This window comes from Corticium candelabrum, chromosome 14 (genome assembly GCF_963422355.1).
Source record: "Corticium candelabrum chromosome 14, ooCorCand1.1, whole genome shotgun sequence".
Taxonomy (NCBI): domain Eukaryota; kingdom Metazoa; phylum Porifera; class Homoscleromorpha; order Homosclerophorida; family Plakinidae; genus Corticium; species Corticium candelabrum.
Window position 1 is genome coordinate 8,009,117 of NC_085098.1, and position 123,265 is coordinate 8,132,381.

At 41.1% G+C, this 123,265-nt stretch overlaps 20 protein-coding genes, 2 long non-coding RNA genes and 1 pseudogene across 37 annotated transcripts in view; 12 read left to right on the top strand and 11 right to left on the bottom strand.

Annotated features, from left to right (window-relative positions):
- Positions 1-3,326, bottom strand: part of LOC134189837 (large ribosomal subunit protein mL44-like) — a 6,643-nt gene extending 3,317 nt beyond the window's left edge. For both annotated transcript variants that reach the window (XM_062658233.1, XM_062658232.1), the window contains exons 1-2: positions 3,137-3,326; positions 1,922-2,130 (exon numbers count right to left, since the gene is read on the bottom strand). In XM_062658233.1, the coding sequence (XP_062514217.1) occupies positions 1,922-2,130; positions 3,137-3,303 (376 nt within the window). In that variant the 5' untranslated portion in view covers positions 3,304-3,326. The remainder of the gene's footprint in view (positions 1-1,921; positions 2,131-3,136) is intronic.
- A 1,681-nt stretch (positions 3,327-5,007) lies between these two features.
- LOC134189331 (homeobox protein SMOX-3-like) lies at positions 5,008-9,174 on the bottom strand. 3 transcript variants are annotated; one of them, XM_062657563.1, is made up of 4 exons: positions 9,078-9,174; positions 6,942-7,244; positions 6,299-6,603; positions 5,008-5,936 (listed from the first exon to the last, which is right to left on the bottom strand). In XM_062657563.1, the coding sequence occupies exons 2-4, from the start codon at positions 7,207-7,209 to the stop codon at positions 5,298-5,300; spliced, it is 1,212 nt and encodes a 403-aa protein (XP_062513547.1). In that variant the 5' UTR covers positions 7,210-7,244; positions 9,078-9,174; the 3' UTR covers positions 5,008-5,297. The 3 variants fall into 3 exon arrangements, with proteins under 3 accessions (XP_062513547.1, XP_062513546.1, XP_062513545.1); XM_062657562.1 differs by lacking the exon at positions 9,078-9,174 and adding an exon at positions 7,298-7,435; XM_062657561.1 differs by lacking the exon at positions 9,078-9,174 and having other exon boundaries at positions 6,942-7,434.
- Positions 7,494-9,049, top strand: LOC134189334 (translation initiation factor IF-3-like). Its single transcript, XM_062657565.1, has one exon. It carries the CDS (start codon positions 8,157-8,159, stop codon positions 8,949-8,951), a length of 795 nt encoding a protein of 264 aa, XP_062513549.1. The 5' UTR covers positions 7,494-8,156; the 3' UTR covers positions 8,952-9,049.
- LOC134189332 (transcription factor IIIA-like) lies at positions 9,102-20,550 on the bottom strand. The gene is made up of 11 exons (XM_062657564.1): positions 20,479-20,550; positions 20,320-20,420; positions 17,652-17,742; positions 13,232-13,326; positions 12,379-12,455; positions 12,099-12,182; positions 11,998-12,044; positions 11,856-11,939; positions 9,979-10,074; positions 9,866-9,922; positions 9,102-9,235 (listed from the first exon to the last, which is right to left on the bottom strand). Exons 1-11 carry the CDS (start codon positions 20,521-20,523, stop codon positions 9,134-9,136), a joined length of 879 nt encoding a protein of 292 aa, XP_062513548.1. The 5' UTR covers positions 20,524-20,550; the 3' UTR covers positions 9,102-9,133.
- LOC134189335 (uncharacterized) lies at positions 10,123-12,103 on the top strand. Its single transcript, XR_009971487.1, has 3 exons — positions 10,123-10,289; positions 11,808-11,915; positions 12,019-12,103. It is a non-coding gene; the product is annotated as an uncharacterized LOC134189335 (long non-coding RNA).
- A 1,182-nt stretch (positions 20,551-21,732) lies between the features above and the next one.
- LOC134190012 (uncharacterized) lies at positions 21,733-29,755 on the bottom strand. 6 transcript variants are annotated; one of them, XM_062658421.1, is made up of 16 exons: positions 29,609-29,755; positions 29,104-29,526; positions 28,948-29,046; positions 28,327-28,408; positions 28,226-28,265; positions 24,578-24,649; positions 24,426-24,497; positions 24,203-24,349; positions 24,044-24,130; positions 23,797-23,972; positions 23,404-23,734; positions 23,173-23,313; positions 22,849-23,002; positions 22,616-22,772; positions 22,286-22,449; positions 21,733-22,226 (listed from the first exon to the last, which is right to left on the bottom strand). In XM_062658421.1, the coding sequence occupies exons 4-16, from the start codon at positions 28,391-28,393 to the stop codon at positions 22,005-22,007; spliced, it is 1,830 nt and encodes a 609-aa protein (XP_062514405.1). In that variant the 5' UTR covers positions 28,394-28,408; positions 28,948-29,046; positions 29,104-29,526; positions 29,609-29,755; the 3' UTR covers positions 21,733-22,004. The 6 variants fall into 6 exon arrangements, with proteins under 6 accessions (XP_062514405.1, XP_062514409.1, XP_062514406.1 ...); XM_062658425.1 differs by having other exon boundaries at positions 28,226-28,272; positions 29,609-29,752; XM_062658422.1 differs by lacking the exon at positions 29,609-29,755 and having other exon boundaries at positions 29,104-29,565.
- LOC134190014 (uncharacterized) lies at positions 25,808-28,210 on the top strand. Its single transcript, XR_009971565.1, has 3 exons — positions 25,808-25,995; positions 27,524-27,602; positions 27,660-28,210. It is a non-coding gene; the product is annotated as an uncharacterized LOC134190014 (long non-coding RNA).
- Positions 29,756-30,418: 663 nt separating the features above from the next.
- On the bottom strand, positions 30,419-35,090 carry LOC134189682 (uncharacterized). Its single transcript, XM_062658036.1, has 2 exons — positions 34,699-35,090; positions 30,419-31,833 (listed from the first exon to the last, which is right to left on the bottom strand). Exons 1-2 carry the CDS (start codon positions 35,071-35,073, stop codon positions 30,631-30,633), a joined length of 1,578 nt encoding a protein of 525 aa, XP_062514020.1. The 5' UTR covers positions 35,074-35,090; the 3' UTR covers positions 30,419-30,630.
- Positions 35,091-36,228: 1,138 nt separating this feature from the next.
- LOC134189701 (uncharacterized) lies at positions 36,229-41,164 on the top strand. 3 transcript variants are annotated; one of them, XM_062658056.1, is made up of 14 exons: positions 36,229-37,012; positions 37,136-37,210; positions 37,294-37,365; positions 37,881-37,952; positions 38,019-38,114; positions 38,191-38,259; positions 38,804-38,881; positions 38,941-39,042; positions 39,249-39,403; positions 39,464-39,704; positions 39,772-39,912; positions 40,070-40,223; positions 40,279-40,676; positions 40,729-40,866. In XM_062658056.1, the coding sequence occupies exons 1-14, from the start codon at positions 36,723-36,725 to the stop codon at positions 40,730-40,732; spliced, it is 1,947 nt and encodes a 648-aa protein (XP_062514040.1). In that variant the 5' UTR covers positions 36,229-36,722; the 3' UTR covers positions 40,733-40,866. The 3 variants fall into 3 exon arrangements, with proteins under 3 accessions (XP_062514040.1, XP_062514042.1, XP_062514039.1); XM_062658055.1 differs by having other exon boundaries at positions 36,232-37,012; positions 40,279-40,665; positions 40,729-41,164; XM_062658058.1 differs by lacking the exon at positions 40,729-40,866 and having other exon boundaries at positions 40,123-40,223; positions 40,279-40,419.
- A 98-nt stretch (positions 41,165-41,262) lies between these two features.
- On the bottom strand, positions 41,263-43,392 carry LOC134189702 (small ribosomal subunit protein mS39-like). Its single transcript, XM_062658059.1, has one exon. The coding sequence runs from the start codon at positions 43,216-43,218 to the stop codon at positions 41,461-41,463; it is 1,758 nt and encodes a 585-aa protein (XP_062514043.1). The 5' UTR covers positions 43,219-43,392; the 3' UTR covers positions 41,263-41,460.
- Positions 43,393-44,982: 1,590 nt separating this feature from the next.
- On the bottom strand, positions 44,983-55,124 carry LOC134190421 (protocadherin Fat 4-like). The gene has a single exon (XM_062658874.1). The coding sequence runs from the start codon at positions 55,122-55,124 to the stop codon at positions 45,207-45,209; it is 9,918 nt and encodes a 3,305-aa protein (XP_062514858.1). The 3' UTR covers positions 44,983-45,206.
- Positions 55,125-55,532: 408 nt separating this feature from the next.
- Positions 55,533-65,299, top strand: LOC134189338 (coiled-coil domain-containing protein 138-like). Of its 2 annotated transcripts, XM_062657570.1 has the most exons (17): positions 55,557-55,604; positions 55,692-55,763; positions 56,176-56,467; positions 56,540-56,692; positions 56,885-57,004; positions 57,070-57,147; positions 57,519-57,597; positions 57,683-57,729; positions 57,800-57,925; positions 57,986-58,102; positions 60,306-60,362; positions 60,424-60,586; positions 63,984-64,039; positions 64,102-64,170; positions 64,227-64,278; positions 64,944-65,082; positions 65,159-65,299. In XM_062657570.1, the coding sequence occupies exons 3-17, from the start codon at positions 56,192-56,194 to the stop codon at positions 65,295-65,297; spliced, it is 1,671 nt and encodes a 556-aa protein (XP_062513554.1). In that variant the 5' UTR covers positions 55,557-55,604; positions 55,692-55,763; positions 56,176-56,191; the 3' UTR covers positions 65,298-65,299. The 2 variants fall into 2 exon arrangements, with proteins under 2 accessions (XP_062513555.1, XP_062513554.1); XM_062657571.1 differs by lacking the exon at positions 55,692-55,763 and having other exon boundaries at positions 55,533-55,604.
- Positions 65,300-65,558: 259 nt separating this feature from the next.
- On the top strand, positions 65,559-68,472 carry LOC134189340 (CCR4-NOT transcription complex subunit 7-like). The gene is made up of 5 exons (XM_062657573.1): positions 65,559-65,861; positions 66,360-66,715; positions 67,930-68,107; positions 68,174-68,251; positions 68,315-68,472. Exons 1-5 carry the CDS (start codon positions 65,742-65,744, stop codon positions 68,420-68,422), a joined length of 840 nt encoding a protein of 279 aa, XP_062513557.1. The 5' UTR covers positions 65,559-65,741; the 3' UTR covers positions 68,423-68,472.
- Positions 68,451-69,887, top strand: LOC134189339 (E3 ubiquitin-protein ligase RNF14-like). The gene has a single exon (XM_062657572.1). The coding sequence runs from the start codon at positions 68,526-68,528 to the stop codon at positions 69,858-69,860; it is 1,335 nt and encodes a 444-aa protein (XP_062513556.1). The 5' UTR covers positions 68,451-68,525; the 3' UTR covers positions 69,861-69,887.
- Positions 69,888-70,039: 152 nt separating this feature from the next.
- Positions 70,040-74,145, bottom strand: LOC134189337 (cytosolic endo-beta-N-acetylglucosaminidase-like). Of its 2 annotated transcripts, none has more exons than XM_062657568.1 (12): positions 73,817-74,145; positions 72,957-73,696; positions 72,751-72,899; positions 72,301-72,466; positions 72,133-72,236; positions 71,955-72,066; positions 71,547-71,749; positions 71,309-71,478; positions 70,882-71,077; positions 70,737-70,831; positions 70,470-70,513; positions 70,040-70,390 (listed from the first exon to the last, which is right to left on the bottom strand). In XM_062657568.1, the coding sequence occupies exons 1-12, from the start codon at positions 73,971-73,973 to the stop codon at positions 70,040-70,042; spliced, it is 2,487 nt and encodes an 828-aa protein (XP_062513552.1). In that variant the 5' UTR covers positions 73,974-74,145. The 2 variants fall into 2 exon arrangements, with proteins under 2 accessions (XP_062513552.1, XP_062513553.1); XM_062657569.1 differs by having other exon boundaries at positions 70,737-70,819; positions 73,817-74,142.
- On the top strand, positions 74,014-81,876 carry LOC134189336 (guanylate cyclase soluble subunit beta-1-like). Its single transcript, XM_062657566.1, has 9 exons — positions 74,014-74,071; positions 74,138-74,318; positions 74,385-74,458; positions 74,533-74,636; positions 76,262-77,520; positions 77,704-77,856; positions 79,024-79,178; positions 79,897-80,103; positions 80,609-81,876. Exons 2-9 carry the CDS (start codon positions 74,316-74,318, stop codon positions 81,228-81,230), a joined length of 2,577 nt encoding a protein of 858 aa, XP_062513550.1. The 5' UTR covers positions 74,014-74,071; positions 74,138-74,315; the 3' UTR covers positions 81,231-81,876.
- LOC134189341 (short coiled-coil protein A-like) lies at positions 81,651-84,639 on the bottom strand. Of its 2 annotated transcripts, XR_009971488.1 has the most exons (5): positions 84,535-84,639; positions 84,347-84,478; positions 82,125-82,205; positions 81,810-82,044; positions 81,651-81,754 (listed from the first exon to the last, which is right to left on the bottom strand). XR_009971488.1 is itself a non-coding variant. In XM_062657574.1 (4 exons), exons 1-4 carry the CDS (start codon positions 84,590-84,592, stop codon positions 81,899-81,901), a joined length of 417 nt encoding a protein of 138 aa, XP_062513558.1. In that variant the 5' UTR covers positions 84,593-84,639; the 3' UTR covers positions 81,780-81,898. The 2 variants fall into 2 exon arrangements, 1 of the variants encoding a protein (XP_062513558.1); XM_062657574.1 differs by lacking the exon at positions 81,651-81,754 and having other exon boundaries at positions 81,780-82,044.
- Positions 84,640-84,652: 13 nt separating this feature from the next.
- On the top strand, positions 84,653-94,312 carry LOC134189342 (guanylate cyclase soluble subunit beta-1-like). The gene is made up of 12 exons (XM_062657575.1): positions 84,653-84,737; positions 84,804-84,877; positions 84,963-85,075; positions 85,139-85,551; positions 87,588-87,908; positions 89,159-89,407; positions 89,867-89,976; positions 90,274-90,445; positions 90,995-91,150; positions 91,659-91,813; positions 91,868-92,062; positions 93,405-94,312. The coding sequence occupies exons 1-12, from the start codon at positions 84,735-84,737 to the stop codon at positions 93,877-93,879; spliced, it is 2,436 nt and encodes an 811-aa protein (XP_062513559.1). The 5' UTR covers positions 84,653-84,734; the 3' UTR covers positions 93,880-94,312.
- Positions 94,313-94,469: 157 nt separating this feature from the next.
- LOC134189568 (la-related protein 1-like) lies at positions 94,470-101,127 on the top strand. 2 transcript variants are annotated; one of them, XM_062657881.1, is made up of 20 exons: positions 94,470-94,842; positions 95,064-95,137; positions 95,418-95,516; positions 95,588-95,675; positions 96,408-96,608; positions 96,664-96,853; positions 96,909-96,963; positions 97,018-97,107; positions 97,307-97,502; positions 97,569-97,672; positions 97,729-97,865; positions 98,623-98,842; positions 98,915-99,340; positions 99,742-99,848; positions 99,943-100,088; positions 100,143-100,230; positions 100,302-100,358; positions 100,418-100,527; positions 100,595-100,722; positions 100,780-101,127. In XM_062657881.1, exons 1-20 carry the CDS (start codon positions 94,527-94,529, stop codon positions 100,822-100,824), a joined length of 2,877 nt encoding a protein of 958 aa, XP_062513865.1. In that variant the 5' UTR covers positions 94,470-94,526; the 3' UTR covers positions 100,825-101,127. The 2 variants fall into 2 exon arrangements, with proteins under 2 accessions (XP_062513865.1, XP_062513864.1); XM_062657880.1 differs by having other exon boundaries at positions 97,307-97,672.
- A 93-nt stretch (positions 101,128-101,220) lies between these two features.
- On the top strand, positions 101,221-104,315 carry LOC134189694 (guanylate cyclase soluble subunit beta-1-like). The gene is made up of 7 exons (XM_062658047.1): positions 101,221-101,320; positions 101,385-101,461; positions 101,541-101,647; positions 101,718-102,952; positions 103,015-103,164; positions 103,226-103,380; positions 103,442-104,315. Exons 1-7 carry the CDS (start codon positions 101,318-101,320, stop codon positions 103,998-104,000), a joined length of 2,286 nt encoding a protein of 761 aa, XP_062514031.1. The 5' UTR covers positions 101,221-101,317; the 3' UTR covers positions 104,001-104,315.
- LOC134189695 (F-box only protein 8-like) lies at positions 104,262-108,291 on the bottom strand. 2 transcript variants are annotated; one of them, XM_062658049.1, is made up of 8 exons: positions 108,173-108,291; positions 108,012-108,065; positions 107,894-107,945; positions 106,314-106,382; positions 106,132-106,250; positions 106,001-106,069; positions 105,463-105,578; positions 104,262-104,526 (listed from the first exon to the last, which is right to left on the bottom strand). In XM_062658049.1, the coding sequence occupies exons 2-8, from the start codon at positions 108,038-108,040 to the stop codon at positions 104,330-104,332; spliced, it is 651 nt and encodes a 216-aa protein (XP_062514033.1). In that variant the 5' UTR covers positions 108,041-108,065; positions 108,173-108,291; the 3' UTR covers positions 104,262-104,329. The 2 variants fall into 2 exon arrangements, with proteins under 2 accessions (XP_062514033.1, XP_062514032.1); XM_062658048.1 differs by having other exon boundaries at positions 108,012-108,291.
- A 71-nt stretch (positions 108,292-108,362) lies between these two features.
- LOC134189403 (uncharacterized) lies at positions 108,363-118,242 on the top strand. Its single transcript, XM_062657647.1, has 18 exons — positions 108,363-108,535; positions 109,153-109,269; positions 109,351-109,396; positions 109,473-109,545; positions 109,643-109,699; positions 109,773-109,875; positions 111,099-111,147; positions 111,207-111,320; positions 111,393-111,623; positions 111,684-111,800; positions 112,178-112,314; positions 112,378-112,480; positions 112,810-112,833; positions 112,887-112,976; positions 113,038-113,118; positions 113,188-113,286; positions 113,353-113,488; positions 114,761-118,242. Exons 1-18 carry the CDS (start codon positions 108,453-108,455, stop codon positions 118,042-118,044), a joined length of 4,944 nt encoding a protein of 1,647 aa, XP_062513631.1. The 5' UTR covers positions 108,363-108,452; the 3' UTR covers positions 118,045-118,242.
- An 84-nt stretch (positions 118,243-118,326) lies between these two features.
- On the bottom strand, positions 118,327-121,534 carry LOC134189404 (guanylate cyclase soluble subunit beta-1-like; annotated as a pseudogene).
- Positions 121,535-123,265: the final 1,731 nt, after the last annotated feature.

The following is a 123,265-nucleotide window of genomic DNA, read 5'->3' on the forward strand; positions in this document are numbered from 1 at the left end:
ATTGTTCCTGATCACCGTTGCTTAACACCATCTCTGAGTCAACTTCCATACCAGCCACAAGTCAAGGATGTAGACTTCTGGGCACACCTATAGGAAGCTCATCGCACATCATCGAATCTTGCTCTGATGTTGCACAATCAGGATCCAATTTGTGTGGTAAGCTGTTGCAGCTGCAAGGCCTTCAGTGTGGCATGCTCTTGCTGAGACACTGTCATGTTACTCGGATAAACTTCCTCTCACAAACTGTTCCACCTAGACTTTTGGAGTCCGCTGCAGCCATCCATGACACACTGACAAGATCAACGTTCACCAATCTCTTGGGTAGAGGCAATCTAACAGACAGGCAGTGGCTTCAAGCAACTTTGCCAATACGACATGGAGGATTTGGTCTCACAGCTTTAATATCTACAGCACAATTTGCATTTCTGTCTAGTTGGGTCTCAACCCTGCATACAATAGCAAAACGAATTCCTGATGCTGAGAGATTGCTTGATGAAGTTCAGAATTCACATCATTCAAATAGTTCCATCAGCAGAGATTTGTGCAATGTTTTGCCTCAAAACAAAACTCTCGTACAAGTTATCAACGACAGGAAGCAGCTACAACACAAGCTGACTGAGGAATACATGAAATTTCTGTCAAATGCTTTTGTTCAGAATTCATGTTCGACTAGAGACTAATCTCGAATGAAGTCCTTGCAAGGCAAAGGTGCAGCAGCATGGCTCCTGACAGTACCATCATCATCATGGCATGCATTATCTCCGTGCGATTTCCGCTTGGCATCCTTGATGAGACTGGGCTGCCAAATGCCTTTGGCTTCTGGTCAGTGTGACTGTGGGAAAGAATTAGACTCAGATAGATACCATGCAAGACTGGGGACGCCCGGTAATCAGCCATACCAACATGGTTTCAGCATGGTCAGACTGTTTGAGTCAACTGCAATTACATCATGTAAAAGAACCCAGAGGAAGGTATGTCAATTCTGAAGACAGATCAGACATAGTCGTATTTGATTTGGCATCGGGGGTGGATCTTGAATTGGATATTGCTCTAGCGCATCCCTGGAGCAATGAAACAGAAGGTTTATCAGCTACAACTCAGAGAGCAGCGGCAACCAGAAGAGAAAATCTGAACATCAAAAAGTACGACCAGGAGCTCTTGCCTGGAGGTTTTCGACCAACATTTGTGCCTATAGTTTTGGAATATTTTGGCTGTTGGGGAGAGAAAGCTGAAGACTATTTGAAGAAACTGTCACAGCTATCAAGAGACGAAGACGGAAAGCCAAATGCATCAACATTCAAGACATACTGGAGATCTGTGTTTTCTGTGTGTCTACAACGATCAAATGCTAGAGTAATTGACAGAAAAATAAAGAAGATTGTTTCAAGAGACAGCAACATAAACATAACTAGTTGTAGGTAGAACCAAGCCCTATTGGCTTGGGTAGTATTCAGTTGGTTTGCTTAGATGGTGTATAATAGTTCAATGTTTGAAAATATATGTATTGACAGACAGACAGACAGACAGACAGACAGACAGACAGACAGTAGTAGTGTTCATGTTTGAAATATATGAGGATTGACAGACAGACAGACAGACAGACAGACAGACAGACAAGTCAGAACTACAGCTCAAACAAGACACACTGACAAATGACCAATAGTCAAGTTATGTTATTCATTAGTGGGAGCTATTACAAGTTATATCATAATATGATAAACTGTACAAGATTTTAGAAGTACAAACAAATATCCCCGCTGTACAAACAAACCTCCCCACATTAACTAACATACATACATCATGCATACAAACATACATACAAACAGAAAGACAAACAGATTGACAAACACAAAAGTAAGCAGCAAAAGATCAACCAAAATAAGCAGCAGACAAATAAATAAGCACTGCTGTTAGTGATTACCCAGTAAAGTCAGTCGGTCGTTGTAATTTTCTTGCTCATTCAATGCTTCATCAGACGACGCTCGTCTTTCTGTTTGATCAAACACGTCAGAAGGATCTCCAATCACCCACGACTTGTGAGTAAGAGCCGTTCTCAACAACTTGTTGTTTGTCTCAATATTAAAACAGTCTAGACGTTTGGCCAACGCATACAGCTCAGTCTCATAATCCCTGAAAATGTAAGCACACACACACACACACACACTGGATTAATTTGTGCACATTCATCTACTTCAGCATAACTGCAGCAACTGCAGCAACTACAGTAACACCCACACACCCACACACCCACACACACACAGAAAAAGAGACAGACAGACAGACAGACAGACAGACAGATGTCAGTATGGTCTGAGTGCCTGAGTTCAGTTCATCTGCCCCACAAGTGTGAGCCTAGAGACCGCTACACACATTCAAACAATCGGCCTGACATCCTAGTTTATGACTCGGAGACAGGATCTAACGTTGAGTGAGACGTGGCACTAGCTCACCCATGGGCATCAGACATCTTACCTCATGCAGCTACAACTGGGGGAAGCATGGCGATGAGAAGAAAGCAAATCAAGGAAAACAAGTACGCCCAGGAACGACTACCCGATGGATACTCGCCAGCTGTCGTGCCTCTTGCATTCAAACATTTTGGCCGTTGGGGGAGAAAGCGTCTGAGTACTTGAGGGTCCTCTCTGCTTTGTGGAGGGATGACAATGGACGATCTAACATTGCTGAGTTCAAGACATACTGGAGACGACGATTTTTGATCAAGCTGCAGCAATGCAATGCAAATGTGATCTCTAGGAAGATGGCAGTAATTTCAGCTGGACAAAAATCTTGCAGTGTCCTTGACGAATATCAATTTGTTTTAAACTAAGTGGTTAAATGTATTCTGATCCCCTTATGGGGTCATCTGTTGGAGAATAGCTTTTAAGCTCTTGATGGCAATTTCTTTGGATTTGAAAAATATATGTATTTGACAGACAGACAGACAGACAGACAGACAGACACAGACAGACAGACAGACACACACACACACACACACACACACACACACACACACACACACACACACACACACACACACACACACACACACACCATCTCTCACTACACTTGGATGCATCTCTTAATACATTCCTGAATAGACATGTCAGTAAACGAGAATCCAAGAACTGCATCTCACCAGTTGCTGCTTTTAGTGTCTCTTGTCGCTTCTATTTTCACTAAATCTGAGTCTCTAATAACACTAACTCTCGTCCTTGCTCTGCTTGTCGCAGCTGCCCATCTCCTACCCGATGACTGACTGCCTTTCGTCAGCAATCGAAAAGCAAACTTTGCTCCTCGCAACATGACCAGAATACATACGGGAGTTCAAGTTAATCACATGACCGTTAAAGCAAGGGCGTGGTTACTGTGTGTGTGTGTGTGTGTGTGTGTGTGTGTGTGTGCGTGTGTGTGTGTGTGTGTGTGTGTGTGTGCGTGTGTGTGTGTGCGTGCGTGTGTGTGTGTGTGTGTGTGTGTGTGTGTGTGTGTGTGTCTGGCTGTGGAGGCATGCAGCTAAACGTTGGCTAGAATACCAGTATCAGGTGGCACTTGCTGCTAATTGTAATGCATCATTCCAGCGGTTGAGGGTATTAGTTTATTGCTTTGGTTTCTAACATGACAGTTATTGTTATAAATTAACCAAGCAGTACACTTCGATTAGTAATTAGATTACAGTTGTAGTTTTTGTTGCTGCTTTCCTTCTTGTTATTCTCCTACGTGTAAACGCTGTTTTGTTATCCCACTCCTGACACCATGTATCGTGTGGATCAAAGGTGTTGGAACTGATATCACTTGCCGCCAAGTCTGAGTCTCATGCACAGCGCACGCTTTCCTCGAGCTCATATTTTCGTATCGAGGCTAGGTAGACATCATTGTATTATTTTTGTTATTTTCGTAATTAATTATTACCTGAAACGTTAGGGGTACTGCAACGCAGGCCGGTCACGTGACGTACGACCGACCGACTGGACAACTTACTCCGTCTCCTGTGTAACACGTGACCAAATAAATAATAAAACTTACTTTTATTACTCGTTGTTATTGTTATTATTAATATTATTATTATTGTTATTGTATATCCTTTTTTATTTGATATATTATGTGAGTTCCAACAACCTATAAAAATCTGAAAGACTCTACTATGTAGTAGTTTTAGCTTGCTGGTCAATAGCCATTTATTTTGCAAGAGTTTTCAATTCATTGTGTGTCCATGATCTACACGCTATTAGAGTATATGATCAACATTTCAGCTAAATAGATGTCTAGATAGCTGCTCGAGCACTAACTGCTTCGTAGTCTATTTTAGAATTATTAATTAATTAATCATGGCATGGGCATCATGGGATAGGCATAGACATGTAGTCCAGTTGATGAGGCTTCATGTTCTCTATGTATGTAGCAGGTCAGCTGTTTCCTCGAAACAATTTTTTGCGTACACGTACGCACCCTCAAATCCTCCTCTACTGACGTAGGGAAGAATTCGTGTTGTGTTCGGTGTCACGTTTGCGGTCGAAGCTGTGGTGAGTCAGTCACGAGCACAGTAGGCGTACGAAATCTTTCATATTACTTCCGGGTACGATGATGTCGCTTGTTTCTGACGTTCAAAGGTAGAATGAGTCACGTCGATGGAATATGTTGAGAAGACTTGTTGTGGACAAGCCTATAAGGTGGATAACCGCGAAGTAATAAGCAAGAGAGGCAAGAAATTGGAGATGGCACCGCCACTAATGTGTTGTTATGCTCGATGATGGCTGCAGTTTATGGAGGTCAATTTCCCAATAAGCAGAACAATCAGAACAACCTTCAATTGATCGCTATCCATTAGCTTGACCGAACGAAGTGGGTACGAGTGATATATTGAGTTTACTCTTTTCTCTAAGCAAGCGATCAAATCAAAATGGGCAGGCAATAGGAGTGACTTAGCTCGAGGCTTCATCTGGTAGTGCTTGCTCTCTTGAGATAATTGAATAGTACACTACAAGATGTACATGTAGTATTATTACAATAGACTATGTTTAACGCTCTCTATTGTTTTCATTTGTACATATATTCTTTTCACATTCATAAGTAACTTCTCTGATAAAGCGGAATTTCTGTGAATGTCCATATAACGGTTCCCTACGCTAATGATCATTGCGTTACTAAGAGAAGTGCAGAAATTAATTTGTAAATTAAAATTTAAAACTTGAATTACGTGCCTCGTTCATTATAGTCACATGGTAACGAGTCTTTAGAGCAAGAAAATAATAACCAAGCGTCTGGTGATGCTCATATTTCAGACTTGTCATATAGTTGATCAACTACTTGTAGTGTGGCATCAGACTTCTCGCAGCTGCCTGTTCACAAGCGTTCGAACGCAGGGTAGCTAGGGTAGAGTCACTTAGTGGATTACCGTAGATGGGAGGATTGTGTGATGCAATGATACCAGCCTGAGACTCATACATTTGTCCTGGAATGAGAGGTCGAAGTTGTGCAGGATGGTTGAGAGGTGGAGACATCTGTTGCTGCATCATCATCCCTGGCAAAAGCATCTTGGGGGGATACGTCGTCTGGTGGTGACTCATAACGGGAGAAGATGGTCCTTGGATGATGCTCGACGGGTTGGATGGTATAGGACTGTTGTAAGAAGTAATGGTAGACCATGTACTGGGAATGGGTACAGAGACAGGAGGAGAAGGGCTCGCTATGGCTGGCTGTGGCGACTGAGGCACACCAGACGCTGTAGACCGAGCAGCTGGCGGCGGTACTGAAGTAGGTGAAGTGTGTTGTGGAGCGATCACAGGAGAAGTTGGTCTAGACGAACTCTTCGTCGATGATGCATTATCCTGCTGCTGCTGATCCTGCCCTTCTTGTTGTGTTGACTGATTTGTCTGTCTTGCTGCCTCTTGAATTGCCTTCTCTTTCTTCCTCCATTTTGCACGTCGGTTTTGAAACCAAACCTACGTGCCATAGATGCATTAGCATTTACCAGAATTACACATGCACAGTACACGTTGTGTGTGCAGTAAGTATGCATAAGCAGAAGACAGACTGAAAATAGCCAGGCAGGAGACGCAATCACTGAGAATCTAGAGAAGCCGTCCATCCGTAATCACCGGACTAGACCTCTCTATTCTAATAAGCACAAAGGATCATGTTAAAAATGACCAGCTTTCCGTCACTGCTCGACTCGGGTAGCTGGAAAGTTGTAGCTAATTTTACTCCTAGTTATACTTAACGGGTAATCGGTGATCGCCACGTTTAAAGTGCAATCAACATGTTCCTCACAGATCATGTCATGCGCTGGTAAACACTTTCTCACCTGCACTCTCGCTTCTGTCAAGTTGATTCGAAGTGCGAGCTCTTCTCTCATAAAAACGTCCGGATAGTGAGTCTTCTGGAAGGCTCTCTCCAACTCTTCCAGTTGCATGCTCGTAAACGTCGTTCTGTAGCGGCGTTGTTTCTTCTTGCCGGTCGGCATAACACTTGGGTCCTGAGGGTAGTGAGACGGCTGATTGAGATGGCGGTTGGGAGTGTGACTCAAAGCGCCGCTGACCGGGAAAGGGTGGTGGATTCCCATAGAGATATGACCGGGTGCCGGGCTAGACATCATGGGTGGAGGTTGTTCTGGAGATGAAATTGAGAGAAAGACAATGTAAGACAAGAAAGAGAGACAAGAGAAAGAAAAAGTAACTCCGCATCAAAACAATAACCATGCAACCAAAAATGCATGCTGCTAGACAGGAAATGGCGCCTTCAGTGCCGAAAGCATAACGTTTACCGCTCCTTTCTATAGCAAGCACGAGGCATACTTGAAGAAAAGAGCGTAGGGTTGTACTAGCAATCTAATTGCACACATTTAGCATACATTTGTAGGTAACTGTACATCTCTCTCGCAAATCTAAAGTGCTATAAACACATTTTCCGTTTACAAAGCTTCTTGCAACGGTCCGTCAGTAACTCACCATGATTCCGACGAAATGCCATCGACGACATGCGGCTTTGAAACTGCGGAGAGTGAGGATGCATCATCGACTGTAGAGGATCCATCATTTCGGCAGCAGGTGTCGGTGTGGCAAACTCGTAGTAGCCGTTGAAATGGTAACCGTCGTATGGCAGCTGGCCGACAGAAGGTGTGCTGTGTATTGATGTAGGAGCTCTGGTAATTGAGTGTTTCTCTGCTAGTAGGTTGCTGCTAAACTGCAGGCCGGGATTGTGTACAGCTGTGTTCATCGATGGCCGTCCGAGCTCGATTTGAGGAAGAGACACTGAAACAAGTGAGTCCATGCAATTGACTAGTCAGAATGACACAAGTACCCACTTCCTTGCTATTTTTATCAGACACCGTACGGGTTACAGACAAGATGTCCGGAAAGACGCGTTCCTGTCGCTTTGGGACGACCACTGACGAGCCTACCGCCGAACAGAATTTTTGTGCTTCAGCGACTGCAGCGTATTGCCTCGTGCATCCCCCGTCGGCTCGTCAGCGAACCATCGCTTTCTAATCAAATTGTAGGCCGCATATTAGCAGCTCCACAAGCGCAAGACTGAGCGGATTAGAGCCACCTCTCTTCGGCAACCGACACTACCTTAATTCAATAAAGCTAGCATTGGCTAACGGCCGGACAGTGGGATTTGTGGGTAATTAGTAACGAGGGCCATCCAAGTCAGAAGCTCACAAAGTGCCTCACTCAAAGCCACCGTTCGCCCATCAATTATAGAAAGCTGAATACTGCAAGGCTAGTGACCTAGAAGTTGCACTTCCTACGTGGTCGAAAACCACAGAATATCAAGCAGTACGGCGACTCGCCTTAGCAAATGTGCATGTCACCGCACGTGCCAACTGTCTGACCTAGCGGAAGTTGGCATGTAAAACAGCTTTCTACCAGATGAGCGTCACCTCAAAGTCATAAGACGACAAATCTACTTGATTCGCAAAACAAAACACGTTTACGAAAACCCACGCACAACTATTAGTCTTCGATGCCCTAGAAAGTAAGATGAAACAAACCCACGTGTCACACCGCGTGGAATCTAAAGGCGGGCGTGAACAAAACGCATGCGCATTTGCTTTCGATTTGACGAATGGCTAGGAGTCTCACGGTGAGATCGCTTGATGAATAGACGGAAGTATTGAGAAACAATCCGTATCCGCATTCATTGCAACGTGAAGGAAAATCATGCTTTTTTGTAAGAGGCCCCTATGGGGACATCTAAGTGTCATCAACTTACTTCAGTCTCAATTCGTACGCTGCACTACAGCACAACACGTTGAACGACTATACGTAACTAAGAAATACTCCAGTTGTCGGACACGATTATTTACGTGGAGAAACGTGCTGGCAGATGCTGCTCGTCAACGGCAACGCCCACTGGCAACCAACGCATCCACTAGTCTTCTGCGTGATGAGAAAATTCGAGCAGCCAGAGTCGTACTAATCGATGAGGAAGGTAAAACGGTCGGAGAAATGAAGAGGGAGGATGCGCTCAATCTCGCTCATTCGCGGGCATTGCATGTGGTACAGATGACAACAAGAGACAACACATTGCCTGTCTGTCGATTAATGTCTAAGGCAAAGATTTGGGAACGAGACAAAAAAGCAAAGAAAAGTGAGCGTAAGAACCATGCAGGTTCAGAAACAAAGGAACTAAAAATGTCATCAAAAATTAGCGATCATGACCTGGCAGTCAAACTAAAGCAGATTGTGAGGTTTCTGGAAGAGAAGCGTTCTGTTTTAGTGACGATTTACACAACTAAAAGAATCCACAATAACCGTGCTGCTAGTGAAGAAAGAATGAGCGTCATGGAAAAAATAACAGAAAGAATTGAAGGGAAAGGATTAGTAGACGAAAACATAAAGTTGAATGCTCAAGGAGGAAGAGCCCTCATATTTAGACTAAAAGCAAGTGTTTCTCACAAACAAAGGACAGATTCTAATCACGTTGCGAACTCCAATGAAGCACCAAAGAACTAAGAATCAATGATTATTGTGTCAGAAAGTGTCATATATAGCTAGAGCTATTCTATTGGTGTAATATATTTTTGAAACACTCTTTTATTCCTTTAACGCAACTTCATTTGTTTTATTCCATCACCGTACCTTACTCTTTCTTGCTCCTGCTAACAAGTGAGGACGATCCTGATCGATGTTCACTGTCAGTCTTGTACTTCAACTTCACCACTGCAATGAAGCCGCTTGGCAACGTATCCACTTAGTTTAGAAGACAATGATTGAGCAGGCCGTTTACGAGCCGTTTTCTGCAGATAGAAATTAGAACAAGCGACGTCAGTAACTAATCCAACACGCCGCCCTCGCTATCTGCCTGTATATCTGTTTACAGCAGGTTATGTATCATACACAAATATGCACGCTCTTCAGTTTTATGGTATCCGCTGCCACCGGGGCACCAACGTAACGAAATTAGAGAGGAAAGCAAGATGGTAAAACAGACAGACAGGCAGACTAGTTTCCCGAAATGTCCGACGTCTGTGACATAGTTGCACGAGCAATGCGTTGCCAACGTGCACACAGACAACACCAAAGACTCGATGCTTGAGACTACCAGAGCGCAGCACAAATTTTCATCATTCCTTGAGTTCCAACGTCAACACAAATGGTGACAGACACAAGATTGTTATAAAACTGAACAGCTGATTAGAAGAGAAGCCCAGAGATGAAAGTATGTTCATCTACAAGGTGCTCCAGAAGCCAATCTTACAGAAAGAGACAGAAACAGATATTGGAGAGAAGAGACTGCTTACTATAATTGTTAACTGTTGTGTGATAGTAAACCATTTGATTCTTTTTCAGAAATGAAAAGGAATTCAAGCTTCGTGTACATATATTGACAGCTACAGTCTAGACTCTTGTTTATAACCAAAGCTCACCTGACTGATTGAATTGTGTTCTGTGTGAATTCTCTGTATATGATGATCAAGAGATTTCTAACACACAAACAAATTCAATCCTTTCTTCAATACTAACACGTTCAGCAGCTGACTTTGTAAGGAAATGATCGATTACAGTCACTGTGGTGACAGATGAAAGGCTTGGCGCCTTCGTGGAATGACTGGATATGAACTTTCAAATTTGATTGCTACACAGAAACTTCATTCATTATTTGAATAGAATCAACAAGTTCTTCCTAAGTTGCAGTTTCTCTGTTGACATGTAGAGCATTGAAAATCAGATGATAATCATGCACTATCTCTGGCGTAAAAATTAACATAAATGTGTTATTATTGTTAACAGGTTTTGCCTTGAAAGCAAGCAAGCAGGGACCACTCTAGCAACACCCTTGCAATCATGCAGGTAAGTGATTGTGTCACATCAAAAACTTGAAATGAAATGCAACTATCAACATGCACTAACGGTGTGTTTGAGTAGCTGTGTCTTCTGCCCATCCAGCAGAGCAGTAGAGCTACTTACTATAATATTGTTTGTATTACCCACATTAAAATGAGGAATAATACATCTTGTACATGTAGTAAGTAGCTCTACTGCTCTATACTGCAACAAACCCTACGTGATAAGAAATTGTATCCTAGACCTAGCAGTTGCTTTCATTTGCCTATGAGTTGATCTCAAAGAGACATCTGAAACAACCGATTGTAATAGACTTCTTACAAAAGTTAACAAAATATAAAATGTGTTTGTTGGTTACTTCTAATCTTCATTTCTTTCAAACTAAGACTGAACAAGAAGGTTCTACGTTTCTATTACTTTGAAAGTAAATTTTGCAATTTGAGAGTCGTTTCTATCGCCCAAGTTGAGAGGAAAGTGGGTTGAACTCCTCTTTCTAGCATCAACCATTAGTCCATTGGGCTAATGGACAAATATGTCCAACTTGATACACCATCAGTATTTCTAAAACTTTATTCATGGTAAATCCCAAATACTTCCAGCACCTAAATCTTAGATTTTGCCAACAATTTGACCATAAAATTAGTTGTCGTTTCTGTAACTTTGTAGTTGACCAGTCACTAGAAGGCAATCTTGCTAGGATGTACTTGCAACACATTGCTCACAGCGTTCACACAAAGCCAGTCATCACAAAACTCAGCTGGAGAGCAGTTTTAGTATTCAACTGTAAACAACGAATTCTACGCAACGAATTATGCACAACAGCTAGAACCACAACATAATGTTTTGTGTACAGCCTGAGGCTTCAAGTCTATGACAAGAAAGAATACAGAAAGAACTTGACAGGAAACTGCATGTTCTAAATAAGAATAGCATTTCTGTCTGCTAATACTCGTCATGCATCACTGTTCACCAGATTGTGCTTTTGATAAAATTACTGCAATTAAGCATTACAACCACTTCCTTCTGAGAACTGCAGGAACTCCCTTTATAACGTGTATAAATGCTTGAGCAGGCTGATATACATTTTCTTGCAAGGAAAAGTCACACAATGTGACAGCAACCAAATGGAAACGTGTAGTTGTTTGTCGGTATCTTGCCCCGTTGTCAATTTTCTATTTTGTCTGTTGTTTCTTGGCCATGTTTAGTTCAGTCTGTTGCTTGTCTACTTGAGTTTCTGTCTCGCTGTCTGTCTATTACTACAGACACTTAACTTAATTCAATCATTGAACTACAGTATATCACTGCCAAGTAGGTAAAGTCCAAAGTCTAGCAATGTCGGTGGTGTGTGTGTGTGTGTGTGTGTGTGTGTGTGTGTGTGTGTGTGTGTGTGTGTGTGTGCGCGCGTGTGTGTGTGTGTGTGTGTGTGTGTGTGTGTGTGTGTGTGTGTGTGTGTGTGTGTGTGTGTGTACGTGTGCCATTTCTCTGTGTACTCAATTACTCACGTCACCCATTTTTCATACACAGATACACCATCAGATGATATAAAACATGTACTAGCAACATGTCACTAACTCGAGAGAATGTCCTTGAGCAGCCATCATGTGTGCAACAAAATGCTTCTCGCGTTGAACTGTGAGTTACACGATGATGACGTAACTAGACATATTGCGTAATACACTAACACCAATGCACGTCACCCCACAATACAACTTACACTGCTTTTGTTTCTGAACAGTCGATCACACGTAGAACATCTGTACTCTACAACACAATACTACGTTGATCAGTAACTACACTCAACTGCTCAGCGGCAACCTTTGGGATGACTTTTGCTGTGTTTACGCAATTCACTCCATTTGGTAAATGATTCGTTGCATCCCGCATAACAGCATGTATAGACTAAACAATAATGAGTTGATATAGCTTTCACTAAAATTTTAGTGTGTTGTGTGTGTGTGTGTGTGTGTGTGTGTGTGTGTGTGTGTGTGTGTGTGTGTGTGTGTGTGTGTGTGTGTGTGTGTGTGTGTGTGTGTGTGTGTGTGTGTGTCCCTGTGTGTAACACTGTGTGTGCTTGCATGTGCGAGTGTGCAAATACCTTTGCCATGCTTTTTTGCATGCTTCCTAAGTTGACTTGGCAACAGAAACGATTTATCACACTCACCAAATGTGCATCTAACAAAACAAACAAATTACTAACAGATAAGACAGGCAAGCAGCAATTTGTACAACAACGTAGATCAAGTGGTACACTACACACAGTCTCAACTAAAACATCATTTGTGCTAAAACATTTCAACTACAGTACTACTGGACAACTGTAGCTACATATTGGGTATTAGAATGACACTAATGTCTTCCAGTACTCCATCATCTCAACTGCAAGCGACATTAGTTAATAAGTTTGGTAACCACAAAAAAGACTAATGAACTAATGACATGCCAGTCTTATTGCAGTATACTCTTAAGCCCTGTCCACACTGGCAACTTGATTGCAATAAATCCAATCCACATCAGGAGGTTATCTAATCCACATCGGATTGCAATCGATTGAATTCAATTAGAAAGTGGGCATCTAACCCTCCTCACTCATCTCTGTTCTTGCTCACCTAACGTCGCTGTACACAAGCAAAGAACCCACATGTACACATTGGTCATCAGTCACGTGATACCGAAAAAGGAGGCAGAGATATATCACTTCTTATCTCGATCGGATTGCTAGTCTAGTGTGGACATGACTTTAGTCAAAGACCCACTTATTTGTTAAACACAAATCTGTACAATTTTGTGCAAATCTACAAAGATATATTAGCTACTTGTATTTAATCCTTTAATCCAATTAATAGATATGATGAGAAAGAAAGGAATATCCTGATACAGTATGAGAATCAGAGAACAATAAAGAAAAATACAAATATTATCGTAAACTTGATGTTTTATGCTACACATACTTGTATGGTTTGAGGGTAACATTTGGATGTTCCAATGCATGGACTTGTAGCCGAGAGTGCTTTCTGAACTTTTCATTACAACCGGGGTATTGACACTAGGAAAACGCATTTTACAGTGAAGACTACAGTTGTCAGAATGTCCTTGGCATAGATTGTGTGTGTGTGTGTGTGTGTGTGTGTGTGTGTGTGTGTGTGTGTGTGTGTGTGTGTGTGTGTGTGTGTGTGTGTGTGTGTGTGTGTGTCGGAGTATGGGGTATATTCCCAGGAACAGCACCATCTGCTACTGAGCATGTCCACAGATTGCGGATTGTGGAACAACCCTTAGATATAAGGGTTAGCTGTGAAATAAGCAGGCCTTGCCTGACGAATAAGCAGTCGCAGACAATCTGGTGGCAGTGTTATCAGAGAGTGATGGGATAACAGGTGGCAGTGTTATATCTATAAAATGTCACAGATTCTCTATGATGACACTGGGCATGGCGAGTGCAGCCGCCATAAATAGGCTGTTGCTCTAAAGTCTGATTTGCTTCATAGCAATTCAGTACAGCATCTGTAAGCAACTGTGGTCACTTTGGCTCTAAAGACCAGTTTACTAATTTGGGTTTTAGTTTTCTGGTCAGCTTACTGCGTCCATACATGTTGTTTGGCATGTTGTAGTCTTACACCTGTCAACATATAGCACGTACTGGAGGAGAGAGTGGAACCAGTTCTGCACATGCTCATTTCACTATAATCCATTCTATTGTGCAGGTTCTTTTATGGTGACTTGTTTTGTCTGTGTCTTTATCTATTATTTTCTTCAAGTCCAACGGCAATGGGCAAGTCGTGAAGGAGGCAGTTGTAGAATGGCAATGGAAGCCTTTAGCTATAACCCTGCACGTTGGCGGCTCAGGTGTGATGGCCGTTCTGTTGTTGAATTGGAGTAACAGCACAGTTCGCGTCCTACTTGAGCATCAGAGCAGCCCTATTCAGGGATAGCACTGCTCTCTCCAGCAGGAGAAGGGGAGAGAAAAGGATCCCTAAGAAAGCTTACTCCATGCAAACCTTGCTGGCTTACCGCGGTCAGTGGGCATTCAATTTTGCGGTCAAAAGAAAAGAAAAAATGAACGATTGAAGTTGACGATTGCAACATGGAATGTAAGAACATTACGAGATAACAAAAATAATGTCAATCTTGAGTGTCGATCTGCAGTTATCGCCAGAGAACTAAAACAGTGTAATATTGATATTGCAGCACTGAGTGAGACCCATCTTCCTGGTCAACAAAGTTGTGAAGAAGTTGGTGCTGGCTACAATTTCTTTCATCGGGTGTCCCCGTTAGTGAACTTCAACAGGCAGGTGTTGGTTTTGCAATAAATCCAGCATTGTATGTAAACTTGAGTTCCTACCTAAGGACATCAATTCTCGTCTAATGTTACTACGTCTAAATCTTCCTCATGAGCGATATGCCACCCTCATTAGTGCATATGCACCAACTCTACCAGCTTCAGGTGCCTTTAAGGAAGAGTTTTATGAAAAATTGACAAATGCTATTGACTCAGCGCCAAGAAGAGATAAACTTTTCCTTCTTGGAGATTTTAATGCTCGCGTTGGTCGGAACTATACATCATGGTGTAAAGTAATTGGTCCTCATGGTGCAGGAAGGGAACATTCCAATGAAACACTGCTTCTCAGTACTTGTGCTCAGTACAATCTAGTTATAACAAACACCATCTTTCAACAATCCAACAAATATAAAACAACATGGATGCATCCACGTTCACATCATTGGCATCTTCTGCACTACGTCATTGTGCGACAACGTGATCTACGTGATGTCAGACAAACTCGAGTGATGAGGAATTCTAGTAGTTGGTCAGATCATCGGCTTGTGAGGTGCATCACATCTCTTGTCATCAAGCCCAAGCAACATCGGCAATGCTTGATGCTTACTAAAAAGTTGTGTGTTAAACGACTGTTCGTCAAAGACATTAGATATCTGTTTCAAGATCAAATAGAGTATTCGTTGACTGGTATGACAGAATCATCTGACATTGACTGCTTTTGGACCAATTTGAAAACAAAGATCTTTCAATGTGCATCTGACATTTTAGGTCATACCAAACGCAAACATCAGAATTGGTTTGACATGAATAAACCTACAATTCAGCCTCTCCTTGACAGCATGAGGGAAGCACACCTTGGGTGGATCAGGGATAAATCTTTGACTGCTAAGAAAATAGCTTATACCAGCTTGCGTCAGAGTGTGCAAGCTAAATTACGTTCACTGAAAGAAAACTGGTGGATGAAGAAAGCCGAAGATCTACAAGCAGCAGCCAACGAACATGACATGAAGCAATTTCACTCTGGTTTAAAGTCAGTTCTTGATCCACAGTCTAGAAGTACAACACCTATTTCTCTCATGATGGCTCAACTCTGCTTACTAAACACGAGGACATTCTTCAGCGTTGAGCTGATCACTTCAATCTAGTACTAAATCGTCCTGTTGTTGATGATACAGTTTTAGATGACATTCTACAGCTGGCATGTGAAGATCATTAGCGGCATCTCCCCATGTAGATGAGGTTTCTGATGCAATTCAGCAAATGCCTCTGGAAAGGCATGTGGGTTGGATGGCCTTCCAGCTGAAATATTTAAACGTGGTGGTAGAATGTTGGTAGAAAAACTAACTCAACTCTACAGTCTTATTTGGCAACATGAAGCGGTTCCCAAAGACTTCAAAGATGCTACCATCCATTTATACAAACATAAGGGAGACCGCTCAATTTGTGACAATCATCGTGGCATTTCGCTTCTATCTACTGCCGGGAAAATCATGGCTCGAATAATTTGAATAGATTAAGCAAACATGTCTCTGACAATATATTGCCAGAGATTCAGTGTGGTTTTCGTTCAGGTCGGGGAGCTACCGACATGATCTTTACTGCTAGACAACTTCAAGAAAAATGTCGTGAACATCATAGAGACCTCTACATAGTTTCTGTAGATCTGACAAAAGCATTTGATTCTGTCAACAGAAATCTCTTATGGAGACTACTCGGTAAATAGGCTGTCTGTGCAATCTAGTCAATATCATAAGATCATTTCACGACAATATGTCAGCTAGCGTCATTGACTGTGGAGCTTCTTTCAAGTCCTTTGCAGTCACAAATGGTGTTAAACAAGGATGCGTTCTTGCACCTTTGTTATTTAACATCTTTTTCTCTGTCATGTTACACGTTGCCTTCAGGAATTGCGATAAAGGTGTTTACCTTCAAACACGCTCTAATGGGAACATTTTTAATCTTCGTCGCTTCAATGCAAAAACTAAAGTCAGTGACATTCTTATACGTGACCTGCTCTTTGCAGATGATTGTGAACTTGTCGTGCACACCATAGAGGATATTCAGATCATCATGGATTGTTTTTCAAACACTGCACAACGGTTTGGGCTCACTGTAAGTCTCAAGAAGTCTGAAGTCTTGTACCAACCAAAACCTGGGTCTTCTTACACACCTCCTGTTGTAAAAGTGTATGACACTCCTTTGACATCGGTTGACAAGTTTCCTTATTTAAGAAGTACTCTGTCTCAAAACACTGTTGTCGATGATGATATTTCAATGCGTTTGAGTAGAGCTGGTGCTGCCTTTGGCAACCTGACTAGACGCCTTTGAAATGAACACGGCATAACCACAGCCACTAAGGTCAAAGTTTACAAAGCAGTTGCGATCACCACTTTACTTTATGGTTGTGAGACTTGGACATTATATAGAAGACACATGAAACAGCTTGACCAATTTCACATGCGATGTCTTCGCAAAATTGGAAATATAAAATGGCAAGACAGAGACCCAATACCGAGGTTCTAAAGGAAAGCAACATGCCTGGAATTGAGGCTCTACTACTACAAGCTCAAATTCGATGGTGTGACCATCTTGTTCGAATGAAGGATGATAGAATCCCAAAGGCAGTGTTTTATGGTCAGCTGAAGGAAGGTTCTAGAACAGCAGGTGGTCAGAATTACACTTTAAAGACACATTGAAATCCAATTTGAAATCTTGTAATATTGATATATCCAACTGGGAAAGCTATGCGTCAGACAGATCTCTGTGGAGATCTTATTACAAAAAATTTCTAGATCATTTTGAAGACCAACGTTTGAAACACTCCAACAAAAAGGCAGGAACGAAAGACAATCTCTAAGAGTGAGAACTTCACATGCAATGTTTGTGGACGCTCCTGCACGGCACGCATTGGTCTTTGGAGACACAAGCAAAGCCATAAATGGGTTTGGTCGTGTCGACCACTCACTCCACCGTGTGTGTGTGTGTGTGTGTGTGTGTGTGTGTGTGTGTGTGTGTGTGTGTGTGTGTGTGTGGTGTGTGCATGCGTGTGTGTACGTGTTTGCTTGTTTGTTTGTTTGTTTGTGTGTGTTTGGTACCTCATATGGAGTCGGCTTGTCGTGTAGTTTTTCATGTCGTTTTGCGTTACCTCGAGTTGTAAAAGATGCCAAACAGCCATCAACACTGCACCTAATCAAGCAAACATCTAACACAGATTTCTAAGATGTACACACACACACACACACACACACACGCGCGTGCGCACACACACAAACACACACACACACACGCACACACACACACACACGCACACACACACACACACGCACACACACACACACACACACACACACACACACACACTGTCACAGACTGTCACACACACACACACACACACACACACACACACACACACACACACACACACACACACACTGTCACACACACCAGGATTTTAATCATTACAATTATCTATATTGCATTTGGCAGAGTGATCATATCAACTTGTCAATTATCTATATATTGCAAATTTCATGTAAAGTTTGGTTTTAACAGTTGACAGTGTTCTATCACATCTTCTATGTCAAGTGCAAGACAGACAGACAGACAGACAGACAGACAAACAGACACACACACACACACACACACACACACACACACACACACACACATACACACAACAACAACTTGTTGTCAAACTGTAAACAAGCTTGGATGTGTTGTCAAATGGCCATCACTGTTGCTGTCATCCAGAAACTTTCTAGCATCTTTTATTCTACAATTGATTGGATGTAAATCCGTCTCTAAAAATTATTGACTCATGGTTGCATTCCAGGATGGCTTATGAGCTGTCTATTTAGAGCTCAGTATTTGACCTATGGTCAACAATTACATGATAGTAAACAGCACCATAGGAGCAAAATTCAAACCTATTCATGTTACATGGGTGTGGCTTATAGTGCTCCATTGATATTAACATGTATCTTACAACTTGTTCTTACATCGTTTCAAAGCAGCGGACAAAGTAGCTAGGCAATGTACTTTCTCTGCATGTGCATTACAGTTTACTAGTAATATACTTTGAAAAAATATATTACTTATTTAATTACGTAACAGCAAGACCAGAAGTGGCAGTTTTTGTGACACAGACCAAAGTCAACTTCTTGAAAACCTGAGCAGCCATGGCTGCACAGACTGTGTGGCGCCCTACGGCCCTGGTAAAAATCAGTGAAGCAAGAACAACATGAAATGTGATTTGGGATTAAAGAATTATGATTCTTTCTAAGAAAGAAACTTGATTTATTGCACGCCAATCCATACCCAGTGATCAAGTTGGTGCGGGTGAAATCCATCACAGCAATGAAGATCAAATAGATGGAATGAAATAAAAGCTTTGCTGTACTAAATACTACAATACCATAGTGTGTCAGCAGTGTCTGCAATATTTTTATCTTGACATATTGATCGCATGTTTCTGCTAACCAAACGATTTGACACACTTAGACACAATAAAGTTTCTGACTTGCTTGACGAACATCTAAGACAATCAGTGTTTATTAACTTTCAGATAAAGCCGATTCCAGCAGCATTACTTCTGCCTAATCTAATACCACAGATGTTGATGCCTAATTAACTAGATGTGTCTGCTACCTATAGCTTTTGAGAAGGTCACATTGAGAAGACTTATTACTGTTGATAGTGTAAGAATCTTCTATAATCTGATGCATCCTAATACTCCAGTAAGATGTCTGTCCTAGCTGCTACTGACTTAATTAACTAGATCAATGACGTTATGTAGAAACAGTAAGAAACTTATAAAGTCACACAATTGAATTTCATGCCGATTGGTTTCCCAGTCCTTCACCATGGTTGCAAAAAACCAGTCAGAGTCATTCTGACAAGATCAACTTATCTCTTGAGACTTAAGGGTAAGGGTGGAATCGAATACTAGTTCCAGTTCTGGAACTGGAATACTAGTTCCAGTTCTGGCGAGTGGAACAAAAAGCACGTGCCAAAACACGTGGACCGCGTGCGAGGAGGAGGACTGGGTACGAGTCTAAATGCTTAGAACTGTCAGCAAGTTAAGCATGCACAATAGACTCCGACATCATGGCAAGCGTCAATAGAAAGTAGAGTGGCGTTTCTACTCTACTTGTGCACAGCACATAGTCTGTTTGAACACCAGCAGTGCTTTCGCTTTTGGTTTTTTGGAGCTGCTCACTAAGAAGGTCACTGCAATCAGTTCCAAATGTCGTTTCTTCTTGTGCTTGCCAAGCCAATGGTTGCCACAAGTGTTCAATAGAACCAACAAGAAGGTCCACAATGGCCTCAACATCTGTACTCACTATTTCAATTCAACAGTCTCCTGGAATTTTGCATTTAGGGCGTGACAGTTCCAACAATTCCTTCTCGCTAGGCAGAACTGCTAGAACTACCAATCAAACGCTATAGAACTTTGCTCCCCCGTCAATTCCAATTCTAGAACTAGTATTCAAATGCAGCGACACGACAGTTGTAAACTGAACTAAAACAAAGTATCCTGGACTCCAGTTGAACTAGATGCTATACGTTGTAGCTAAGAGATTGTTATATCAGATGTGTGTGTGTGTGTGTGTGTGTGTGTGTGTGTGTGTGTGTGTGTGTGTGTGTGTGTGTGCGTGCGTTGGTCTTTCTTGATCTTTCTTGAAACCTATATATATATATATATATATATATATATATATATATATATATATATATATATATATATATATATGTACAACTCACTGGAAAGTTTTGGTATGAGAATGAGAGACTTGGTGGCGTCTTAGATGATCAGCTCGTTTGAACGTTTTACTACATTCGGCAATTGCACACGCAAACGGCCTCTACACACACACACAAACAATTTGAATTTGAAATTTCTAAAGTTTACAAGCTTCTCACGTCTTCTCTAGTGTCGTTAGAACACGTAGCGACGTCCTCACACATCGCTGCTAGTAGTAATACCCGGATATACTGTTGCTTGCCCGTATGCCTTCTTGTTTACCCGTATGCAATCTTTGTTTACCCGTATGCGATGTTGTAATTAATCATACTATGATACATACAGTACTGTACTGAGAGAACTGGTGTATTTGAAAATCAAACTCTATCATACAAGATAAATAACTAAGCAAAGGTACTGTACGCAACATACGCAAAACAATTACACTTTAACTGAATTAACTACGTAAATCTAACTACTTCAAGATAGTCTACTCTCAGCCGAAGCCAAGAGTATGTCTTTGTTGATAGGTATTCTTGTTCTGCAGCCTCTGAGACACATGATGGATGCACGCACTAAAGCAAAGCCAATGCGACATCATAGTTATCCAGTTGATGGAAGTACTGTAGACAATGTTTGTTTCAGAGACAGTAGAGACCCTAGTCTTTTCAAAAACGTTGAAGTTAGTGTTGGCACCTTCAGTACCGGAAAACACCAGGGGAGTAAAAGATGCATGCTATATTCGTTTCACCCTTTCCCTTTCTTCATCGCGACGTTTCTTCTCTTGTTTGTGGAGTTTGTAGCAGGAAGAGATTGCAGAAGACTTGTAAGAAGGAGCATTTGGATTGAATATTCTTACGTCACTGTATTACCTAACTAGTTTTACGGTATCCGTAGGCGCCTCGCATTGGTGAGTAACACGTCCAACCTGATACTAAAACGCCGCGTCCTAGCTAGAAACTCTGTCATAGAATTCGAAGTAAACATGCAAACTACCTAGTAATTTAGATCAACTATCTAAGTCTGATAGATAGTCGTCGTTTCGCGATCGTGATCAAGACAATTGAAATGTACAGTCCAAGCATGCGACAGTGCATGGTATGCGACAGTGCATGGTATGCGTAGGGTATCTACTGACGTACCTAGAAATTGACATCTGCTTGACTATCAACAGTTTTAGATACAGCACAGTGTAGACTGCATGTAGTAAAGGATGATCATACTGTAGTACCGGACGTGTGAATAGTTGACTGTAGGTGGCATTCAGCTAGTGAAGGTGTTTCTTGGTTGTCAAGTATACACAATCCCTAGCTACAATACAAAAGCTTAAGTAAGTTAAAGATGAGGCGACAAAAGTTTGTGAGACGTTCCTGTAGTCGGACACAGAAATGATTTTTTGAAGTAGGTCCTCTAATGAAACGTGGTCGTGGGGAGTAGAAATTTGAGGTTCGTGTACATACTTACATACATACATAGACACTTTGGTTCTAGGACAAAATTTAGCAACATGTGTGAACATGAGACGACCGCTTTGGGTGACTTACAAGATCAAACTGCATACTATTGTTTGTAAAGCGACATTCCTGCCATATACTGCATTTGTAAATCACTAGCTAATGTACAACAGCGTTGTCGCGCGGCTACAGTCTTCTTTGATATGAGATGACAGCAAAGTCACAAAAGTTTGTACAGTATTTTCAGTTAATTAATCAGAGTTGCTTGAAGACTCCAACGTGTCACTTGTGAGAGACATGTGAGATACGGTATCAGCAGACGATGTCTGTTTGAGTTGAGTAACGATGTCATCAAACTCTGGTCTTTGAGCAGGGTCACCGTGCCAGCAACTCTCTATTACGCCTCTCAAACTGTCTAGATAGCAATTCTCCGAAATGCGAGGGCGAGTCCCTTTAAGAACAGCATTGACAACCTAGAAATTGACACACGCAGTTACAGCAAAACGTTCTTAGCAGAATAAATGCTATTGACCTCTTGATCTCGTTGAAAATCATTGAAAGGAATGTGTGGGGGATCAGTAAACTCCCAAGTGACAATGCCAAAGGAGTAGACATCGGCTTTTTCAGTTAACGACGGACGATCAACAAGTAGCTCCGGAGCCGTCCACCTTACTGATCCGGGTAGTTTAGTGTCAGCTGTAAGCAAGTACAATCTAGAGTGTACTTGGTGCTACAGTATAAAGTTACCAGCAGCTGACTGGTGTGTGTGCGTGCGTGCGTGCGTGCGTGTGTCTAATGCGTCCAAATACATACAGTACTACCTTGACGCATTAGAATTCTCGTATATGTTTGTTACTCTCACCTCGGGAGAGTCTGGTCAAAATCTTTGCAACTCCAAAATCGCCCACTTTAACAGTCCACTTCCTATCAACAAGAAGATTGCTCGACTTTAAATCTCTATGTATGATGGGTGGATCTTGCGAGTGGAGATAAGCCATGCCTTTCGCGACATCAAGCAGCTGAATAAAAGCAGAGTTAAGTTAAAGTAGTAAAACCAGCTTCATGTCGCTTAAAAACAAAGTGATTTGAGCAAACCATTTGGTGAACTCTACTTGTCTCGAGTGTCATGTTACCGACACGTAGAATCTTAGCAACGGATCCACGTTCCATGTACTCAGTCACAATGCATGTCTTTCTTTCCTCCAGACACACTCCCATCAATAACACAATATTAGGATGATGCAGTTTGCTAGAACCAAAAACATTGAGGACAACTAATGATATATGTATATTTAATAAGTAGTCATAAGCTTTTGAAAGTCTATACCCAACAACTGGTCTACAACTGCTCTATGTACAAATGCAGGCATGCATCTAAAGACCTATTCAAAAACATGTGAACTCAAGTTCCATATTTACCTCATCATGAAAGCTTCACGCTTGAATTCCTCTTTCTCATTGTCAAGAAGGCACTCATTTGGCACACGCAGTTTCTTAACTGCTACAGTGTAGTTGTTCCATTTAGCTCTATAGACAATACCGTAACCTCCTTCACCAATTCTGGTCGAAAAATTAAGAAAATGCGTTAGAAAACTTATACAGCGAGACTTTACAAACGATAGCGGTCCAGCATTATTTATTTATACTTACACAGCTCTTCGTTTCAAACATCTATAGGATACTAAAAATCTTCGCAGTTCATCATCGAGCGACATGTCAGCATCGTCCTTCCTTGCAGTGGCACTACGTTCTGATCTCATTTTCGTATCTGCAACAACACGACGTGCACGTCCACTTAGAAGAGGCGCCTCCGATCCATCTGCACATCTTTCTAGATTTTCATTGCTTCTTGTAACTGTATCGCCTTCATTTTTTCTGTTGCGACGTCGACGTCGACGTCGAACAGCGACAACAACAACAACAACAAGAATTACTACGACGACAGACCCACCAACAGTAGCAAACAGAATCACTCTATGCCCTTCGAACACACACGCGGTGATTTAGGACCATTACAGAGTATAAACAAGATAATTAACTTACAATTTGTACAGTTGTTTGCTCTAAATTTTATTATACTTTTAGTACAATCACCCTGATTGTCATCAGGACAGCTGCTACACACGATGGATTTGTCTTGCCCTTGCAAACAGTTCGGGTAATTTCGCAGCCAAACCAAATCACAATCACAACGAAAGTTGTTGTAATTACCGAACTCACTGTACACATACACATAAACACACACAATCATAGTACAATTGAACAAATTAATGGCAAATACAACTCGTACAAGACAGCCTGGCCTTCGTTAGCAGAGCAAATTTCAGCAAATCCTGAAGACTCAAGAATGCTAGCTAGGCTGTTGTTATCAAGTTTTCTGCAAAAAGACAAAGTCTGACAATAATAGCGCAAGTAGTAGTGCTAGCTTGTTGTTCATTATTCATTATACATCTTAGAGATAAGTACAGCTGGAATGCCAGACAATGAATGTTTTCCCAAAGTTACGATGTGATTATTTGACAAGTCAAGCTGCTCCAGGTTTGTCCTCGACAACGAAGTATCTTGCAAACTAGTAATGCCACATCCTGACATATACCTATACAAGTAGTTAATTAAGTTAAACAGATCAGAGTAACACTTTAATTACGTGTATCAATTAAGATTCAACTCACAGATTTGCAAGATGCTGCAAAGTGTTCAGCTCGGCTGGTATTTTTTGTAGTTTTGGATTACTGCTAAGATTTCTGTAATTACATCATATATACACGGTACACTGTATAATCGTTGTAATTAATTAAAGAACAACTCTTCAAACCATGCATACAGATTAATAATTTCTTTCAAACTGACTAGTGAACCGTCTGAAATTTCTTGCAATGAGTTGGAACTAAGGTCTCTACAGAAAAGAAATAAAACTAACCTTATTCAACATACAGACCATGTATATACAATGCCCGCAAACGCGAGTGCATGCACGCACGCGCCCAAGCATACACGCCCAGACAGACACTGTCACAAACAGACAGAGACACACAAACACACACATGCACGCGGACGAACACACATACTTAGGCGCACGCACGCACGCATTGAAGCATGCATGCACGCATGCACGGACGCAAGACGTACACACACACACACACACACACACACACACACACACACACACACACACACACACACACACACACACACACACACACACACACACACACACACCACACCACACCACACCACACCACACCACACGGACACCACACGGACACCACACCACACGACACTACCGCAAACAATAATTACTCACACTATGCTCACAGAAGCTAGGAATGTAGTAGAAAAAAGCCCGCTACCTTGCAAGCGCTGTATGTTGTTATATGACAAATCCCTACAGACATCAAAAAGAGGACATGCAGTATGCATGTCTTTTACGTAAAATCTTCTCTAACTTACAGCCTACGGGTAGTGCTGCAGTCGGAGTTCGAAGGGACGTTCAATTTGGTGAAGTCTGGAACTTCTGTGAGCTTATTGTGACTGCAGTCTAGCAATCCTCCTGGGCGGCAGTGGCAGCAGTCTTTGCTCAATTTAGTGCAGTCCACTGCAGCGAGACCGCGAGAAAATAAAGCAAACAAGACAAGTAAACAAATGTGACTCATGGCTTTCTCGGACTAAAGGTGCTTACCCTATACGTCACTAGATAACTATGTAGCACGTGCTTAATTAATTTATAAATTAGGTTGCAATCCTGGTAGCTGTTGGTGCATGCTGTGTTTATGCGGCGAATAGTTTAATTGTTCTGTACATTTTTCTGTACATTTCTGTCCAACAACATTAGCTAATTAGTAAAAAAGGAGCACGTGTACTTTTAGTCTAGTACGGGCGCATGCGTTTATACCGTGTATAGTTGTATGTCCTACAAATGCATGACCAAATTTGAATGAGCCACTGGTCTGGCAATACTGTAGAGTAGTTAGAGTAGCAAGTAGACTACTTTTTGTAGTACATGTATGTACTATGTTCGTAAGTATTGCGCATGCTTGTAAATAAGATTGGCGGAATACAAGACTCGCGTGTTCACGCTAGCGACAGAACAACTGGCGACGAGGACGACGTTACTTCACGCAGCAGACGTCCTGATCAGACCTACTGGTTTCTGCTTGTCAGCGTTCCAGCCGCAGCGACCGAGAGAGCGCCTCTGACTCACTTCTACGACTGTGACTACAGGGAAACAACACTAATTGAGTGGTAAGAGCACCGTAGTTCGCTAAGCATGGCTACGAAGGAGACGAATACAGGCGTACTGACACGTGGACATGCTTGTAGGCAAGGTATCCCCAGAGCCATATCCCACTAGCCTCGTACCCAGGCCTTTTGCGTGGCCGGAGAAGAGGCCTGGTACGTTGTCTTCCCATGCGCGCATGAATTACCTCGAAATCGGCGTAATGCATGCACGTATGCGGAACCGACGTTGTTTAGAATCTTGAGCTGATAGTGTCGCGCGCAATGACAGCGAACAGCTACGGTGATGCTCTTTGTCCGCTTTTTTGACCAGTCCTGGCTGTCATGTGCCTACAACATCAATTTTCTGCTACAGATTGAATGCACCGAGCACTAGCGCTGGCAGATCTGTGTGGAAGACCGTCTGTGGTACAGATAGAAATTCCCAAAATAAGCTGCAACTTCTGCTGCAGTCCTTCTCGCTAAGCAAACACTGTCAACAGCCTGACTGCAGTACGGCTACACATCGAGGAATGACAAACTCGATACTGCCACAAAAACAATGTCTAAAATCATCTAGTTGGATCACTGGGCCTTAGGTCTAGATCTATGGCTTCATCCATGCACGGAAGCTGTTTCGCTGTCCATTCAACAATTGCATGCATGCGACATTATCGACTTTATCGACTTGAGACTCTAAACAATGTTGGTTCCGCGTGAGTGCACACATTATGCCGATTTCGGGGTAATTTATGCACGCATGGGAAGACAACGTGTACCAGGCCCTCTTCTCCAGGCGCGCAAGAAGGCCTGGGTACAAGGCTATCCACTAGCCTCGAACTTCCAGACCAGAGAGCACGGGCAGTACGCGAACTCTAGTCTGGACCAGAATGATACTAAAATGATTTCAGAAATAACCTTCTAAGCCAATCAGCATCTTAGGACCGGAATGTCGGTTGTAAATTCTGATTGGTTTAGCAATAATTGGTTATGCTAAATGCACTAATTGCGTGCGTGTGAAATCCGTGTGGGCGGCTAAGTGCACACCAGAGCCATGATGAAGACTCTGGTGCACACACACACATCTTAGTTTTAGTTTCAGCTTCAGTTCTTTGATATTTTCAAGTTTGCGGTGACAGGGCATGCACAGCAGCGTTGCTAGACCATCACCTTTGACAACTGGTCAAGTGGTAGTCTCACTAGTCGAGCGGCTAGACTAGCTAGCAGTTTGCCGAAGAATTAAAGAGTCGTGGTTTCATGCCGTACAGTACACCAAGATATCACCGCAAACACTGCAGACGTCTCTTCTTTGTTCGTGAGATCTCATGGCTTTTACAAATGATATGTTGATCTAGGTAAAACAATCCTACGCTGTTACCATTTAGCATCACTTTTGATAAGTACTTCAGAAATCATTTTAGTAGCGTTTTGGTCCAGACTAGAGTTCGTGCGCTTTGAGCACTCTCTGGTCTGGAAGTTCAAGGCTATGTATCCACATACGTGGAAGGCTCCGATTGGAAGAATTATATCGAACAACTTGATTTCTTCTTTTCAGAAAATGGAATAACTGACCCACAGAAAGAAGGCAATTCTGCTGGCCAACATTCCCAGCTCAACATATCAGCTGATCAAAAGTAGTAGGTCCGTGAGTTTTCAAATACCGTTTTTATAAATGCCTTTTTGTATTGCAGAGATCTAGAAAGAACACCCCTCTCTCTCTCTCTCTCTCTCTCTCTCTCGCTTGGGATTGCGTGCAAACAATGATAGTCAAGTATTTTGTGGTCTCTAGTATCTTCCTCCTGTCTCGGGCTGCACCTCCCTCCCCCCCCCCGAGACGGGTTGAAGATATTGTGGACAACATAACAAAATTTGGTCTTCCACCAGCAACACCATGATTATTATTATAACACTTTTTTTCTTTTTGGATCCGTTTTTGAGTTTACATTATCTCTCGCGACAGCAAGATTTTCATAGCATATATTATACAGTCGTGTTTCTCTAATAGGGCGTCTTATTAGACCAAGGTTTTATACCTTATTCCTATATAGATCTTTGCATGTATACCCACCTGGTGGTGGACATATCTCATCCAACCCAACAGGTGGTTCATACATATCATGCAGAGTCCTACGTGGATTATCCGAGGATTGGATTGTATGCACCGTCTTCCACGGTTCCTCTATCTTTTGTCTACTATCTTGTGTAATATTGTGTAATACACCAACACCAATGCATGTCACCCCACAATACAACTTACACTGCTTTTGTTTCTGAACAGTCGATCACATGTAGAACATCTGTACTCTACAACACAATACTACGTTGATCAGTAACTACACTCAACTGCTCAGCGGCAACCTTTGGGATGACTTTTGCTGTTTACGCAATTCACTCCATTTGGTAAACGATTCGTTGCATCCCACATGACAGCATGTATAGACTAAACAATAATGAGTTGATGTGTAACTTTCACTAAAATTTTAGTGTGTGTGATTGTGTGTATGTGTGTGTGTGTGTGTGTGTGTGTGTGTGTGTGTTTGTGTTTCAATTAGCCAATCTGTTTGTCATTTCCATCAGCAACTCTCTACTAGACTGTGGTGTAGCAATGCCAAAATGATATTAGCTAGATGTAGTTTAGATGGTACAGCTAGTCCCTTGTGGGACCTATAAAAATATAAAAATTTATTTATATATAATATACCAAGTCTCTCATTCATATATATATATATATATATATATATATATATATATATATATATATATATAATATGTATATATATATATATATATATATATATATATATATATATATATATATATATATATATATAATATGTATATATATATATTATGTATATATATATTATGTATATATATATTATGTATATATATTATATATATATATATATATATATATATATATATATATATATATATATATATATATATATATATATAATATATGTATGTATAACTCACTGGAAAGTTTTGGTATGAGAATGAGAGACTTGGTGGCGTCCTAGATGATCAGCTCGTTTGAAGGTTTACTACATTCGCAACTGCACACGCAAACGGCCTCTACACACACACAAACAATTTGAATTCAAAATGTCTAAAGTTTGCAAGCTTTCTCACGTCTTCTGTAGAGTGGTTAGAACACGTAGCGACATCCTCACACATCGCTGCTAGTAGTAACACCCGGATGTGGTGTTGCTTGCCCGTATGCACTCTTGTTTACCTGTATGTATGCAATCTTTGTTTACCCGTATGCGATGTTGTAAATAGTTCCACTATGATACATACAGTTCAGTGTACATACTAGTTTAAGGTATCCGTAGGCGCCTCGCATTGGTGAGTAACACGTCCAACCTGATACTAAAACGCCGCGTCCTAGCTAGATCAAAACCCTGTCATGGAATTCGAAGTAAACATGCAAACTACCTAGTAATTTAGATTAACTATCTAAGCCTGGTAGGTAGTCGTCGTTTCGCGATCGTGATCAAGACAATTGAAATCTAAAGTCTAGGTATGCGACAGTGCATGGTAAGCAAACGGTACCTGCTGACATATCTAGAAATTGACATCTGCTTGACTATCAACAGTTTTAGATACAGCACAGTGCATGGTAAGCAAACGGTACCTGCTGACATATCTAGAAATTGACATCTGCTTGACTATCAACAGTTTTAGATACAGCACAGTGTAGACTGCATGTAGTAAAGGATGATCATACTGTAGTACCGGACGTGTGAATAGTTGGCTGTAGGTGGCATTCAGCTAGTGAAGGTGTTTCTTGGTTGTCAAGTATACACAATCCCTAGCTACAATTAATTAAGAGCTATACTGAAGTCTACTATAAAAAGTAAATCAAATTTGTTTATTACAGTATATACACTAAAAGTCACTAGCCCTAGGGTTCACTGATCATGATCGATGCATGCAGGTTCCTACACACTGTACATCTACTGAGTCAACTGACAGATGCCTCTGGCCCACAATTTGAAATGCTATGGTAACAGACTTGAATGATAAAGACAAAGCAGTACTTGAACAAGAAGGAAACGACAGCACAAATGTGATGTCCTTGAATGATCATGATAAAGACAGCAGTGCCTGAACAAGAAGGAAACGACGTCGACAGCATAAATGTGCAATACGGCCATAGGTCTCCGTCCACTTGATACAACGCTATTTGTGTTCGCGATTGCTGTGTTTCATGTTTGACTTGTACAGATCGCTTGGTTTATTAGATGACGGGCAGAACTACACACTGCAAAAGAACATAATTTGTAGCAAAATAGTAGTCGCGCTGTCTTTAAAAAATTGACGGTCTGGCTACGCGCGAGGTTAGTGTGAAAGTAGATATTTGGAGTAAAACAGGAAGCTGGTCGAATCACTCTCCAATTGGCTGCTGCCATGGTACTTTGTCAGCTAGACGCTTCGATCTGAGCACGTTATTATATTGCCATGTGAGTCAGTTACTAGGCTGAGCTATTAACTGTACATACAGCTCTGGCAGTACTTGTGTTGTAAGCTACCAAATTCTCCAAATATTGCATGTGCACAAAGGCCACACCTTGTATAGTATACATAATACATAATATACAGTGCACAAATATGTGATTAAAACAGACAACACTGAAACAGGCTATTGCTACTGTACTAGTCATCATTACTGTCATCCAAATTGACGTATCCAGCTTTTACTAAGTTTCGCCATTTATCCTTCAATGACACAGACGTACGCTGTGAGAGAAACTCGTACTGATCAAGAATGGCTGCCCAGTTTCCCACTCCCCAATCTCGAACTCCCCTCTTCAGATTTTCTTCCTCGTATTGCAACCATTTCACTTTAGATACATTTCCTGCATTTCTTGACCTATTGGCCTGTTGTAGTTCCAAAGATTCTCTACGCCTACGTTTTGAACGAGGAAACTTCAAGGGTTTGGAAATGTGACCAGACTCACTTCCATCCTTCGTCTTATGTCCACTGCATGTCAATTCCAAACCTTGACTATCAGCAACTTGAACTACAGTTGTCTTCAGTTCCAAGTTCCTTGTTTTCTCTGGTTCCTCGTTCCTTGTTTTCTCTGGTTCCTCATTCCTCGTCTCATTGCTTGAATCATCGTTGCTGTCTACATTCTCGTCTAATGGGTCAACCACTCGTTCCTGAAGTCTCTCTGCCATCTCAACTAACTCTCTCATGCGCTTGTGCTCATCTGTTCTGCCAGGAATACGAGATTCTCTCTCGTTGATGCCATTATGAAATCGAGACTTGTTTTCTCTTGATTTCTTTCTCTGTTTTGGAGAGTTCGAAGCAAGCATTGACACGCCGGCAGTGCCTACATCCTCACCACTGTCACAAATGTCAGTATTGGTTTCTCTGTCATGTTTCCTTTTCTTTCTTGTCAAACGCTTTTCCTTGACCACTTCTTCATCGACAAGCCGCTTCTTACATGGCAGAATTAACACATCCCTATCCCATTGATCACGTGCAGATACATCCCAATTTCTGTGCTTATCCTGCGAAGCAGTAAAGACAGTAAAAAGACGTGACAGTGGCACAAAGTCGACGTCAGGTTCCTCATGAGCAATGGCAACATAGCTGTCAACCCAACGAGAGAGTACTGGCTGAGGAAAACAATCAACAATTGGTGTCATGATTTCAACAAACTCTGACAAAACGCGTTTGTAGTTATAATCTTCCATTAGCTTGCTGATGTCAGATGCAGAAATAGCATGACCTTCACAAATCTCTTGATGTACAGTAGACAACATGCCTTCTCCTTGACCATTTCTAAGCAACTGACTAATGTGGTCTCGTGCCTTGCTTGTTTCTCCACTTCTGATTTCTCCAAGAACAATCTATAAAATAAACATCACTAATCAATCAGCAGGCATGTTAATACATGACAGTCAATCTTAAACTAGTTACAAATAAATCACACCCGTCCCCAATTCTGTCTACACAATGTCAATGAAGTATCATGAAAGAAACGTATCATTGTCATGTCTGGTTGTATTGAGTTGCATTTGCATTTGCAACACTCAACTAATATAAACACTAAAAAGTTCATTTCATATTTCTCTTTAGTACTCTCTGGCTATCCAACTTAGTCAATTATGAACACCCTAGTCACTGTGTAGTCCTGCTACACAAAGGCATACTTATCCTTGCCCTTACTAATACTATACTAATAAGCTTGGTTGACAACTATAGCATTGAGCAAAGCAGAAATTGGTGAAGAAGGCCACTTGGCACTTCCAACCACAGGAGTATATCGTAGATTGTCATCTACATATTCAAATGTTACTACAGTCAAACCTCGTTATTCCCCACCTGATAATCCAACACCATCACTTTCTGAGGAAGTTAGACCTTGTTATTCTGACCATGTTTATCCCACATTACATGTGAAACAAATTTACATGGTCAATGTGTATTTGTTACTGATGATCCGACAGTCACATTAGTCCAACAGAAACCCACGAGATAAATGTGGTTGGAATTACAAGATGTGACTGTACTCACTTCCAAAGCCTTGTATTGCTGTCAAGTTTAACTGACATTCTTCCAGCTGTAAAGTCGCAACTGGCACTTAGCCATATTTCACAATATAATGCAACACTGTTGGTGGTCTGACTAAAGCCTTTAAGGCGTGTCCACACTGGCAACTGGATCGCGCAATCTCATTGCGATAAATCCAATCCACATTGCAAGGTGGTTTCGATCGCATCGGTTAAATCCAATTAGAAATAGTGGGCGTTACCTTCACGTATGCTACGCGTGTAGTCGGAACATCTAGCACTCCTCACTCGTCTTTGTTCTCGCTCACCTTACGTCGCTGTATCAACGCTTTCCACAAGCAAAGAAACCACACGTACACATCAGTCATCAGTCACGTGATATCGAAATGAGGCGGAGGTATCGTTTTCAAAGTGCAGTGTGGACGCTCGCTATCCCGATCGGATCGTGATCCATTCTGGTCTAGTGTGGACAGGGCTTAAAAAAAGATGTAGAGTCTGTACACGTCCAATATGTACCATCCTCTCTGAATTATAACCAAGAAATCTGGGAGCACAACTAAAACACCATCTACTATACTCTCTACTGCTACAAGGAAAGCCATCAGGCATTCAGTATGACCCTTTCGTGACAGTAGCTGAGTAAAATGTATCAAATTCAATCCAACCTCTTGAAAAAATCGTACATAGAAAATCGATTCCCAAGCCACATTATTGCAATAATGATAAAAATGATGCTCTTTGATCCACTCAAACAGGGTTGCAGGTGGTCGTCAATTTTGAAGCCAAATTCTTAGGTGTTGCTGCCCTGTATCTGGAAACAAAACCCTTGGACACCCAGAGGCTTGCTGTGCACTACAGTCAGCTCTGCCCGCAACTGGCATACTGTGCACGCACCCAGCAAGGTGGCACAACTCAAGACCCAGAGACTGAGTACAGTACGGTTCCAAAAATTTATTAAAACAATTTGACAAATGCATAATACAGTATGCACCTGCCTCTAGACACTTACCACCACTACAGTCAAAACATCCGTGAAGCTTCACACGACTCTGTACATCCTACGAGACTAGCCTATCATCGAGGTTGTCTGTTGCTGCACTGCTACTCCAGAAAGATGCTATTGTGTGGTTAGACAGCTCTTTGACTTGAGGAAGACCGGATTACTATAGGTTACTGTATTGTGTTGGCCACCCCTATGGAGAGGACACATATACAAATACTGTATATAGATTTGTAGCCTCATATAGACAGACTATTAATAGCATAATTCCCGTACTGGTGGACCCAAAGTCCAGTCTCTGACAATGGCATTGACAAAGACTGGACACCAGAAAGAAACATATAAAATATTTAGTTTTACTGGTAACTTAGAGCCTTCTGGAGCCAAGTTTGGCTCCGTTGCCACACCCTTACTTGGATCTTTTGTAAAGTCATGTTTTCTGTTAGACAGCCATGATGATGTAAGCACCTCTGAGACAGAGTTTGCTTCTGGTGCTTACAAAAGACCTTACAAACCAGACTGATATCTGGTTGTCGACACCACAGATGCAGTTCGCCCTGAGAGCATACAGAAATTGTCACAACACAAACTCAGGGCTCGAAAATAAGTCGTCATTTGACAAGCAAAATATTACAACTGACAACTATCAGGCCAAAGCCGGTATTCTACGAAGACTAATTTGTGGCTGTCTTGTTATGCAACCTCATTATAGCTGTAATGTACTGAAAGATGACGCGTAATTTGTATACATCAGCAGCGTAATAAGCTGCTCATACCCCAGATAAAGAAACTGAAAGTGCGCAAGCCAGTGTTCTGTGAGGAAACAATTCTGGATCTCAGGATTCCAAGCAAGTACAGGCATGAAGTTTGTGTGCAGAGAGCATGTGAGGAAGTGGAGACAATGCAATATCTACGCTCAGAACCCCTAATGGCAAGACAAAAACTTAAAATTTGGTGGTAGCACTAAACACCACGTTGATATCAACATGACACCCTGGACTAAAATTGAGCTCAAATTTTTTGAAACTCATCAAATGATTTGGCCCGATTTCGAGCCCTTCAAACCACATCAATTGAAAGAAAAGACAACAAAAACAATTCTTACTGATGGCCCTAGTTATTTAGATCATCACCTAACTGCAAATAAAGTGCAACGTTACAGTGGCTGCTGATAGAGTAAAATGGCCGATGTTTATACTTACACCAATTTCTACTTGTTCCATTAACGATGTTACTCTTTCCTGTACGTTCTCATAGAAATCTTGACAGAAACTTGTGAAGTGACTCGTCGCTGACGTCAACGCCTCCACAGCTGCATAAACCTCGTCGGGGGTCCCACTTGATTCAAACGCCAGCCTTCCTCGGTTGAGCAAGTCGCAGAGTTTACAGATTATTATAAGCGACTTCCATCTCTCCTTCGCGTTTATGTCAATAAAGTCGACGAAACTCGTTTGGATGACGTAGAGCCAACCCTTTGACGACGATACCGTCAATAAATCTTTCATCTCTTGCCACACTCGATGGCATGCATATTCAAGAATCCAACTGCAGATTGTCGATTTTTTGACATCCGACATAATTTGTACAATTTGAAATTGCGCCAATCAATGCGCATGCTCGTTCTGACTTCGCGATCCAGACTCCGCGCTGCGTTTTCTTTACTGCCTCTAGCACATGTGCACCATCTGACAAATTTTTGCCTATGTGTCTAATGTCTTTTTTGAGCTTGTGTCTGCGTGTCTTTTTTAAAGCATTAGAGTCCACGTCAGAAATAGCATCGAATAATGCGCGCATGGCTAATTACTATGCGACGAGTAGTTTGTTCTGTACCAGCAGCAGAGCACGACGAATACTGTACGACTGTATATCGTGTATTTGTATGTCATATATGTGCATGGGGCCAGCTAAAAATATTTCGAATGATTGAGCCACTCGTCTAGAGATGAGTTTGGCAATACTGTCATTATACATTTACGGTTACAGTACGGTACCTTTTCATTGCTTCTTGTGAGAAAATAAAATAAGCAACACAAGTAAACGATCGTGGATATTTGATACCATAAGGGTATAACCGTTTCCCTTGATTATTACGTCATCTGAGCACGTGCCTCCACAGTGGCTTGCCAATAGTCCCCGCCTGCAGTCTTGACGCCTATATGCGGCGAGCGATTTAATTTGTTGTGTGCGTACATGACCAACAGCACTATTATCTACTAGTAGATATTATGTCTAGATAGGAGTCTAGAGACGAGTTTAAACAAAATGATACTTCAACTAAAAGCCGTCTGCCCTATTAGGTTGGATTTACAATATGCAAACGCTTGAGTGTCGCGTCGCGTCACGTCGCGTAGTACAAATTCAAATTGTAAATGGTCTACGCGACGCGACGTTCGACGAACGCGACGCGTCCAAATAGAACCAAGTTCTATTTGAGCGTCGAATCGGAAGCTGTACACGTCGCGTCGGAAGTAGCACCTTGATTTCGACCAATCACAGCCAACTATAAATGCACGTGTGGCTTCCGTGGGCAATGATTATTGATTTGGGCGCTGTACTCGACGTTGAGCGGTCTATAGATTGTGTAGGGAGCTGTCCTTGCTTGTGGATGATCAACTGCAAGACGTACAAAGACCTGCGTGCATGGGAGAACGCCTAGAAATTGATTTTGAGCAAGCTGGGGGTTCCGGCAGAGTTCTGCTAGTAGATAATCGAAGCGCGAGTGGTCAGTTCAATAATTCAGGCAGCGACGTCTACGGCGCGCTGAAATCGTATTGTGAATTGTGCGACGCGTGTGACGCGATACGTGCCACTCCAACGCAAGACAACGTGACTGGACGCACGCGACGCTCAAGTGTTTGCATATTGTAAATCCAGCTTTACGCTAATTGTAGACACTGCATCAGCATCACGGTTTGCTATCACGAAATGCTAATTAACTAGTACGTATAGAAATTGTAGCAGAAAACTAAAACTTTGCGAACCCGTAGCGCGGCTGCATGATTTGCTAGTCATGTAATAGCAACTTTTGACTAGTACTTAGAATTTGCATAGCTATACAATATTAGTGTCATTTATCCGCAGCAGGTTTCTTTGTTTTCGTATAGTCCACGAACCAATGAGCTTTGCAACTAGAGTCAGCGCTCGGTAATCCTATTCCGATTATTCAGACGGCTTTGGCAACCATTCACGTTACGTTTGATGCTCAAGTCGTGCTGTGTCCGGATCCATGAAGTCTGCAGCAGGGCTAGGGCGACCTACTGTTGCTGTTTTCGTCTTCTTTCTGTTAGCTGTCACCTTACCTCATGTTATCAGGAGTACCACATGTGATGTGGAATGGGGCCAAGTTCCTCCGGATCCGCCGTGTCCGGAAAACTGTGTTTGCAGAGATGACACATCGAGGTCACATTTTAGCACGAAGCGACGATGTTTCAACGTTACTTGTACAGGAAAAGGACTACGATCTAGGATGGAAAATTTGCCAGCACTGCTTCCCAAAGGATGTGTTGTTATTAGCTTGTTAGTTCTTGTTTCAAATTACATGCGGCATCGCGTGACACGTAGTACCATGGTACCGCGTGACTATGACATGTGGTACCGCATAATTTGAATCTTTGTGCTGATCATGATGTCTAATTGCAGAACACTGATAGACTATAATCTGAGTAAAATTTCCAAGGACTTCTTTGCAAGGTTTAGGACCCACTTGCTGGAGTTGTGAGTGCACTAATTGCATGATTATGCATTGGAAGCCAGCTGTCTGCTGGTTCTAATAAAACAATCTAACTCTATTTTTCTAGACACTTGATTAGCTGTCACATCACATCGTTTCATGAAAAGACATTTTGCTATTTTAAGAAATTGAAAACTCTGTAAGTGAAATAATATTTACATGAGACATTGCATAGTGATTTAGATAAGTAGCCATATTTCAAACAGGTAAAGATGGTGTTGATTTAATTAAGCAAATTTATATAAACTTGAAACGTCAGAACGTGAATACTAGTATACATTTGAAAGATCTTGAAACACATTTAGTATTTTGAGACTTGTTGTTTTTATATTCAAGCCCAAGCATTATTAGTGATTGACTATATAAATACATATGCTAGCCACAGATGTGCATGCGTTTTGTCATTATGGAATTTCTCTTTGAGATAAGGTTTGAATTCTGCAAGATGCATGATTCTGTACCAAAAAATAGCTCCTGTTTGTGTGACCATTGGACACTTTTGAGACGATAGGTGTGTATATAATATACATGTATGTGTTGTTAGCAGTAATTTATAAGTTCTTGTTAGTAGTGCATAGACTATAAACATAATATAAATGAACAAAGTGCAGGCATGTTTGAAATCAATAATTATTGAGACACTTTGATTTGCAGGTCAATGAGCCACAACTTACTGACTACTATTCCTGATTGGCCATTTTGGAAGACACCAAATTTAAAGAGTCTGTACGTTGGATAATTTTTAATTTAAATTTGTGTATGGAAAGTGATTGTGCATGAAAAAATGTGCAGCGATCTCTCGTACAATCTATTTAAAGGCACTGGCTTTGTGGCATCCAGTTTGTGTATTCAATATAGAGGTTCTGAAAATCCTGTTCTGGAGAAATTGTTGGTTTGCATTGTTTATGCAATTATGTTTCTAGATGTTTACAGGGTTAATTTGTTGGTCTTGTGTTTTTTCCAGAAATCTCCAAGGATGTCAAATCAACTACTTAGTTTCTGGGTCATTTGATGGCTGCAGACTAAAGAATCTGTAAGTGTTTGACTGACATATTTATCACGTACTACAGTATTGATGGTTTGTTTATGGTTATGTGTAAGATATACAATTCAATTGCGCTTCTTTAGACCAATTAACAATACATTAACATTGTCATCTTCTGACATCTGTATTATTTTACATGTTTGCATGTTGCTTGGAGAATACACACGTGATGCAAAGTGTATCAAACAGTACGTAATGGTTGAATTATATACTGTCAACCATCTGTACTCGACATGGTACATTATGTATACATTGTATACTAATTTTGTGTTACTTATTTCTGTTGAGTTCTAGCAGATATTGCATGGACTAAACTATTAAGTTATATGAATATTTCTGCATACTTTGTTTATGGGCCCTATCTAACTGAAACATCAAGTACTATGCTGACCATGCAACTTGGTCAATGCTAGAGTTTCAAATGATGAATTAATGTTGATATTGGAGTCTAGTCTTAATTATTAATTATTCTGCTTATTTTCTTTATATTTGCATTAATGCGTTTTAATTGCAATAGTTTTGATGTTTGTAGTGACATCAGCAGCAATAACTTGTCATATATTGGTCGGCAGGAATTAACAGGATTCAGCATCGATTCTAATGTTGTCATGTCAGCAATGTGGTGTGTTCTGTTATAATGACTGAGACTTGAGTATGTTTTAATTTTAGAAATTTGAAAAACAACGTAATTCACACGATGACAAATAACTCTGGTGTACTACGAGTGATGCAGCAGTCTCATTGCAGTGCATCGATGCAACATCGTATACTGTATGTAATAAAAAGCACAACTAGCAACTTAAATTAATATTGCAGATATTGTAAGCATGCCAACAGACAGGCAGGTGAGTGGGTGGGTGAGTGGGTAGATGAGTAAGCTAAATTCTTGACTAGCTGGTATACATGCAGTAGCTGCATGGTTAATTGTACGTGAGAGTGCAATAGCATTAAACAGGCGATATTAAATCTTTATTCAGGCTTTTATCTGGCAATCAGTTCTGCTGCAATGACAAAGTGCTGTGGATGAGGAGATTTAAATTATGCATTGACCATGATCAGCCATGCTATTCATACAAAGAGACTCTTTTTACCTTTAAGCCTCATCAGAGCAACACTTGTAAACTAGCACCAGGTGAAGGCAAAAGAAAATGCTGTTTTTGTTGTTAGTATATCTTGTGCTATTTTTGTATAGAGCCACAACACCCCTTAAAGTCAAGCCTGCTGTCAATAATTATTGTACCATCAGTTGTTGTTCCACTGTTGGTGGTTATGTTGATGATAGTAGGATGTGTTTCGTATCATCGATATCGACAGTTAGGCCAACATCTGACACACACTGTTGTGGAAAAAAGTACATATTATGGCAGCACTAAGATTGCACCCAATCTCAGCTCATTTCTTGTGTCATATACCTCGTTGCATTTGAGAGAACAGTATGCCTTTACTTCCATTTGTATTTGCATGGATTGTGATGTTGTAGCAGTGATACATGGTGTGTAGGATTGGAAGTGGAGGTTATGGTACAGTGTATCGTGCTAAGCTTCATGGGTCAACTGTGGCAGTAAAGATGATCAACTCTCAAAGCATGTATGATACTGGTACTGATATAAGTGCCTTCATTCGAGAAGCAGAAGTTTTAAGGTATGGTTGTTGGACTTGTTCATAACCAAGTAAATTTGACTGATTTACTTGTCTCAGAGTTAACCTCTTGCATGCCCATGTCTGTGCAAGCATGTCTGTAGTGATGTTGTGTATAAGGTCTTCGCATGCTCATTACTGGCATGTCACATGTGTCTAGTAAACTCCATCATGAAAATATTGTCCGATTGCTGGGTTTGTGCACTGAACCAGGATATGTTTGTATTGTAATGGAGTATGTACGAAAAGGGTCAGTCAAGAACTTATTGAGAACTCTCAATATTTCAATCAGTTGGCTACAGAAGTTGAAAATGGTTTGTTGCTTATAATTACATCGAACAGCAAACATAAATCCGTGTTGTGTTTCAGATCATTGATGCAGCTAATGGGATGGTATATTTGCATTCGAGACGGCCTCCCGTTATTCATCGTGACCTCAAGTCAAGCAATCTACTTGTCAACAACCACTGGAGAGTGAAAGTGTGTGATTTCGGTGTTGCCAAACATATTAAAGATACTCATGCCTTAAGAAGAGGGAGCAGTAGAAACACTCGAGCTCCAGGCACATTGCGGTTTACTGCTCCAGAAATGATGGCAGACAGACCAATAATGACAAGCAAAGCAGACGTTTATTCGTTTGCCATTGTTCTGTGGGAGTTCACTGCATCGTCAATTCCTCCGGTCAGGGACCCTGGAAACCTAAGCATACCACCATCATATTTATGTCCATTTCCTGAATTTACGTTGTCTTACCAGGTGAACTATAGGTGTGGACTAGGTTCAGTACATGTGCTTCTAACTAATCATGATATCTTTTAGATAATGGAAGCTGTTTGTCAAGGTAGAAGACCATCCATCCCTGCTTTATGTCCTCCTTCTGTTCAATGTCTAATGAAGCTTTGTTGGAGCAAGCAAAGAAAAGACCGGCCAACATTTCCTGTTGTTTTAGAGAAGCTGCATCAAGCTGCTGCTGAGATGGGACTCACATCATTGTCATCAGAAGCAAGTGAGAATGACTCTGTTTCAACAGCGTGAACAATCAGGAAATGAATGTATCTGGCCTTTATTTCTACTTGATTTTGACAAACTGTTTTGACAGACATGGAGGTGATGTTGTAGTGAGACTGCTGATCTGCAGTATGTATTATAGGCCTCAGTTTCATTAGATGCATGTACAGCTTTAGTGGCAAGACACTTGATTTACTATGCAATACAGAATTAGGAATCATGTGAATAGAGGCACACCTAAACACAACCAGGTAAAACAGGCTACAGGGTATTTTATTTGCTGTTTATTCAATAGTGACAAATGTGCTAACAGTGAGTATATATCATGATCAGATCCCATTGGAATTAAAACACAGCACTTGAATATGTATGAGGAAACAATGAGAAGGAAGCAATGTCTCACAATTACTGTAATTTCCTACAGAACCTGAACATAAAGCTAACTGACAATCCAACATGCATTTTTCTACACTTGAACTGTCAAATATCAGTGCTCTATCATCACAGTTTTGCCTCACCTGCCTCTCCTGATGGCTGTCCATTCTATACGTGTTTACTTTGCATATAAAGCAAGCCTTCCAGCTCCTCCTCTTCTCTTGCATTCAAGCTTAACTGTTGTCTCAACTGCTGTTGATGTAATTGTTTCACTTCATAGCCATCATTCACTAAAATCCTCACCACAAGCAACATATTGTCTACATCTTGTCGCCTAATACACTCCTCCAAAAGCAGGCATAGGCTCCAGTAGCTTGCAGACCATTTCTTTGCCACACATTTTGTCATAAAATCCATCACTTCTTCAAATGGCTGAACTTCAGCGTACAGACGTATTGCCCCACCAACACTATTTCGTGTTGGTGTCAGCTCCATCTCATCCATACAGTCAAGAATCAAAAGAGTAGTTCTAAACACCCCACTCTGATCGAGAGGAGATGGCACATAGCTAGTAACGGCTTGTAAGGCTTGGTCAACCAATCCAGGTGTCAAGCTTACATTCATGTGAACTGCATGATTCCAGAGAAACGCTGCTTCTGCCGACTCTCCTCGATGTTTACAAGAAAGGAAAAACTTTGAATAAGCGTACTCTGTAGGAATAAAGATACTAGGGACACACTGACGATAATGACGAAGAAACATAGATGCGGATCCAAACCTTGCAATGACAGTCAATAAATCTGTCAGGAATCTTGAGGGATTTGCAAAAGCAATAGGGCTTCCGCGTAAGAACAAAGCGTAAAGTCGTTCAGCAAGGGACACATCTTGTAGATCTAATACAGCCGGAGAAGCAAGGCCAAAAAAGTCAAAATCGTCTTCTTCAACTATCTTCTGTAAAGGTGATGGATCACGTTCCAAGTGATCTACGATGGTGTAAATAATGCCAACTTGATCATTTCTTACACAGAAACTAAGCAAGGCACTGTATGCTGCAAGTGTTGGTGTGACACCAGCCTCAGTGATCTCACGCCATATTTGCAACAGAAAGTTGCCATTCTGTTTTCCTGCATTCGAGATGGCTTTCACTATGACAGTCAACGTTATTGAGTCTGGTTTAATGGGATCTTCATTCGTGCTCATCTGTGACAGCAGCTCAGTGACTACGTCCAGATTGTTCTTTGTGCTAGCACCAGATGCCCTGATGAGGCTGTTGTAAGTTGCAATACGTGGCTGTAAACTCAACCTTCTCATTTGTCTGAAAATGTCCATAGCTTCCTCAAATAAACTGAATCTCACCTTTGATGCAATCATAATCTCGTACGTTTCCACGTTCTTTTCAGTCATTTGATCATAAAATTTACTTGCTGCCCTATTGCCGTGTTGCCAATGAAGAAACGCTGTGGTTTCTTGCCGTTCACTCAACCTTTCAATATCATCAACAGTTTCTTTCTCTTCTATCTTACTCTTTGTATTTATTTCCCCGTCCTCTTTCGACCAGTTATCGATCAAGCTATCATCTTTCAGACCATAGAAACACAGTAAATCAAGCAATCGGTTTTGACATTCAACGGACACTTGAACGTCGTCACTTCGCAGACGTTGAAACATCTTTACAGCTCTACTCGTCCGACGCTTGTCGATCAAGTAACGAAGTGCCTTTTCACTCCTCCCTCTAGACTTTCGTTTCATCTCCCTCTTTGCTCTCTCGTTTACCCGCTCGTCTGTAAGGGAGAGTTTCATGACGTCCCACCGAGAAGCGACGTATTCAGCCGCTTTTTGACCTGAAATTCTCGCCGCTTCATATCTCCGCACTTCTTTGCGAGACAAGGGCGCCATTGGATCTATTCTCGACAATCCTGCAGGCATTTGTCGGCTGCTGAAAGGAGAAACAGAATTTGTGAGTACACGACACACATGACTGACGCCATCGACTTCTTCTTCATTCGAAACCGCAGTATATAGGGTTAAGTATTGATTAAAAGATCGTAGGGAGGTCGATAGACGACGTGGTAATGCTGCTAAATGCACGAGACGAGCCGCCATTGGCCTCGAAGCTCCAAACACGCGCACCTGGCTAATGAGTCTGGGAAGGACGACATCAGGAGCAGGAGATCACGAAGTTGCCTCGACGTTGTCAAACTCTAGACAATAGTAGATGTGTTGTAAATAATAAATTCTAGATATAAAATTGCGACACAGAATAGACAATAAAAATGTTCAACAGCTTTTTTTATCTAGATCATACTAATATTGTTATTCTACGTCTAGATTCTTGCTCCCATCCTTGCAATTGCATAAGATGGTAACTGATATTTCAAAATGGGTATGCAAACTTTGAAAGGAAAGTACGACCACAACAATTAATTGCATTGGATATCTACAAATTTTTCAGTGGTTGTAGTGTCTGTATACTTTAAATTAATTACCTACAGTATAGTACAGTCAGGCCTGGGGTTTGGGAGGGTTTAGGGGTTTAGGGGGTTTAGGAGGTTTGGGGGTTTAGGGGGTTTAGGAGGTTTGGGGGTTTAGGAGGTTTGGGGGTTTAGGGGGTTTAGGAGGTTTGGGAGGTTTGGGGGTTTAGGAGGTTTGAGAGGTCTAGCAGGTTTGGGAGCTTTGGGGGTTGGGAGGTTTGGGGGTTGGAAGGTTTGGGGGTTGGAAGGTTTGGGGGTTGGGAGGTTTGGGGGTTGGGAGGTTTGAGAGTTGGGATCCGGAGCTAGTGTGGGAACCGCCCTCAACTGTGAAAGTCCTCTTTCGATCCAAAGTCGCTTGTTTCATGTCGGACTCAGAAGTAGATGTAGACAAATTCTAAGTCTGTAGGTCTGCTCTAATTGCTCATTCTCAAATTCATTCTTGCAGACTAGCTAGAGCTATAGAATTGATCTCTTGCACTAAGTCTAGTGTTTGCTTTTGACTCCATCAAGATTGCTGATCTCTAGTTTCCGAAGACTATATGTAGACACTAAAACATAAAATCACGTAATGGTTTGTGACGTCAGCGGTCCATTTTTGTAAACCTAACCGCCCACTTTCAACGCTAGATATGGCCATGCCTAGGGTACTGTACAGTGTACTGATCTATAGGTAGTCTAAGTGATACATATGTTCAACGCTGTTTGCATGGTGTACTGTACGTATACGTGAAGCACATAAACGTATAGATCGAACCGGCCGCGGGGAGAGAAGCACGGGGGCAGAAGCACGGGGGCAGAAGCACGGGGGCAGAAGCACGGGGGCAGAGCACGGGGGCAGAAGCACGGGGGCAGAAGCACGGGGCAGAAGCACGGGGGCAGAAGCACGGGGTAGAAGCACTGGGGCGACCAAATCTAGGTTCCTACGTCACTGAAGCACATGGCGAATTCAGGACGTTAGAACGTTTTCGTGTGTATGATCTTATCTAAATATTGGACCTATAACTGTAATTAAAATAAACTGGATGGTAGCAACAACCTAGCTATATATATATATATATATATATATATATATATATATATATATATATATATATATGTATGTATGTATGTATAAATTAAAGATCAGTTATGATAATGCATGGAGTGTACATGCATGCAGTCACTACGCAACCACAAACTGGAATTCAGCCAGCTGCAATATATATCCGTAAGCCGCGTATACATACAACCACACTTGATCTCTGTACTTGATATCGCATATAGCTTACTTAATTTAGAGCCACACCAGTTCTACCATTCGATATCACCAAAAATACAAATACTGCTAAACATATTCTCTAAACAGAATGTAAAGTGATTGCCCTCATAGACAGAAGACACATTTCAAATATGACCGAATTCCATTTTAGCATAATTGTACAATATGACCGGTTCTCTTGTATCTCAGCGGTCGACTGCGTCTACTTCTGACACCGACGAATGTGTGGGAGTCATAGACGGTGATGAACCTCTAGATTCTGTTCTTTCTGACGGAGAGAGGGTCGGTGAGAGGATTGGTGAAAGATTTCCAGCAGATGGTGTTGCTTCCGGCGTTGTAGCCAAAGAAGTAGACATGGACACTCCAGGAGATATACAAGGTGACAGACCATTGTTCTTCATGCCTTTCAGCCGATTTCTACCAGAGAGAGGAGGAGCTCCGAATTTACGAGCGTGATGGTTTGTCATAGGGTGACGCTGCACCGCGCGGCCTTGCTGAGATGGAAAAGAGGCTCCTGGTCTCACTGGAGCGGCTCCCGGTGGTGGTTGCTTTGGTGGCCGTGTTCTGTTGATTTCGGACAGCCAAGGACGTTGATAGTGTGGAGCATAAGGATTAGACATGAAATCGTCTTCTGCGTATCCTGTAGATGCTATAGAGCCTCCTGCTGACACAGTCACGGTATCAGATGCACCTTCGTAGCTAAACGCTCTGGTACCATCAATAAACGCATCAAACTCATCCGCATCAGCTTCAGCCAAGCGAGTGTTCAGCAAGTTGCTAACGTCAATGCCTCCATCCGCTTCTCCACCGCCCTGAATGTTAAAATCATATGTACTTTCCTGACCGTCATTCAGACCTAATTTCTCCAAATCTCTCCAAATATTCTGTAACTGTTTTGGATCCATATCCTGTCTGGTACCACTTCTGACAGATCCCGCATCAGAATTGGTTCTCACTTCTGATTCTGTCCGAGACTGACTGGGAGAGTAGGCTTTCTTTGGTAGCATGCTGACAGCACTGCTCTCACTTGCACTAGGTAAAACAACCGTTTCTTTTTCTTCAGGACTGAGATCCGCATCAGATGAATTAGTACTGTTCTGGGGACTACAACTAGCGGTCAACAGTCTATCTTGACTCTGAAATCGTACACTTGTAAGCAACGACGAATTGGACTTACTCATTTCTTTGTCAACACCACCCACATCGATTGAACGTTCATTAGAGCCATAGACATGCATTTCGTGTGAATGTTGATGTTGTTGGTCTGACTGTCGATATTTGTCATGACTACTCACACTTGGATTGCTAGATGCATAGAGAGTAATTGGAGGTTTTTTACTCACTGATTTTCCGCCGTTGGTAATGTCAAGACGTTGTGTCCGCCTTTTCCGAAGCAGCAAAATGACAATACCAACGATCAGTAATGCCACAACTGCTATCACAGCACCGATAATAATACCAATCATCGGACTTGAGCTGTTTCCTGAAGATGGCTCCTTGGTCGCCTCAATCCCTGAAACATCAACTACTACCACAGCAGTTCCCGTCAATGAAGGACGTCCACCATCTCTTGCAACAACAAACAGTGCATGTTCTGTTGCTCTTCTTACACGAGAGTTCTTAAAAGACTTTTCAGTCTGTCCATTGAACGTGATCACTCCAGTATTAACATCGATTGAGACTTGAGCTGATTCAGCTGCAGCTTGTTCATCCTTGAACTCATAATACACTTTCCCATCAGAGCCATGGTCACCATCAGTTGCTCTCACTTGACCAACGCTCGCACCAGAAGGAGTTTCAGCCTGGATGCTAAATTTATAAGAATTATGTTCAAATTCAGGAATCATCTCGTTCTCACCCTGAACAGTTACATTCACCCGCGTAGTTGATGACAATGGAGGCTGTCCCAAATCAACAGCCTTCACAATAAACGAGTAGTGCTGTCTTTTTTCATAGTCTAAACTCTCACGTGCTGTGATATTCCCAGTAACAGCATCAATCCTGAAGATCATTGAGTCGAGGCTTTCCACTAACGAGAATCTGATTTTGCTGTTCAATCCAGAATCTTTATCTGCCGCTGACACAGTTCTAATTGCGAGATTACGTGAATTTTCAAGAATCAGTGCTGTGTAGATTGACTTGTCAAATACGGGTGGATGGTTATTCTTATCAATGATATTTACCAGCACAGTTGCAGTAGCTGAAGATGCAGGAGATGAAGTGTCACTCGCAATGACAGTTATTTGATACTGAGCCGAATCAAAGTAATCCAAAGTAGCCCTGGTAAGAATCTTCCCAGATGTCTGGTCAATTACAAACTGTGAACTGTTAGGTCCACGAGAAATCTGATATTCAAGAGGAATAGAAAAATTTGGAGATCCAGCATAAGCTACTACTTTGATTACAACAGATCCAGGATCAAGACCCTCTGCCAATGAGACATTGTACAATTTTTGCTCAAACGTCACTGGTTGTTTGTGAACAATAATGAGTTTAACTTGTGTTGTGTTCTCTTGCACTCCTAAATATGTTCCTGAATCAAATGCTCTGACCATTAAACTGTACACTTCACTGAGAACAAAGCCTTGCCGAACAACTACTATTGATCCCGTTTTAGCTTCAACAATGAAGTATTTGGTACCATTCCCCGCAACAGACTGGTAATTCAATTCCCCATTAGCACCTTCATCTGTATCAATTGCTTTCACTGCTCCAACAGTTGATCCTTGATGAACATTCTCCGGAACCTCAACCAGAAACAATGACTTAACAAAATGAGGAGCATTATCATTGAGGTCAATAATGCGAACAGTAACAGTTGCCTCAGAAGACAGCATTGGGGTACCGTGATCATAAGCAATCACTTTGAGGTCATAGAAATCTTTACTGCCATACCGGTAGAAGACTGTCATATTGCAGCTGACATTACCAGTCTGTGGATTTACCCGGAAGAGATAGTTGTAACTATCACGCAACGCATACCGGATCTCACCGTTTGAACCTGAATCTCTGTCTGTTGCCTTCACATTGGCAACAATGGTTCCTGGTTCACTTCTCTCAAAGACACTTGACTCGTAGCTCAATGAAGAAAATTGAGGAAGATTGTCATTGCTGTCCAACACTGTCACATAAAATTTTGTTCGATCTGTGTGGACACCATCATACACAGCAACATTCACTTCATAAAAGTTAGATGTCTCATAATCTAAAGCATACTCCACTGTCACACGCCCAGTAGTTGCATCCACATAAAATTTGTTGTCAGTGCCTGCAGTGAGAGCAAAACTAAGACGATGACTGACATCAGCGTCCATAGCACTGAGGGTTGTAATAACACTCCCTTCTTTTATACCTTCCACCACCGAAACATTGGAAGGAGGTAAGAAATGTGGTTCATTGTCATTCTGATCTAGAACAGTAATTTGGATAGTAGCTGTTCCACTCTGACTACCCATTGACAAGTCTACAGCAGTTACAACAATATCATATGATTGCTTTGTCTCAGCATCTAGAAGCTTTGCTGTCTTCAACTCACCAGTCTTTTGATCAATCACAAAAGCTGTTGAATCACCATCTGTTGCAAGGTAGTATTGAAATTTGTTAGGCTTGCATGTTGAGAAAGGGTTGCAAGCAGTGATAGTCATAAGAGAAGTATTGACTGGTTGATTCTCATAAACATAGCCAATTCTGGGATTGATAAACTCAGCAATGCCTCCCCTGGCAGGAGTGACATTGACGTACACATGCATGTCACTGTGGAGTGCAGGTGATCCATTATCATCAGCTCTTACTACCAAGTCATAGAAGTCCACAGTGTCAGCATCAAGTGATTTGGTAAGAGTCAACAAGCCAACAGTTCCACCTGTTCTGGACGTTCTAATATTAAACTTGCTGCCGTGATTTCCACTAGAAAAGGAATATTGCATGTTTGTTGCTGGTCTGTCACTTACAGCCTCTATGGTAGCCAGGAGAAAACTTGCTGCTGTGTTCTCATCAATATTAAGACGCATGGTTGACTGCAAAAAGCGTGGCGGAAGCTGCTTTAAAGAATCAACAGCATGAACTTCAACAGATTGATGAGTGATACGGGGTGTGCTTCCTCCATCTGCAGCTGTAACAGTAAAAGAATACAAATGTTCTGCAACCAATCCGATCTTGGATATTGTAATTAAGCCAGTCTGCTGATCCAATAGAAAAGCTGTCTGATCTGTATCAAATTTGTAAGTCACAGCACCATTTGATCCAGCATCTGCATCCAGAGCAACTATCTGAAGAACTTTAGTGTGAGGAAGAACATTACTTGACACATTGACTTGATAAGACAACTGTGTGAAAATAGGTGAGTTGTCATTGATATCCTGAAGGGTAATTTGGACTAGGCAAAATGTTGACTGTGGACTTTGGGAAGTTGACTCAGAAGCTCTAACCTGGAAAACGTATGTACTGGTCTTTTCTCTGTCTAAAGGTGTAGCAACGCTTATCCAACCAGTAGATGAATTTACAATGAATGAGCCATCAGATCCTTCAAGAGAGTAAATGAGAGTTCCATGCAAGCCACTGTCAGCGTCATTTGCCTTGACACGAAGCACTGACAGTCCAACTGCAGCAGCCTCAGTTAGAAATTTAGGGTATGTTGCAAATTCAAACACTGGGCTATTGTCATTAGCATCTTGTACTTGTACTTTGACATCAATTGTAGTAGCAAGAGATGAATTGATAGCAAGGGATGCCCGAACAATAAATTTAAACTCTTGCTCTATTTCATAGTCCAATGCTCTTGTTACAGTAATAGAACCACTGCTGTTTCCAATAGTAAATAAACTGCTTAGAGTGTTCCCCAAGATTTCATAGTTTACTTGACGATGAGCAGTGTCAAATGCTTGAACAATGCCAATTGTCGCATGATCTGGGTTATTCTCCAAAACAGGAAAAACATAGTTTGGTTGACGAAAAGACGGTGGCATAAGGCGAGCATGAACTGACACCACTACTTCAACTGTTGTCCATTTTGGTTGCTGTGCCCTGTCCTCTGCTCTCACTGTCAGTCGAAATAAACTTTGGTCTTGAGGTGGTGTGAGAACAGATGCTAGTTGAATCCAACCTGTCTTGTTATGAACAGTAAAAAAGCCAAATTGATTTCCAGCCAAAATTGAGTACGTCACATCACCATTGCTTCCCGAATCATAATCATCTGCATGGACTTTCAAAATCCTGGTGCCTTCAGCAGCGCCTTCATCTACATCTGCAGTATAAGTAACAGAGTCAAATATTGGAGAGTTGTCATTGACATCAGTCACAGTTACTCGCAAATTCTGAGCAACAATTGGTGGAGGAGCTCCCTCCCCATACGCATGAATTGACAAATTGTAGTAATCACGTGCTTCTCTATCTAAACTCTTTGACAACTTGAGTTCTCCTGTTACATAGTCCAGCTCAAATGTGTTTCTTTCATTACCATGATCTAAGCTGTATGAAAATTTCTGACTTGTGACTGAACAGCCTGTTGGATTGTTATCTCTTGCTGCTACTACATAGAGAGGTTGGTTGATGGGTGAATCTTCAGAGACAGTCAGCTGATCTGAAGTTGTAAAGAAAACTGTTGGACAGTGACTCTGTTGCTGTACAGCAATCTTTAGTATTGCCGTAGTGTTGTGTCGCTCACTAAGCAACTGAGCTTGATCTTCGGCCACAATAATTAAGTCATATGAAGTTATCCCACTAGGGAGAGGCATCTGTGTCCGTACAATGCCTGAAACAGAGTCAATAGTAAAGGCCATGGACTGCCTGCTTGCTGGTATTCGTTCTGATATTGAATACTGAATTTCACCATTAGTTCCATGGTCATCATCGGTAGCTGAGACTTTGACAATTGATGCAAATAAAGGAATGTCTTCATAGACAGCCTTGCTAAAACTTGATGGACTAAACACAGGTCTATTATCATTCACATCAATCAGTTCAATAAACACTGAAATGCTGCTGTCAAGTGCATTGAATGTAGCACTGTCTGTAGCCTTAATGATCAGATTATATGTTTTCCTCGACTCATAATCCAATAACCTGCTATTTTGTAGTGCTCCACTGCTTGAGTCAATGTGAAAAGTTGAAAGTACATTACCATGTTCTATGCTGAACAACACAACTCCATTCTGTCCACTGTCATCATCAGTAGCAACAAGCTGAGCCAACACGGTGTTAACTGCTACATCTTCTCGTGTCCTCACTCTTACACCAGATGAGTTCAAAAACACTGGTCGATTATCATTCACATCTACAACCTCAACTTTGATTTGTTTGACGGTAGCCTTACGAGGATGTCCGTTGTCAAATGCCTCAATGCTCAAATCATAAGAATTGACTGTTTCCCTGTCTAGAGACTTTGCTACAATCAAACTTCCCACTTTGTAGTCAATAAACAAGTGTCCTCTCTCGTTTCCAGACTTGATTACGTACCTGACTTCTCCATTTGCGCCAATGTCCATGTCCCTTGCCTGCACAACATCAAAACTTTCATTGACAGGAGTGTTTTCTTTCACAGCAAATACTGACTTCAACTGATCAAAAACAGGAGCATTGTCATTGAGATCTAATATGTGAATATGAATCACAGTTGTTGTTGTATGTCTGATTGTTCCATGATCTGATGCAGTAACAGTTAACGTGTATGAGCTTCTTAATTCTCGATCAATAGAACTTGCAACAGTTATAGTCCCATTTGATGGATCCACTTGAAAAGTATCAACTTGTGTTGCAAAGGAATATGCCACCATACCATTTTGTCCCTCATCTCTGTCTGTTGCTACCAGTTGACCAACAACATAACCAAGATGGACATTCTCCACTACAAGAAATGTCAAATTCACGTAAGGATCAAAAACTGGTGAATTGTCATTCACATCCAGTACATCTATGTGAACAGGAACCGTTGCATTGAGGGATGGCTGTCCATTATCCTTTGCAATGACATTGAAATCATATGAATCTAATGTTTCAGCATCTAGTTGTGTAATAACATAAATATCACCTGTAGCAACAATCTCAAATGGAAGTTTACTGTTTCCATCAAGACTGTAGCTGATCTCACTGTTGCTGCCAGAATCCAAGTCTGCTGAAGAAACACGAAGAACAGTGTGTGCAAGAGAGACATTCTCAAAAACGGATGTTTCGTACATTGATGTTACAAACTCAGGAAAATTATCATTGACATCCATCACCATAATAATAAGACTGACCGAGGAGCTTCGCTGTGGAGATCCACGATCATATGCTGTCACTAAAATAGACGTTTGGTTTAAAGTTTCGTAATCTAGAGACTGCTTGAGGTAGAGATTGCCCGTTGAGTTACCAATTGAAAATAGCCCACTTGTTTTCTCTGTCATATGATAGTAAATGTCAGCATTTGCTCCTTCATCTTCATCAGTTGCATCAAGGGTTGTTACTTTATATCCAATAGGTAACTGTTCATCAACTCTTAAAATATCCATATCAGAAACACGAAACTTAGGAGCATTGTCATTGGTATCTAAAACAGTAACATTGACATCACCTATTGCATACAGTGGAGCCACGCCACAACAATGAGCTTCAACTTGCAGCTGATAGAAAGGCACTGCTTCTCGATCAACTTTCTTCATCAGTGAAATTTTTCCAGATACAGAGTCGATTTCAAATTTACTGTGAGGATCTCCTCCAGTAATGGAATATGACAGTTGACCATTCTTTGTTCCCGCATCTTGAATAATAGCACTTACCCAACCAACAACGGTTCCTTGATTGTCTGTTTCGTTCACAGTAAATGCATACGACTCATTACCAAACAGGGGTGGTTTGTCCAACACATTTGCCACAGTTACATTGACTACTGCATCAAGATTAGACATCAATCCTCCTGCATCTGTAGCACTTACAACCAGCATATATGACTTCCGTTGTTCGTAATCTAGAGCATTTGCTGTCACCAAACTACCAGATTGCCGATCAAGTTTGAAGTCTCCATCTTCATTTCCATTCACAATCTGATATGTCATAACTTTATTCTCATCCTCATCAGATGCCGATACAGACACACAATGATGGCCTACAGACGTGTTTTCATAAATCACACAATGATAATATTGAGGGTAAAACAAGGGGTGATGATCATTGATATCAATCACTGTAACAACAATGTTGACAAAAGACTTTTTCATGCCACCATCTACAGCATCGACAACAAGTATATAGTTGGCATCTTTTTCTCTGTCAAGTGTTGCATTCAATGTCAATTCTCCACTTGTTGAATTAAGAATGAACTCACTCTGAACAAATCCGCTAGCAACTGTGTATGTAACATCTCCAAATGTGCCCTCATCTGGGTCACTGGCAAACACAGCGGCAATAATCACACCTCGTGATGCATTCTCTGGAACAGAAATGTTATACTGCTGCTGAGAAAATAAAGGACTATTGTCATTGACATCTGTTAGAGTGACTATCACAGTTGTATTTGCCGCAAGAGTGGGACTGCCCATGTCCTCAGCTGTCACAATGAGATATACAACACTGGCTGTTTCTCTATCTAATTTCTGAACTGTTCTGACAACACCTGCGGAATCCACAGCAAACCAATTTGACTGTGGCTGGTTTTTTGGTATAGAATACTCGACAGCACCATTGCTACCATCATCTGGATCAGTAGCAGACACAGGTGTAATAACAGAACCAACACGAACATCTTCAGATACTGTCTTTGTGTATTGACTTTTGACAAATGTAGGACTGTTGTCATTCACATCAGTCACAACAATATTCAGGCTTTGACTTGCTGTCAACGAAGGAATTCCTTGATCAAACATGGTAACTGTGAGATCAAACTTGTCAATGTGTTCTCGATCCAGATTTTGAAGCAAAACAATTTCAGCACCAAAAGATTTTGGAATAATACGAAAGTATCCCTTGTCTCCAGTAATGTTGTATCGAAGATCCTTATTCGAACCAGAGTCTTTATCGATTGCCAAAACAGTAACAATTTTCCCACCAAGGGGCAAGTCTTCTTTTACTTTTTGTTCACTTGGTATAAACTTAACAAACACAGGAGCATTGTCATTAACATCTTTGACATTCAACTTGACTACAGCTACATCTGTGTAAGATCCATCAAACACCTGAACAGTTATGTCTAGTTTTCGATGTAGCTGATACTCATAGTCAAGACTCTTCAGAAGTTTTATTGTGCCATTGCCAGGATCAATAGCAAACATGTGAAGACTTGTCATCCTATTATAATTTTGTGGAGTCACAGATATGATAGAATACACTAGACGAGAAATCTCATCTAAATCTGTAGCATGAAGTTGTACTAAAACATGGTTTCGTTTTGTGTCCTCAGGCACGTCAATAGAAGATGATGTGGTCACAAACCTTGGTGGGTTGTCATTGACATCAGTCACAGTCAAGTTGAATAAAATCCATGAACTCAGTCTTGGATTGCCATTATCACTTACTGTTATGTTGAACTGATAGTACTGCTGTTTCTCTCTGTCTAACGGTTTCACTACTTCCAATTCCATCTTCAGTCTGTGTAGTCCAAGCTTGGTCTGCCTCAACACAAAATGGCCGTCTTCATTTCCGGAAGTAATCACACCAGAGTACGACTGCACCGTGTTATTACCAATGTCTGGATCGTAAGCACTTGGAGATGCAATTATCCCTCCTTTAGCAGCGCGTTCGGAAACAGTAGCGTTTTGTGGGTCAACAGATGGAAACGACGGCGCGTTGTCGTTGATATCATCCACATAGATTTTCACTGTCTTGAATTTAGGACCTGGACTGCTTTGAACCTTAAATTCGAAAGCGTCGGTAGCTGAGAAATTGAGAACTTCACGATCTATAATCGTCAGTGTGGAGATAATGCCGTTAGCTTTATCAATCGTGAAGTATTCCGTCACCTCTGGCGGTGCCGCATCAAACTGAAAGTCATACGAATCCGCAAGATCCACAAAGTCGCCCTTTAGGTCTAGAACAGTTATTCCACCGCGTTCCTCTCGAACGTGTGCGACTCCATTATCTGCTAGAGCAGTGGATAGGCAACAGAGAAGCAACACAAACATGCCGATCATCGACATGCTGAAATGGTACAGCTACGATACGAGATCGGGACGACACGCGTTGAAACGGGAGAGAAAGAGCCGCGGCCGTCGATACAAACAGAAGGGCAATGAGCTCGTCTCACATTACTAGAATTCCAGAGCGACGTTCCGACAGGAAGCGGTTGCACGTGATCTGATCGGTTGTGAGAAGTTTTGTCGTCGTTGATTAACATTGTGGAGAGAAATTCGTCATTTAGTGAGAGGTCGATGTTAGAATTTAGGTTGGAAGTGGTAGTTTCTTTCACACGTTTGTTTGCCACGTCTGAGTGTGACCATTAGCACGTGCTAGGCGTCACTGCTAATTAATTGTATCACCTAATTTGCAACACCTTGACCCATGCATGTCAACAAAAATGGTAATCTGTTAATGCAACACCACGCATGCTCAGTCCCCTCTACGAAATAAACCTCAAGTTTGTGGCAAACCAGAGAATCAGGAAGCGAAGAAAGATCAATGTGAGTGATTACCATGAATATACGTATTGTGGGAAGATTGAAGGGAAAGGAAATTACGGATATATCAGGCGGTATCTTCTTGCTTAGTGTAACAGAAACCTTTCAGCTGGTAACGAGATTCCTAGCTCTTTCGTTGACTTTTGTTGTCTAATATAAAAAGTACGTGCAGTTTCTATATGATGTATATATACGTAGATACCAGTTGTTATGACAACCACATCTATTTTGCTGGCTAAAATTATTTTTGTTTTTATCGACGCCAAAGGTGGCTGATATTTGAAGATTGTTGTACAAACGTTAGTTGTTATAGCTTAGTTAATTTGTATTGCAGATTTCCAATCACTATCTGCTTTGTTGCATTTTGAGATGTTTCTCTACGATTCTTGCTGTGTTTTCTAATGTAAACATTTGCATTACATGAAACAGTATTAGAGGCTATAGCCTTTTTTATCAGAAGTAGGAGACCATTTAATATATTTTAATTAAATATACATGCACGATAACACTTATACATCATGTGTAACTCAGTTACTGCATGGTATGTGTACAATCTTAATTGGTTTTGTCGTAGTTGATTTGATGCAGTGATGGAGGAGGATGATGATCAGTTGTCTGTTCAAAGGAATCACAGAACAATTATCATATCAGAGAAACAGATGAGGAAATACAACAGAGCTTTGAAAGAACTATATGAGCTGGCAAGACTACGAAGAGATGAAGTGGAGACAGAAGAGAGTAGTAGAGATGATATGGATGCTATTGAAAGTGAAACAGAAGGTGTGGAGAGACAAACTGTTGATACTGCTCCTCAAGGCCTAGAAGATGTTCGTAAGGAACTGATGGAGATCAGCAGAAAGTTACAAGTCAGAAATTGAAAGATTTGTTGACTGAGAGGAGATTGAGTGTTAATTTAATTGTCATTTATCTTTGTCCAGGAGGAAAATGAAAGACTATATGAGCGTGAGATGGAGTTGCAGCAGCGTGAGATTAATGTAGAGGAGATGGAGAGAATGGTACGAGAGTCTCATAGTTTGCTAGAGAAATGTGCAGAACAAGAAGTGACAAAGAGATGGACGCAGATGCAAGAGGTAACCAAAAGTTTATTCCTCCTAAAATTTTTAATGGTACCTATAGGCTCTGTGTCTATCTGTTTATTTGCTTGCCTGTTTCTTTGATTACTTATGTATTTGTGAGCATTTACTGATTTGTGGTTGAGATATTAATTTAGGCTTTGCAATCTGTTTGCTTTGCATGTACTTTTGCTGTTGTATATATACAAGGAACATCAATTAAAGTGTGCTGAACTGGAAGAGACAGTAAAACAGAAAGTACGCGAGAACAAACGGTTGAAGAGTTCATTTGATGCTGTGAGACAAGCTAATGAGACATTGAAGCAGCAGGTTGACATCAGCCGTAATTGAATTAATAAGAACTGATGGCTTTAGGAAGACTCTGTGTTATCAAGCTTACAGACACACAAGAAAGAAATCAGAAGTTAGAAGATCAACTTGTAAGCGTGCAGAGGAGGCTGACAAACCTGCAGGTGAGGCATCTTTTATACCTAGCTACATACACACACACACACACACACACACACACACACACACACACACACACACACACACACACACACACACACACACACACACATATAGCTTCTGTACACACCTTCCCATCTTTTTGTTCACTTGACACAGTTGCTCTATACTTTATCTTGCTTTTTTGCTGTCTGACTGCATGGTATGCATGCGTATATGGTAGCATGTTAATTTGTACGCTTGCATGTGTTTGATCATTTGTTATAATTGAACTGTTTTCTGAATGTTTGAGGTTGTTAGATACATGTCACAGTTTGTAGTTGTGACAACATTAATTCCAATTATCATAAACATGTTTGCTTTCAAATGTTTGTAGAGAAAGAGTGAATTTGCTCTTCGTCAGCGAGCAGCATCTTCATCAATAGAGCATCAGTTAGAAGGTCCTAAAGAAGCAGGTTGATTGTTACTTCAGTTTTAACTTACAATGACAATAAAAGTAATATTTTATGTACATATGTTTATGGTCTATATAATCTCCAGCACAAAAACTAGCAACTGCTGCAACAGCAAAATCTCACAAGATTGTTGTAGGAAGAACTACTTATTTATATCTGTTGTTTATATGTATGTGAATGAAGCTGGTGGTATGTACTATAGGCAACAGTGGGCATGTTTGAAATGATTGCTTTCTTGTTTGAGTGGATAACAGCTGTACATCAGAGAGAGAGGGACAAAATGAAGAGCACACAGTCTTTTGTATTTACACAAGACAGATGCTGCAAGGTGCCTCGATCATTACTGATTATGTGGTAGAAAATGTTGGTTTTACTCTCTCATTTGAAGATTTTACCAAGATTGTCATATCTGTTGCCTCTTTTGCCAAGTGGAAATAGTAAACTGCATTATCCTTGTCTGCAGTTTATATTCTGGTCTCTTGTGCATCTGGAAGGAGGGGAACAGGTCAGTCAATGATATAATCTAATGCTTGAAAGCATGTAAAGACAATAGAATCGAAAACCATGAAGTCTGGTTGTGGGAGACTTTGGAAACGTTTGTGACTTGGCAGTCAACAGGTCACAAAGTGTAGCTATCTGTGCGAGACTGTGATAGGGAGATCGAGGTACAGTATGAAATAATTAAGCAAATTGTTCATTCCATGAAACAGGTAGAATTTGTTATTGTTGTTGTGTAAATTACTAGTCTGGTGATGCATCAATTAAAAGGACAGGGATCTGCGTAGCTTACAAAATTACAGGGCGGAGCAAGTTTGTTTGTGTAGGCCTTGCATGGTCTACTTCAAACTGCAACTTTATTAAGGGCAATAATGACATAAGCAGCATTAGGCCTCATATGGTGTTGTTGGGGTAGCAGCTGTACTGTAGTCTTATTCTGCATGCAGTGTCTAGCTGTCGTAGAGCGCGGCCCCGTTCCTCGGACACCATCATATTCTGGACGCGAGTTCTCAGTTATTCGTTTTTGAACGCAGTCCCTACCACATCATAAATGTAGGTATCCAAGTTGTAATTGAGCACACCAAAAGAGAGCATTGTACCTCTTCTCTGCTTAGAGTGAGATTGAAAACAGTGCGGAGCCTTGCATACCCCGTTCATCGGACAAACTCATCGTTCACCGGACAGTTTCGTCTGAATTGCACACACGCATCTTTCAGCCTAGTTACTTATATGTCGCTAATCAACAACTCTTTACCTACAAATCGTGTCGTTACCCTGCATGTCAGCCAAGATTTGTATGAGTTACAGTTGGTCAAACGCCCGTGGTAACGGCCCCAATCGTCGGACAGCCATTTTCTTGCCTTCCTACTTTCTCAGCAACAGCTCTAGGTTTCAAATGACTGCAGTTGATTAAATTTAGTTATCTGAAACGCCGCAGAACGCAGAACGCTTGCCTAGAGTGCTTGATGACAATTCTGAGTCGTTTCTCATACAACCACGCCCCACTAGGACGTGTAAAAGATGTCGCTTGAACGAACTACCCGTTCAACAAAAAAAGACGACAACCAAAACCGATAAGAGGGCAGGATTGAAGTGCTAAAACGCTCTTTTACCCTTTCCAAAGAAAGTCGATCGCTGCGTAGCGCGCGTTGACAAGGACTTGACGTTATCTAATTCAACTTTACCTAGCCAGGAGAAGCAGGGGTGAAGGTTCTAGCTGCTCTGATAATAAAAAAAGTCCCTGCATTCGGTACAGCTGGTTGTACCAACGATGACGTGCTGCACTTCGTGACGGTGCAAGGTCAGGCAAAGGTAGATATCAAAGTGAGATAGAAACACCAGCAAACGTCCTATTCAGAGCCACGTAACAATTTAGGGACCTTGAAAGGAAAGCACGGGCTGTTTCTGTGCGAGTTGGGAGAATGTGCTCACCGCAAAGCTAGAACATGGATGACGTGATTCGTCTGCTACATTCGTGTGCATCAAGCCTGTGCAGTTGTGCTGCAAGACACTCAGGAGTTCAAATTCTTACGCTGGTAAGACTAGACAGCACCGGAGGGCTAGTAGATGCCAACAGAGTGAGCTTGTCAGCAGAGAAAATTCAGCAGTTTCCACTACTAACCGTTGCTGAGTCAAATAAAGGTCACACGAATTGGGGGCCGTACGATATTTCCTTCCAATCCTCTCTCATGACATTATTTCCTGCAGACTGCTGCTGCAAAGACAAAACGACTGTCCGACGAAAGGGGCGTTACCTCAAATCAATGAGCGTGCTCTGTCTCTTCTGGAGAGTAGCAAGCGGAGACAGTGATAGTGTTGTTGTGTTAGCTAGTCACCTATAAACCTATCTCAGGTGCGAAATTGCAGAATTGTCTTTGCGTTTTCATGGGGGAGGTTGTGTCCGGTGAATGATGGTGGTGTCCCATGAATGATGGTGGTGTCCCATGAATGATGGTGGTGTCCAATGAACGGGGTCGCAGAGAAGGATCATGTTTACCGTCCTAGCATAACCGTTTCAAGCTTTTCGAAGTCCCGCGTCTGGAATCACAGTCTTTACTAATCCTTCTTACTGTGGGCTCTACAGTCTTACTTCGTTTACTTCTTGCACGGCTGTCCGATGATTGATGGTGTTCGATAACAGGGGCGTCGCTCTAGTCCAACTATCAATCAATACTTCATCAAGCAATTCACTTCATACGTTGTGTTTGTAGAAAATATCTTTAATGTCAACATATAGAAGAATTGGAGAAGAGCTATTTCGACCAACAGTACATGAATCAAATGGCTGCTTGCTACTTAATTTTCACTATTTATTGTTGTTTAATTAAGTGTCAGAAAGTGTCAGCAACTGATACATCTGTAGTGTTATCGTCAACAGGCAGTCGTCACTCAGAGAGAAGTGAAGAGTCACGCAGAACCAATTTCTTCCAAAGTCAAAGCTTGCATGTTCGAATGTTGTCAACTCTCATTATTCTGAAGACTCTAACACAAGGTGTTGTTTTGTAAAGTTATTATTGTTCTTTGTGTGTTGTATTGTGTTTAATTGAAGTGGCAGTGGATGTTGCAGTCGTTGCAATTGGATGACTAAATTTACTGTGGTACGTAGAGAGTAATGCTGCTGCTAGCTAGTGTATACATGCAAACAAATTGACCATAAACAGTAGTGCAATTTACGCATTAATGAATGTACTTTACCCAGCCAACTAATTAAAATTAACACATTAATTAAGCAAATGCATTAATTAATGTGTTTTACCCAGCTAATCTTTAATTAATTGCATGAAGTTTGTTATACTGGCAAAATGTCGATTTTGCAAGTTGTTAATGTCAGTCATTTTGGCTTAGTTTAAGTGATTTATTGTCAATCATTAGTCTACCGTAATTGCCCGTAACCTTACTGAAATAATGTCCATGGCCGTATATATCCACACACACACACACACACACACACACACACACACACACACACACACACACACACACACACACACACACACACACACACACACACACACACACACACTTCACTTCACGCTGCATTCATTCCAATGAGAAACGATGCAGGCCAAAGTCACCATAGGCTATATCGGAGGAGTGGATGTTCTCTGACAGCAGAAACGCTCGTGGTTGTGGAGGCCTTGTTGGCGGAATGTTTGGTGATAGTAATGACATTGACTAGTCAGGGACTGACTATGTTTCTGTCTCTGGTGGTTTACAAGGCCGGCATGATTTACAGCAGTAAAACCACAACCATCAGAGCTGCAGTGTAAAGTAAACTCTGATGTCGTTTGCCTTGCTTCGCGGCGACGTTTCTGCTCATCCTTGCGGTATTTCTCTTGTTCTTCCTTCTTGAAATTTACTTCCTGTGTGGCAGCTTAGATCTGATTCCTCCGCTCATTTCTATCTTCTGCTAGTATCCTCCAAACCCCATCAAGATTGCAATTCCTCAAATCCCTCAGTACCAAATCGTTCCATCTCATTCTCTGGCCTCTGACTGAAAGTCTACCTTGGGGTGATGCACACACCAAAAGCTTCCTTGGTAGACGACACTCATCCATGCGCAAGATGTGACCCAATAACCGAAGACGTCTCCGTGTCAGCATGGTGGAGATTCTTTGTAGTTGGGCTATCTTTCTGATGGAGGTGTCTCTCTTCCCGTCCCATAGGGACACTCCAAGGATGGAGCGGAGGCTTCTCATCACAAAACTCTGTAACCGGTGTATCTGTGGCTCCAGAAGTACTGCTGTTTCCAGACCATATAAGAGGGTGGAAAGAACTACAGAGGCAAAGATGTTTGGCTTGGTACTAGACTTGATCTTCCTCTGATGCCAAGGATGCAGTTAAGTGACCCATATGACTGAGATGCTTTGGAGATCCGTGTTGATATCTCAACATCCAAGGTGCAATCGGTAGAAAGATAACTTCCAAGGTACTGAAAGGATGGTACCACCTCAATTGGATCACAATCAGGATGCAGAGAAATGGGAGATGGAGAATGGGTATCAGCTTCAGGTAGGACAGCTAGAAGCTTGGTCTTCTTATAGTTGATGGTAAGCCCATGTGATGGCAAGACGAATTCCAGCAAGGAGGATAGACTTTCATAAGAATCAGATATCAATGCTATATCATCAGCATATTCAAGGTCTGTCACTGACACCTCTGATGTAAGCTTCTTCCTGTTTCCTATCAGGTCAGCATCCAGAAGATATGACAAGCACACACCTACATCTGGTTGGTGATCAGTAATGACAAGTCGAATCACAGAGTCAAAGTAGAGGCTGAATAAGGTTGGAGCAAGTACACAACCCTGTTTGTTTACCAGGGAGTTTACCATCAATCAGACCACGAGCTCGTCGTCTCCACCTTTCGATTCAAGATTAAAATGAAGCGTCGTCAATATCATCCTCCTCCTCCTCGACAGACCAAGTTTTTACCATCAGACAAAATATTAGCCTTTCGTGCATCTCTCGCAGATGCTTATGTCAGCCACCATGCTACCCCTAGTCCATGTTCACCTAGTATTGAGGATGAGTGGGCCTCCTTCAAGTCAGCCATCCAGGAAGCCAGCGGCAACCTGCCGCTCTTGCCAAAGAAGAAGGAGGCTGATTGGATCACAGAAGAAGTGAGAAACCTCTCCAGGAAGAAGAAAGAAGCGTGGTTACACCTACGGAACATATCTAGTATTCATGACCAGTAACATCCGAATGCCTTGGCAGAGTATCGCAGACTGAGAAGTTTAACCAAGGTGGCTGCTGACAAAGCAAGGATTGCCTCATGGAGTGCTAGAGCAGTAGAAGCTGAAAAGAAAGCAAACATGTTACAGCAACTTGGTTGTGGTGGGAGCATAGTCAAAGAGCTCAGGCTACTTAAGAAACAGGCATCCAAGCCTTCATCCTCCAACATCCTCACACACACACACACACACACACACACACACACACACACACACACACACACACTCACTCACACACACACACACACACACACACACACACACACACACACACACACACACACACACACACACACCTGGAACCTAGAATTTCGTCATACCTACCATGGGCTTCAGCATCACAGAAGTTTTTACCAAGGCGCTCTATTCTGTGAGTAGTAGCAAATACACAGTCAGATGACCAGCTTGCTGGGCCAGCGCATCCTAGCCTCACACCATCCTCAGCTTGCCATGGCTGAAGTTAGCATGTATTTCCTCCCCCTGGCCAGGGAGCTACTGGAAATACAAGGTCCCGTGGGGTACCCTCTTGGAGGGTTCAGTGAGAGGACTTTCACCCCCCCACACACACTTACAGTGACACACACACACACACACACACACACACACACACACACACACACACACACACACACACACACACTTCGTACGCCCATGTGCAGCAGGTTAGGACTTTCTGCCCCCAAAATGCTCATACCCAACTATATGCGAGTTAATGGCAGCTGGCAATACTGCAGCTGTTGAGACTATATATGGACATGGTGATGACTGATGGTGGCACTCACATTCCAGTAATACCAGTACTGATATCGTTACTACATGTATCAGTACACTGTCATTCCTTTTCTTCATGTGTTTGTGTGTGTATAGTGTTTAGTTTCTGCATGTATGCTGATGCTGCAGTACTGATACCACGGCACGTTTGATCTTGTAAATGGATAATTGCAGACGTTTGTGGTATTCTGTCTTGGGGTGTTCAGATGATGACTGACCAAATGACATCATTTTTTGACCATGTATATGCCTGGGGCCTTAGTATTTGCCCGGAAAAGGCTTTTCTATACACACATGACTTTATTACGGGCGATTATGGTGTTATATAATAACCATAAGTAGTGCATGACAGGACTATATCAGTAACTGTTTGGCACTACTTTAGTGGATCACCTGGCGTATGTGTTCGACTCTTTGAGAAGTGAACTAAAAGACGACACAGTGAGTAGTATGCCGTGCACAAAAGTTGCGATGTTGTCTTTATGGTGTGCGTGCATGTGTAGGCTAAAGACTTGTTTCTGCAGCATAATGGAGTTGCGGTGCTGCTGCCTTACATTAAGGCAACACAGAAGGTATCATTTGTAGTTATGTATCTTGATTATTATGTACCAGTAGTATCTTGGATTAGGGACTTCTTGCTGGTGCTGTGGATGTGTTTTTGCAACTGTCAATGGAGTCATGTAAGTGGTGATAGATAAGACAAGAAGTAGTGTAATTGATGTCATGATTACAAGACAGTAAGCATACCTATCATTGCATGAATTATATTAAGCTCGAGAGTCCAGCCGGTCATCTCCCCCTGTGGCAGGGAAGATGACTGGCTGGACTCTCGAGCCTAGAATTATATAGACAGATAGACAGACATACAAACTGCATGATTAGTGGACAGCAAGTTGGTTGCAGATGAACTGGCCGACAGGAATATATGTCTAGATCTACAAACAGAGTGTACATGAGTTAAAAGTGTATATATACCAGGTACGCACACACACACACACACACACACACACACACACACACACACACACACACACACACACACACACACACACACACACACACACACACACACACACACACACACACACACACACTATATATATATATATATATATATATATATATATATATATATACATGAGACATACATGTATTTCCTGACTGTTAGAGAGATAGTCTAGTACATGATATGTATTTGTAGCAAAACAATTTTGGTTACTGAATGCAGTTGGTATCACAAGTATTAGTTTTCATCAATTGTCAAATTTGCATTAGATCATAGTTTGTTGTTAAAATATTGAATGTCCTTGTGGTAGCTGTTGCAGTGATTTCTTTTCTTGTGCAGCTCTTCTGCCAAGATTTCTTGAGAGTTGTAGTAATGAAGAGTTCTTCCACTCGTGTTCCACATTACTGCGAGACTCTAAACTTGATACAAAGTTGCAGGAAAAGCTTTGCATTATTTTGCAACGTCTTTCTAAAATACGGTACTTACACTACTTTCTCTGTGTAGCTAGTTGTATAGGGAAGTGAATTGACGTATTACTACTTTGTGTGTTGCAGCTCTAATCACAAATTGTTTGAAATGTTCCAACTTGGTTCACTGCTTCATGATATGTTGCGGTCTGCCAGCTCTGACGATGCTTTTCTTACTCTCAATCTTCGATCTATTCTTCTGAATTTAAATTTGTTGACCAACTAATTATAACAATGAGGTGCAGGTGGTTTGTATCAGATGGCTATATGAACATGTCACTAATATTAGTTAATATGCTTATATTTGCATTGTAGTTCAACTAAATTTGTGACAAATCATTCTATCGAACATTACTGATGTTTTGACGGAAGCACATTAGCTTCTGATGTGATTTATCAAATGCCATCTATTTTACTGGACGTATAGTTGATCACGTGCTTACGTATCCGGGAGCTCGAATTGTGTTGTGGTAATGGCGCTTTTCAAGTAATCGTTTCGCTCTTGGCTGTTTCAGGATTCTAGCCTAAAGAGAGTTTGTAATTTGTAGAGCTATAGCTGTGGGACGGCTGTAGTGAAGTGTGGTGAATTTCTCGTTTCGATTTGTTTCTTCATCAACACACTCGCTTTTAGGTTTGTAGACCTACTGTGTAGTAGGGGAGGTAGAGGAGAATGTCATCCGCTAAGGACGAGTCTGATAATGGAGTTTTCTTGGAGGTTTGGCGCTCAAACGTTGAAGATGCGTTTGATTGCATCATCAAACTCGTGGAAGATTACCCGTATATTGCTATGGTAAGGTGCACGTGTGCCCGTCCTTATACGAAGTGTGTGGATTCATAATTTAAAATTCTATTGTATATACCATATAAGATAAAACTATTGGCAGAGAATTTATTTTGGCGAATTTAGCCAGGTAGTCAAGATGACACCCCAGACTTCTAATTTGTTGTGCCTACCATACTGGCGGGGAACAAATGACAGTAAAAATGGTGATACAGAGAAACACTCAAGCAAACTGTGAGAAACAGGTCAAATAGAATGGCCAAAGAGGAGATTGAGAATTACAGTGCTGGAAATAGGTTTACGTGCTCCTCAAGTTTTGAATGGGAAAGTGCTTGAAACGATGACTAGGAGATAGTAAAGGTGAATATCATAATATGGTCTGCAATACAAATTTGCCAAAATAAAATCTGCAATAATTAAGGAAATTGCTAAAATAATATCCACCAATAGACAGTATGTTAAGAAAAATGCTAAAATAAATCGGCAAGATTTTATCTTATGTGGTAGGATACTGAATTTCCGGGAGTAGTGGCACGACCAATTGGAGAATTTCGCAGTTCATCAGACTATCAATATCAATTGTTGAGATGTAATGTGGACTTGCTGAAAATCATTCAATTGGGATTGACTTTCTACGACAAAGATGGCCAGAAGGCTCCAAATCCAGCTTCATTTCAGTTCAATTTCAAGTTTAGTTTGAGTGAAGATATGTATGCACAGGACTCAATCGAGCTACTAAAAGATTCAGGAATCAAGTTTGATAGAGATGAAGAAGAAGGAATTGATCCAGAGGACTTTGCTGAGCTCCTTATGTCATCAGGTGTTGTCTTATGTGACAACATTAAATTTATCTCGTTTCACAGGTTAGAGATTAATATGCTTTAATTAACTAAAGAAATTCTATTAGTAGACAGTGTTACAGTTGAGGGGATTGTTATTTTACTAGGAGATTTATGTTACCAAATTGGCAAATTTGGGTCTTTGGTTCATTGAGGTGAGCTTTGGCGAGACCCTTCCCATGTGTACTGTACTGTGTTGGGATGTGAGTGATGTTGTACTTATGACCGGCTGGAAATAACGTTGATTTTGAGCCAATCACACATGATGGTTTGTGACATCACAATGCAGGTGTAAGTGTAATATCTGTATGGCTCTCCAGGTTGCTTCTGCCGTTTTCACGGGACTATTAAGAGAATGTGCAATCAGGCTCGAGCCATTATAGAGATGGCTTGACGACTGCGACCAAGCCAAAAATGCAACTAAATGTGAGAACACATCGCTTTTTACAAAGAAATTTACATTAGCGCTAACCTTTACGCACATGGATGCGACTCCAGTATTTCCCAATCTGGTTTTGCACGTGACATCTTGTGACTACTACAACTTATTACTACTTCAGCAACTTCTGTAAACTGTACCGATTGGTTTAATGGAGGCTCTAGGGTGAGGGGAGCAAAGCAAATAGTGGGGCGGGAGCACCCAGCCGGCGGTATACTGTTCACCACCCTTGCTGGCATTGCCAACAGGACTTGAGACAAATTCATAGGTGCAGTAGCGTTCGCTTCTATCCTGTCTACGGTCGGTGGAAAGATCAGTCGGCAGCCGGTGTTACAAACAGTACAGTACACGAGACGGGTTGGGGGATACTGAAGTAAGTACCGCGGTGACTGCCAGACTCCACAATACGCTTAGTTGCTGCGTCTGGCTGCAAACCCCGAGCGATGTCCCAAGCCTTTCGACAAATCACCGTGTTTCGTGTTTCCACTGAGGCTTGCCCGAGCAATGTTTTTCATTGTAACTAGTATCATTCATTCTTTTTGGGATTTAGTTGGGTTCTATTGTATTTTATACCCACAGCTGGTCCAATGTGGCAAGCTGACTCTTTATTTTGGCCTGCAAGACTTAAACAAGAGGTAGCCAAATGTTTGTGTTGTTGGCATATGTGTACAGTACTGTCATCCAGCAGTCTTGCTAAGGTCTCCAAGCTGGTGACCTAGGTGGCGTTTGCTTTTAACACTAACAGTTCATAATATTATTGTATATAATATACTATTATATGATTTTATTGTTCTTGTAGTGGCTACGATTTTGGGTATCTGCTCAAAATGCTAACAAATACCAACTTGCCTGCTGAGGAAGCAGAGTTTTTTGAGTTACTAAATGTGTACTTTCCCTGCATCTATGACATCAAATATCTTATGAAAAGCTGCAAAAATTTAAAAGGAGGTCTTCAAGAAGTTGCAGAGTGCCTTGAAGTAAGTGCAAGTGCAGTCTGTATGCATTTGATGCAGTCTAAATGATTGTTGTTGTGTGTCAACTAGCTGGAGAGAATCGGGCCACAGCATCAAGCAGGAAGTGACAGCCTGTTGACCGGAGCCGCTTTCTTTAAAATGAAACAAGTAATGCGTGTTACAGATCAATCACTTTTCTTGTATTGTAGCGTTAATTAATGTGTGTTCCAGATGTTTTTTGAAGATCATATTGATGATGCTAAATACAAGGGACATCTTTATGGATTGGGCAATGCTTTCGTTAACGGGCTAGGACTAGGAGCGCAGCTAGATGAGTAGTTTGAACTGATGTTGTAATAATTGCAGGTTATATATTGCACTGATCTGCATTCTGCCAAGAGTGTCCCGCGCGTTAGCTTGATATAATAGCGTGCGTTAGCGGATGGCGGATGCAGAAGCGGTTGAGGACGAGTTGAAGGCTCTAGCGTCGATCTACGACGAGTGTACGTTTTCAGGAGGTGAAGGCGATGCAGGAGGGCGTCTGTCCATCTCTCTTAGCATTGAATCTCCTTTACAAGTTGAAGCTGCTGCAGATTTGCTAATGAAGAAAGACAACCTCTCTACGTTTACATCTCGCATGTTCTACCACTTGCCACCTCTTATGCTTCATTTCCATCTTCCTGATAAATATCCGTCGTTACAGCCACCGCAGTATAGTCTCTCTTGCAAATGGCTTTCGAAACGGCAGTTGTCCGTTTTGTGCAACATCCTTGATACAATGTATCAACCTGGTGAAGTTGTAATATTCGATTGGATGCAGTTCTTGACTAATGAGGCTGCAGAGGTCCTTGACATTAGGTCACCATTCCAGTTGGGGGCTGTTGACATGAGCAACGATGAGTCTTCACATCCAAGTGCTGTTCAAGATGTTGCCTCTTCGTCTCATCTCTGGCCTCTTCTTATTGAGTTTGATGTGTCTGAAAGAAAGCGCGTGTTTGATTCTTCTCAGCAGATGTGTCAAGTCTGCTTGGAATCCAAGCCAGGATCCAATTGTGTTCGACTGTCTCCCTGTGATCATGTCTTTTGTCGTCAGTGCATGAAGGAATACTTTGAGATACAAATATCTGATGGATCCGTTTCATCTTTGAGATGTCCTGATCCTTCCTGTGATAGTCATGCGCACCCAGAACTTGTGAGAGAACTGGTGAAACCAGAGTTATTTGTTCGTTATGATAAACTTCTCTTGCAACGTGGTCTTGAAGGAATGGAAGATATTGTGTATTGTCCTCGGCAAGTCTGTCAATGTGCTGTACTAAAAGATAATGACACTTCCATGGCTGTGTGTACAAGGTGCCAGTTGGCTTTCTGTGTTCTCTGTAAACGAGCTTGGCATGGAGTTGCTGCATGTGAATTCAAGTTGGAAGAACTAAAGCAACTAAGAGATGAGTATGAGAGAGGGAGCAAAGCAAAGCAAGCATTTCTAGAGAAGAAATATGGAAAGAAAGCTATTAAGACGGCCGTGGAAGAGCTAGGGTCACAAGAGTGGATAGAAGAGAATGCAAAGAAATGTCCATCTTGTAGATCAGCTATACAGAAGATTGATGGATGCAATAAAATGACATGCAACAAGTGTCATTGTTACTTCTGTTGGTTGTGTATGGCAGTTTTGAGCCGCAATAATCCATATGGACACTTTAACTCACCAGGATCGAAATGTTATAACCTGCTGTTTCAAGGGATTGATCTGGATGATGACGATGATATCTTGTTTAGATGAAAACAATAAGGATGGTTTGGACAGTATTTGTTGGGTGTCTCAATAATAATGACTGACTAGGTCAATACTTTTCCTGTTTATGGATGATGACATGACAATGTTGGACATAGCCAATGATATGTACAAAATTACTATAGTTGTTACTGTGTTTTGATATATTTTAATAACAGAAACTGTTTTTATTGAGTCCATGTCAGTTTCAGAGATGAGCAATCTTTAAGGGCTGGCTTGAACTGTGCCATGCTCATAGGCTGTACAGTAAATATCACATGATCACGAGGCAGTACTGATAAACGTGTGACTCTGAATATGTTAGTGTATGCTCGACCAATGAATTGATGTGAAGTAGAATCAGTTGACATCCACAGGTCGAAATGCCTTGCCTTTGGAGTTGGTGATTTATCCCATAGTATAGAGAGGCTAACTAATAACTTACTTTCGTCACCACTGTTTCTATGCCAGACAATGTCTCGAAAATGGAGATTAGAGACAATGACATGTGGCAACTTTAAACTTGCTATATCACTCAACTGAAACAGGAAAGTGTGCATAAGATACAAACAGGTAGATGTGAATTTGCCAGTTAATGAACACGTGTACACAGTTCACCTTGATGTTCCCAAGTTGAAAACTGAACTGCCTCAAAGTGTCATCTGAAAGACAGAATCATCAACAGTCAAATGAATTCGCCACCAGCTATTTCAGTTGATGTGATGTATAATGAAGAGACTCAACACGATTCGCGTACTATATACAAGGGATCAATCAACACAACTCTTGTATTGTAAATTTGTGCACTGAATGCAGCAGATGCATTTACCGATAGAGAAGATAAAAGTTAAAGGTACTGTCTAACATACACGGTTTGATCCTAACCTGCTTTTGCTCCAGAAAGGCAAACCAGTCGTATTTCTTTAATTTCATATGATTGGAGGTGTTTACCAGTCAGCACATAATGCCTAAGCACAACGCTATGCTCAAATATCAGAATATAAGTTTAATTTGCACATAATTTTTCTACCTTGTAACCCAGTCTGTTCCTATTGCTTCTCCTTCCAGCTGTCTTATTCTCTCATCATCTTCACCTTCTAATGGGCAAAAAGCCTCATAATAAAGAGAACCCATACCCTTTCTAAACCGTTCAGCATTTGTTGTTTTGGAATGTCTCACATTGAAACGAGACACAAGCTTTTCATTCAGTTCATCATCTTTGTGATCTACAAGCAGAAAGGCACGAAATCAATACAAAAGCTAGGCTAATGACGTGTAGCCTGTAAGTTGTACAAGCTCATTATAATCAAATTTCAGTAATGATCTAAGAAAGACATTGTTTACCATTACACAAAAAGTCTAAAGCGATTACGTTGGACTGTCAATTGCAATTAATTTTCATACCCGGGTACGACAATCACTAGCAGATTACATATGTTAATACAGTGCTTATATACCTGCTGACTGCAATGTTGAGATTGGGTGTGAGTTGCTTGTGAGGACAAGATATGTTGGAGACTTGTCAATATGCAACACAACACTGATATCAACAAGTTCTAACGGAGATGACTTAAGCATGTAAGATGCAACAACTGGAGACTTGACAGATATCTGACACTTAAACAATCTAAAACAGAAAAATTGACAATCTACATGGCAGTGGTAGTTCTAATTTCTGATTCTGTGTTAGACCACCTTACAATAAGTCGAGTACTTTCATCTGATTTGATAGATCCAGTAACTTGAAAACAATGGGAGCCATCGTATGCTTCCTTTGTTGTCACATTCACATCGTGTACAGCTAAATTGCTTGCATTGCCTAGCATGTAACAATCCTTAACTGAAGTTGGCTGTGGGTCACAGGCACTTAAATTCATCCATGGTGATGACCACACTTCCTGCAAGGTGCAAGGTAACAAAATCTTGTTTAGCACAGTGTGTGTGTGTGTGTGTGTGTGTGTGTGTGTGTGTGTGTGTGTGTGTGTGTGTGTGTGTGTGTGTGTGTGTGTGTGTGTGTGTGTGTGTGTGTGTGTGTGTGTGTGTGTCTGTAAAATTCCAGTGTATCACCAAAAACAACTAAATTACAAACACTGCATGCCTCACCTTGCCACTGATAAAGAGCCTTCGTCCAACTCCACGACAGAAATTAGTTGCAAGAGGGAGATTGGTAAGGCAGTAACTTTGTGTACAGTAAGGTTGCAACAGCTCAAAAAATCTTAGTAAAGAAAAAATAAAATAAAAATAAAATTACAACAAAAAGTAAATTAAATATCATTCCAACTTGTCTTGAAGTTGTGGAAATTTTTCTTTGTCTTGTGTTTCAAACACCCAACCAGGAGCAAACAGAGCAGCAGAAAGATTATGTGTTTTGATTTTAGCCAAGGCCTAAAGCACATGTAGACATGCAGAAAGAGTTGAAAAAATTCAGTCAATAATGTAGACAAATCACCTCTTTGCTGTTATATCCTCCTCCACCTGGGCAGCCACGTCCAAACACATCAATTCCAACAAAAACGTCGTTTCTACGTCTTCCAGCTTTCTGTGACGAGTTAGCAAGAGTGAGGTCCGACCATGTGTAGTTCAAGAAGATGCCATCACATGCAGTGAAAAACAAGCTGCATGTATAACAATAAGTCATAGTGTCAGTCAGAAGAGACTGTTGTTGCTTACAAATACATTTGAGAAGTAATTGTACGTGTAAGAGTTGTTGTTGCTAATGTTGTTGTTGTTGTCATTGCTGTGTGTGTGTGTGTGTGTGTGTGTGTGTGTGTGTGTGTGTGTGTGTGTGTGTGTGTGTGTGTGTGTGTGTGTGTGTGTGTGTGTGTGTGTGTGTGTGTGTGTGTGTGTGTGTGAGCATGCATGTAACTATGTCTACTACGTGAACTCATTTTTGTCTTACTAGTTCATTTTGTTGAGCTCATTTTGCCACTTTAGCTCTCCTGTATTGATCACACTGTCATACCAAATCACCTGAGAATTGGCAATGCAATCATGCATTCTATCCGTGAGATACAACAAGAAATCTCTCAATCTCATCACATTGTCTGACTAAAGAAATTTTCAAATGACATCAATTGTCAATATGGAACATTACTGTACACAGACCAAAATATTGTTTTCAATATTAACAAGCCATCCCTCCAGTTTGTAATACAATGCTATGGCAACTAGCTGGTCAGCTACTCGCCTGTATGTTGCCTCAGACTCTAACAGTTTCTGACATCTCACAGCACCATCATCCCATTCAGTGATGAATGTCCCTAAAACTGGTACCCCATTCATATGAGCAGCATTTGTCCATCCAGGAGGTGGAATAGTGACCAAATGATGGCTGAAATATATAAATGATGAAATCAAGTGCCAATGATAGATGTGATAGTTGATATCGCTCGGAGATCCTTGAACATACTTGTCAGAGTGGTATCCTCCCATCATGTCATGACAAACCATGAGACGATGATGACTGCTGACATTGGGGACCCGACCTTGTAAACTAATGATAGGCTCACAAAATGGGTCAGTAAATGATCGCCATGACAAAATCTCATCTAGTGATTTAAGAGGCCGAGAAACTGGAGTTTCAGTTTTAGGATCTAGATATTGAAAAGATAAAGGAGAGTACGTCACATGACAGTGAAATTCTTGTGTCTTTTTCTCTGTCACATGAGATGTTGATATGTCATTGGTAGTGTTGTTCTGATCAATAGGGACACTGTCCAGCATTCTCTTTCGACTACGAGTGGACGAAGGCTCTGCCATTGCAGCAAGAATATCATCTGAGGCCTGACCATCAGTTGCAGTGCTTACAGATGATACAGACTGATCGTGATCATGACTGACAGCAACTGCAAAAATATATTGCTACAATCACACACTAACATTTTAATTTTGGTAGTAAACGACTTTATATTAAGCAATGAAAAATACTTTCATATATTCTAGAAAATCAATCATGACACGCCCACCTAAACCAGCTCGAGACGAATAAAACGCCAATCTCGCCTTCTGAACGTTTCTAGTGCTTTCACTAGGTTTCCTGCGATTCGAATCCTTCTGAAAGACGAGAATCCAAACCACAACCAGAGAGAGTATCGCAACACCAACAACTACGATCCATTCCATTCTACGGGTTGATATCAAACAATTCTAGATTTCAGTGATGGCAATCTGGATGGCAATCGTCAAGTACTGCGGCGCAGAATGGCAGTCAGTAGTGACGAGTGAGAGAGCTCATCTCAAGGCACGTATACTGTACAGTCTAATTTTCGTATCCGGGGACTCCGCAGACCTGCCGAACATTTTTGTCGCCTTGCTAATGACAGTGGACGCCTATATGTTTGTGCTCAAACTGCTCTCCGTTGCCATTTCGACGTGCTCGTCGAGGAGGCTATTGCTGCTGACGTTTGCCTTGTAGCTGTGGAATGTGGTGAGCAGTGAGGCTGCCTTGCTGTCATCATCATCATCATGGTCAGATACTCTTGACGTGCATGTCTGTATGCAGCAGAGAAATTGTATTCGGTGTGTTCTCTTTAGTACGGGTTTTTGTGCTACGCTCTTGAAAACCTTGTGATTCGCTCGTACGGCAAAGAGAAATGGAAGGAAGTGATGTGAGTGTGCATGCATGGCGGCTAGCGTTGCAATGTGCAAGACAAGTGAATGCGAATGCACATTGCTCTTGCAGAGAGAAGGCCGGTGTAGATTTGGAAGGAGACACGATTCGTTTGAGGACTAGTTATCCAGATGGTCTGCTGTCTAAGCTCATTCAAGCGGCTTCACAAGAACTTGGTATGCACGTCACATCGTGAGCACCCAGGCCTGTCTTTGCAATGTCATTGTACATGAAATTGCAATGTACTCGAAAGTAGGGAGATGCTTGTTTGATTCGCAAAGTGTTTGTTTGTTCAACTGCAGAGTTGGCAACAATGGATTTATGTCTCCTCATTTTATACTTGGTCTGAAAAGTTAGCAAAATGCAGGTTCTGTTTGCAGTAGCTCCTCCCCCTTTAACCGTATTTGTGTGCCGAACTGTATTGGATGTGGATATGGGCTTTGGCTTTCTATAAACATTGAGTTGTAGTTTGGGTGGACAATATGCCTTTGAGAATGGCGGTCTGCTTTACTACATAGATCTACGCTTAGTCGGACAAAGACTCTCTGTATTAGGTCTTCTGTTGACAGGCTGCGGTAATATCTAAGACAACAGTTGACGTATATACGTGAGGTGTTGCTGGGCAGATGTCGTGAAATTTTGGCCAACACCACAAACTGTTGGCATTGCTAATTTTTGGCTGGTTGTAGTTAGTAGGTCACTTCATTGTAGCAACTACGTACACTTGATGGTGCCTTTCGAATGACGATATGACACTATATGAGGATATGACGCATGCCAGCAGTGACATATGATCTACGTAGAATGTCACGAAGTCTCTGTATTCGGCAAGTAGTTGACACCTCGTTGTAACTTTATATTTGCTTGTTAGTATTGGATCGTCGGTTGAACTTTAGTATCTACCGCGTTGGTATGTAGAGTTGAGTTTGTGTCCAGTTCTTTTGTAAGAGCGGGTATCAGTATCAACCGTTTGTTATTTCCAATGGAATGAAAGCGAGCGCTGTAGTTGTATGGAAGTTCACGTAAGTGATGGAGGCAGTGATAGCAGGAAGTGACAGCAGGAAGTGACAGCAGGAGGTGACGGAGGAAGTGATAAGGGATTACTAGTCCTGAAATGAGGTGTCTAGGGTATTTGAATTCTGTGATTGAAAAGTCAATCATCAACGGTAGATGAACATACTCCAAAGCGATAAGCTTAATTGCTACACAAATGATAGTTGCTAAGGTTTACTATGTTTATGATCACAACATATAGCATTGAAGAAGCTTCTTCCTGTTGCAAGACTTAGTTTTTGACATGACATGATCACAAAATACCGTGGACAAATTTTCTGCTGTGCTGAGGTATGAAAATTTGACACAGAACGAAAGATCATGGCATCTGATTAGTAGAGTGGTATGTTTATAACTGCTTATATATTCAAACGCCAGTGGCAGTAAGTTTAACTGAATTTTGTAGGAACTCAACTAATTCACATGCTCTCATGCAGCAATTTACCTATTGCCAGTTCGAATGCAGATTTAGTCATAACTTAATTGGGAAGTGTTGCTTGCATGTGAGAACAAGTTGTTACTATAGAAAGGGAGAAGAAATGAGAGTGTTAGTGCTAGCTGTTACAGTAAAGCCTTCACTCTCTGATATCTAGAATTGCTGGAAGTCCTGTTTCTACCCACTGTGATTTGTCTTGTCACATGTTGACATGTTGTACATTGAATACAATATGACATGTTGTACATTGAATACAATATGACATGTTGTACATTGAATACAGTACAGCTCAATGGCTTGTTTGTTGTGTAGACATGGAAGTTTCCACACTTCTTTGCAAATTCGGTGAAGAGTTCTTCAGATGGTGCGTAGAATTTGGATACGACAGCGTCCTACGCTCAATGGGTAGAAATCTTGAAGATTTTCTTTGCAATCTGGATAGTTTGCATCACTACTTGGCCTCAGAATATCCAGGAATGCAGTCTCCATCTTTTCACTGTTCTCGTAATGAAGATGGGTCTTTGACTCTTGATTACTTCTCAAAGAGGAAAGGACTTCAGAATGTTGTGGTTGGCATCGTGAGCAGCATTGCTGCTAATCTGTACAACACTCCAGTCAAAATATGTACAGTTGCTGAATTTAATGACATTCCCACACTTGGCTTTGTGTATCATGCCGTTCTTGAGATCTCATATGTTGATGTCGAAAAGTCCCCAGGACAGCGCCTACCACCTATCACTATTGATGAACTGTGCCCAGAACAATCAGATCCAACATTTATTGAGAATCTATTGCCTCCCTGTTTGTTTGACAAGCTCTTTCCATTTCATGTTGTCTTTGATCAGGCACTTGTCATCAAACAGTGTGGAGCTGCTTTGCGAAAAGTCGTTCCCTTATTATCTTCAAAAAAGCGTTACAAGTTTACTGATTTGTTTATACTTGTTCGTCCACCAGTTGGGCTGTCTTTTAATCTTTTTGTTGAACACCCAGATTGTGTGTATGTTGTACAGTCGAAACCTGGTGTTGTAGCTCGACCTCCTTGCTCTGTAGATTTTGATAGTCATGAAAAATCAGAGCATACCTGTACCCTTTATCTGAATGGCCAAATGATTTTAGTGAAAGAGCATGGTTTTATCCTTTATCTATGCTCTCCAAGAGCCACATCTGTGGCAGGTTTAGCTGCAAGTGGCTTGTATTTAAGTGATATCGCACTTCATGATGCTGCCCGTGATTGCATTTTCAAGAGTGGACTGAATTCGGCGGAACAAAATGTTTTCCAAGAGCTGGAGGCCAAAACATACGAACTAGAGGTAGCACAGAAGGAGCTGCAGGAGGAGAAAAGCAAAACGGATGGGTTGATTCATTCAATTTTACCGGAAACTGTAGCAAAGCAGTTACGGAATGGGGAGAAAGTAGATGCTGAGAAATTCTCTGTTGTCACAATTCTTTTCAGCGATATCAAAGGCTTTACAAATATTTGCGCTAGTTGTGAGCCTATACAAGTTGTAGAGCTGCTCAACGACATGTACACATTGTTTGACAGTCAACTGGCAAAGAACAATGTGTACAAGGTTAGTACTTGTAATCAAAGGTTTTCATTTGTTTGTCATGTGAGATGTTAATGTCGTGTGTGTGTGTGTGTGTGTGTGTGTGTGTGTGTGTGTGTGTGTGTGTGTGCACGTTCACGTGTGTGCGTGCGTGCATGTGTGCATGCGTGTGTGACAGTGTTTGAGAAACTATAGTTTTTTTTGTAGGTTGAAACTATTGGTGATGCGTACATGGTTGTCGGAGGTTTGCCTGTTCCATGTGAGTCACATGCTGTCCATGTTGCCAACCAGGCACTGGATATGATGGAATGCGTGAAGGGAGTGAAACATCCACAAACTCAGAGAGAAGGAGACGTTGAGGTAAAATCCTGTACCGGTGGCTATAAATCTAGAGTAGTTTAGTGCTGAAATTACATATCAATTATAAAGTAAGATACACTTTAGTAGCGTCTGATCAAGGTTTTGCCGTCAGTAAAATTTTACAAGAAATTGTTGCAACTAGAGCTGGTTGCTGCTGTTATAATGTGAGGTAGTTGGGGCAATCTGAGGTTGATATTTAGGCAAAAGCAATATATGGAGGAAATGATTGTGTAGCTGGCGGTAAGGAGGTTGCAATTATGAACTTCATGATGACTGCATGAATCAATCTGCAGTTTAACTGAGAGGATAAACAGGTGGAAACGCAGATGAGGCTACAACGAGAGTGAAGTAAAGAGCTGGTAAAGGGGCTAGTGTTGCCTGGTAAATGTACCCCATTTATACAGTTTGGTAGTATATTTCAAGGTATAACAGGACTTCAAGTAAAAGTCGTGTTCTAATGGCATACTGTTGAAAACAAGGTAAAGTATGGTATACTGGTTTGCACATTGGGTGCTTTGTGAGATGAGATGAGATGAGATGACTTTATTTATACAGGTAAACTGTTCAGTCTGATGACTGCATGATCACAGAGTCATGTGCCACTAGATTACAACGCTTACAGTACTAATTTATGCTAACATGAAACTAACACACCAAACCAAGCAACTCACAAGTTCAAGTTTTATTCAAAAACAAACATTTATAAGTTAATTTGAAAGTCTTAGGAGACTTGCACTCAATTAGAATATTAGGCAGGCCATTCCATGCTGGGCTGCTGAACGCTCTTTTTAAAGAATCTGTTCTTGGACAAGGAAGTAATAGTCTATTGCTATTCCGTGTAACTTGGCTACACACAGAATTTCTAGTGATAACAAATTCTTGAAGTAGTCTGATGCAAGATGGTGAAGACACCTGAAAGTCAAGATAGCTAGAAAATATCCAGCACTATCCTCGAGCCTTGAGAGACGGAGCTGTCTCATAAGAGGAGCTGTTCTAGTTTGTGGCTTTGAATTGGTGATCGGTCGAGCTGAATAAAAAATTGAATAACAGCAGCTAGTGCATGTTATTTTATGAGAGGATAGGAGACTGACCGCTAACATGTGGTTGCTACTGTAGATGTGCAGGAATCATGGATATTAGTCTTTTTTTATTGTCTGTGGCATGTAGATCCGTGTTGGTATTCATTCTGGAGAGGCAATGGCAGGAGTTGTTGGTGTCAAGATGCCAAGGTATTGTCTGTTTGGCAATACTGTGAATGTGGCAAGCAGAACAGAGTCGAATGGAATTGAAGGGAAAATCAACGTTTCAGTATCAGCTTATCAGTAAGAACAGAACATTATCATTTTGACATAAATAGGTTATTAGCTACTGGGTAAAGTTGAGGCTGTTGTAGGTGTTGTACTCTATTCATTTGCTAGTCTTTCAAACATGGGTGTGTTTTGGACACGTGGCTTGTTTCTGTCTTGTGTTTGACATTCATTATTTCTTATCATGTTGGTAGAAATAGAATAGATTTGCCATTATGGGTCACTCTTTATTGTAGTGATGTAAGGACAGCTACTGTAATTGTAGGAGCTCAACAGATGGTTTGCATAGGGATGTAAATATTTACTGTTTAGTAGCAACGTTGTAAGCAACCTATTGCCTATTTTGTGTACACAGTGGCTGTTATATTGTGAGAAAGTGAACAGGTATTTACAATAGTGCTGATTTGTTGAAGGAGGCTATAAGCATGTGTACTGTAGTGTAGTGATTACAAACAATGACAAAGCAGTTCATTATTGAATGATGTTTTCAGTTTGTATACAGCAGTGTGTGGTTGTATTGGATTGTGCTTCTCACTATCTGCTTTGCGTATGTGAGAAAAATCTTCACACTTTGGTCATGTTAAAACAGTGTTTTATATACTATCGTCTGTTTTTTGTTGCTTTCACTTTCATGAGTTAGTATTGAGGTTGTTGTGTGTAACAGTCGATATTTGTAACATGCATGGTGAGCACTATTGGTAGTTGTCAGTTGTGTCATAATTTTTTATTTTAGATACTTGAAGGACTGTGCAAACTTTTCGTTGACAAGCCGAGGGTTTGTTGAGATGAAGGGAGTGAAAGATGGTGGAATGGTTTGTTATTTCTTGGAGAGTGCTACTGGGGCAGAAGCAAGGGCCGACAAACTTGTAGTGCCAGTAGACAAACCAGTGTCTTTAATTGAACAGTGGTCACGAGCAGCTAGTGTGAAGAAACAGAAGAAGTAAGTTCCATATGAGCAGTGCATGTATTCTAGATTTGATGTTACTTGAGGCTGATAACTTACTTGCATGTGTATACACTGAGACAGTGAGAACACTTCCAGCTGGTCAGCATTTTGTTCACTATGCATCATGTAGAGAAAACTGCTACCGATGTCTTTTTGGATGCTGTTAAATTGGCAATGATTTGTGTCTCGCTGTACAGTATTGTATTTGATGGGTTGGGTGTGGTTTTAATGTTACTTGGAAAGGTGGAGAGACAATTACTTGTAAATTGGTAATTCCAGGTTTGAGCTAAAAACTTGTTGTTTTATGATCTTGTGTTTCCAGTAGTTGCAAGTTGTTGATAATATTCTTCACTTGCTGAATTAATAGTTGCTTGCAACAGTAAAGTAGGCCTTGCGCTACGATATCATGGCATGAGAAGTCTTGCATCTTTGCATGCATATTGTTGGTGACTGACAGTTTGTTGTAGTATGTTGACTTTGTGGTGATGTGTTGTGACAGGAATGTCAAGTACAACAGCAAGGGTCTTTCCGTTTTCAATCTAGAGGCACCCTCCCATATTCGTACTCGGCTGACAAAACCTCTTCGCCCAATAAAAGGAGAGTTGTCAATACCAGAGCTTGGACCTGTTTCTCCTGTTCACATTCTACCATCAACAATTAATTTGGTTCCATGCCTTCCTCCTACTGGGAGGTCAAATACTCAAGTCGGGACACCATCTCATAGCAAAAGGAGCAAAAAGGGTCGACTTTCCTTGTCAGTGGCAAGCAACAAAGTGACTTCAAAGCGACTTGTAACTCGCAGGCAAACTCTTACAGTTGATGATTGTAAACCACACTCTGTCAGGTCCCAGAATCGAAGTTTTTCAGAAGATGGAGTATTAGCAGGGTCTTGTCTTTCGGTCAATGGTGGAGCAATGAGCAGTCCAAGTGTCACTAGGCCAGCTGGGGCAGTTCGTCATGGCTCTATTAGTCATACATTGATCCCACCACTTGGGAACAGCAGATCTGGGATGGCAAGTGGATTTCACTCAAGTACTTCATCGTCACCGTCACTGTCTCCTTTGCTACCAAGTGCAGTTGACCTTGAAACAACTGCCTTCTTTTCACAAAATGGCAAATAGAAACACTTTAGAGCAAACAATTTTAATAAGTCTTGCAGTAGATGTGCATTACTTGTTTTGCAAATAGCAATAGGTGATTTTGTTGTGCTCTTGCATGGCACTTTTTTACAGAATGACTAGCAGCAGAGTAAGATTGTTTGTGCTTTATGATCAGCACTATAACCAACGTAATGGTTGACAGCTATCATAGTGACTGTTTTATGGAGATGTATACCTGTGATGCACTAATAGGTTGTGCTGATATGGAAGTATATTTTGAATGGAAGACTCAAGTATGAAAATAGCTAGAGGTTAGTCAACTCATGTAAAACACATGAACGTTTTTTCCCTACCGTGCGTGTATAGGTTCACTGTCACCAAACTGTGCATGTGCTTGAAGTCTCTAGTTTCTGTGTGTTACATACTCTAAATGATAAAACTACAGAAATAATTAACACATATTGCAGAATAGTCTCAATAACTGTTAATCTTGCCTTCAAGCCCATTAATGTAGTTTTTAAATCCAGACCTTACAACAAGACAAACTACAACTCAAATTATCTGACTGCACTGTACAATTAATGCCATTTCGGCGATCACCTTGTGGAACACATACTTCTCATATTTCTACTTGTGCTGAATTGGAAGAAACCGCAGTAATTGGTGTTCAACGTTTTATGTCCAAGACGTCAGCTTTCATCTTTTGGTTGCTTTGTAGCATGTTGAAATGTTGCTGATGATGCCAGCAAGTTCTCTATGTACTGAGCAAGTACTTGATTTTCAGACTTGAATTTCATATTTTCTTCAGTTACACTTTCCACACGACGTGCTAGATCTGTAACAATAAGCAAAAAACAATTGCCTTGTTTCTATTATCTACACAATAAATTGAAACAACTAATTACGTAAAGTAACCTTCTAGTGTGCTTTGCAGCTCCAGAATTTGATCAATAAGCTGTGCCTTCTCATCAGATTCAGTCAAATTGCCATCCACTCCTAGACAAGTAACAACTGCAAATCAGACTCTCTGGCAACGGACAAATACACACCGCAGGCAGTCAAGCAGCTGATATATAAATAGATCATACTATAATATGTACAATTACACTCATAGTTGTTTAATAGATGTTCCTGGTTGTAATCTTGCAAATCAAATCACAATTTATACAGCTCTCTAGCTAAATGACACTGTACCCTGAAACACAACAGTCAAGTCAGCTGTATCCTACATACTACAGTACATGCAACCGCGTTCATTCTCTTTCTTGTACATTGATCAAACTCCTTAATTACATATTCCAGATGCTGTTTACCAAAAATTACAAGATCTATACTAAACATGTAACAGCAGTTCAGCACATCTAGAGTTGTTCTGTTGTTAACCACTGTACACTAATTAAATCAGCACAAGAAATACATTAATTAAGCTGCAACCCTTCCTCTCTCTTTGCTACTGATAAGATATCAGAGAACAGAGTATGCAAACAACTCTAAAAATGCACAACCATACCAACAAAACATCTTAAAACAGCATTCATATGCAAATCAACAGGATCTCAGTTATTGTAGTCTGTAAAGATTCAGCTGAGTTTCTAGCAAGTGAGATCAACATGGAGAAAAGTGTCAGTAGAATGATGGATATTTAATATGGTGTTTATCAGCTGCATTATGCGTGATGATGACGTACATTACTATCAGCAACACTACATTTTGCAGATCACAGCTAGGTTGATGACAAAACGTAATCTTCAATCTAGTCTCTCAGTGAGTCAGATTTTACAAAATTCCATGTCCATGACATGCATATATCTATATCTTCACCAGATTACAAATCTACACTTGTTGGAATTTTATGTAGACAATAGAATAGGCTTGATAGTTAATTACCCGTATTGCTAAGACATGTTGTTAATATAACAAGTGTTAGATGGTTTGTCAATACCATTATAGTTTGCTTTTCTGTATCTATATCAGTATATTTGACTTATACTCTACAGCTGGTGCAGAATAACATCACACCATTGTTGCTGTTGGTGTCATTGTTCTTGTTGTTGTTGTCACTTTTAAATAAGATGTGAGTGCATGTCCAATTTTCCCAAAAAGTACGTTGCTGCAGGGGCGTAGGAAGCAAAAAGTGACTGGTCCGGCCTAATGAGCACTAATGGGTGGGGTAACGTTGTGCACGCTAGTAGATGGGTAGGGCAACACTATATCATAGTTCACATCTCTCGGGAACGTTGATGGTTGTTGATGGGAATTGTCGGGAAGATCGGACAAAGCCATACGTATCACTGCAGAACACTTCCGTTAAAGGCACACTTCCTGAATCCTGGTCTGTTAGCCTCGCAGTTCAGAACTTCAAAGTATGAAAAGTAATGGTCTGGCTGCACGAGGTAATGCCACAATCACCAATATATTACTTATTTGATCGACTATACCCGTAAAACGAAAGTTGATGCCACTGAGCATCTGGCAAAAGTGGTCTTTTCCCAGACCGCATCCTACGCCTGTGTACTAACACTAAACTGACTGTATATCGATCCAACCAGTTGATCAGCATAATTCCCTGTAAACTGGCCAAACGAGTCTATAGCTCGTAAAATCAATTGCTGCATTCTATAGTCAGAGATTATGTGTGTCTAATTAACAATTTAGTAATTAATTCTGTAGGTATAACACAGAACATGTTACAGTGATAAGAGCCTTGCAGTCTTAATTGACCAGAAACCAGTTACATAAAACAAAGTTGAAAACACGATTGTGGCAGCTAACTATAAAATCCTACAAAATTAATTGATTAATTAATTAACCTACAACATATCATTCACCAAGTGTCAATCTTTAGTTCTCTTTATAGCAACATAATGCCTGTGCACAGCTTTGCAGTGTGACAGTAAGAGTGCCTATAAACAGCAACTTTTCGAAAAAATATTAATTAAATTACCATTACCAATTACAATAATTATTATTAATGAGAGAAAATAATTAATGATAGATCATAGTGATCACCGTATATTAGACAATTTGAGCAATTTAGAATAGCCATAAGGTAACTCTTTTATAATACGCCAATTCTACAGTGTAGTCCTAGAGACTTCTGTCTGCCTTGGAAATATTTGTATGTCTGTTTTCATAACCTTGTGTGCAGTCTAAAAGGCGTTCGTCTTTCGTAGTTTCTTTTCTCATAACATCTCTTTTCAATCTGTCCTCTTCAAGTTGAGATTCGTTTTGCACAAATACATCATCTCCAGGTAGGTCACGTGACCATGCTACACAACAAAAGACTTGAAAAGCCACTCACATCTGCTGTTCGAGTGTTGAAAACCATGGGCAGCAAAGCTGTCGTCGAGTGGGACGTCTTCCAGGTCACGATCGTCTGTCATCGAGCTTCCGGCTTTAGTTCATGACGTTTAGAGTATCCGGGATATGACAATTGAGTATGACAATTATTATCGGAGCGCGGCAGTGGACGTGCACGACAAGTAGGTGAGACATGGGGCTTCGGACCGTCTTTTGCAACTAACCATGGTGAGTCTATGCTTACTTCAATGCCATTCTCTTGATTTGCGTTTGTGACGGCGCCGCCCCCTGCAGTTCGGCTTCGTCAATCAAGCTCTACAACATCTCATCTCAAGGAGATTTGGGGAGGAAAAATGGGAGATAATACGGTATGTTCTACGTTTTCTATGTGTGTTCTGTTTGTATGCGTTTGTTGCTGTGTCTCTAAACGCCATGTAATTGTTGTGTGTGCAGGCGTGCCGCAAATATTGAGGAAGACTTGAAGGAAGGCGAAGAATTTCTCATCAGGAAACTCTATTCGGACGAAGTTACGTACAGGCTCGTGGCAGCTGCGCGAAAGACGCTTGGTAATAGATTGTCTTTCTGTTAGCACAAGAAATATGTGGGTGTGAGTGACTACTTTCTTTCAGACGGAGACATCTCTGAAGTTCTGCAGCAGTTTGGCGAACAGTTTATTGAGTGGTGTCACGAGTACGGATACGATCACCTTCTCACTCTTCTGGGTGGAAATCTTCTTGAGTTTCTCTCAAATCTTGATGCGTTACACGATCACTTGGCCAACGAGTATCCGGGAATGAGAGCTCCGTCTTTTCGTTGTGAACCGGACGCTAACGATTCGTCTTCGTTGTTGCTCCATTATTATTCTGAACGATGGGGTCTACATGACATTGTGATTGGTATCATAAAGAGTGTGGCTAAAGACGAGTATGGCCAGTACCCTGAGATCACGTTTGAGAGATCAGAACATCTGCCCAAGAATGGAATGACGGAATGCTACCATGCTGTGTTTAGAATAAAGATGGCCACGCAGGAAGATAACTTGGTGAGAGAAAAGCTGATAAATTTATGATTTCTTCGTAGCCATTTTACCTAAAGATATAAATCTGATTATCTGTAGTTGCTTGAGTGTTAGTAGAGTGCAACTCTATAGCTAGTGGCTACTTGGCACCAGGTGTACCTTGTTAGGGCTTTGTTGAGACTTCTGTTAGAGTGAAATGCATGGGCATTGTCTAGAGCAGAGTATTGACGCAGACAGTTAGCATGCAATATGTTACTGGATTACTGTCTGCCTTTTTTGGAAGCAGAAATATAACTAGAAGCGAGTATCAATTATTTGGTGTGCAAGTGGTGAGTACAAATGAGAACCTTGGTTAGTGGCTGGGTTGTATATTTTTCTGGTCACAATTAGACAGCATATGTTACCATTGAGTGTAGTTTGTTGATGTTATTAATTCTAATTAATTATAAAGAGAGTAGGTTTACATTGAAAATTTTATGTATACAGTATGTGTACATGAATCTGAGGGTATTTCTGTAAGTACCTGAACTAGTATGAAACAGCGTTTGCCAACTCACATGTTACTGTCGTGCTTTCTTAGTGCATTTGTATTATTACTTAATTAGCAAATGTGCAGAATTTTGATTTGAGCTTGCACATGAAATAGAAAATTCACCAGAGGGCCTTGAGACCCTTCACTTGAACTTCAACAGACTTGTATGATATAATTGATTTATTTAGTTGATGTGGCCTTACGTAAGTAGACATGGAAGCTCTAACACTACAGGTTGTTGTACAATATGATATACAGTTACCGAGTATAGTGACACTTTGGTTACTAATTGAACATGGATTGGTAGTCTTTGTGATTATGGGAGAACTTGAGTTGGTAATTGAATGTAGGTCAAGCATGAGTTTTTATTTGTTGAAATAGGGGAGGATAACACACTAGTGATTGTGATATAGATCAACTGTTTTATGCAGACCAAAGACTAATTGTTGCTGAAGAGTTCGGTAAGGCAGTTGTATGTAAGAACAATGTTCTTATAGGGTTACTGTAAATCCACAAATTTTTGTATGCATTTTATTTTCGTATTGTTCGTACGACTCCTAAATGTACTAAATTAAAATGCATACTAAATTTTTTCTTGGATGACAAATTGTTACAAATTGCCACTATATCGATGTTGATGATGTACAGTGCCACAACACAAGATCCTACTGAACAATACACTGGTTTTACAACAACAAATATTAAAATGAAACTCCCTACGTACAGCGTGTCCAGTTTGCAACATTATGATGTCACTCAACTAAAACTGTTTCTGAAAGTACTCTGACAGACATTGCACCCCAACACTACACTTCGGTTGACGACACAGCTGCCATCTTGCAAGGCATGCAAGTAATATAATATGTCATCACTTTTTCGTCCAATGCTGGTCCAAGAAGAAAGCGTCTAGCTGCCGCGACTTTTTCTGCTAAATTTTAGTTGAACCATTTCTTCAGGCTGTTGTTTCGATACTAGTAACTGTTTTTGATACGCATAGCAGATTGATTGAACTGTTGACTCTTGTGATTCTGTGATTCAACAATTTTGGTGCAGACAAGCGCGTGCCCTCCGCATTCTCCAGCGACTTGGGCAAATGGTCAGCCTAGTCTTGGAGTTGTAGACGTGATATTGTCTTCTCTCTCTGTGCTTGGCTGCCAAGTGATCTCGATCCAGTGCTTTCTCTACACAACTGCGATGTCCTCTTGTTGGATCTCGGATGCTGCTTGTGATCTCCTTGGCAGTGGTAGTAGTTCTTTTTGATCTTTTGTTGGGATCCAAGCATGGACGACTTTGCTTAGCATAGAACTCATGAATCATGTACGCTGACGTACGTGCAGAATGAAACAGTTACTGTACTAGCGTGCGCTAAAATTGTCCGTTAGAGCTCGTACGAAAATATGATGCGTACGAACGGTCTTCTAGTAAAATGTATGAAAATTTGGGGATTTACAGTATTATGGTGTGACTTCTATTTATACATGAATCTACATTTATGTTCTTCTTATACGTATTGTTTTTATATTTGTAGCCACCTTCTCCTATTCCTGGGGCTCTAGTGTGTCCATCTAGAACACTGCTGAATTCTGAAACCTTCTGTCAAGCATTTCCTTTCCACATGGTTATTGACAGTGACATGATGATCGTACAAGCAGGGGTTGCTCTACAACGTCTTGTCTGCATATATGACACAACTTCAGTTGAACCTGATCCAGTACCTTTCAATGACATCTTTCAAATGGTACGTCCACATATGGATGTGGTGGCATTTAGGAGCATACTGGCTCACATTCACACGGTATTTGTGGTGAATACAAGGCCAGGAAAAGTGCTGCCAGGACCAGAGTGGGAGGTAAGATTAGTATTTTTCTGCACTTTGTTTACTTTGTTATGCATGTGAGGGTGCGTATGTGTCAGTTTTATGTCTCTTTTGCTTGTTTGATTATTTATTAGTATTTATAGCATATTTTCTTTCTGTAGTCAGGGCTCGAAGAATCAGTCCAACTAGTTGTCGTCATTTGACGAGTTTCCAGACATTTTAGGTTGTCAAATTTTTTAGTGTAGGACGTCATCATCGTGGTATACCATCATTTTGTACGGCCTTCTAAAATTCAGTGTAGTGCAAACATACAGCGCAGTATTCGTACTTCACAATGGCATACAACCAAAAGTATCCAACACGTTGCCGCTGAGCCAATGGATACGACGAGAGCTACGAAGTAAGACCTCTTCGAGGAGGCAGGGAAGACAATAGTGATAGCTAATTGAATTAGTGATTAAACACATACAGTACCATACCACCTCTCTTTGTCAAAACAAGGTGAGGTTTTAACCAGACTTCCACATATCACATTGCTGAAGTTGTCTGTTTCTTGCTACTACATCGTATCTACCTATTTTGACTTACAGGATTTACCATTGTCTTCACTTCCTCATGTGCTCTCTCGTCACAGACTTCATGCCTTTACTCTGTTGGAATCCTGAAATGGTTCTCGCACTTCCATTTCATTATCCAGGATATGAGCAGTTTGTTAACGTACGCTGCTGGTGTATAATTTTTACTACACGTACATGTCATTGTACGACAAATGTCCCAATGCGAGCGTCAAAGCGGCACGTTTCAGTACAGTACAGCTATCCGCATGCATATCGAGAAACCCATTACGAACTAGCCTTGGTCTGCTAGAGTCATCATTTGACGACCTAGACTACAATGCTAGTCGTTAGTTGTAAGATTTAACTTGTCAAATGATGACTTGATGACCTAGTTTTCGAGCCCTGTGTAGTATAGTTTTAGATATTATGTATTCTGGAATATGAAAGATCATGCTATGTGATTATCAATGATTGGAGCTGGCAGTTCGTGCTTGTTCTTGTGTGTATTCCTTATTCCTTATGTGTTGAGAATGATGTTTGTAGTTGGTTGTAGTGAGTGTCTACTTCTACAACTAAAAACGTGTGAGATATCTTGCTCAATAGCAGTATATAATATAGACAAGTGTATGTGTAAACGTGCCTGCACCTTATTCAACTTTGGAAACTAGACAGTAGTATATCTGATAATAGGGTTATGATGATTGTGTTATGCACTTATGTGTGTAGGACTTAGATGCTGATACATTAGAGAATGAGACTGATGATATTCCTATTCTTCGTCTGAAAGGAGAAATGGTTTATGAGAGTGAGAGGAATCTACTCTTGTATCTGTCCTCTCCACGGATTGGCACATTTAGTGACCTGGGAAAGAGAGGCTTATCTGTCAGTCATATTCCAATTTATGACTCAACTCGAGAGCTTATTCTTCATAACAATGTCTACACAGCAGATCAAGAAAGAATATATCAGTTGGAGGTTTGTGTGTCCAAGTGTTTTAGATGCTCTTTGTTACAGTAGCTGTAGTATTAGCAAAAATAATTTTTTGATGTAGTCGTACAACTTCTAGAAGTTTTCTTGAAATGAAGTCATTGCAAGTAGCGGACTGTGTGGTCTTTATGCTGATTGTGGAAAATGAAAAAGAATAATTACAGCAAATGGTAGCGTATTAGTGTGACGTCAGAAGTTAGGTTTTACTCATAGATACCATCTTTAGTTTGTGTTTGCTTTGCAGAGCTGCACAAAGTTTACTACTGTTTTACTAGTTGCAGGCATGTGTGTAGATTGTGTCATGTTCTTGAGCTAATAAATATGATCGTGGATTGATAGTTCATTTGCTGTATTGTGTCATGAACTCTGAGCTGTACAGTGTTAAGAATGTTGTGGTTGTTGATTGTGTGTGCATTGTGATTTTGAATTGTTTATTGTGTATGGTAGGTTCGTACTGATGAGCTACGAAGAGCGCAGATTCAGCTGTTGTCAGCTAACAAAAGACTTGATGATCTGCTATACTCAATTTTGCCTGTCTCGGTTGCTGACAGACTGAGGCAAGGTGTTAGAGGGTCACTGTCCAGATTATCAGCCAGATGGCTGATCTAATTTGAAAGAACGTTGAATGTGTTAAACATGAATAATGACAAAAATGTAGCAAAGCAAACAAACTGTCAAATTTTGCAGACGTCATAGCACTTCTACAATTTTTGGGTCCATTCTTGTGTGCAAACTTGAATTATGGTTTTCTGCGTGTTAACTGATTGCATCAGGTTTTGGAGCTTGAAGGCAATCTGAACAGTGACCATTTAACCTGTGATGCAGCATTTTGTATTGACTTGTGCATTGTTCAGATCTAAGGACTTGGTTGAGCCTGAGAGGTTTGACAATGTTACTGTGTTGATGAGTGACATTGTTTCTTACACCAAGATTGGACAAGAATGCCAAGCTATTGACGTTATCAAAATGTTACAAGAACTTTATTCTCTCTTTGATGCTGCAGCTAGAAGAAACAATGTTTACAAGGTGGGAAACATGCCAATAATTTGTGGTGTTTGGGTAAACAACATAAACTACAAGACATTGGGGGAGTTACACAAGTTGGTAGGAGGGCAATGCAGGCAGAGCAGTTGGATGGACACGATTGCATGTCTTCTGTTGCAATGAAGACTCTGTCAGTGTTCCTTGTGCCTCATGTGTGATAGTAGACTAGTTCTGGATTATTCCTATCTACTTACTGCACCTCGTATTTGGCTTTCCAATTCCTACTGCATAATGCTGTAGGTCTTCTACTACCTGATACCTGAATTCTAGAAGACCAGAAGAAGTCACTAAATGTGCCCATAATCTTTTGTAGTGAATGAAGGCTTCAGATGCAGTCTTTGTACTAAATGTTACGAAAAATACGAATTCTACTTGCCTGTCTTAGATGGTGTTTGTGCGTACAAGATCGATGTAGATATTTATCACAAAAGGGAACTCAAGATCAGTTTCTAAACTGTTGCTCTGTTGTTGTTGTTGTTGTTGTTGTTGTTGTTGTTGTTGTTGTCACTTCATTTATTTTGTCTCTTGCAGGTAGAAACTGTGGGAGACGCGTACATTGTCGTAGGTGGAATCCCAGAACAAACATGTCCACGTATTCATGCAAGGAATGTAGCAAATCAAGCTCTTGATATGCAAGATGCAGCCAAGGAGGTGAAGAATCCTCGACCAGGAGAAGGGCATGTGAAGGTAATCTAATTAAATAATATAATATTTTTGTGTGTAATTTAGTATATGTAGGTGTTGTAGACAGCCATGTTATAGCTAGATCTGAATTGATTTGTGACTGTGAGTCTAGATATTTGTGATTGATAGCATTAAGGCATCTTGCAAAACACTACTGGGCATTGTTTTGATTGACGTGTTTGGGTTGAATTTAAGGTTTATCTTTCTGCTTGTTACTGATGAAAGGTTTTGTTCACTTATTTTAACAGTATCCTTCACAGTCAACTTCATGTTTTAGTGAACAATTTAAAGTTAGAATTCAAGTCATGTAAAATGCACACATGTATGCAATGACTGTGAATGTGTTGAACCATTCTACTCTAGTAGGGAGGTTTTTTGATTTTGTAAACATATGATATTTGGTTATATAATTTATGTGAGCATTTGATGTACTCTCATTGTCATTAGTTTTTAGTAAACTAAAGTACAAAGTATTTGATTTGTTTGTTTTCTTGAATTGTTTTGTATTCAGATTCGAATTGGTATTCACACGGGCATGGTGTATGCTGGTGTAGTTGGAGTGAAGATGCCTCGTTATTGCCTGTTTGGTCGAACTGTCACAATGGCACAGAAAGCAGAGGGTGCAGCTCCTCATGGTGGCATTCTTGCTACACAAATGACATACAAGTAGGTAGTTTTTTTTTGTAGTAACTGTTTTGAACAAAGAATGGTTTTGTTTAGTTGGCTGAAAGAAGATTCTGATTTCCAGTTGATTAAAGGTCGATTGCTATCGTGGACTGGATCATACAACAAAGAACTTACTTGTTATACTTTGCAAAGAGGAGACAACAATGAGTTTGAGCCATTAGAATGTGATCCGGTGACCGAATGGATGCAACGGTTTTTTCCTCCATCTTTGGAGAGTTCTCCCCTTAGGTAAGATTGTTTCCTTTCTTTTTGTAAAGTGTCAGTGGCTAAATGTTTGTTGCTTGTTGTAATATGTGCTTCTTCTACTGCAAAGGCAGTATATGTAAATTTGAGTGGCAATTTAGAAACTCCAAGTAAATTTTAACATTAAATTAAATGTCCAAAATTTGAAATGGAAAAATAGAATTTCAAGTTTAATGGTTGAAAGGGATGGTGATTGTCTTTAGACACCCAAACAGCTTTTGAAGTTAAGTTTAAGTTAGGTGATTGATGTCTGCAGGACTAGAGTTGTACGTTGTCTGTTTGCCATTTTGTTAATTAATAGTAGATATTTGGTTTTGACAATAGATGTGTGAACAGTGTTTATTTACTATGTACACCTAGGAAGAGAGACAGCTAATTTAATTCGTTTGTGCTAAAGTTCTAGGGCGAAGAATTTACTGGAATGGCAATTTGTGGCTAGAGGAAATGTAAAACTAAGCTATGACAGGCTTATACGCAGGATTTGTCTCGGGAGAGGGGGGAGGGGGAGTTGCTTGGGATAAAAGTGGACTCATTTAGGAGCATTGGAAGCAAACGTAGTATGATCTGGCGTAGTGTGTGCAAAGCAGGTGTGGTCAAGCAGAAACTAGCGTATGCTAACCAGGTCGCATTTCGACAACTAAAACACTGAAAACTTGTCAAATAGTCTTAGTCGCTCTTCACTAACGTCTACAACTCTGGATACGGAAACCTCTGCATCGAGTAGCTTGATAATCTTGAAATTTGTGTATGCAGCACGATGTGGAAAAAAAATTTGCTATTTAATTAATCACCTACCTCTAAACTGGAAGGATATGCTAATGAGTGACTGTAAAAGTCAAGTTTTTTGAAAATTGTACAGCCATGGCTGTGCGCCTGATGCTTTTTCAATGCCTCTGCATTTAAAGTTGCAAGGAGAACGTATCCGGGAATTGCCTGACTTTGGATACATGTACCTGCAAGATTGCATGTATACACCACTACCCTTACAAGTGTGCAAAGAGTGAATGCCAGAAACTGAGATGTAAGTAATTGCTTTTGTCTTAGGTACAGATAGTAAAGAAGATAGACTAAGAAGGTTGTTGTCATTATGCAGACCTCTTATCAATAGCTGTCCTCGAATACATTTTTATAACTCCCCGTAGTTGACAAAGCAGACCTGTAACTGCTATGGGGTTCATGTAAACCTCCTCTGCATTTGGGCTTGTATAAACTATTGCTTCGATCTCTAAGGCATTTCTAGACTGACTTGTGTTTGTTAGTGTAGTTGATATGCATATGGTATTCTGTATTACACATAATGTTTGTTTGAGCTGCTTTTCTATCGTAGCTCTCCACTGATGAACAAGAGATCGAAGCCAGGTGTTGCTCGTCATAATTCGAAAGTCCGAGATCTGGCAAATTTGCATACCATTTCTGCTCCATATGTACTCCAAAAGCAAGAGCAGTCAGACAGTAGTGATAATGAGTTTGACATGCTAGTTGATGAACAGAAGAAAGCCAGAGTGAGGAAGGCTCCAACATTGGAACGTCCAAACCCGTCTCAGTTACAGAAACCTATCCGGGCTTTAGGCTGTTTGCCAGATACAGTACAGTCACTCACATCAGCTAGTAACTCAGTTTCTCCTGACCTAGTCATAAGTCCTATTTCTCTTGATTGTTCATTAGAAGATCCCAGCAGAATATCTACTCGTTCAACAGATTCTGACAGTGGGAAATCTTTTGTAGACATCAATGGCATTTCATATAAGTTGGTAACACCTCATCTGCATGTCAGCAGTACTATCAACTACAGTGATGTCTGATCAGTGCCACCGTAATTTGTAACTCTTGCTTTAGTGCTTTGTAGAGATAATCTGAAAGCATACTGTAGTGCTCTGTACACAGTACGGTTGCTATGTTGTGCACATAGTTGATATTGCTGTTTGTTATTTTATCTATAGACTACCTACTGCCATATTGAGTTTTAACTTGTAGTTTATTCTTTAGATTTACAAGTACTAGAAATGAACACATTTCACACAGACAAAAGTAGAATGCATTTTATTCTTTAGCATTTCTGTCATTTGCAATTGTCGAAAGAGGAATAGGGATATGTGACATATATACTTTTTGTGGTTGGCCATACCTTCAGGAACAACTGCATGTTGTTGGGCAGCAGAGCATGCCTATTACCAGGAGGTAACCTTCTCTCTCTAGATGCTCCTGCTATTACTCACTCTCTTTCCCTTGATCTCTTTTTATGCTCCTAATTGTAACACTTCATAATGTTGAGTCTAAAACCGATTAACACAAACTTTCCCATCGATTTACACGCGCTGAAGGTCACTTATAGTTTGGACTCCGAGCATGTCCATGTTACGCAACTTTGCCCGTGCAAAGCTAATACGCATGCGTGGGTTACACATGGTGTTCTTTTCGCTCTTTCCTTTGTAATTATTGACTGCACACAATGGCTAACGAAAACGACAGCGAAGGATGGCAGCTAGTTTCCACGCCAAGCAAGACGCGAGCGCCACCGTCATCAAAACGTGAGCGAGGCAAGACAACACGCAGACCGTCCACGAGAGCAGAAGATCGCAGCAGAGACAGAAACGCGATAGCAGAAGAAGGAGACGCAGTGGAAGCAGCACAGGCCATTCACACCGAGGGCAACTCGCAATCAAGAGTAGAAAAAAACGTCGTGCCAGCCACTCCGCCACCACTAGACGCGAATCCGTGGAAGAAGAATGCAGCGCGTGCAGGCGCAGACTCAAAAACAGCAGCAGGTAAACACAGGTAGCAACAGTAGGGAGACATCTAGAGTAGGTCAGTAGTAACCACGTGCTCTGATAGCCACGTTTGAGTTGGTAGTACCGCCTTCACTGCTTGGAAGGATGTGTGACGTAAGCATGCGAATGAATGAATGGATGGAAGTATGTGACGAAGCCGCAAGATGACGGGACAGGGACGGATGGAATGTAGGATTTTTATTGAGGTTTTTGTGTAGGAAACGGCGTGCCTAGAGTCACAAGTCAAAAGGTGACGAACAAGCAGAAGAAAACAGGCAAATCTGTTGTGAAAGTGAGTACAGCTGGTCTGTTTGGCGGGTTGTGTGTCTGTCTGTATGTGTGTCTGTCTGTATGTGTATCTGTATGTATGGTTTCGGACTGCTTGGATTTTTCGTAGTAAAGTTGGCGGCAATGCTATAATTATTGTTTATTTGCAGAGTTGGTGCTGGAACAAATCTGTGTGTGCGCGTGCGTGCGTGCGTGCGTGCGTGCATGTGTGTTTTGTTTGTTTGTAGCCTAGTTTGTTTGTTTGTTTGTGTGTTTGTCTTTGTTTTTATTGTATTTCCTGTTAGGCGCCTGACCACAGTATGCCATTATCATGGCCCACACCTGGGGAGATGGCTAAGGTCAATAGTAATGGAAAGGGGAACTTGTCAGCTGTGAAAGGAAATGTATGTGACTATAGCATGCTGTTTACTTTTTGTAATTGCGTGACTAGTAGTCAGTTGGAACTTTGTGGAAGGGAATAGCATGGCAGAATGAGAAAAGAAATGAAACAAACTCTGAAAGCACGGATGAAGGACAGACAGACAAATCTGCAAAGAAGAAAGGTTTGTGTGCTTTCCTGCATTTTGTACATCTCACTGTCATAGGGCCGAGTTTGTTGACCTTTTCTGGAAGAGGCAAACATTGGAAGAGATAGAAAGAGGTGGTAATCAAGTCATGTTTTGTAAGGCTCTTCTAGCTTAATTTAGCTTTAACATACCAGATCAAAAATTGATAGATCATGTTGTTGGTGCATTGAAGGATTTTCTGAGTCTATCTGCAGGGCTGGGCAGTAAGAATAAAGTTATTTATAATCTTTAGTTTTCAGTCTAGAGAGGGACAATGACAAGCCATTCTTATTTATCTCAGGTGTAGAACTACTTATTGATATGGGTAATAACCCCAGTGAACTTGTGAATGATGACTTACTTGTAGGACATGTTCTGCAAAGTTTCTGTCACATCTGCATAGCACAGTGTAGAACACCTCTGACTCATGCTGCTTTACATATGTAAGCTCTGATTATCCCAACGATATCTACTAGTAGCTTCATTCTGAAAACTTGCTTAATCAACTCTTAGACCTCATAGCAAAAATTATTGTCTGGGTACGAGAATTCCGACTGCTTGTTTGTCAGCAGACGTGTCTGACATGTTAGACTGTGTATTTTAGGAAACACCATGGTGCTGCCCTAGGAGCCCCGATGTAGGAAAGCATGCAAGCAAACCTTGGCAGTGTCTCTTTAATGTGTGCAGTATGTTATAGCAGTTTATAACGACTTGTTATGCATGTTGCAGGTGGTCGGCAAAGATGGGTTCCCTTAGATCTTCGTGGTGGAGATTCAATAAATGGAGACCTTGGTAAACGCGTTGAAGGGCGAGATATGTTTAATCGTCCTCCAAGATGGAAATCATCATGGGAGAGACCAACATTAAGAGGAAGAGGAAGAGGAGGAGGTTTTTCAAGAGGAAGAGGAGGACGTAGACGTCCGCCCAGAAGTTTGTATTTTAGTCAGTATTTGCCATTTTTGGGTGTTTGACTGTGATCTGGTAGTGGATTCGGGAATACAGATGTATGGTTCTGGCTCTGATCTCGGCTACAGCATAGGAGGAGGCATCTATTTTGATGCAACTGCTGGAGCTGTTTATGCAGTAGGTCATGCCTATGAAATGCAGTACTTTCCTTCAACGTATGTTCCTCCCATGGATGACGAGACAGTAAAAGATGCTGTCAGAAATCAAATGTATGCTTTAAGTGAAGTTAATAGTGCGCTTGACTAATGTGTATGCTATCTGTAGAAATTACTATTTCAGTGATGAGAATTTATCAGGTGATATTTTTTTGAGGCGTCAGGTGGGTTTGTTTTTGTAGCATCAGATAGTATTTGTTGTAATGATTATGTTATAGATGGATAGTGAAGGGTTTATTCCTCTTCATCTTGTTGCTGGTTTTTATCGTGTTCAGTCTCTTTGTCAAGACTATGATCTTATTAGAGAGGTTGGTGTTAATGTAATAATTTGAAGTGGTACCATAGAGAACAGTAGGATATTTAGTGTTTTAAAAATATGCATGTGTTAAGTTATGCAGATTTTGATGCAGTTAAGCTATGGTTATAAGGCACTTACCAGACACTTACTGTGAACAATTGCATTGAACACTAGCTTTGAAGTACTAGTACAGTGAGTCAATTGTGTAGGCAATGAGTGAGAGTGACATGGTAGAACTTGTGGATGAGAAACTACGGAGACGAGAAGGATGGGATATTTGGCCTATACAGGGTCCTCCTTTGGATCCCACATTGACAGTTGAAGCACAAGAATTTGCGAATGGTTACAGTATGACTGGCAACGAGCTGTGGAGTGTTGGAGAGACTGAGAATTTTGTGGTGGAGGGTCTGGAAAACATTGCAGAAGGAGAAGAAAGAAGGGAAGGGGGTGTCATTGTATCTCATGCTTTAGATGGAAATAAGATCAGTAATGAGAGAAGGAAGAAACAAAATGAAGAAAATGGTGAGGATGGTCACTGGACTGAAGTGAGGCGAAAGAGACAGTTATCAAGAACTGTTAGCAAGGGCATATTATAGTTGAGTGTTCTGTGTAATGTATGAATTTGATGTAGAGAGGCAGTGAGGAGAGATCAAGTGCTGAGAGAGAAGAATTGGTCAGTACTGGCGAACAAGAAGAGTTGGATTTCATGTTTGATGAAGAACTAGAGCAGATGGGAAGAAAGCACTTTTCAGACAACATTGACAACTGGTGTGTTCCTTGTCTGTTTGTAAAATAGAAATGTTCATGGTTTTAGTTGTTGTGACTGTGGTGCAAGTGGGAGGCATTGCAGTGCAGTTCAGTTTGTTCATAAAGTATTCAAAACGAACACTGTCAGTGAATCAAAATTTTATTAAATAATCTTTAGCAGTAGCAATTTGCATTCCACGCAAATTCTTGGATGTCTACGCTAGTGCAACAAATGGACAGGACAGTTTTAGAAGAGTTTTAGATGTATTGTGTTGTGTACTGCACATTCAGGCACGGATCTACCATAACGCCCGACGTGCCCGGGCACGAAGATCCCTAGGGGTGTTTAACTCATTTCCTGGATGTTTTATGCAATATCTACATGGCAATCCCTAGAGCAACTACGGTGCTATTAATAATGACTTTGCTAGGCGTACGATAGAACTTACAAAACCTTATTGACAAAGAATTTTCATAGGATGATTCTTGCTGATAGTTGTAACTCGTTGCATTGTTGTTAGTTGAGCTCTATTAATATTGACTGGGCACCAAGCAAAATTAAACACTGGATCACTCCTGACATTGTTCAATATTTAGAAATATGTAGACTTTGTTCAGCAGTTTCTCATGATGACTATAGGTGTCTACCATGTGTGTGTGTGTGGGGGGGGGGCACGTGCATGCACGAGTGTGCTTATGCACTCATTGGCACATTCCTGTGTGTTGTTTAATTAATTAATTGTTGCATTGTAGTGCACATCAATGTGTATTTTATCAGGTCTGACTCAGATGATGATGACGATGTTCAGGATGAAGATGTTGATAATATATTAATAGTGACACAAGCTCTCAGTTCAGCACGACGGTATGATCGAACTGGCATGCATTTGACAAGAGCTAAGATGACAACAGACATAGCGGAAATGATCAATGATGGTCTGTTTTACTATGAACTTGATCTGCAATCAAGAAAGGAAGTCAGCTATAGGCTGAAGAAAGTAGAGATAATAAAACATTAAGTTGGAATGTGTGAGCAACTGCAGTACTTTAACTCTCTTTTTCTTTACCAGGAGGAGTTGTCTCAATCTTGGCAAAAGGTTGGTTTGATGAAGGAAGCAGACTTTGCAGCTCTTAAAGAAACTCAAGAGTCAGAGAAAGTGAGAACTTCAGACCATCAGATTGAGCCGGTCTCACCCCCAACTCCACCATTGTCGCTGAGCGGTGATGACTGGGAAAGAGGGATAAAACTGAATGAGGAATGGCCAGCTGTTCAGGGAAGAGCGAGCGAGCAACCTTGTGAGGTTGTCTCCAAGTTGCCGTCAGAGACATCTAATCTGTCAGAGACAGTAGCAGAATCTGTGGCACCAGTTGATGTATCGTTGGATAGTCAATTGTCACAGCCAGGCAACACCACGACGAGAGATAAGGCAAGGTTTTACCCTTTGCCTCCAAAAGCACAGATGAGCAGTACTGAGAAAGAAAGCTTAGTTGACAAGGTATGTCTTTGTTTCTATGTAACTAATCTCGTCATTTAAACTATAGCATGATGATGCAGTTGTCACTGAGCTGTTGCATTTTTGTTCAAAAGTCATAATTATTGTTTGTAGTATGCCAAATTTTACACCCTGCTGCAAACAAACCAGTGTATGTGTGATGCAGTTTACTTTTCATTGCAACACTGTACAATCAACTCACGTAGCTGCCTTGTTCTGCCAATGTATGAAATATTGTAAGACTAGAGACAATTTTGATGGCACGTTGATTTTAGAATTTTTAATGATGATGCTGAGGTAGGTAAGTCTAAATGCTGTGAAAAGTGGGCATGTATGCAGTGTAGATGGAACGTAGTTGTGATTTGGTTTGATGGTGATCTTTGAAAGTCAGCCGTTGTTTCTAGACTCCTATGAAACAGAAATCCAAGTACAGCAGCAACCCTCCTGTTGAGAGTCATGTTGGGTGGGTGATGGGTAGAAAACGACACAGAAAGAGAACAAACTCTGGAAGGTAGGATTTATAGAAGTGGCACATTAGCGTTGCAAACAGGGAATAACTGCTTGTGTATGGTTTGAATTTGATGACAATGTTGTGAGTTGTGTAGTGGAGATGGTACTTTAGGCAGTTCTCCGATGGCAAGTTCAACGCCTGTGTCTTTGCCATCATTTGAACATCCATCACATGCAATGCTGAAAGAAAACGGGTTTACACAGCTGAGATATGAGAAGTTTAGAATAAAGTGTCTCAAAGGTTGAGTTGTTTTATCTACATGCTTGATTGATGTTTGTAAGTTGTTGTCTATAGAACGAAGTCGTCTTGGTATTGGTCAGAGTCAAGAAATGAACACACTCTTTCGTTTTTGGTCATTCTTTCTTAGAACTCATTTCAACAAGTGAGACATGTTTGTTTCTTAGTTTGTTTCTTACTCCCACACTACATGTACATGTCTATTACTTGTAACAGGAAAATGTATGAAGAATTTAAAAAGTTATCCCTTGATGATTCAAGGCATGGATATAGGTATATAATAACATGTAATATGACATGAATGGAGGTATAGTCACTGTTGCTATTTGAAGGTACGGTGTTGAGTGTCTATTCAGATACTACAGTTACGGGCTAGAGAAGAAATTTAGAAAGGAAGTGTTTGATGACTTCCAAGAGCAGACGCTGGCAGACTTCAAAAACGGTAAGTGACGCGAGAATTCTTGTAGGGGTAGAAGAGAATATGAATGATGCATGGTTTGTCACTGTAGGTCAGCTGTATGGCTTGGAAAAATTCTGGGCGTTCCTGAAGTATTACAAAGGAAAACCAGTCACTGTTGGTGCAGACCTAAACGAGAAACTGTTGCAGTATCGCACGTTGGATGATTTCAGACGAGAGGTTGTCATATTAGTCGGTTACTGCAAGAGAGATGCGTTGATTACTGTCCATATTTAGGCATCTCGCGCCTGCGACGAAGGGAGGAATGACACTGACAGCTGATCTGGCGTCGCGGGGGCGTATTCTCAGAAGAAGTGAGAGAGAGAGAAAGAGAGAGAGCTAGCAAGCTCTTGTGTCAATATATTTCGTGATAAATAGGACCGACTGATAGTTGTATAGTGGAGTTGTGCTCATCAGACGTAGTCTATATATCTATTGTATTTCTATTCGTGCTACACGGATATCGATGCCTGTACAAACCCTAGTCACTGTGACTTTTCTTTTATACCTTCTCCATACCATTAGATGTAATTGCACTTTCAAGAGATGCGGGTGTTTGTTTACATATAACCGTTTGGGTGTCCATATGCAGCATTGGTCTCGCGCAGCCAGCCACTCCTTTTCGACTCGCGGAGAGGCGGTATTCACATTCATTGACTCTCAATAGGGGCGGGCACAGTCGCGAACAAAAACTTCGCTATACAACCGGGACCATCGCAGGGAGCAGTTCAGTGACGAGCAACGTCCACCTTTACCTTTCACCCGTCGTTACGACATGGTATCGTCTTGTAATAGCACCTTTTACGATGGTATATGATAGTTTCATCTTGATTCGTCTTTAGTACGGCTTCGTGAACAGAGCTCTCGAAAACCTGATCGTTCGCAAGTACGGTGGAAGCGAAGTCTGGAAGAAAATACGGTGAGGATGGTTCGTTCGGATCCTTGAGTTTCTGAAGCGGCACTACTTGCATTCCGTCGTTGTTTGCTTGTGTTGTCAGTCAACAGGCAGCAAACAAACCAGAAGAGGGCGAGGAACTTCGTGAACGGCATGTTTACGACGACGCGTACACGTTCCGTTTGTTACGGAAGGCGTCTGAAATATGCGGTAAGTAGCAGCTGCTAACGGTCAGTGCACTTCAAGTTTAATCTTGAGGTACATGTGGTGTGCCTAAAAGGTGTTTCTGAAATGGAACTTATGGAAGGATTTGGAGAGCAATTCTTCATCTGGTGCCGTGATTTCGGCTATGATCGAACTTTGCAAGCTCTAGGAGCCACTGTGCGAGATTTTCTCTGCAATTTGGACGCTCTTCATGACCACCTTGCGACCAACATGTTTCCTGACATGAGGGCCCCTTCATTCCGTTGCAGTGATGGCCCTAACGGAGAGATCTATTTACACTATTACTCTTGTCGTAGGGGCCTACAATATATCGTCATCGGAATTGTCAAGACAGTTTGCCGTCAACTGCACAATTCAATGATCAAGATGGAAATTATTCAAGAAGTCAACGAAACTAATGATCACGTCGTATTTGCTATTAGAGAGCTCGGTCCAGTCACAGAGGAGACAGAATGTGCTAAACTTAAAAGGCAACACTCTTTCAAGCCTGATCTGTCCTATATAGACAAACTTAAATGGTCTCCAGTTCCAGCAGCACAGTTCTGTCAGATTTTCCCCTTTCACATAATTTTTGATGATAAGCAGCAAATCTGTCAGATGGGCATCTCGCTGTTCCGTGTTATTACAGACCACAACATAGATGTGGAGAATGTCAAGCTAACTGATGTATTTTCAGTTGAAAGACCACAAGGAATGACCCTAAATTTCAGTGATGTCAAGTCTCATATTAACATGGTCTTTATTCTCAGTAGCAAGAATTCATCTTCAAATGAACTTCGTCTCAAAGGTCAAATGGTGTATATGGATGAGAAGAATGGTAGTGCAGGAAAGATGTTATTCCTGTGCTCTCCACGTGTGGGTGATCTCAATGAGCTTGCAGGACGTCGTCTGTACCTCAGTGACCTACCTCTTCATGATGCGACAAGAGATCTCATGCTACTGGATGACACACGGACCAATCAACATGGGCAGATTGTCAAGCTTGAAGATATGAACACCAAGTTGAATGTTGCTCATTCTGCTTTGGCTGATGCACATAAGGATTTGGAAAAAGAGAAAGACCTCACGGACAAGCTGCTGTATTCTATGTTTCCAGTGCATGTTGCCACTCAACTCAAACAGAATGAAGACGTCGCTGCTGAAACTTTTCCTTCAGTGACCATTCTCTTCAGCGATATTGTTGGTTTCACTGCTATTTGTGGAAAGTGCCATCCTTCTCTAGTAATTACGATGCTAGATTGCTTATACAAAGAGTTTGATGCTGTAACAAAGGAGAACAAATTGTATAAGGTGAACTACCTGGTGATTTGCAGAGGTTGTATGTAAATTAATACAGATTGGTTAATTTTTAGGTTGAAACAATTGGTGATGCATACATGATTGTAGGTGGTTTGACAAGCAGAACAGACTGCCATGAAGAAATGGTATGCAACCAGGCTCTTGACATGATGGCTGTTGCGGGAAAAGTTCAAAATCCTATTGACCCACGAGATCACATTCATGTAACTAATTGCTAAATGAAAACAGCTTTGGTCACTACATTTATTGCATTGTGCTACACAGATTAGAGTTGGTATTCACAGTGGTGAAGTGATGGCTGGTGTTGTTGGGCATCTAATGCCACGTTATTGTCTCTTCGGTGACACAGTCAATATTGCAAGTAGAACAGAATCAACAGGAGAAGCAGACAAGATTCAAGTGACTTCAGCTACATACAAGTGATATTTTCTATACTAACATGATATGCCTTTAACATAAATTTGTTATATTTGTTGGCAGAGGTTTAGAGACAAAGCCTCAGTTTGTGTTCAAGGAGCCACATGTAGTAGGAATGAAGAATGTTCACCAACCAATGCTTTGCTATTTTCTGAAAGAGAATACGCAGCGTCGCAAGCGACGCATGGAATTAATAAAACGGAGGACAAGTGTTTTCTTAATGGAAGCCGCTGCACGAAAAGAATCTTTGCAAGGTGTCAGACAGAGCAGAAATGTGAGCACCGGTAGCAAACAGGAGCAGCCAGAATCTGTTGTGGTAGAAGAGGATGAAATCGGTGAACACAGTCAGTCAGCTGGAAAAGAAATTACAGGGGAACAAGAGCTGGACAAACAGGCAGAAAAGGCAGATGAAAGAAGACTTCATACAAATAAAGGCCAAGAAGAAGAAAAGGTTCAGGCAAATAACAACCCATACAAAGCAGACAAGGAAACCGTAGAGGCATCCAGTGGCAGTGGTTCTTTTGCTGTTCTCATGCTGAGTCATTTGAGATCGTCACTTATTTGGCTACCTTTTGCGTTTCTGGCTGTAGTGGTCAGTTTAGTTATTCATTCGTATTGGTAGGAATGATTGATTGGCATAGGTAGGGGAAGATGAACGTCTGGGTGCAAATAACCATTTTATAAGTGCTGCCTCATAACTATGGCGTAGTTTGCATATTGCTTTAGGTTTAGCTACAGAACCAAAGGAGCATGACATTTTAGTTAGTTTTTAGTGAAGATGGTATAGTACTTATACATATAATGTGGTCATTAGAGTAAACTGGACTCACTAATTTATGTGAATGGAGATTGTGAGCAACTCAAGTAAACAACTATTTGACGTGCATTGGTATCATACTATTATGTATAAATAGATTTCTACAGTTATCAACGACAAGTCAGCAGAAAGTGTCAATAGTTGAATGGTGCTACGTGGCCAGCTAAATAGATATTGTCATACAAATGTCCAAAGTACTCATCAGATCCTTGATAAGCTGCATGCCTCAGATTTCGTATAAATTCTCGTTTAGACATCTTGTTCTTGACATGAGGGCTTGCCAAGTCAACAGCCAGAAGGATGAGAGAGTAGCAAATGACATACACAGTATCTACAATACACAGTTGTATTCCTAATTACATGCCAGGACTGCAGTCATTTTGGGTATCAAAACTTATTTATATTATAAAGTTTGTCTCATTTTGTAAATAGGAACGATATCGATGTAGCTGGGTCTGGGGACTTCGGTGGTGCAAACTTTGTCAATAATGTCAGCAGGCTGAAGACTCATTGTGGCTACACAATTATGAGAATAGACTTGAGTGTCCAACCGGCCTCTCTCCCCAGGAGGAGAAAGACCAGCTGAAAGAGAGGAACGCGAATTTTAGTACTAGATGGCACCTTAGTGTGTCGGCAGGTGTCTTTGCTGACATGCTTACTCAGCAATTTAATTTATGGATAAATTTTAATGAATACATAAAATCTCTAACATTGGAATTACATTGTACCTCTTGTGTGCATGATATCCAAAGACCCACTCATTCATTGCTGGTATATAGCACATAAACTATATACAAATAACTTATGTAATCACAATTGCATATCCTACAGAGATTGCAAAGACCTCTAACATACATACAGTTTGTATGTATACATCCAGACTAGTCACTAATATTATAAAGTAGAACATACTTTCACCAAAAGGCTAATGAAGAACACTTCGGGAAAGGTATAGCTGATTTAAATAATTTTGTGTTTAATTAAGTGAGGACATGCCCCAATTGTTTTAAAGTTTGAATTTTAGCTTACGGATAGACAGATCAGCCATTGCCATAGATGAACACTTGTATATCATTCCCACTGTCATGTCACACGACTATCTACACTGTTTAGCACGTGTTTGTTGGACCAATCTAACTTTGCTTCCATCGAGCCTGATGTGTATTAGTTATTTACATCACTGTGGTTTTACATTTATGTTGACACGGCTGGTTGTGTAAATTGTAGTTTTATTGATATCAAACTTGTAAAATTGTGAGAAGCTTACCGTGATTCAACTGACAATGAGGATTACAGATACAAAACTGGTGTGAGAATTGATTCAACATGAACTCTAGAAGACCGCCACGCTCCCTGGGAGCAGGAATGTGCCAAAAGAAATACCTAAACAAGCAAACAGCGCATGAAATAAGAAAGTAGTTAGACTAAAGTCCATGAAAATAGCTACAATGTGGGAATTGCGGATTGGTATCAGATTGGCCAGCCTAGAGGGAGGAAAAAGAAATTGAATTAGTGTAACTAATCAAAAGCCTAGCAGCAGCAGCAACCAAACTCAGGGATTTTAGGTCAAATTAATACTAATTGGTAGTACTAGCTAATAAATCAGGTCAATATAAACGTGCACACAAGACACTGTTAGAGCACTCGTTCTAACGTATCTGATAATCCAATATCTCTACCTCTTCAAGTGTGTTCTGGAAGTATCATTTTATAAGTGCCCAGAATCTCAAGATCAAGATCTGAGAATTTTCCCACATTGCAACGATTGTCATATGTAACGGACTTTAGAGAACATTAATTAGAACCTAAGTGCTTCAGGCAAAAACATATTTCCATAATCATGAAGATGAATCAGTGCAGACAAAATATCTCTTCTAAAAACAGCAGCAAACATTCAAGTGATTAAATTCTTACGCTTTACAGAAGTCGATCTTACCTCTTGGCAAGATACAAAAACACTTGCTGTGAATTGAGGACATTAGTGTTATGTAAAAAAGCAGCAATAGTAGATGGGTCATTGTCCAGTGCTCCCATTGCTGTAAGGTAGTTGATACCCTGAACATGTCAATATTTTGCTGGTTACTATAGTAGAGTCTATTTGTAAGCTAAAGCGTATACCCTCTCAGCATCGATGTTGAAAAGACAAGACCCTTCATCCAGTACCAAGTACAGCTGTTTATATGACTTCTAAATAGAACAAGAAGTCACACGACATTTCACATTTTCACTTAGTCACACACACACACACACACACACACACACACACACACACACACACACACACACACACACACACACACACAAATGGACAAAAAATGGACAAAAGTTAAGCCCTCCACGTCGTTCAACGTCGACCATAGATAGGGTCAGTTACGGAGATAGCTCCCTCTGCCTCTAGAGGGCCTCCATGCGGTACGTGGAGGCTTAAGGGCCAGCGCTACAATCCACCTGCACCTTGGTCAGAGTCATCCAGGGGCACTGACCATGGCGCAGCTCTGGGACTGGACACCAAGGCCCATATACGTACCCGTCTGCTGCATGATGTTACTGCCAAGCCAGCTGTCTTGTCCAAACCAGTCAATGACCAGGTACTCATTTATACTCCTGAGTCGAGAGAAGCAATTGTGTGTAAGTTTCTTGCTTATGGAAATTATGCCATAGCTCGCCATCACTCAGTGACTGTGACTTGAACATGCAACCCGGATGTTTCCATTCTCCAAACGCACTCTCTAACCAATTGAGCTACAGCACCACACACACACACACACACACACACACACACACACACACACACACACACACACACACACACACACACACACACACACAAAGGGCAAATGGCAAATGGATAAGGAGCTGCCATTAAACGGTAATGCCCCCAGCCAGATGGCTGGGTTCCTGTGCACTAAGCAAGAACTATGGGCTGTGCTAAGCAATCTCCTGAAACTTGGCTAGGTGCTCACAGGAGCACTGACTGCAACGCCAACTGTGGTGTGGGTACCCGAAGTCCTTTGTGGTGTAAGCATCAGTGGCTGATCGTAGTCGGAGGCCTTTGCCACCCCAGTCAATGACCAGGTACTCATTTATACTCCTGAGTCGAGAGAGGCAATTGTGTGTAAGTTTCTTGCCCAAGGAAATGATGCCATAGCTCGCAACCACTGTGACTTGAACCTGCAACCTTGCAAGGTCCCGGATGTAATCACTCCACAAGATGACTCTCTAACCAACTTAGCGATTGCACCACACACACACACACACACACACACACACACACACACACACACACACACACACACACACACACACACAAATGGAGAAAATGTTAAGCTCTTCATGCCTGCCTCGATTGTCTCTAGCTAATGGGACGTACAGTTATGAAGATGCTCTCCTTGCCTCCAAAGACAAGGCCTCTGTGTGCTACATCAATTGCCCACTATCAGATCAAATATTGCTTTAATGAAATAATTGGTGTGGGAATAAAATTGTGTGTGTGATTTCGAGAGACTTGCTATGAAATTAGTGGGTGTGATTCTCTATGTATACCTACAGCAAAGAAAAATCAACGTGCTGAATTTCATTGTGTGGTGAGGTGTGACCACACAAAATCAAAACATTTTGTTGCATGGACAAGAAAGTTCCTGTTTTAATTAAGTAGACAATTAAAGAATTCTATCAATTTGTTTAAACAATCATCGTACCTGTGGCCTTGATTTGTACGCTGTTACTTTTCTCCACGTGCTCTTGCACAAACTGTACGTCAGAAAGAATTAATGAGTTACAATAAATCGTTGTCATGACGACACACGAAAGAGTCACTTTTTCCACAGGAAATTGTCACTAGCCATTGCGTCCCAATAATCATTTACACAACTAGCCAGGCAGAGGTCAGTGGCACTCAAATTGGAGAGAATGTGAAGTGACAGTTCAGGAGGAAGAACTTGACAGAAATCATGATCAGTTGCAGCAAATGGACTTACTCCAGACTTTCTTGCTACACGAACAAGCTTGGCATACAGTTGACCCATAGTACAGTTACACAAAACGCTCATTCAGACATGAAATCTGCTGTCGATGTGGCAACTGCCACGTCGTCACTTACATCACTATAATTTGTAATTTAACGCACGTTACAATAAGAAGTCGACCTATATCAGCTCCCGTATAATCTGTGGTGTGGGAAGGTGGTGCTGCCCTCTTGACGTTCTGTTTTAGGTGCTTTGATTTTGTTAGAAAGAGTTCTTGTTATCTGGATATGATATGTCTGGTTCTGCAAGTGAAAAGGAGACATCTTTGGACTGGGAGACAAAATCTACGCATGACGGACGTCTCTACTACTTCAAGTAAGGCTTTTACTGAAGATCTTGACGTTACTTGCTGTCATTTATGAAGAGAACGACGAGGTCGCGCGAGTTACGAGTTAGATGATGTGATCGTTGAACTTCACTTTTCTTCTTTAGCTCTCTAGCTACATACAAATTCACCACTCGACATGTAGGGCGCTTCTCGTGTCTGTCGTACGGTCTAGAGACGCACAGCGATTTAGGCTGCAGATTTTTCTTATTCATTGTCTCAGCAGCTGACTGTGCTGAGAACTATGTCCAGTGTGGATCTTTGCGGTGTGCATGGTCTTAATTACGTAATAGGTGTTCTTCATAAACTCTACTGTATAGTAGACTATACTGTATGGAGATCCTACTGTATTGTATTGTATTGTACTGTACTCTATTGTACTGTACTGTGTTGTATTGTACTGTACTGTACTCTACTATACTGTACTGTACTTTGCTCTACTCTACTACTGTACTTTACTAGCTGTCTACTGTAGTACTGTACTGTACTTTACTGTACTGCAAGGTATTGTCTTGTCTACTGATGTACTCTACCATATTTTGCTGTTTGTATTGTATTATATTGCATTCTATGCTACTGTAGTGTACTCTACAATTGTGTTTTGTAGCCACGTCGTGAAGAGTTGTCATTGGTTGCCACCTAGCGATAAATGGCAATGTATCTATAGTTTACCTTATGGCTGGGAAATGGCTCGTGATGAAAATGGTGAATTCTACTTTATAAAGTAAGGTAGCGCTAAGATGACAAAATTAACAATCAGATTGATTGGGTTGTTGTTGTTGTTGTTGTTGTTGTTGTTGTGTAGTCATTTGACTGAAAGAACGAGCAGGAAGGATCCTAGGATAGAAGATGTGAGTGACCTCGTGTGATATGGATGTGACCAAAGTTTTACCTTTTAATATGCTTAATTAAGATGGTTTGTGTTAGACAATCAATACTGGGGGATTGACAAACAATACTGATCCCCGGGAGGTGATGTTAGACAGAGATGAGAAGCTTGGTAAGTTTGATGTGTTCGTATTGTTTAGATGCATAGTGTACAGTACTCTGCAATTTGTGGTGATTCCAGTTTAGTCATTATTGTCCCTTTGATTTAGGCTTTGGATTTATTGCTGGAAGTGAGAAGCCTGTCATCATTCGTTCAGTTATTGAAGGTAATTGCATACAATGGAGAACAACACAAGTGAGCTACTGGTAGTTTGTAAAAACAATGTTTTTATGCTGCAGGTGGTCCAGCAGAAGATAAAATGTTTGCGGGTGATCGAATAATTTCTGTGAATGGTGAAGGTGTAGAGTCTGCACCAAATGCGAGAGTTATTGAGTTGATCAAGTAAGAAGTGTAGGCAGCAAACGAGGTGTTTACTTTATTGTTGATGAAGGTGGCAAACACTCAGACTTTGTAAATATTTTAATGTGTCAGTGTATGCCACTATGATAGTTGCTATTTCTCAGTGAAGTACATTCATCAAAGAGTTGAGTTACGTACACTTGATGTGTACTGCATTATGTAGGTAGGCAGGCAGGCAGGTGTGTGTGTGTGTGTGTGTGTGTGTGTGTGTGTGTGTGTGTGTGTGTGTGTGTGTGTGTGTGTGTGTGTGTGTGTGTGTGTGTGTGTATGTGTATGTGTGTGTGTGCATGCGCACAGGCAAAGGCAAATTTTCATTCTTGCGTTGAGTACCTGTTCTGTTGACATATGCTACAGTATATACAAGGTGTGCTGCATGACAAACAAACATGGCTTGGATGCTTTTTCATACTTATAGCCCGTTCACACTAGCGGATTTTATTGTGCCAGCACGGTTTGGTCAGCTCGGTTTGATTTTGTCATGTAGTGTGAACACTTACCGTGCTGTGCTGAGAGGGCCAGAAACGTGCTGGCCCAGATTGCTCCAATTTGCTGTGCTGGCACGGTTTGGCTCGGATGTTTTGTGTAGTGTGAACAGTTACCGATCTGCAAGCGAGTTCATGCATGCTTAGCTCATTGCAAACTGGTGTGGTCAGAAGGAGAAACTTTGTTTCTGATTGAATTGTGTATCGAAGATACCGTGCAAGCGCATCTTGAGGGATGCCGCCGCCGTGCTAGGAAAGTGTATGACACTATGAGCAATGTACACGTTGCAATTGCCTTCTCCGGCGTAATCTCCTTTTCGACCTGACACGATTTGTCGATCTGGATTGCTGAATTGCCGTCAATAATATGGCAGCGAAAGCATACTGACAATCCATAATTCTCATAGTTAGCGTACGTTACGAATGGCTACACCCACTGGCTTTCTAGAGACTTACGTAGTGTGAACAGGGGCTGGCACTGTTTCCTGGCGTGCGCCTGCGCGGTCTATCTTCACACCTCTCTCAGCACGGTTGGCAAGTGTGCTAGTGTGAACGGGATATTGGCAACAGTTTTTGAGACAGCATAGAAATGCTGTGACTTGTATAAACAAAGTGTGTATTTTGTAGTATAGACTTATTATCTACTCAAAGTTTAAGAGATAATGAACAGTGGCGTATGCAGCATAGAATTACAATTGGTGTTTTATGTGTATTAATATCTAGAAGTTGTGAAGACAAAGTCTGTCTCGTTGTGTCTTCAAAACAAACAGAAGTTAGTCTCTTGTACTTTTTCAAAGCTTTGTGTCAGCTGTCATTTGTTACCAACTACAGTTACAACTTCCCAAAAAGTCGTCGTTTCTCAACAAAGCAGAGAAAGCACGTAAATCTTCAGAGCATCAACTAAAGGTTCACTTTGCAGATCCACTCTCTGACACTATCACTTCGGTGAGAAATTAGCATGCTTTTCGTGTCTTCATTTGAATTATTTATGCATTTTTGTAATGTTGGAAACGGAAGTCAAATTTTGGACTTCCAAATGAACCGGTTGGAAAGGATGTGTTTAGAGTGTACTTGGAGAATGGACAGATTCGTTCCATGAAATTTGATCACTTGACAACTGTGTCAGAAGTCATTGAAACATTGTGTGAAAAGTTGGCTTTGCGTGCTACACATCATTTTGCACTAATGATGGAAGGTCCTGGACAGTTGCAGCTTATCTATATTCCCTGTGATCATGCTGTCATTGATGTTAGATGTCAGATAGTAAATCACATTGTCCATTGTTTGGTTATGGTGTACTGATTATAGGTGAATAATTTGAGGAGCAAGGTTTGGAAATGTCGACTAAGAGTTCGTTTAGTTACCAAAGATGTAATGGAGTTACTGAAACTTGATCTCAATGCTTTTGACTATTTGTTTGCACAGGTGAGCCTTGACATGGTGTAGTGTCAGTGTCACTTGAAGTAAGACAGATTCAGAGCTAAAACTTGAGTAGTCTTTTTTAGTGGAAGCCATTTAATTAATTGGTTTACTTATAGGAAAAGGTTTGCTGTTTTATGTATTAGACTAGTTTGTCCTGGATGGAATGAATGGCATGGTAGTTTCATATGAATTATGCTGTGGGCCAATGACAGTTATAGTCTGCACTTGTGCTTGAAGCGTCCTATGGGCACTGCAGAGCAAGGGCGTGGCTGCTAGGAGACTGACAGTCCATCATATGATGTATTTGTTTAGAAGCTGATATATGTTGATGCATAGCATGGTGTGTGAGTGCATGAAATTGGTGCTTTTAATTAATGTAGGTGTGCAATGATGTTGTGAACGGTCGGTTTGGTTCTGATCTTACAAATGATGTTGCTATTAAACTTGGAGCTCTTCACATGCAACAGCACGCAGTTAGGAATGGACCTACTAACAAAATATCTATCAAGACTATTGAGTAAGAATATGAAGACATTCTTGAGTATTCAATATTCTATACTAGGATTTGTCTGCTGTTTAGAAAAGAGTGTGGATTAGAGAAATTTCTACCAGAACAAGTTATTCTCAGCATGAAGGCCAAAGAATTAAGAAAGATGATATCTCACTGTGTGAAACTGAATCAGGTACTTTAGCTAGGATAACCTTTTGTAGCACACACAGTTGTGTCTGTTATTAATTAATTGTTATCTGTTATTAATTAATTGTTATTAATTCTTGTTGTACATATGCATGTGGTAGTAGCTGTGTGTGTGTGTGTGTGTGTGTGTGTGTGTGTGTGTGTGTGTGTGTGTGTGTGTGTGTGTGTGTGTGTGTGTGTGTGTGCATGCGTACGTGTGTGCATGCGTGTGTGTATGTGTGTGTGATCAGTCTTGCTTTGAGAGTGTATACAATACATTCTTATGTTTATATGATGTGTTCATTGAAATTTACAGATGTCAATGTTTTTTTGCAGCTTATGTCTTTGCCAGGAGAACGGGTTGGTAAATGTACTTGGCAACGTTTTATGTGTATTTATTGTAGTTCTGACAGCATCTAACTGATGTGCAAGCCAAGCTGCTATATTTGAAGATTGCAGCAGAACTTCGTGTATTTGGAGGCAGTTATTATACAGCTGTGTTGGTCTGTTCATCGAGGAATGAACTCATTTTGTGGTAATTAAGAGAATGATATGATTTTGTAGGAGAAGGAAGAGAAAAAAGTTATGTTGCTAGTTAGCCCACGGTCTGGGTTTTGTCATGTAATTTCAAGACAGAGGAATTTGGTAGTTATCTGGTTTTTTGCAAGAAAGTTGTTAGGATTTATGCAATATATCTCTACTATTTTCTGTTAGCTGACTCAGTTTACAGATTTTAGTAATCTGACTGAACTCACTATTACAGAATTAGAAGCAAGACATGTTCGAGTTTGTGTAGGAATTCGTGATCAGAATGTGAGTAGATTGGAAAACATTTGTTTTGAGATCTTTGAGATATGGTGGCAAACTCGTGTTTTGTAGCATGTTGTTTTGGCGATGGATGCTACTACTGCTGTCGACATGGTGAATTTGTTGAATGGATATCATTGCTTGTTCACAAACCAAAAGTCTCTTCTTTCTCAATCAGCTACTCTAGGCTCAGAAAATATTGCTGATGGTGAGCTATAATGTCTATTATTAGTACTTGGTTATTCTCGTGCCACATGTTTGCGTAACTGATTTTGTTCATTTGCTATTTGGTGTTATTTTATCAAAGCATCAATAACAGTATGTTATTTGTTTATGAGCTTGTTGATATTATGTTTGAATTGTATGCTGTGTCGCTATGCTAAGTACTGCTTGTAGTTGTACTCTCTGTTTGCCATATGTCTGCTACTGTTCGTATGGGAGTTGACATTGCTCTGGATTTTATATACTCATCTTGTTATTTTTATGTACTACCGGGAATTTCCAAAACAATGCCCAGGGCAGCAATACAGAAAATGGCGGTTTTATAGAAGAAATCCATTCTCAATAAGCACCTGGGCGGTTTGTAGGAAACTCTGGAAATTGGCAGATGGACTTGACTATCACAGAGTAGGCAAGTGTGAGGCCCATCTTCCGACGTCCTGCATACTATAAACTTAGGAGTGTGACCAAACTTGACTACCCTCCTACACTTCTTTAACACAGGTGTTTCTTTAGAGGTTCCTTCTTAATCTACAGTGTAAGACCAGTGTCTGGTTGCCAAACCTGTACGTACACTGTATTATAGTAACGCACGTTACTAATCAGCCTCGGAATATCATCAAATCACTCACCACAATCTTGATTCTCATTACCGGCCCATGGGTTGTAAATGAGAACAGTTCCAACCAGAGGGCGATCTTTTGACTGGGCGCTGTTTCAGAAATTTCCAGTATGGTTATGAACAATTTAGACAGAACAACTTGGTGTTTTCAAGGTTAGCTGCACTGCTGTCTGTGAATGCCTAGAGAATAAAGTGTAATTCAAACTCACCCACTCTTCAGTCATTATTGATTCACTTCAATGACTAATAAACACAGTTACTTCTCATTTGTTCTGTGTGTGAAGTTATTTTTAAGAGTCTTTTGTGGAATTGTCACTGCGACTAGCAGCTAGGTGGAATATTGACACAGTTTTGGTGGTCCAGAAGATGTTGGGAGTGTATTTGATTACTTTGGAGGTTACGTGTGGATGTCTGTAATGAATTCATCCTTTCACAGTTGTGAACACTCACAGTTATTTTTATAATTCCTATTTATTGACAGCAACATTATTTTTATAGTTTTTCTTGTAACGTAATGCAGTTTAAAAATAGGGACTTCAGTCTCGTATATTCAGCTGTGCAAGTTAGCTGTTGCATGTATCAATAACGGTAGATTGAATTGATATTTAGATTCTGATTGTGCAACGTGTTGTATTTTAGTGCCAGCATATCACAACAAGCACACTGTGTTGGCATCTACCTGGAGCTACAGCAGTTGTGGACATAGCAATGGAAGCTTGGAGCAATTGGATTTAAATAATTCCGAGCGAGTGCTGGATTTGAGACAATCGGTTTTTAATTACGAAAAACCAGCAGGTTCTCCATTTGTTGTCAAATTGAGAGCTACTGGTATTAACTTGGTAGAAGAAAGCTGGAATCAATCACTACAAAGTAGAGAGACAGACAGTTATATACAAAGAAGAATGATGTCTCCTCGTCAACGTGGCATCAATGATTTTTCAAATGAGGATGCAGGAGAAGAAGTAGTAGCTAGAGAGGCAGCTCAAGCTGCTGCAGCAAGAGCTGTCAGTAGACTGAAAAGAGCTTCATTTACGTACTCACCTCCACCTAGTCGTCAACTTGTTAGTGGTTCTCAAGCTGGTAGTCAGGATACTGTGAAAGAATCAGAAGATGGAGAGATAGAGAGGTCAAATGAATATTTTATGTTACCCGAGGCATTGACAATGTCGGTGTTTGATGATGACACTGTTTGCATTGACGAGGAAGATGACACATTACAGACGCTGCTCGACAGTGTGAATAGGACACGATCAGCACGTGGAGAAAAGCAACTTAAAATACCTTTAGTAGCAGATCTATGGACAGGCACTGATCAGATGATGGCTTGGGATGATAGTGAGGATGAGTTGCGAGTTAAGTCTAATTTTGATTGGAATGACACTGATAGTGTGGATTATGACATAGCTTTGACTACTGCAGAATTTGATCTTCCAGATGAGCCATTAGTTCCTCCTCCTGAATTTCAAGAAGGCTTTGAAGAATTATTGGAGATGAATCAGTACATTCCACCTCCTTTAGAGTTCAGTGAAGTTGAGAATGACCCTGAGTTGGACAACTTTGTACTGCCTCCACCTTCAGATTTTGATGCACATTTGATATCTGAGGAGCTCGCTTATTTTTCTGTACCCGGAGAAGTGGTTGCTATGGAACCTTTAGAGTTGGACTCTTTGCCACCATTGACATCTTTATGTCAAGAAGTTCCTTTTGTTCAGCCTCCAGATGAGTTTGTGGCTTGCGGGCACTCATCTAATTCCATGCAGTTGGACACTGTACCACATGCCAATTTTATCAAAGAAGCAGTTGTAGCAGCTTGTTCATCACGAGAGAGCATTGTCTTGACAGAGAACATTCCTGACTGGTTAAAAAGGGAACTGGAAGAGTCAAAAGAAGAAGGAACTGAACAGAAGGGCTTGATGCTTGATGCAGCTGAATGTGATGGAGATAATGATGAATTTTTGATACCAGCTACTATTACTGCAATAGATGAGTATATAGTGGAGGATACAGGATGCTTGGACCAGCCAGAGGATGTTTGCTTGATTCCAAATTGCCAATTGCCATCTCCAAGTGATCTGCCTTATCCACTTGAAGTGGTTGTGGAAGAAGACTTGTTGGAAGAACTGGCATTTGACATTCCTCCTCCTGTTGTTGAGTCGGAAATTAACACACCTGCAACAGATGATTTATTATCTGTTGTTCAAGTTGAAGAAAGACACACGTCTCCTCCTCCACTTCCTACATCACCTATTCCAGATGAAGTGTTAGATGTTGCAAGAAACGACTTACAAGGAAATAGACTGGTAAAGGAAGATGATAAAGATGATAGTGGTCCAGATATTGTTCCTGTTTCTAAAAAGACTGCTGAAGTTCTGAAGTGCTTGTCTATGTTTGGAAGCTCTGTGACAACATCTAATCGTCGAGTGCCTCCACCAACGTATCCTCGACCTCGCAGTGCAACAACTAGTCTAAGTCGAGAAGGGAAAGATTTACGTGATGCTCCAGGAAAAAGTTTGGCTAATGGTGAAATAGAGAGATTATCTACTGCTGGTCTTGCATCGCCACGTGCTGGTAGACTGTCAAAGATTGTACCGAGAATTGCATCACGATTTTCACCAAAGCTTGCTCGCAAACAATCCCCTAAAGTTGTTCTGAAGTCTTACCATAGACAATCAGAATTGGTGACATCAGATGAAAATATGGTGCCTTCATCTTCTGTAACTGCTGTGTCTTCAAGCTCTGTTATAGCTGCTAAGCCACCATCAACCAAGCATTACAAAGCTCCTCAGCCACCTGTTGGTCATAGGACAAATTCAGAACATTTAACTAAATCACTGAAACCTTCTAGCAAGTCTTACAGGGCTCCTGCGCCACCCACTTGTGGTAATAGTTCTATGGGAATAAGAGTAGAAGCGAATTGCAGCAGCACCACACCCGAAACCTTGCAGAAGACAGTTAAGTCATCCAGTGAATACCCTATTATGCACCCACATCCATGGCTGCCACCTTCAACTGGAGACTCGAAACATGCTAACATCAGTCCCAATGCCAGTCCCTGTCGACGACGAGCAACTTATCGATCTCCTGTTTCTCCAAGGAAATCTCCTAATCAATCTCCACTTGGAGATACCCAGTCTGTAAATTTATCACCTCGTCATGAAACACGAGAGTTGTCACCTGTACATGGAACAATGATTGATAGCAAACAAGAACAATGTATTGACGAGTCTCATGTTGCCAATGAAATTTATGGTAATGAGTCAAATGACGACAAAAGTAGTCTTTACATAGTATCTGACTCTTCTCCACCTCCATTGCCTGAATCTCTTCCTCCAGATGAAGAAGATGATAACAGTGCTGTTGCGGAGACAGATGCTGATGATGATAATATATTTCATCGGACAATGACCGATTCTTGCAGAAAGTGCATCTTATCTCTTAGTGATGTTGTATTGAAGCTTGATATGTCACTGCAGAATGTAATGTCTGGAAGCGAATCCGAATTAGTCAACAGTTGTGACTTGGATTATGATGCTGTGAAAAACAGTCTTGTTAGTGAAGCCAAAACACTTTCTCAGCAAACAAAGGTTGTAGTATCAGCAGTTGTGCAAAAAATGGCAACAGGAAATACTGAGATTGAAAAAGCACTGGAGACTGTCAAACGTTTGGCAACATCATGTTGCCAATGTGTGGATTACATGACTTGTAGCTGCACTCAGTTTTCAGTGCCAGACATAAGGCAGACAATTATTGTTGGTGTCATGGAGGTTGTTGGCGCTTTCCGTCATATGGTATCAGCTGCAGCTGAAGCAATTTCTAAGGAACTTGAAGAGAACTCTGTACTGTTGCTGATGGACAGAGCAAAAGCGATGGCTGGCATAATGGCTTCTCTAATGAGAACACTGAATGGGTTGAAGGAAAAGTAAATATATGTGGACAGCTAGGGACATAATTTGAAACTGCAAGTATTAGTTCTTGTAATGTTTTAGTACAAAGTTTTTCATTCTTGATCACAGGTTTTGGGTTTGAACTTCTTTTTGTGCATACATATATTTTATGTCTAAAGCTTTGTTTTAATAGATAATGGAACGTTTTGTAGCTAACCTAGAGTTAGCTTACTTTCAGTGTTAACAGGTTTAAATTGTTTGCGTACCAGGCAGAGTTATTTCATCAATTAATAAACGCTGTAGTGTGGGTGGCATTAAAGCCATTTCTTCTACTTTACGTTACGGGTATGCGTACTTACTAATTAGCACTTTGAGCTGCTGTTGATGTATACCGCTTTTTTCGAATTTCATACGGCACACAGATGACACTAGTTACTGTAGTACCACATGACCACAGCAGATGCTGCAATCAGTAACGCAACAACGGAAGAGGTAAATGATAAGTTCTGTGTTTGTGTAAAATTTTCAAAAGATACAGTCATAGTTTTCGGTTCAGTTGTTGCCTTCTGGCTATATTCTTGTTTGATTCGGAGTATTTCCAGAGAAACCGTTTGTGTAGACAGTTTGACAGTACTGTCTTGCGCAGGCTGTTCCACTTTATTGAGTTGATCCTCTTCACTCACAACAGGCAAAGAATCATTGATATACTTTCGCTGACTTCTCCATACTTCATGATGAGCATTTCTACTTTGTTGAACTTCGTACGTTTGAGATACTAAAAGGCTTGGTTTGCGTTTCATCAGCTGCAACCGTCGGTTTCTTCTCTGTTTGTTTTCTCTAAGGAAATAGCAAAGCATTGGCTGGGAGACGTTCTTCATTGTTACTTCGTGTGGCTCCACGAACACAAACTGTGGCTTTCTTTCTAGTGCCCTGCATAAACAAACAATCTCTATAGACAATCAAAAAAGGGTTGCTAATTCATTAACAAAAGTTCAAACGAAACCCTTGTATAACGTGGGTCACTTGAATCCTGTCTGCTACTCCTGTTGATTCCACCCTGCTTGCTAGATTGACTGAATCTCCAAACAGACAATAGCGTGGCATCAAATGACCAACAACACCAGCGATCACCTCACCGCTGTGAACACCAATTCGAATCTATAGCAGTTGACAAGAGAAAGACTGTTTTGGAATTCGTTGAATATACAATGCCACACGTATCTATATAATATACATGAACATGATCAATTGAGTTTGTAGGAATTTGAACTTTTCCAACAACAGCCATCATATCAAGAGCCTGGTTGCATACCATCTCTTCATGGGCCTCTGTCCGTCTCACCAACCCGCCCACGACCATATAAGCATCTCCAGTTGTTTCAACCTGTAAACAAGATACCATTTAACTACCTCTAACAAGATGATGTAAAGTATACTGTCGACCTTATATAGTTCGTTTTCCCATGTTACAGCATCAAACTCTTTGTACAATTGATCAAGCATACTAATGACTTGTGAAGGGTGACACTTAGCACAGATAGCAGTAAATCCAGCAATATCACTGAACAGAATTGTGACAGATGAAAAGGTCTCTGCAACAACAGTTTTGTTCTGTTTCAGTTGAATAGCAACATGTACTGGAAACATTGAATATAGAAGCTTGTCAGTTAGCTCTTTTTGTTTTGCCAACTCGCTGTGTGCTCTTGCTAATGCAGAGTGAGCATTATTCAATTTTGTATTTGCATCTTCTAATTGAACAATTTGACTGTGCTGGTTGGCTCGTGTGTCATCCAATAGCATTAGATCCCGTGTGGCATCATGAAGTGGCATATCACTAAGATAAAGACGGCAACCAGCCAATTCTTTAAGATCGGAAACACGAGGAGAACAAAGAAATAGTATTTTTCCTTCAGTCTCGCTGTTTTTGGTCAAAGCATCATCTGACCTTTGAGGCGAAGAGGCTCTGTTGGGGAGCACTTCTTGCAATTAAGAATAAATACCATGTTGACATGGGACTTGATGTCACTAAAATTCAAAGTAATTCCGTGTGGTCTTTCCACGACAAAGACATCACCTAATTTGGCATGTTCAACATTGATATTGTATGTTCTAACTACGTGAAACAGCAAAGTACCCATTTGACAGATTCTCTGCTGTTCATCAAACATTATGTGGAATGGGAAAATCTGACAAAAGTGCATCGGTGGTACTGGAGACCAGCTCACTTTCTCTATGTATGAAAAATCAGGTTTGAAAGTTTGCATACGATATCTTTTTGTAGAATCGGGTTCTGTGTCATTTTGTGCTTCTCCCAACTCTCGAATAACAAATATAACATGATCATGAGTATCATCAATCTCTTGAACAACCTCCATGTCAACAATTGTGTTGTGAAGTTGATAGCAAACTGCTTTGATAATTCCAATCACAATGTGCTGCAAACCCCGACGACAAGAGTAGTAGTGCAAAAGTATTTCACCGCTAAGACCATCAGTGCAGCGGAATGAAGGAGCCCTCATGCCAGGAAACAAGTTTGATGCCAAATGGTCATGAAGAGCGTCCAAATTAGAAAGAAACTCACGAACTGTAGCTCCCAGTACTTGTAGTGTGCGATCATAGCCGTACTCGCAGCACCAGAGAAAGAACCGTTTTCCAAACCCTTCCTGAAGTTCGGTTTTTGAGACACCTGTCGTAGATCGCATTGATGAATTGTTGCTGATTTTAGTAATCAATTTAGCCTCACCGCATATTTTAGACGCCTCTTGCAACAACCGAAACGTATACCGATCATCGTAAATTCGGTGCTCACGAAGCTCTTGCCGTTCTTCGTCCGTTGACGCTGCCAGTTCTCTGCAAACATAAACAATAATAAGGACACACCTTCTAGAGATTAAGTGTGTTTCTAATTCTACATAGTTACTAACCGTATTCGCTGCCAAGAAGCGTGTCCCCCGTAATTTCTAACGACCAGGTTCTCGAAAGCACGGTGTACGAATCCGTACTAAGCACAAGAATGCACGTGTATGTACACGCACGCACGCACGCACGCACGCACGCACGCACACACACACACACACACACACACACACACACACACACACACATACCTAAAAATACAGAAATCCTAAACGTCAGGAGCTGCCTCTCAGAGGTCACGGCCCCCAGCTGCTAGGCTGGGCCCTGTGCGCTACTCAGGAAACTCTGGGCCTGCGCCAGCAAACTCCTGGAGCCGGGCCAGGCACTCGCAGGAGCACCGACTTGTGAAGCCAACTGTGATGTGAGCACCCGAAGTCTCACCGGGACCCCAGTGGCTGATGTCACATCACAGCCGATGGCCGCTTAGTACCCCAGTCAATGACCAGGTACTCATTTATACTCCTGAGTCGAGAGAAACAAATGTGTGTTAGTTTCTTGCTTAAGGAAATTATGCCATAGCTCGCCATCACTGTGACTTGAACATGCGACCCTTTAAGGTCCCGGATGTACACACTCCATAAGATGACTCTCTAACCAACTGAGCTATCGCACCACACACACACACACACACACACACGCACGCACACACACACACACGTACACACACACACGTACACACACACACACACACGTACACACACACACACACACACACACACACACACACACACGTACACACACACACGTACACACACACACACACACACACACACACACACGTACACACACACACGTACACACACACACACGTACACACACACACACACGTACACACACACACACACACGTACACACACACACACACGTACACACACACACACACGTACACACACACACACACACACGTACACACACACACACACACGTACACACACACACACACACGTACACACACACACACACACACGTACACACACACACACACACACACACACACACACACACACACACGCACACACACACACACACGTACACACACGTACGTACACACACACACACGTACACACACACACACACACGTACACACACACACACACGTACACACACACACACGTACACACACACACACACACACACACACACACACGTACACACACACACACGTACACGTACACACACACACACGTACACACACACACACACACACACACGTACACACACACACACACACACACGTACACACACACACACACACACACACGTACACACACACACACACACACACGTACACACACACACGTACACACACACACGTACACACACACACGTACACACACACACACGTACACACACACACACGTACACACATACACACGTACACACGTACACACGTACACACACACGTACACACACACACACACACACACACGTACACACACACACACACACACACACACACACACACACACACACACACACGTACACACACATCTAATTATGTTTTATACCATAGTCTGTTCGCTGTTCTAAAGTGAAGATAACACTAGGAAGCTAGCTAGCCAAAGCTGCGACCAAAAGGTGTCTGTACGTGTAGTTTATTGTTATGTTGTTGACGTCATAAACGAAATTAGTACAGCAATTGGGCCAACAACAGAGCTGAACATACATATTCCAGAGATAGTCGGCAAATTTAATACGTCAACTAGATTAATTTAGAGACTATCTACCATACATTTCGATTCCGTGCACTAGCTAGCTAGCTTTAAATCTAATTAGGTATATTAATTTCGTACCGAAAGCTGTTACGACCTCGCATGTCTATTGTATTTATTTCGCATATATAATACAGAGTTCGAAAAATCCGGTCGCCAAGTCGCCATATGGCGACCACTTCTAGATGGTTGGCGACTAAACGAATGGTGTTGTCGCCAATTAGGCGACTAGAAATATTTGGTAGTTTCTACTAGTCTTTAGTGACAGCGGCTCCTGGATGCGAACCACCTGCTCAACAGATGTTTTGCGTTACAATTAACATATGTTGCCGCCTTCTACGTCTATTTAGTGGCGCCCTGCAACGTATGCCGTCTACTTAGCACCTTCATACATATCCTGTAACAACGTATCACTTAGCAATCTATTGGGAATCGTTGCTAATCTTCTTTTATGGACTCTACTGCCTGTACAGATCTGATTGGTCTCTGCCATCAGCTCCAGACAAACCCAACTAAAGACATGCAGGCGCGTATAATTTTTCAAACAATCGCGGTCACTTCTCTATGATCCTATCCTTCCTATCTATGCTACACCAACAAATCCAATTCAACAGCTCTATCATCGACGAGAT

Bases quoted from the DNA above. Each gene is read 5' to 3' on its own strand.
- LOC134189568 (XM_062657880.1), top strand. From the start codon at position 94,527: ATGGCTAACGAAAACGACAGCGAAGGATGGCAGCTAGTTTCCACGCCA. The intron at 94,843-95,063 runs GTAAACACAGGT...GTTTTTGTGTAG, and splicing joins AGACTCAAAAACAGCAGCAG to GAAACGGCGTGCCTAGAGTC. The intron at 95,138-95,417 runs GTGAGTACAGCT...ATTTCCTGTTAG, and splicing joins CAGGCAAATCTGTTGTGAAA to GCGCCTGACCACAGTATGCC.
- LOC134190012 (XM_062658420.1), bottom strand. From the start codon at position 25,406: ATGAGTCACATTTGTTTACTTGTCTTGTTTGCTTTATTTTCTCGCGGT. The intron at 23,314-23,403 runs GTAAGTATAAAT...TTTTTCGACCAG, and splicing joins TGTTTGAAACGAAGAGCTGT to AATTGGTGAAGGAGGTTACG. The intron at 22,773-22,848 runs GTTTGCTCAAAT...GCTTTTATTCAG, and splicing joins CAAGTAGAGTTCACCAAATG to CTGCTTGATGTCGCGAAAGG.
- LOC134189340 (XM_062657573.1), top strand. From the start codon at position 65,742: ATGTCATCCGCTAAGGACGAGTCTGATAATGGAGTTTTCTTGGAGGTT. The intron at 68,108-68,173 runs GTAAGTGCAAGT...TGTGTCAACTAG, and splicing joins AAGTTGCAGAGTGCCTTGAA to CTGGAGAGAATCGGGCCACA. The intron at 68,252-68,314 runs GTAATGCGTGTT...TGTGTGTTCCAG, and splicing joins CTTTCTTTAAAATGAAACAA to ATGTTTTTTGAAGATCATAT.
- LOC134189701 (XM_062658055.1), top strand. From the start codon at position 36,723: ATGAAGTCTGCAGCAGGGCTAGGGCGACCTACTGTTGCTGTTTTCGTC. The intron at 38,260-38,803 runs GTAAGTGTTTGA...TGATGTTTGTAG, and splicing joins GGCTGCAGACTAAAGAATCT to TGACATCAGCAGCAATAACT. The intron at 40,666-40,728 runs GTGAACTATAGG...GATATCTTTTAG, and splicing joins AATTTACGTTGTCTTACCAG to ATAATGGAAGCTGTTTGTCA.
- LOC134189339 (XM_062657572.1), top strand. From the start codon at position 68,526: ATGGCGGATGCAGAAGCGGTTGAGGACGAGTTGAAGGCTCTAGCGTCG.
- LOC134189338 (XM_062657571.1), top strand. From the start codon at position 56,192: ATGGAGGAGGATGATGATCAGTTGTCTGTTCAAAGGAATCACAGAACA. The intron at 57,148-57,518 runs GTGAGGCATCTT...AAATGTTTGTAG, and splicing joins GGAGGCTGACAAACCTGCAG to AGAAAGAGTGAATTTGCTCT. The intron at 64,279-64,943 runs GTAAGTGGTGAT...TTTCTTGTGCAG, and splicing joins GCAACTGTCAATGGAGTCAT to CTCTTCTGCCAAGATTTCTT.
- LOC134189336 (XM_062657566.1), top strand. The intron at 74,459-74,532 runs GTGAGTGTGCAT...TTGCTCTTGCAG, and splicing joins GAGAAATGGAAGGAAGTGAT to AGAGAAGGCCGGTGTAGATT. The intron at 77,857-79,023 runs GTAAAATCCTGT...TGTGGCATGTAG, and splicing joins AGAGAGAAGGAGACGTTGAG to ATCCGTGTTGGTATTCATTC.
- LOC134189341 (XM_062657574.1), bottom strand. From the start codon at position 84,592: ATGACAGACGATCGTGACCTGGAAGACGTCCCACTCGACGACAGCTTT. The intron at 82,206-84,346 runs GTTATGAAAACA...TTACTTGTCTAG, and splicing joins CCTTTTAGACTGCACACAAG to GAGTGGATGGCAATTTGACT. The intron at 82,045-82,124 runs GTTACTTTACGT...TTATTGTTACAG, and splicing joins GCTGCAAAGCACACTAGAAG to ATCTAGCACGTCGTGTGGAA.
- LOC134189682 (XM_062658036.1), bottom strand. From the start codon at position 35,073: ATGTCGGATGTCAAAAAATCGACAATCTGCAGTTGGATTCTTGAATAT. The intron at 31,834-34,698 runs GTAAGTATAAAC...TTTATTTTATAG, and splicing joins TGGAACAAGTAGAAATTGGT to ATTGTTCTTGGAGAAATCAG.
- LOC134189342 (XM_062657575.1), top strand. The intron at 89,408-89,866 runs GTTTGTGTGTCC...TGTGTATGGTAG, and splicing joins AAAGAATATATCAGTTGGAG to GTTCGTACTGATGAGCTACG. The intron at 92,063-93,404 runs GTAAGATTGTTT...TTTCTATCGTAG, and splicing joins TTGGAGAGTTCTCCCCTTAG to CTCTCCACTGATGAACAAGA.
- LOC134190421 (XM_062658874.1), bottom strand. From the start codon at position 55,124: ATGTCGATGATCGGCATGTTTGTGTTGCTTCTCTGTTGCCTATCCACT.
- LOC134189337 (XM_062657568.1), bottom strand. From the start codon at position 73,973: ATGGAATGGATCGTAGTTGTTGGTGTTGCGATACTCTCTCTGGTTGTG. The intron at 72,467-72,750 runs GTAAGACAAAAA...TTATACATGCAG, and splicing joins GAGCTCAACAAAATGAACTA to CTTGTTTTTCACTGCATGTG. The intron at 71,479-71,546 runs GTGGTCTAACAC...TTTCTGTTTTAG, and splicing joins AGTACTCGACTTATTGTAAG to ATTGTTTAAGTGTCAGATAT.
- LOC134189695 (XM_062658048.1), bottom strand. From the start codon at position 108,244: ATGAGCGTTTTGTGTAACTGTACTATGGGTCAACTGTATGCCAAGCTT. The intron at 105,579-106,000 runs GTTCTAATTAAT...TTGCTTGTTTAG, and splicing joins TTTTTGCCTGAAGCACTTAG to GTATTTCTTTTGGCACATTC. The intron at 104,527-105,462 runs GTAAGCTTCTCA...TGTGTATTGTAG, and splicing joins TCATTGTCAGTTGAATCACG to ATACTGTGTATGTCATTTGC.
- LOC134189331 (XM_062657561.1), bottom strand. From the start codon at position 7,263: ATGGACTCACTTGTTTCAGTGTCTCTTCCTCAAATCGAGCTCGGACGG. The intron at 6,604-6,941 runs GTGAGTTACTGA...TTTCATCTCCAG, and splicing joins GGCATTTCGTCGGAATCATG to AACAACCTCCACCCATGATG. The intron at 5,937-6,298 runs GTGAGAAAGTGT...TATGGCACGTAG, and splicing joins TGACAGAAGCGAGAGTGCAG to GTTTGGTTTCAAAACCGACG.
- LOC134189702 (XM_062658059.1), bottom strand. From the start codon at position 43,218: ATGCCTGCAGGATTGTCGAGAATAGATCCAATGGCGCCCTTGTCTCGC.
- LOC134189694 (XM_062658047.1), top strand. The intron at 103,165-103,225 runs GTAACTAATTGC...TGTGCTACACAG, and splicing joins ACCCACGAGATCACATTCAT to ATTAGAGTTGGTATTCACAG. The intron at 103,381-103,441 runs GTGATATTTTCT...ATTTGTTGGCAG, and splicing joins GTGACTTCAGCTACATACAA to AGGTTTAGAGACAAAGCCTC.
- LOC134189403 (XM_062657647.1), top strand. From the start codon at position 108,453: ATGTCTGGTTCTGCAAGTGAAAAGGAGACATCTTTGGACTGGGAGACA. The intron at 108,536-109,152 runs GTAAGGCTTTTA...TGTGTTTTGTAG, and splicing joins GGACGTCTCTACTACTTCAA to CCACGTCGTGAAGAGTTGTC. The intron at 111,148-111,206 runs GTTAGTCTCTTG...TACCAACTACAG, and splicing joins TGTCTTCAAAACAAACAGAA to TTACAACTTCCCAAAAAGTC.
- LOC134189334 (XM_062657565.1), top strand. From the start codon at position 8,157: ATGCTTTTTTGTAAGAGGCCCCTATGGGGACATCTAAGTGTCATCAAC.
- LOC134189332 (XM_062657564.1), bottom strand. From the start codon at position 20,523: ATGTGTGAGGACGTCGCTACGTGTTCTAACGACACTAGAGAAGAC. The intron at 11,940-11,997 runs GTAAGTTGTATT...CAATATGTCTAG, and splicing joins TGTTCAGAAACAAAAGCAGT to TTACGTCATCATCGTGTAAC. The intron at 10,075-11,855 runs GTTAGTGACATG...GTTTCTGTGTAG, and splicing joins GCTCAAGGACATTCTCTCGA to CAATCAAATTTGAAAGTTCA.